The sequence below is a fragment of the Adiantum capillus-veneris genome, chromosome 24 (genome assembly GCF_014529385.1).
Source record: "Adiantum capillus-veneris isolate H3 chromosome 24, ASM1452938v2, whole genome shotgun sequence".
NCBI classification, from domain to species: Eukaryota; Viridiplantae; Streptophyta; class Polypodiopsida; order Polypodiales; family Pteridaceae; genus Adiantum; species Adiantum capillus-veneris.
In genome coordinates, this window is record NC_140954.1 from 39,318,581 (window position 1) to 39,443,090 (window position 124,510).

General features: G+C 44.2%; 2 protein-coding genes across 2 annotated transcripts; one reads left to right on the forward strand and one right to left on the reverse strand.

Moving 5' to 3' along the window:
- Positions 1–32,511: 32,511 nt before the first annotated feature.
- SEP1 (stress enhanced protein 1) lies at positions 32,512–75,333 on the reverse strand. The gene is made up of 4 exons (XM_086497864.1): positions 75,157–75,333; positions 35,033–35,161; positions 33,521–33,693; positions 32,512–32,795 (listed from the first exon to the last, which is right to left on the reverse strand). The coding sequence occupies exons 1-4, from the start codon at positions 75,209–75,211 to the stop codon at positions 32,688–32,690; spliced, it is 465 nt and encodes a 154-aa protein (XP_086353990.1). The 5' UTR covers positions 75,212–75,333; the 3' UTR covers positions 32,512–32,687.
- Positions 75,334–98,909: 23,576 nt separating this feature from the next.
- On the forward strand, positions 98,910–103,288 carry LOC147426238 (uncharacterized). Its single transcript, XM_086498191.1, has 2 exons — positions 98,910–99,022; positions 101,266–103,288. Exons 1-2 carry the CDS (start codon positions 98,910–98,912, stop codon positions 103,286–103,288), a joined length of 2,136 nt encoding a protein of 711 aa, XP_086354317.1.
- The last annotated feature ends 21,222 nt before the right edge of the window (positions 103,289–124,510 follow it).

Sequence of the window (124,510 nt, forward strand, 5' to 3'; positions counted from 1 at the left end):
ATCTTTTGTTTCTTCCCTCCTTGCCTCCATTGTATCTAATTACCCCTTTCTCCCCTACAGTGAACGGGACTTTATTCTCTCCTCCACTCTTGGAATAAAAGAACTCAAACATTGCCCTTTCTTTCTCCGGCCTAAAATTCACAAACTCTCCCTTGTGGGTCGCCCCATTTGCTCCTACAAAGGTTACATCTTGGAGAATGCTTCTAAATGGCTCCATGCGCAACTCTATCCCATTCTCCTCTCTAAAACCCAGCACCTCAAAGACTCCCACTCCCTTATCTTGGACCTAACCACCACCTCTTTTCCTCCCCATATCCTTTTGTTTACCTTCGACGTAGAATCCCTGCATCCAAGCATTCCCATTATAGAAGTCCTTAGGGCTCTCAAAAGCACGATTCTTAACATCTTCCCTTCTCCCAGAGTCTAGTTTATCCTTTCCCTAGCCTCCCTTATCCTTAACCATCACTACCTCTCCTTTAAAGGAGACTACTGGCACCAAATCAAAGGAACGGCAATGGGTTCCAATTTTGCCGTGGTTTATGCCTACCTTTTTCTTTGCTCCCTAGAAGAAGGAATGAATCTCCTCTCCTCTCTTTCTCTTCTCTATTTCAAAAGATTCGTGGATGATGCGTTTGGAATTTGGGATGGCCCTTCTACTAGTCTGAGCAAGCTTCTTCACAACTATGGACACCCTCTCCAAAAACATATCAAAATCTCCTCCGTCATCTCCTTGCAAGAGGCCACTAATCTGGACATCTATTTTTTCAAAGGAGCCTCTTTTCTCACCCATGGGATACTTGATTCTAAGTGTCATCAAAAAACTCTCAACTCTTACAATTATATCCCTTGGCAGTCCTGGCACCCTACCCACCAAAAGATTTCCTTCATTCTTTCAGAGCTTAAAAGATACATCATTCGCGAAAGCTCTCTCTCACGTTTTATTGCTATCCGAAACCTCTTATTTGCTAGGCTAACGGCTAAAGGCTACCCAACTCCTCTGTTGGAAGCCTGCTTCCACTTTGTCTCCTACAACTCTAGATCTTTTCTCCTACAAAGAATCCACCAAACCAAACCACCACCTACTATTGTAAAAGTCCCTTTTTCACCCCTCACTCGCACTCTGAACCCCTCTCTCTCCATTAACAAACCTCTCTCCAAGCTTTTACAAGCCAACCCAGAGCTAGATCACCTCCCCAAACCAATCGTATGCTGGCTTAATGCACCTAACCTTGGCTCCCTTCTCTCGGAGAAAAACTATCATACCCCCCACCATAGCACCCCCACCCAAATCCCACCCAACCCCGAAACTCCTCCCCCCCCCCCCCCCCCCCCCCCCCCCCCCCCCTCTTCCCTTTCTCTCTCCTTTTTTGTACCCCCTCTTACCTTTAAGCTAACCTCCTTTTTTGTACCTTGGATTGTAGCCTCCAAATTTTTGTCACCTCTTACCTTTAACTAGCCTCCAATTTTGTACCTTGGAATGTAGCCTCCAAATTTTTGTACATCTTTTAAACCAGCCCCTAAATTTTTGGTACACCCTTTTAATAGCACTCCCTTTCTCCTCTTCTTGGTACCTCCTAATACCTTTTGGGGGGTAACCCAAACATTACACCTGAGCCTATCCCCCTCTTGATTACAGTACCCTTTACAGGTTTTTGAACCATGCCCACCTATTTATATCCCTCCCTCCACCAATGTTGTGCACCACTGATGAGCTAATCTAAGCGAAACGCGTTTGGTGTAACAAATTGGTGTCCACTACCACCCCTCCCCCATTCTCCATAAACCAAACCCCCCCCTTTTTCTTTTTTCTTGTGTGTGCAAGTTTCGCTCGCTATGTTCTTAGAGAAAAGATAGCTAATGCTCACTTCACTCAATTGTTGGATTGTGGGCAGTAATTGAGATTTTTCAACACCATACGGGGCTACTCACAAGCAAGACTGTGTAGACAATCTAAAACATTAAGGATTGGCAAAACTTTTGACATTTGTGCTTGGGTTAGCAACAAATTTTTGACAAATACACTATCAACAAGATAAAAGACTTATTTAAATACCACAATCAAGCAAGGCTTGTGCAAGACACGATTGTAGATGGTGAAGCAAGGCTTCTGCATGTGTGAGGTATCCTACATAGGTGACCTCACCACGTGGTGCTATGCATTCTGATGCCATGGGCGGTGATCCAAGCAAGCAAGCAAAAGTTGTTGCCGTCAACAATGGTTTTTAGGTTAGGTCAAGTTTGATAGCTAAGTTTCTTGAGCTATCTCTTTTCACATTGGGCAATCTCTTTTCACATTGGTGCTATGCATTCTGATGCCATGGGCGGTGATCCAAGCAAGCAAGCAAAAGTTGTTGCTATCAACAATGGTTTTTAGGTTAGGTCAAGTTTGATAGCTAAGTTTCTTGAGCTATCTCTTTTCACATTGGGCAATCTAAGGACAAGATTGGCTTTATTTTTCCATGGATATGTCGGCAAGAGCATTCCTTAGCTATGAGCACAGAAACTCCATCATGTCTTATTATTACAATGTTCTTATGTGAAGCATGGCTTCACATAAGAACATTTTTGTATTCTTACATGTGAAGCAAGGCTTCAATTTAGTCCATGTTTCATGGAAGCTTCCAAAGTTTGGAATATGCTATCACGTACAAACTTGGAGAGATTTTGTAACATGTCAAAATGATATTCTCCATAGACTAGTGCCACGACAAAGGAGGCAAAGAATCAAGCATCAAGCATCAAGCATCAAGCACTGGTTTGAAACGTACCACAAATCAGATGCCCATGTCAAACTAGATAAGCTTCAGCGTCTTCAAAAGCAACCGCTCAAGGGAGACTGGTTATGAAAAAACCAGATCGTGCTGCATTTCCCTATGCATTCTCCATGTCGATTTATGAAATTGATCAAACTTACCAAAATATTATTACACAAGGATGTGTTGTGGCTCTCCAATCTGGCTGGAACACAATATTCAATTCCATAGGCCAGATGATGGAAGCACATGCATCCATTTCCAGCTCATAAGTGGATAAATTGAAAGAAGAGCTTCACACGACTAAAGATGATCTGGAAAGGGTCAAGAAAGGACAAGCAAGGGGGATGCAAGATCTCTTACAGTTGCAACTTCAGCAAAAACACCACAATAAAGAGTTGGACACCTTTCAAAAGAAGATAAACAAACCAACCGAGGCCAACCCTATCATGGATGAAGAGAAAAGCCTAGCTCAGTAGACGATTGAATGCCTAGAAGAGGAGAAAGGAATTTCTTAGCAAGTAGCTAATAGATTCCAATCAATGTTGAATGCAAAACGAGCAAACTACAAGAAGATCTACCAGAAGCACCATGTCATGAAAGAAGCTATAATGGAAAAATATATCTATCATTCTTTGGTACAGATAATGGATAGGAATGGCAAAGTGACTTTGAACCTCAGTGATCTGGAGAGTGTCATCAAGTGATGATGATGATGATGATGACGAGATGAGGATAGCACTCCAGGGTGGTTAACAGTAGGCAGATCCATGCCCACTGGGAGCCAGACTCTAGATCGGGCATGATCGTGACCAAGTACCACCTACTAATGAAGATCAATAGCAAAGCCCTCCGACTAATCAGTAAATCAGGAAACATGCAGCTCAGAGTTAGTAGAGGATTAGTAAGGGCAATACCATCACCATTGAATATGATTCTGAGTCTAATCAACCATATTCATTCCACTCATTGTTAACCCTAAATAAATGCCTAAGGAAGCAAAGGCACCTCCAGATCCTGAATGATGAAATCATCTACTCAGATTTGGAGAGGTTTCAGATGCTCTACATGGGGGCCACACGAATGGTTCATGATTGGAAATCTAACAATTACCATAATCAGACAGTTTGCAAACTACCCCCACAGAGTTGTGTTCAAGTATTGGAGAGGTTCTAGAGTTGTGTCTAGCCACTAATGACAAAGCAGTAAACCCAACCATAAAAGATGTAACCACTAGCGACCTCAAGTGGAGATGCTCTTAGGCACAAAACTGGCCTATCAATGTATGAAGGACATGCACCTTCAAATCAAAGATATACTGATTCAAATGCAGAGTGCGAGATGTGTTCTGGACCAACGAGTCGGAGCATTATTGGAAAATAATGTGACTAGTAGTCAAGGAGCAAGGACTCGGATGACGTTCAGAGAGCAAGAGATGCATCTAAAAATTTTATTTCGTCTGGTTTGGATTTTCAAGAAGATGATGCAGCAGGAGAACCAGATGATTATAAACTTTATGGAGTATGTCCCAAATTCCCTAGCACTCTTCTATGCCATCCCTGCCAAAGAATCGGTGTTGCCTCACTTCTTCCCAACGCTTTACCTTCCACATACTGATCAGCAACGCTACATTAAGATAGTGGATGGACTCAAGGTATGTTATGAGAAAGCTACTACACAGTGGCTAGCCTTGAACCAAGTGATACATGATGTGCTAAAGAAGACTTGGGTCAATGAGCTAATTGCTAATCTATAGAATTTTCAACTTCTAATGGGGCAATGGAAAGTACAATTCAGAAGGTTGAGTAAAATTACAAATTAGCTTCTTCAGGTGTGACGGTCAAAGCTTCAAAGATACCTGAGAAGGATTTGGCCAATAGGGCATCCTTTGAACCCCATTTCAAAGAGATCGTTGAAATCTTGTTTGAAGCCCACATTAAGTGCAATCAGTCATTACCTCAAGGGTGGATGCCTATTGCATCTTATTGCCATAAGCTGGGTAGGGTCGATCTTACTAGGGGCAAACACACTTTGTATGACCACGATACCAAAACCTGGAATCCACAAACACCTTACGAAGAAGAGATGAAGACGGCCACAAAAACCAGCTGGAGCAAGAAGCCATATATCTAGCTAAACTAGAGGTCTTGTAAAAATTTTGGTTACATACCAAAATTCAGGAAAGGGGAGGAGAAATGTAGACGATGGGAACATTCCCTAGCCGGGGAGTAGCGGATAGCTGGACTAGAGGCTTCCAAAAGCAGTAAATCAGAGATAATTACCATGGTAATTCATACAGTGCACAGTTAGTCAGACACCAATTGAGAAGACTATAATAGGACCCATTATTTCATTTTGGGTACTCGATATCCAAGAGCCTATAGTCTAGATCCAATCCCTGAGTCCCTAATTCCAAGCCTCATACTTGTATCTTGAGCCACTAGTTGTTGTACTTTGTACTTTCATTAAGTTGGAAGCTCATTCAGTACTATTGACTCCAATTGACTTGAATAATACAATTCTAGTTCCACTTGTCTGTTCTAGTGTCTTCATATTTCCAGTTCCAATTTTGTCTTTCAATGTATTGATGTCTAGTATGAAGTCTTTAAGTCTGAGCTAAACTAACTCTAACTGCCAACCTGGAATAGCTATCTAAACGCATTCATCTCATTCCACGGAGGACAATGTTTGAATCAAGCTACATAAAAGCAATGTGAAGAGTAAACCATTTTTTCTTGCAACTAGGCACAAAGTGAAAATGCTAAATATATAGTGCATGTCATGCACAAGTGCCATACATCAATATGGTGGAGAATTGGCACTGTGGTCTCTCAAAAAATTATAAGAAACGGAAGTCGTGCCCTATCTTGTAGGATTTATGTGTTGGGACAAGCAAATGCATAGGCATGGGGAATTGGATACAAAATTATGGACCTTGCATTGCTGTTGAGTTGGACTCATGATCGTGCATTCTAAACGTACAGTGTTGTGAATATATGTTCTTTTTGTCACATGCAAAACAAGAGTTAACACCAAAAAAAAAAAGATACGAGATATAGATTAAACTTAAAGAGAAGGAAATGTCATAGATGATGTAGGGTTTACTATAGTGATGAGTTCTCAGTTTGAGAGCCCCAGTAGACCTAGCAAGGAATGTTGCTACCATGAACCATCTTGTAAATTGCAAAGTTTACACATCTTGAATATTAGCAACTGCCTTCTTTTGAAAATGTAGCACCTCCTCAATGATGATGCCTCTTGCTCTCAATCAGCTGCAACCTAAACTGCCTCCGGTCCCTCAATGGTGTTGACCTCTATCAACATGCCTTCATAAGGCCTTCAAGCCATTTTCTACTCTCTAGCATTGCTTGCTCTTGAAGCACCATCACGAGCCATTACTTCTGCCTACTCTTGAAAGCACCAGCTTGGTTTTGGCCCCCTCACTCTCCACAACTCTACCATGCCTTCTTTCACCCCCTATTAGACTGTATGCACAAAAGACCTCAAGTTGTGTTACCCTCAGACCGTGCTGCAACAAGCTTCCATCATGTTGCCTACTATTTCAGCCACCCCCTCTTTTTCCCTCTTCCTCTAGGCCTCATACTCCCAATGCAGCCCAAGCTATGCTTTCATGGCCTATGCCTCTTGGAGGGACCACATCATATCTCTATTACCTTACCCAATACAATCTCTACCCCATGACCATCCCTCTCCATGCAGGATGGTCTTGTGCCACAAGCCTTTTGTTCACCCATCATGTGGTTATGCTATGATTGGTTGGTTATGCATTAGGCTCACCAAGTAAAAAGAATACGCAAGGTCATTATCAAAACCAAGCTTGAGCTCCTAGCTATGCGATTTGGCACTTGTTGAAATTGGGATGAATCATACCCAGGTTTGCAAAATTGTGGTTTGCTTTGTTGACATACTTTATAGACAAACACTTTGAATTTAAAAATGGAATAGGTTGTGTAGATCGCATTAGTTAATTTTCAAGCATCTATCTAAAACTTTAGCATCATGTGTTGAACCAGAAGGAAGATGATACTCACATTCTTGTTGGAAGAACTTGCCCCTTTGAATTTCCGTGGGGATCTCAAATCCAACATCGAGTATGCTTGTTATCAAGCAAGCTAGTTGTGACATGAGATTTAGTGGCTCAGCTCCAGACACAATGAAATCCTTCAAGCTACGGACAGTGTTGGTAGTATCAACTGATAAGGCAAATTCCAATAAATCTACCAGCTTATTGTCAGGCATCAACCCCATCTACGAGACAAGAAGAAGAAGAAAAGTCAGCAATGTCCATGTCAACATTCATAGCTTACTACTCATTCATTTTATGCCTCATAATTATTTATGAGCCATACAATGGTTTTGATGTAGTTAACAGCAACAGACAAAGGTTGGTGTAGAGAACATACCAGCTCTTGGACTAAAGATATTGATATATTTTGTCCCAGAAGGATTAACCAATCAAGCATCATTTCCGCATCAGGAAGTGATCCATCACATGTAGATCTAATCAGCTTGATTGCTTCTGCATCCACTTCCAAAAAAATTCTTTGTGGCCATTGATTGCAATTTTTTTACAATTTCATTTTCCTTGATCTTTGAGAAGAGGAACTTTTGACATCTGGATGCAACTTCATGGGGAATATACTCCAGACTGCAGGTCTATAGAATAAAGACGATGTTCCTGGGTGCTTCATTGACAACTTGCAAAGATTCATCCCAGGACTGACTTGTTAGAGTTTGGCATTCATTGATGGCATACACACTGTAATGAGCAGATGAAGACCAAATGACATCATGCATCAGCGTCTTGACTCCTTGAGTACCATTCTTCCCCCCTACATTGTATTCTTTAACTTTAGAATACTTTCCATAATCACATTCTATGCAAGTACCATATGGTCTCTACCCCAGTACTGTCATAAAATCTAATATCTAACCAACCAAAATGATTTTCTCATATTAAACTGATCATTTAATGTGGGAGAATAAATGGGAACAAGGGTAAGAATATAGACATGTGCTCAACACAGGACCAAAGGTAATGGGTCCAAATGGGAGATGGTCTATCAAAGAGCAATCCCAATCGATGGGGCTTAAAAGACCTTAGGGTTTGATTCATTAAAAAGACCTCCAAAGGTTTTTGTAAAAGTCCTTAGACCTTAGGTTAAAGATAGGCCTATGCTTGAGGTGCTTGATAATTGAAAGTGTATGAGATGCTTGATAGCTAAGGTGAAACTTAAGCTAGGCATCTGCTTGAAGGTCCAAGTCAATCCCTACAAGGAGGGGGCAAGCCCTTGAAGCTAGGAGGATGGTAGAGAGAGAGGCCATAATCTTACTAACCCTATGCTTGATGACTAGGTGCTTAAGCAAGTAGGGGGGCAAGTAGCTTGGGATTGAAATTCAACATGCAAGCCTACAAAGGAGAGGGCGAGCCATGCAAGCAGGGGGGGTGGTTGGATGCCTTCCCTCTCTTCCAAAGGGAACCCCTTGCTCAAGAGGCAAGAAGGACACATGTCAAGCCCCTAGCTAGGTTTCCCTCAAGGAGGGTCCAAAGCCTATTGGTTGACTCTTAGAGAGGTCCAACGCCTATTGATTGACTCTTAGAGAGGTCCAATGAGGATTCAGCTAATTAAATTAATTGTTTAGGCATTTATCAAGCCCTCTCTCTCAAAGAGGAAAGGAGGACACTTGTCCAAAGACTACCTCTACTGCTTGACTTGACATGGGCTTGTGATTGGCTAGGCTTGAGAGAGCCAATGAGCAAAAAGCATGAGCTAGAATGAGGGGTCGACCCAAGAAACTAGGGGGCTTGCTTTCTTGCAAGGTATACTCTCTCTCTCTCTCTCTCTCTCTCTCTCTCTCTCTCTCTCTCTCTCTCTTTGTGTGAAGTGCAAAGTGCAAAAGCTCCATCTCCTTCTCCAAGCTTGTTGAGAAGTTGAGAGCCTAAACCAACGCTCTTGGCTATGGATCCAACCAAGAGCCATGATCCAATGCTTAAGCTTGCCATCTTCTTCTTCATTAGCATACTAGTATGCTATTCTATGCAAGAAGAGTGATGATAAGTGAGGAACTATTTCTTTCTCGTATGTTACTTCTTCTTCCTCTTCCCTACCCTCATTCCCTTCTAGCTCTCTCCACCTTTGAAGGTGGCCTTGGGAATAAGGATGGGGATGGTTAATGCTTTTATATAGATTATGTTATGCTCGTGGTGCATGAAGCTTTCCATTTTCATTGCATCACCTAGGTCACAAGGAACACAAAGATTGTATTGTACCAAGTCTCTCTTGATGGGAGAATCTATAATACAAAAGCCTATTGGAGGGGGGATCAGCTCCACATAAATCGGGTCCTCAACTGTTGTCAAATTCTATAACTCTCTCTCTTGCAAAAGTATTGTTCGTGCCCAGTTAATTAAGTATAATGGTTATGTTGCTATCGCTATAATTAAGTTCACCCTCTATGTTCTCAAAGTAGTCTCATAAAATTACTCACTCTAATTCTCTTAATTCCGCTATTCTCAAAGTTCATAGGCCATTTCCATTACATTGGTATCATAGCTATTGGTTTCTCTTCGCTTGCTTAAGAAGAGAGGTCCTTCAGTTGTTCATGAAATATTGGACCTGTTCATTGCAATAGGGTAAGTGGGACAGGGATCTATTATCTTGGTTGAGAAGGAGTTAGTTTGAGGTACACCGTTGGGAACTATAGTCTTAATGATGGAGTCTCTCGGGGCTTGCCTTTGGCTTAACCATTATTGAGCTACGAGCAAGCTCAATAGAAACCATAATCAATCGAGCAATTTTAGACCCTCTCCACTAGTCTTTGCAATCATCAGTGTCTAAAGCACGGGTGTGGATGCTTGAGAACTAATTTTCAAAGGTAAAGAAGAGTAGAGACTAAGGTTTTTTAGGGTACCAAAGCACAAAGTAATCTATACATAAATTTCATTTGCATGGTTGGCAATAACCAAGAGAGTAGAATGAACATTGATAAATTCAATTTTGCACAAGAAGGTGCTAATGATGATGCCCCCATGTTTGTTAATTATCTTGTTACTAGGTTGCATCAAGCTATGGGCAACCATGCTTTGCAAGCCAAAGTTACCCAATAATTTTGTGCTTATGGGATTTCCCTTCCTCTCCAAGAGGAGAGACATCTTAGAGGCCTCTTGATGAGACTCCCAAAACAAGACTCTCTCCCATAAGAGAGAAGGAAATTTAAAGAATGAGAAAGAAGCGAATCCCTTAGTTTCTTTGAAGATGTGGCTCCACGAAGACGGTGGTCTAGACGGTCACGAACTTCTCCCAACAGGAAGCAGTGAATCCATAGTCCTTCTCCTCATCATCACTTCAAAAGGGAAGAGAGGAAACAAAGAAAGAAAAAGGCAAGAAAGAGGTCACCCTCTTCTCCTTCCTCTTCACCTTCCTCCTCTTCCGACAAAATCAATAGCTATTCTCCTAGAGAATACAAGAGGAGAGGACATTGTAAATCTTACCCTGCATGGTGAAGGTCCACAAAGCTCAAGAAGTTCAAAGAGGGAGGAAAGAGTATCTCTTTTCTCACCTATGATGGCACCTTTGGTGCTACGACAAAGTATTGGCCTTCATCCAACAATTTGATGCAGCCTTTGGAGATGAGGGCTTCACAGAGTCCTCCAAGATACACCATGTAGCTATGCACTTCCAAAAATATGCTCGTCAATGGTGGGCTAGCCTTTGTGGAAATGGCAAAGCCCCAAAGACATGGAAAACTCTATAACTTTCCATCATGAAGAAATTCCTTGCAAGCGATGCAAAGAACAAAGTGCTTACCAAATGGTGGAGTTTGAAGCTGCTCTCCAATGAGTCTATCCACAAATATGTGGACAAGTTTTGGGATTTACATCTCAAGGCTACTATCTTTCAAAAGATAGACTTTGCTGAGCAAAAGCAACAATTCTATGTGGAATTACATGAAGAGATGGCCGAGTACATTGTCAGGAATTTTTTGGATGAGTACAAAAGCCATAAATGATGCCAAAAAAACTTGCTGACCACCCTCATGTATATATATATATACATAGTGCTTCCAGCTTTGAAAGTGTCCGTGTAAAAAACCCTGTACAAAGGCTTGGTTTTGGTCAAACTGTTGGTTGAGTTTTGGGTTGGTCGAGCTTTCAAAAAATAGTTTTTAATGAGCATTCCTAGCCGTGCTTGATAGCTTGCAAATCGGACTCCGACATCATGAGTTACACACACTCGAAGTGGATGGTTTTTCACTTAAAAAGTGGCGGTGGATGCACGTGGGAAGACGGAAAGTGGGCCAACTTGATGGTTTTTTTTAGCAATGATATGTTTAGAAATTTTTGGAATTAGCCGGGGGTAATAAGCTACAAGCCATGCTTTACGGCGCTACATTTAGTGGTCGGGGTCACCCGCCACGCCTCTGAGAAAATGGCTCAAGTTGGGGGCAAAACAGAAATTTCATGTTTGGACATGGGGAAGTTGGGGAAGATGGGAGGATGGTGCCATGTGGAAATGGAATAACCCCACATGGGGGGGAGCATGTGGAAATTGGAGGGTATAAGGGGGGGAGTGGGTACCCCTAATGGTGTATCAAAGGAGCTAATGGAGCTTCTTGGCCTTGCTTGTGAGGGCTCGTGGACTTTGGGGGAGAGAGGGGGTGCCATTTTCAGTACACACCAGCTGCCCAGGCGCCTGGCCACTTTTTTGGTCCACCGGACATCCCCTTTCCCCACTTGCCTTGGTCAAAAAGTGGCCGACATCTCATTTTTGACCCAAAAAAGGCAAAAAATGGACCAATAAAAAGGTGCCTAAAGAGGGAAATGAAGTCGGCTAAGAAGAGAGAGAAAATCCCTTGGGATAAGAACCAAAAGAATCCCCCTTTAATAGCTGTATTTTCCTGCACCTCCTTTTTTGCTTACAGAGACTTGTTTTTTGGAGCTTTTGAGAGACCTTCCATCTTCAAAAGCTTGTAACTTTCTCGTCGGTTATCAGAATCAAGCATATGGATGCTCTACGGAGATCCTCACGACATAAGATTTGTCTTCATGGTCTCAATTTTCTAAAATTTTAGTCATGGTTTGAGTTAGAGCTGTTTCTCGCCCATCTTCACAGGTGTTCGACTTTGGTGTTTTCTACCGTCATACAGGGTTTCTTTCCAACGGTGTGACTCTTGCAGAGCTATAGAGGCACTTGTTTTCCTTGTCTTTTGCACGCTAACATAACTTGTCAACCCCCCCTAGCCTGCTGGATCATTCATGACAAGCAGAGGTCCCCAGGGTGAACAATTGATGCAGCTCATCCCCAGAAACTTCATCCACCTTTTGTGGCGCATTCACACTCTTTGTTTCCATTGATAGCATCTCATCTGTCACAATAGTCAACATCAACCGTGCTAAATACTTCTTAAGTCTATAACCATTAACACAGTAGCTGTGTAGTGTACCATCTAAATCAGCGAGCTGATATGTCCCATTATCAAACTTGTTTACAACAATAAAAGGACCCTCCCACTTGATCTAAAACTTCTTTTGGAAAGTGTGGTCCAATTTACTATTGTATCGCAAAACAAGATCTCTTTTCTCAATTCCCTTACCTTTCATGCATTCATTAGCTTTTTTTAGGGCCTTTTTACATATTTCAAAAGCCTGTCTAGCTGCAGACATTGTAAATCCAATAACCTTTGTTGCCAAGCATCTTGTTGCTCTTCATCTTGCAATGTCTAGCTGCAGACATTGTAAATCCAATAACCTTTGTTGCCAAGCATCTTGTTGCTCTTCATCTTGCAATGACAAAAACTTGAGTGCAGGGATTTCCACTTCAATAGGCATCAAGGCTTCTTTGCCATAAATCAAGTGATATGGTGAGAATCCCGTGCTTGTTTTTATTGCCGTTCTATATGCCCATAACGCACAAGGCAACTCTGAGTCCCAACTTTTGGCATGTGTTAAAGTCATTTTTGTCAAAATCTTCACTAATTCCCCATTAAACGTCTCATTTAGTCCATTGCATTGCGAATAATAAGGGGTGCTGTATTTATGCTCTATGCCAAGCTTCTTGCATAAGAAATCGAACATTTCACCTCTAAACCCTGGCCCTCTGTCAGACAGTAACTCCAATGGCACCCCAAACTTGCAACATATGTGCTCGTACACAAATTTTCCCATCTCCTTGCCGGTAATTTGTTTGACAGCCTTGGCCTCTGCCCAACGTGATAAATAATCCACCGCTGTCAAAATATAGACAATCCTCTTACTTGTAGCGGGTAATGGCCCAATAGCATCGAGGCCCCATTTTTCAAACACCTCATTCGCCAAGATTGTCTTCCGTAGCTCAGGTTTAAGAACCCTTTTTCCCATCTTTTGACAATCCAAGCAAGATTTACACCAGTGATTGACATTCCGTTGAATACTAGGCCAAACATAGCGTTCTTGCAAGATCTTGTGAAGCATAATCTTCATAGCAAAGTGACCTCTGCAAGACCCTTCATGGTTTTCTTCTAAAATTTTGTAAATCTCCTCCTTCCAAGGCACATGACGCAACACCAGATCACTTCCTTTCATGTAAAGCATATCACCAATCATTTTGTACTTCCTTGCTCTTCTCATAAAAGCATACTTTTTATATGAAGGCAAATCTTCAGGCAAGAGACCGGTCAATAAAAAATCCACCTCTTTTGACAACACCTCTCTTCCACGATACAAAGGGGTATCCGCTTTCAACACAAACACACAAGTAATCATTGCTTGTGCGGCCTCATGCGCTTCTTCATTTTGAGTCCTTTCGACATGCTGCAAGCTCCATGCCTCAAACTTTTTAGTAGCGATTTCACTTTGAAGCATAGATTCTTCAGTCTAGGATTCTTATTCTTCCATACTCCCAACACTTGCTTTACCACTAACAACGCATCACCTTTGATTTGCAAACGTTTAATTCCCAATTGTAGACAAATGTGTAACCCGCCTTCAAGAACCATATACTCCGCTTCATTATTACTCTTTGCATTGAGTTTTAACCCTTGCTTCCTCACAAGATTTCCTTGCGCATCATAAATAACAACCCCACCAGAAGCAGCATCATGACTTCTTCGATAAGAGCCATCAAAATGTAGCAGTGAAGCATTTGATATAGCAGGGGTTTCTACTTTTTTTCTTTGGACCACCTCCTCTTTAACCAAAACAGGAGTCTCTTTATAAGTGAGTAAGTCTACCAAAGTAGTCCGAGTACTCTCTTCCACTAGAAAAGTGAATTGAAACTCTTGCAGCTCAATAACCCACTTCATCACTGTCTTTGATATATTTGAGTTATTGAACAATTGAGGAAGCAATGAAAAACTGGTGAGAACGGTGAACGATTTCTGCAACAAGTAATGTCTAAACCATCTACACGCATAGACCATGCTAATCATCACCAATTCAACCTCTGAGTACTCTCTTTCATGAGGAGTTTTCACCCTGCTAGCATAATAAATAGGCTTCATATATTGAGACGCTTTCCCTCTTTGCAACAACATAGCCCCAATAGCATCTTCTCCAACTGACAGGTTAACATAAAACTCCTTCTCCCAATCAGGGGCCTGCATAACAGGTAAGGTGCTCAACACTTCCTTAACTTTGTCAAAAACATCCTCACAGTCATGTGTCCACTCCAAAGGATCATTTTTGACCACTTGCTGCAAAGGATACAACAGCTGTGATGCCAAAGGTATGAAACAAGACAAATATTTGACCTTCTGAATGAAAGTAGCCAATTGTCTTGTATCCTTTGGGGATGAAAGCAATAGCAAAGCTTCTACTTTCCCTGGATCTGCTTCAATTCCATTTTCAGAGATCATATGCCCAAGAAGCTTCACCCTTGGTTGTGCCAAATGACATTTTTTTAGGGTTTAACTGACCCCCGCACTCATCATACCTTGCAAAAGTCATCTCAAGCTTTTGAACATGCTCCTTGCGTGAGCTGTACACACAAAAATCATCTATGAACCCTTTGAAAAACTTCCCAAGGAATGGGGTAAGAACCCAATCTACCTTCCTCTCAAAAGCCCCAGGTCTGTTTGTCAACCCAAAGGGAAGGCAAAGAAAGTAAAAACAACCCAAAGGAGTGATAAAAGTAGTCTTCTTCTAATCTTCAGGAGCAAGGATAAGCTAAAAGTATCCTGAATAACCATCACAGACGCTATACCTTTTAAAAACAGCCACTATATCCAAGAGTTGATCAATGAAAGGCAACAGGTAAGGATCTTTTTTGGTCATTGCATTTAACGGCTTATAATCAACACAAACTCTCCAACGCCCATCCTTCTTGGGAGTGACCACTACAGGGCTGACCCACTCAGCATTATCTACTGGAACAATAAACCCTGCATCAAAGCTTATCCACTTCTTCTTTTAAAGCATTCATTTTCTCCTTACCCATTCTTCTTAGTTTCTGTCTCACTGGCTTTGCTCCTTCTATCAACTCAATCTTCACTGGGTCCCCCACAAAACCCCTTATTTCTTGATATGATGTAATGAAAAGATTCGAAAACTTGTCCAGCATCTTCAGGTATTCTGCCCTTTCTTTTTGTGACAAATCTATACTTAGCATATTTTGAACAAGTCCTTTCTTCACTGATAGCTCCTGCTTGGGCTACATTAACTCTTCAAGCTGCTCCAATCGACTTGACGCATTTATATCCTCTGAAATCTGCAGCACTTCACCATATTCTTTCTCCTCTTCATTTAGTAACAAAAAGGACACTTCACCCTCGTCACTAGAACTTGAAGTAGCACTACTATTTGAATCCTCTGAACTTCCCTCACTAGTGATTTCAAATTCATCATCTTCAGACACCTCTTCTAATTCCAGAGGCTGTTTGGTAATCATATCAAACATCCTCTTCTCTCCCTTCTTGCTATACACAGCGATTGTGCCCTTGCCCCAATCTTGTACAGCACCAACAGCTTTTAACCAAGGTCGTCCCAATATGAGAGGAAAAGCTCCCAAACCTGCCGGCATAACGTGAAAGTTCACCATGACTTTCACATTAAAAACCTCAATCTCCAAACCTTTGACTAGTCCCAAACACTTAACTTTGGCATGGTTTGCTAGTCGAATCCTGAACCCAAAGCTTCCAGACATGATCAAGCCAAGTCTCTCGACACATGACTGTGTGATCACACAAACTTGCGCACCTCCATCAATGTAGGCCTCTCCCATGCCCACACCTTTGTGCCAAGCGCTCACCACAGGACAGATGTGGGGTAACTCTTCCAAAGACAACACTCTAACATGACCACGCTTCGGCTCTTTTTCAATAGGATTCACTAACGACTTCCATTGCCTCTTAAATTTGGGTACCATGTTCATCAACTGTCCAAAAGTACAATTTACTTTCCTCCCAATCAGATCCTCCTTGAGACTATAAGGTGTCTGACCTTCTCCCAATGGCAAATCCGCTACTTCAAACTTCCTGCGAGGTCTCCTTTTCTTCTTGGTCTTTGCATCTTCACCCTCTTTCTCCTTCCCTTTCTTCTTGCTAGGGCCAGCACCATTTGGTGCCCTTTCCCGCTTCCCCAATGGCATCATATCTGTCTCTTTATTCTTAACTTGCACAATACCCACGTAACCACTTGATGTTGAAGCTTGATTCTCTTGTTTAGCACCACGATCCTCTCGTATATCCAAGGCATAATCATTAGACCTGTCACAAACCTACTGGGGAAGTGGGTACATATCACCTCCCATCCTCTTTGGCTTTGTACAATGAGTGCTGATATGTCCCAGTTCACCACAATTATAACAAGTAGGGATAAACCTTCTTGCTGGCAAAGGAGCACCTTGTCCACGACCCACATTGGCAATAGGTAGAGGTTCATATGGCTGGGCCACCCATCTACCACCACCACCACCACCACCACCTCCACCTCCAAGGACATTGAGCCGTAACTCTTGCATCATGGTCATCATGTCCTGCATATTACGCTGCAATTGCTTAGTGTCTACAGCCCTTCGCATAGGTTGAACTCCAGCCTCTACCTGGCTCTCCTCATTTTGGCCACCATTAACCTGTCCATGGACCACTCTCCCATACTCGTTAAGTCTTTGATCTTTCCATTCTTTCCCCTTGGCAATTACAACTGCTTCTTCAAAAGTGGTAGGCCGCTTCAACTCAACTTTAAACTTCAAACTCTCCTTCAAGGTTGCCACAAAACGGTCCTTTTTTAACATGGTGGGAGGGGTTTCATTTCCCAATGCTCGGGCCCATTTATCCCAAAGGCGGGTAAAATGCATGACAAAATCATCCACACTCTGATTAGCCCTCTGAGTGTAGCCCAAAATCTCATGCGAAACTTCATCAGGTGCTTCGACGTTCCTGTAGTGTGCCGAAAATGCCAGCTTCACATGATTATAGTCCAACACAATCCCTGGAGTCTGTGCCTGTGCCGCCTCTCCATAATTTTGTAGCCAAGCTTTTGCTTCATCCTGTAAACTGTATTGTAGGAGCCGTAACAGTATAGCCGGATCCTGTATGCCCCAAAGCAAGCAAGTAACTTCCATTTTCTCAATAAAAGAGTGTGCATTTTCACTAGGCAATCCATGAAACTTAGGAAACTCGTCTGCCATGTTTGATTGCCACAGAAACACTTACATGTGACGTCGAAACTGCAAGGGATGTCGATGGATTGCTCCAGTACCTAATCCACCTCACACTAGGTAACCCGGTCCCCAGTGCTCGGCTTCACAAAACCTCACGACCCTCACAAAGGCTGCAATCCAAATTAAACGACCACCTCACTTGCTGTCCACAAATAGCACATACATAGGCGGTTGTCCATAAGGACCCACATCCCATTTACATTTTTTGTCTGCATGGTATACAAATTTTGTAAAAATTAGAGCACACGAGGATTTCTCCTCCGTGGGGGCACCAAAACGATGTTAGCGTGCAAACGACAAGGAAAACAAGTGCCTCTATAGCTCTACACGAGTCACACCGTTGGAAAGAAACCCTGTATGACGGTAGAAAACACCAAAGTCGAACACCTGTGAAGATGGGCGCGAAACAGATCTAACTCAAACCATGACTAAAATTTTAGAAAACTAAGACCATGAAGACGAAGCTTGTGTCGTGAGGATCTCCGTAGAGCATCCATATGCTTGATTCTGATAACCGACGAGAAAGTTACAAGCTTTTGAGAGACCTTCCATCTTCAAAAGCTTGTAAATTTCTCGTCGGTTATCATAATCAAGCATATGGATGCTCTACAGAGATCCTCATGACACAAGCTTTATCTTCATGGTCTCAGTTTTCTAAAATTTTAGTCATGGTTTGAGTTAGAGCTGTTTCTCGCCCATCTTCACAGGTGTTCGACTTTGGTGTTTTCTACCGTCATACAAGGTTTCTTTCCAACGGTGTGACTCGTGTAGAGCTATAGAGGCACTTGTTTTCCTTGTTGTTTGCACGCTAACAACATCAACTCCCAACGGCCTGGTTATATCATGAAGTAATCCACCACACTATGGTTGCTTCGCACACCAATTTCCAACAAGGGGCTAGAAGGAATGCCAAGCCCATGGAAAGCAAAGACAAAAGTGATGCAAAGAGAAAAAACAATGCCCAAAATTCTTCCCAAGGCAATTTAGCAACAACAACAACAATCGTTCCAAGAAGAAGAGAGTTTACAAAGGTAAAAATAAACTCTCTCTTGAAGAGCTAGAAGCTTTTTGTAAGGACCACAAATGTTTTAAGTGTGGGGAGCAAGGACATGGCTACCGTTCTTGCCCCAAAAGAAATGCCCGCAATGAGACTCCTAGAGCTTCCATGGTCAAAGCTCCAAAAGAGGATGCTCGTTGCAAAGGATCACCTCTCTCCTATGTTTGGGGAAAGTTAAGGGAGCATGAATCCTGTTTGATTGTGGCTCTACTCACAACTTCATATCAATAGAGTTGGCCACTAAGTTGGGCATTCAAGCTTTCAAGATGGGAGATATTGTAACTGCCGATGGAGCTTTCAAGGGACTTCAAGTCTCTGTTACTCCCTTGATTGGGAAGTTGAGGCTTCATGTCCAAAGCTACGTCGACAAAGAAGACTTTTTCACCACATGGTTGCCAACATGAAGTTCCCTGAAAGGAGAATTTACTTTACCTACAGGGAAAAGAGCATGTATATAGATGCTAGTGAGTCCGGTTGTACTATACCACTTGTATGATTCACCTACTTCTAATAAGTCAATGAAAAGCTCAGTTTCTGTGTACATGATTTTTGTCAAAGAGTCTTTGAATGATACAAATGTTTTAACAAAGCAAAGTGTTAGGAATCAAGAAGAGTCAGACTTGTCTAATTTTCTAATGATGTGTTCATATCCCTATGGACTTACCTCCAAAATGAGAGGATGATGACCATCGAATTGAGCTCCTACCAGGAATCTCATCACCTAACAAGCCTCCTTATCGAGTTTCCCAACCTCAACGAGAGGAGATCATGAGGCAAGTACAAGAATTGGTAGCTCCTCTCCCTTTTGTTCTCCAATCCTTTTAGTGCAAAAGAAAGATGGTGCATACCGCATGTGTGTGGACTATCGAGCGCTAAACCATATCACTATCAAAAACATATTTCTCGTACCACGGGTAGAAGACATGTTTGATAAGCTACAAGGTTTGACCTACTTCCGTAGGATTGATCTTAAAAGTAGCTATCATCAAATAAGGATAGTGAATGAAGATATTGTAAAGACCGCATTTCGTACAGGTCTTTATGAATATCTAGTCATGCCTTTTGGATTGACTAATGCACCGGCCACATTCAATCGTCTAATGGAGAAAATCTTTAGACCCTACCGCCGATTCATTGGAGTGTTCTTTGATGATATCATCATCTACTCCAAGTCCTTGGAGGAGCACAAGCAATATCTCCAGGTAATTTTTCAAGCTTTGAGGGAGAACAAGCTTTTTATCAACCAAAAGAAGAGTGAATTTTTCCTTCAAGAGATTCAATACTTAGGTCACATTATCTCTAAAGATGGTATCCATATAGATCCATCAAAGTTGCAGGTAATAAAAGCATGGCCTAATCCAAGGAATCTACATGAGCCAAGAAGATTTATTGGTATGTGTGCATACTATAGACGCTTCATAGCCATTTCTCTCAAATAGTGGGACCATTGCATGACTTAACAAAGAAGAGCATTAAGTACTCATAGACTGCTAAAGAAGAAAATGCTTTTGAGAATCTCAAAGAGAAGCTTACCTCCCAACTAGTCCTTATGCTTACGGATCTCTCAAAGCCATTTGAGGTCCAATGTGATGCCTGTAGTGATTGCCTTGGAGCAGTCTTGCTTCAAGAAGGGCATGCCAGAGCATATGAGAGCTGAAGGCTCAATACAGATGAACGGGTCTTGGGCATATATGAAAAAGAACTTTTAGATGTTCTACATGTCCTAGACACATGGAGGCACTATCTATTGGAGACTCCATTTGTTTTGCAAACGGACCACCAAAGTCTCAAGTACTTCATGACGCAAACCAAGCTTTCCAATAAACAAATGATGTGAGCAAATTTTCTTTCGCAATTTTATTTTCATATTGCTCACATTGCTGGTAAGCATAATCAAGTGGCCGATGCACTTTCACGACAAGTATGCTAATGACCCCGACTTTAGAGACATAATGTCAGCCCTTCCATTGGGGAAGACATAAGAACCATTCACCTTGCAGGATGGTTATCTTGTCCATGGCAATAGGCTATGTGTTACCCACTCCCTTCGTAAAAGTTATGTATGAATCCCACACTTTAAACTCTTTAACTTACCCTTGAAAGCCTCCACGAAATCATTGCGTTGCCTCCTCTTCCTCCTTCTAGTTTGCAGTAGAACCAAACTTCCGATAGTTATACGAGATGGAATCCATGCTTGATCGTCTGTAGTATAACTGTTAAAAATGCTAACAGAATCAATGGTAGTGCTAGGCCTTTGAGAAGTAGACATGGTGTGCAGTAGAATGAATACACAGAAAGGTTAGCGCAAATATAAAAAAGGGAAGAAGTTTTGAGAGAGAAGTAGAGCTACTCAAAGTCATATTTGGGCGGGAACAAAGTACTAGATAGAGTCTTCAATGAAAGTTCTGAAATTCCTCGGTACATAGTTAGTACGACTTACGGCATTTATGCCTTGAAAGCGTGAAATTGTGCAATTTGATAAACCAAAATAAAATTTTCTCCCTTTTTTTAAAAAAGAGCTTGACTCCAAAATGTCGATTTTCAATGTAACGTTAGCCTCTTCCTCATTGGTCGAGCGCCACTCTCTCTCTAGAACTGAAAGGCCCAAAAGTGAGTCCAACTTTCTCCTAATGCAACTCAAGTTGCCCAACCATTGGCTCATACACAATTCTTTTCACGTGAGGCTACTTAAGCCCTACAAAGGAAAGCCACCTAGAGAACCAATTATTGAAGACCCTCCAAAAATTGAAGACCAAGAAGAGGTGCTACAACCCGAAGCTATCCTTCAGCATGAAGACAAGGTACTACGACATGGTAAGATTATCTGACGGTATCTTATTAAGTTCAAAAATTATCTTCTTGAAGATGCTAGATGGATGCAAGGAATATAGCTTAAGGATAGTATGAACTTTGTCAATGCTTACAATGCTACATTAGAGTAAGCAAATGCACATGTTTCTTTTAAATGACCAATGTTTTTGTCTTAAAAAACTAATTCTCTATTTCTTGTGAACAAATTTAACTAGTATGCATGCTTAGAATCATGTTTGTGATGACGATGTCTCTCAAACACCAAGTAGACTTTGTCACTCTACTTTGGGAGAATGAAATGGACTCAAGAGTAGACATGCTTGCAGCAACTAAGTCTCCCAAGCCCCAAATGGAGTAGTCATCCATCTTGGAATGATGTCGTAGGGTAAAAAGGGATCATCTACCCGCTAAGAAACATCGACTAATGATTAAGGTTTTATCTCTTCGACCTCATAGTTGAGGATGACTATGATTTCAAGAGAGACGTAATGTCATAAAATCTAATATCTAACCAACCCAAATGATTTTCTCATATTGAACTGATCATTTAGTGTGGGAGAATAAACAGGAACAAGGGTTAGAATATAGACATGTGCCTAGCACGAGACCAAATCTAATGGGTCCAAATGGGAGATGGTCTATCAAAGAGCAATGCCAGTTAATGGGGCTTAAAAGACCTTAGGGTTCGCTTCATTAAATAGACCTCCAAAGGTTTGTGTAAAAGTCCTTAGACCTTAGGTTAAAGCTGGCCTATGCTTGAGGTGCTTAATAAGTAAAAGTGTATGAGATGCTTGATAGCTAAGGTGCAACCTAAGCTAGGCATGTGCTTGAAGGTCCAAGTCAATGCCTACAAGGAGGGGGCGAGCCCTTGAAGCTAGGGGGATGGTAGAGAGAGAGGCCATACTCTTACTAACGCTATGCTTGATGACTAGGTGCTAAAGCAAGTAGGGGGCCAAGTAGCTTGGGCTTGAAAGTCAACATGCAAGCCTACAAAGGAGAGGGTGAGCCATGCAAGTAGGGGGGTGGTTGGATGCCTTTCCTCTCTTCCAAAGGTCACCCCTTGCTCAAGAGGCAAGAAAGACACATGTCAAGCCCCTAGCTAGGTTTCCCTCAAGGAGTGTCCAAAGCCTATTGGTTGATCCTTAGAGAGGTCCAATGAGGATTCAGCTAATTAAATTAATTGTTTAGGCATTTATCAAGCCCTCTCTCTCAAAGAGGAAAGGAGGACACTTGTCCAAAGACTACCTCTACTGCTTGACTTGACACGGGCTTATGATTGGCTAGGCTTGAGAGAGCCAATGAGCAAAAATCATGAGCTAGAATGAGGGGGTCGACCCAAGCAACTAGGGGGCTTGCTTTCTTGCATGGTATACCCTCCCCCCCCCCCCACTCTCTCTCTCTCTCTCTCTCTCTCTCTCTCTCTCTCTCTCATTGTGTGAAGTGAAAAGTGCGAGAGCTCCATCTCCTTCTCCAAGCTTGTTGAGAAGTTGAGAGCTTACACCAACACTCTTGGCTATGGAATGCAAATCCAACCAAGAGACATGCTCCAATGCTTAAGCTTGTCATTTTCTTCTTCATTATTATGCTATTATGATATGCTATGCAAAAAGGGTGATGATAAGTGAGGAACTATCTCTTTCTCATAAGTTACTTCTTCTTCCTCTTCCCTACCCTCATTCCCAGCTAGCTCTCTCCACCTTTGAAGGTGTTTGAGGCCTTGGGACTGAGGCCGGGGATGGTTAATGCTTTTACAAAGATTATGCTCGTGATGCATGAAGCTTTCCATCTTCGTTGCATCACCTAGGTCACAAGGAACACAAAGATTGTATTGTACCAAGTCTCTCTTGATGGGAGAATCTATAATACAAAAGCCTATTAGAGGGGGGACCACCTCCACATAAATCTGGTCCTCAACTGTTGTCAAGTTCTCTAACTCTCTCTCTCTTGCAAAAGTATTGTTCATGCCAAGTTAATTAAGTATAATGGTTATGTTGCTACCGCTAATTAAGTTCACCCTCTATGTTCTCAAAGTAGTCTCATAAAAATGCTCACTCTAATTCTCTTAATTCCACTATTCTCAAAGTTCATAGGCCATTCCATTACATCTACTATAAGGCAATTCAATGCTACTACAAAAATCTGAGCGCGGGAAGTTTTTCATGTCCTACACGGATCATAGAAAATGTACATGGGTGCAATTTTAGCTCTTGATAAGGCATTATAGAGAGCTTGTGTGACAAGATTTTGTCCCACAATGTCATGGAATGCTTTGGATGTATTTCTGATTCAAGTTGTGATACCCACTTACAACTGCTACGAGATTTCCATCCCCGCTCATTAACACTAGGCATATGGGCTCCATATAGCTGGCCCCATTTGACTCATGGTGCTCCTTCCCATTCTACTCCCAAGGCACACTCTCACTTTGCAACATTTGTCGTCGTTGTAAAAGACCCGCTTGTGCTTGAGCTGTCTTGCCTTCAAGAATAGACTTCCCTTCGCATTTGCTTAGAACAGTGAGAGCTACCTTGTCACAACCATGTTGGGCATATCTCGCAATCAACATGTTCCGGGAGATGACATTTCGAAAAGGGGTGCAATAGTTGCTTGAGATTCTCTCTTTCTACATATCATAACGTAGTACACCTTATCTAAGAAGTTAATAGAAGTCTTGTTATATCCAGATGGTTCACTTCAGAGACCTACAATGACACCATATGCTTTAGGATCTAAATCATCGTTGGGTACATCCCATGCCAAAAACAAGAGAGCAGCATCTCACTCACGAACTTCTTGGTGTAGGATTGAATCTCTACGTATGCAGACATGCCGCAATGGAAGAATAATGCATTTGATAAGGCGCCCACATATGGCTAGTAGTCAAAGCTATCAATCTATGAGCAAAGGGAAACTCTTCCCAATTACAAGATGAAAAATGGTCTGGTTAGAGCAGTCCATAAGAACGAGGTTTTAGTGGTGATTTGAAGAAATGGGTTCAAGGAGAATGACATAGGTTACATAATATCTAGCAGAAACAGGGCAAGGAAAGATAGGCTGCGCACAAACCTCCAAGAGTGGCGCAATGCTCCCGTAATGTCTGTAGCCAAGAGGGTTGCTGAAGGATTTGGTTGCGGGCTTGGTGAAGAGGTTGGTATGAGGATTGCATGGGCCATGAGACAAAAAACAAGTATATAAAATATGGAATGCTTCTGTAAGAAATACTTGTGGAAGTAATTTAAGAGAGTTAGTTCACCTAAGAGATAAGAGATGGGAAGGCAAGCAGCTAATAGCATCAACCACCTATACGGACCTCTACGAGCTCATCTTTTGCCTTCAAGCCTTAACAAACTTTACTTGAACATTTTCTACACATGCAAGACTCCCAGATACATTTAACTAAGGCCTTACTTAGTGTTCTACATACACATCATTCGGGACGTGACTAACATCGCCATCCGAAATGCCACCTGCTTGGGCTATTGGCCAAGACGCCTTCGATGCACTCGGGAGATGTGTGAGAGAGAGAGAGAGAGACTTGTGTGTAGAGGCTCGTTGAGAGAGTGTTGCTATTTGGTTCCAGAGCGACCGCCGCCAAGGAGTCCTCGCTGTTATCGGGTGTTTTTATCGCGAGGGTTGGGATTGAGCCAAGTGGCTGAATCATTTAGCAAAATCTCACCAAGTAAAGCAAAACAAAAAAGATTCCCAAAGATGAGGCAACACGTTCAAATAACTACAGAGACTGTTTTCGAAAATCACGCCGACCATGGGTCTCGGACTCATGATCACAAGGTTAAGAGTTTCACGCTCTACCAACCGAGCTAGACCGGCAGATCAAGGGGCGATCGACCACGTGGACATTTTGTTTGATGTCCAATCTCCTCGAGATCTGCACATTCTCTATCTTCAATCACCTCTAGCAAGGTTCATTTAAGACCCCGTGGGACTTAGTGTTCAGGGACGTGTGCGTGAGTAAGGTAGATTTCGTTTGCTTTGTTTTCTTTGTGCTCTCTAAACTTGCTTCAAGGTGGGTGTGTGTATGCCATTTTGTGTGTTTGTGTGTGTGTATGTGTGTGAAGTTTGCCTTTGTTATGTTGATGCAGTTCACCTCTAAACCATTCGGAGATTCCCATCCTCCCCCTAGGCGACATCAGTCTCCATAAGGTCTGGCTCATCATCCAAAGGAGGGTCATCAGGGTTGGTAGTCTCTACGGAAGCGCAAGATCCAAGCACATGGTCTACATACATGAAGGGCATTTGCAAGTCACATGACATGGTCAAGACAATTCGATCGAGGTTAAGTTCGCAACCAATGAGAGCAAACTCAAAAGACCTCGAGAACTAGAGGGTGGCAAGGACACAATACCAGGGGTAGAGTTTTTTTATTTTTCTAGCAAATAAATACCCAAAAATAATAATAAAGATTTGCAAAAACAAACGCTAATGAATAAGAAATCGCAAAAAATAGTCACGTGCTCTATTCTCAGAGTCATGAACCGGTGCCAAAGTTAGCGGTGTGTTGTAATATCCGTTGTGAGAGTCAGTTGTCAAAGTTGGCGATGTGTTGTAATATCCGTTGTGAGAGTCGGCGGGCCAAGAGCTTTGTCTTTGTATTGATGCGGGAGTCGGCCCTTGTGGACTTCATAGCCGAACTTCACTTTAAAAATTTCCTTGAAAAACCTCCTTGCCCGCGTGTGTGAAGAGCCCCTTAGTGAGCTTACTACTTTGAAGTTTTAAATCAATTAACTTGATTACCTTGAATTGAATTACTACATTCTCTCTGAAAATACAGTCCACAAAGAGAAAGAGTCATTGTGGGCATATTCAAAGGGGCAACCAGTGGCGGCAACGTGAGAGAGGAGATGGCATGATGGGTGTTCTCCGACGGTAATGGCGGCGCAAGTGCCAACGAAAGCAAGTTCAAGTGGGGTGGTAGTTGTGGCGGTTAGGAGGGCTACACCAAATAGCAGCAAACGGCGGCGACGAGGGCTATCGCTATGTCACAAAGTGATGACATGGCCTGGCATGAAGGATGGTGCTTGGATAGAAGGGGATGGAGAAACTCTCAAGAGGCAGTTGAAGCAGTTTCATCAGCTTATGGAACCTTTTTGAGTGGGCCAAGTTATTAAAACAAAAGAGGAACTAATTTATCAAGTTGTTTTAACTTATGGTACCCCGTACCAAAGGGGCCTAAAAGCCTTCAAAAATAAAACCAACATTCAAAATTGCGTAGAGGCCTGATGATGTGGCAGTTGTACGGATGCTCGCATTTTGTGATGACTGATGATGTATGGATGTTCGCGTTTTGACTGTTGATGTGGCTATCATATGGATTTTTGTGTTTTGCATTGGTGGCTTTTGGCACTAGCTTTTTGGACAGGATGCTTTTAGTCTTGATGCTTTTCATGTTTACTGCTTTGGGATGGCCAAGGGCGGATTGCCACGGCCACAATTTTTTTGGGGAACACTACGAAGAGAGCGAACCCCTCGGACATTGTACTTGTTGAAGCATAATAATAAAGAAATACCGACAACAGTGGCACCATTCTTTGGGGACAATTCTTTTGGGCACGGAACTCCATCGTGCCATGTCATCTCCCCCTCCCAATTTGGTTCAGTTCTTTCAATTTCTCTCTCGTGTGTGTTGCACTAGATCTTTGGCTTGGAGTGTCCAAGTCTATTATAGTGGTATCAGAGCTCAAACAATTCTTCTTTTCTGAAGGATCCACTTCCTTTACTTGCAGCACACATGGATTTGGTCAATCCGAAACAATTGTTGCACCCGGGCACTTGAGTACAAAAGAAAACAACGGGGATTCAATTGGACATCGACCTCCTTCTAACAAATTGGAAGAAGAGTATGGTCACCTCCACCCATAGTGTATGAAAGGATGGAGATGCAGCATCACTAGCGGGTCAACTGCCATCCATTTGCCTCTCAAGTCGGCTTTGAACAAGAAATCTACACAGGCAGTACCAAGGCATACTCATAGGATGAATTTGATGAACCTATAGAGCGAGGAGTCAGCAGACTCATGAAGACCAAGAGGCAATCATGTAAGAAGAGTTGAGGGGAGCAGCAAACTATCTGGGCTACTTGGGTCAAAAATCTACCTTTGAGGCCACCAGTACGCCAAGGAAATGTGTTTGATTTGAGGGTGTTTGTAGTTCATCCTTGTCCTCTAGTTCGGAGGTTTCTTCTTCCTCTGACTCCAGCATGAGTATAGAAAGAACAAGAAGAGGAGAAAGACCCGGAAACATAACAAACGCAAGAAGAAGGCTAAGAAGAGCACATTCCACCAAAGAACTCGAAGAACTTTGACAGTTCGGATGAGGACTCTTCGTCCTCCAAGAGCTCACATTGTAGTGTACACAACAAAGAGGAAGCACCTATACCAAGCCAACCAATATGACTACCTAGAGGACAAGGGCAAGAAGCCCAAGGATTTCAAGGGGGCTCGGCAGGCTTTAAAGGTTGATACGCTTTTTGGTTTTAAAGATAACCACAAAGCCCTTGTTTTTATCCCCAACCGTTTGACATCTCTTATTCGGGAGGCCGCTACTCATAGCACTCCAAAGTAAAAAGAGTGGCGCCCTATCTCAAAGGGAATGCCCAAACATGCTGGTCTACCTTATTGCTACACAAGCAAGCACCAACAAAGTGGCTACATTTTGACAGAGTGCCACTGTCCACATTTTTTGGGCCACCACGGCATAGACACCACCTTGAAAGGTATGGAGAAGTACTTCTACTACTGGCCGAGGCTCAAAAAGGATGTCCACAAGTTTGTTTGCAATTGTTTAGTATGTGAGAAGGTAAGTTTGACAGGCAGAAGGCACCAGGTCTTCTACAACCTCTACATATTCCTAGCCGACCTTGGCAAAGTACAGCAATGGACTTCATTTTTTCTCTTCCCAAGACTTAGAGTGGACATGATTGCATTTGGACTGTCATTGACCGATTCAACAAGCAGGCTCACTTCATTCCGATAAAGAAGATAGTTAAAGCCGACCATCTAGCCAAGCCGTTTGTCTCGTAGATTTTTTGACTACATGGTATGCAGGAATCTATAGTTTCAAATAGAGATCCCAGTTTCCCGAGCTTGTTTTGGAGGGAAATCTAGGAGAATATTAGCACACGGCTACAATTCTTGTCCTTGTTCCACCCGCAGAAAGTTGGGCAATTAGAGATAGCCAATTCAATGGTATTGGACTTGTTGAAGTCGTACATCTTTGATCAAAGACTCAACGAGAGAAGTGTTTGCCCATGGTGGAGTTTTCCTACAATAACACGGTTCATCCGTCTATGGGGAAGGCACCATTTGAGATTATCAAGGGTTTCAAGAAGGTTACACCTATTCTAAGCACCAAAGATAAGATTGTTGAAGTCGATCAATACAAACAGGATCTCAAAACTGCTTTTACCAAGGTACATGAGGCTCTCAAGAAGTCTCAGCATACAAGCATCGACGTGCCTTGAGGAGCTTGGATGCTTTTACGGTTTGAGAAGGCACGCCTATAAAAACGAAAGGGTAAGAAGTGGGATTTTTGCAAAGCTAAGTATGCGATATTATGGCCCTTTCCAGATTCAAGGAAAGGTCAATGACATATCCTTCAAGATGAAGTTACCAGATACTTGGAAGATTCGTCGTGCATTTCATGTGAGTTTATTGAGACCTTTCAAGGGTGAAGGATTGGTCAGTGGACAGGGCGCCAAAGGAACTGCCTGAAGTAGAAGAGACAGAGGAGATTCTCATTCTAGAACAAGTCTTGGCTCAGAAGGAACGGAAAGTGAAAGATAAGCTAGCACGTCGGTATTCAGTCAAGTTCAGGAACTACCTGGCTTCAAATGCCAAGTAGATGGAGGAGGAGGACTTAGTAGATACTCCTCAGATTTTAGAGCTTTACCTAAAAGATTTTGGTTTAGCACCGACTATTCCAACAGGTTGAATCTAATGCAGTACGGACTGCACAAGAGGGGAGTTACTTTGCTCTTTTGTCACAGGTTACCTTGATGGAATAAAGTCATTGATTTCTTTTTGAAGATTTCAGGGATATTGATGGACTAACAATATTTTGTTCCATGACTTTATGTAAAAAAGTACTTTGAAATGGAAATTCATAAAATGAATCTATTACATGTACTCTCTCCATGTGTGTATTGTTTGAGTGCATGTCTGAAAGACAAAATGATTGGAGTATTTTTGTCTTGTCACCTAAGGGGTGATGTGGATATGATAGTAACCAATTTAGTCAATCAAGACATCCGTCAAAGATCAGTGCGATCTGGGCGTGATTGCTAAATAAGTTACAATGATCATGATTCTCATCTAAGATCTCGACGGGGATAGTGATATGAATGTGATGTGACTGTTTAGTAACCATCATCTCATGAAAATGTTGGATATATGTTTTCTAGTAGGTCAGTACTTAGAGTCACTATCTACTGAACTAGTTTTTGTTTTGTGTCTTCTTTGCTGAGCCTAATCAAGGTCGAATACAACTCTTTCAAGACAAGGGTATGTCACAAAGTGATGATGTAGCATGGCCTAAAGAGTAGTGCCTGGAAAAAAGGGGACTAGGAAACTCTCGGGAGGTAGTTGAAGAAGTTTCACCAACTTATGGAACCTTTCTGAGTGGTCCAAGTTAAAAAATAAAGCCAGCATCCAAAATTGCGTAGAGAGATGATGGTGCGGCAATTGTACGGATGCCCACGTTTTTGCGTTGACTGCTAACGTGGCAACCATACAGATTTTTGTGTTTTGCATTGGTGGCCTTTGGCGCTAGCTTTTGGGACAAGATGCTTTTAGACTTTGTTGCTTTTCATGTATACTACTTTTGGATGGTCAAGGGCCTTCAAGAGCACTGCAGAGAGAGCGTACCCTTGGACATTGTACTTGTTGAAGCATAATAATAAAGAAATACCGAGAAGTGGGGTCAGTACTTCTGGGCGTGGAACTTTGTCGTGCCGTGTCGTCTCTCTCTCCCCATTTTGTTGAGTTCTTTCAAATTCTCTCGTGTGTGTTGCACTAGATCTTTGGCTTAAAGTGTCCAAGTCTATTACACCTTGGTGGCACTAGAGGCTGAGGCTGTTACTAGTGGGAGTCCTCATCATTGAACTCCGGATGGCACTTTGTCGTGGCGCTCTGTCTATGGCCCGCCGGCCATCCGATTGGTCATCCGTCATGACATGACACCCATCATCTCATCTAGTTTTTAAGAGGAGACATTAGCTTGGGGTCCATATGCATTGTCACGGCATTACAACCTATGTGACACCCATCATCTCATCTAGTTTTTAAGAGGAGACATTAGCTTGGGGGCCATATGCATTGTCCCATCATCTTATGTAGGCCACTATGACTATTCAGTTTGTTTCATCTTACAATCATAGATAATCATAAGTCGTACACAAAAATCCAAATCTAAAGTCTAAAATCCCAAGTAAAAACCAAAAGCTTACAAATTTTTCTCAGTATCTTGGCAAGATGTTCAATAAATTTTGACCCAAAACATCTAAAATGCATAAGTAAACGGTCAGCGTAGGAAATGAAAAGCCCCAGAAAAGTGAAAAGTCAAAAGATTTTCATGTTCATATGAAGAGGTGGTAGAGTACATTTGTATTTTTCTTTTTCTTTACCTTTCTTTTCTTCTCTTTGCGATTTCCTTTCACACTGTAGTAGGTAGTGAATCTAAAATAAAAGGCTTTCCTAATAACTCTTTTTTTTAATTTAAAAAAGGCTTTCTTAATGGCTCTAATGGCTTGAAAATGCTAGAGGAAAGAAAATTAAGAAAAAAAACACAAATGTATAAGGTGCATTATTTGAACATCTCTATTTATATGCACACGAAAAGTATTCTGACTTTCCACCTCCATGGTCTTTTCATTTCTTAAACTCACCCTTCACTGATGCACTCAAGATGTTTTGAAAGGATTTATAATTTGGGGAGACCTAATGAATCTTTTTTTTTTTGGGAAGTATGAGCTTGAGTCGATTGTATCTTAAGATGCTCTCCCTTGGTGGGAATTTAATGAAGATATTGGTGCCCTTGGAGAGTACCATTGCACATACCTCTACTACCGCTTGTGTAAAGTATACATCTCCAACGAAGCTCATCATTGCACTAAGCTTCTTTAAAATTCCGATGTAAGTTATCAACCAACTCCAAAAGGTAGAGCTAGAGTATGAGCAACGACTTATGTCCCTTGAGACACAACTACTTCCTTGCATCTTCTGATGTACATTATTAATGGCAAGTAAGTTGTGCTCTCAACATTTATTTTAATTTACAAATCATACTTCTCCCCCACGAGAACAAAAGGAGATGGGTTCCTCGCAAACATGACCAGTTATGCCAAAACGCCCTCATAGTTTGTCATAAATTCCCAAAACGCCCTTCAAATTTTCCAAAATTCCCAAAATACCCAAAGATTCAAAAGAATTGTAGCTTTTCATAAAAAGACTGATTGTCTATTAATACAAGATACTAAAATTAGAATTTGAGCTAGTTATGTAGGCTGTGGAGATGAATTGCTTCATTTTTTTAAGACATAATTGTCTTTTTTGGGAGGTTGTTTGTGACAAATTACATGGTAAGCACTAAAAAACGGATCTCGATTGTCAAAAAAGAATAAAGATAAGGAAATCGTGAACAAACCAACTAAAATAGATACAAGGTATTTTGGGAATTTCCACAAATTAGAGGGGTATTTTGGTAATTTTCCCAAAGTTTTAAGTTGAAAATCTCACCAAAAATTTGAAGTCGTTTTCCTTCAAAAATTTAGTAAGAGGCCTTTAGTTGCTTAAAGAGATTGTATTTCTCATACTTACAACTCCTTTCTAGAAGATACTGACATTCAAAAGACAAATTATCCTCTAAAGCCTAGTTTTCAAGTTTACAGAAGATAGTAAGCAAGCAGAAATAATCTTGAAATGTTGACTGGGAGGTAAATTTGGACTAGTAAAGCTCACTCCAAATTAATACTGTAAGCCTTCTCTTGGCACTGCCTTCTGCAAGAGGGAGTGTTAATGCTGAGGTTTTTTGAGCCCGTGTAAAACGGGGTTTTCTTTTTCCGTATGTGCCATGTGGAAGCATGTAGCAAGATTCTCTCTCTCTCTCTCTCTCTCTCTCTCTCTCTCTCTCTCTCTCTCTTCGTCGGATAGATCTTTGATGTCTCTTGGGATTGTTCCTACAGCGTTAAAAAATCTCTCTTCTTCTTTTAGCGAATACTCGATTTCAACTCCAAAGAACTCAAATCATGTTGCAGATGATGGGACAAGATAATACACTTTCATAGATTGGGGCCATATTTAAAAGACCAAGAGTTGGCAGCACCCAATAAGCAAAGAACAAAAATATGTGTTTACAAACCCACTGTGGATTAATGAAGAGAGTTCTCGAATTCTGCCACTAGCTGTCAGTATTAGCGGACCGGAAGATTCCAAAAGCTACAACTACCCCCACGACAGCCGTCAATGCCAATGCCAACGTAGGAAGAGGAGCTACCAAACCTGCATTCTGTACATAATCACAAAGGTTCAAATTTAGTAATATTGCTATATAATATCATGAAAGTTTCAAATTTAGTAACACACCTTCATAAGGTCAGAAAAGTCTTGTAACTTACAAAAAATTATACCAGAGGCTACACCACTCACAAAAACACAAATGCAAGGCACACAAGAAAACGGATAAAGAAGAAATACTAAATCACCTTACTTAAATCTAACCAGAAATAGATAAAAACAAATCATTATTTACTTGAAAAAGCATTTAGAAAACCCAAACGTCCCACACAAAAACAGGAACAATGAAGATCATCCTTCCTCGTCATTGTAAAAGGCCCCCTACTTGGCTAGGATTGGTCAAAACAACATTCATATATGAGCCAAAGCCAAACCAAACAAGGGGCAAAACCTAACCCAAAAAGCGTAGCTCAGTTGGTTGAGCCTTCATAACGTAACCCCAAGGTTGAGGGTCCGAGGCTCATGGCTGTGCTCGATGGGTGTTACCTACTTCTCCATTGGGGAAGTTCTCCCTACTACCTTCCCCCGCGGAGATGGTTTATAAAAAAACAAAAAAAGAGCAAAACCTAGCCCCACTGCCTCATTCAGGTAGGTATTTCATTCGCCACAGAAGCTCATGACATAGATAAGATAAGAGAAAAGAAAGAGTAGTGATTCCCCTTCTAAAGGGCAAGCGCACACACACACACACACAGAGAGAGAGAGAGAGAGAGATACCTCTAGAACTCCTTTTCCGGTGGCAACTTCAACGGAGACCACACTGACAAACCCTAGCATGGCTGCACGTCCTAGCCATATGTCCAAACTGTTACTCTTTTCTTCACTTACTTCACAGCGTGCTACACCAACTAAGTGGCCCTGTCTTGATGTCCGGGTCCCCCTGGAGCTACCTGCAATCATAAATGCAAATCTAGTTTTTCTGCCCAGTCTAACAAGCTCATAAGCAAACCATCAACCATATGCTTTAGGGTTGAGGCTCTGAACTCCACTTTTCTCGCGTTTCCCCATTCCCAATACTACATCTGTTTCCAATTCTGTTTCTGTTCCCCTTGATTCGCACAGTTGCCCGAAACTCCTCAAAACTTCCCAATTTTGCCTGTTTTTATTTCCATTTCTGTTTCTATTTTTGTTTCTGATTCCTCATTTCCCATAACTAAGTTAAAAATCTGTGCTTCTGTCCTTCACAGGCTTGTGCCATAATCAATGCATGCCTCAAAGAGATACCTTTCAGACCATTGCCAAAACCACAGGCTGAAGAACTACTAATCCTACAGAAGTGCAAACACAAATCAATGAGGATTTAATCACGAGTGTCACTAGCCATTGTGGCTACCTACGTTACACATGAATATCTTAACAAACGATCAGTACCACTGCAGGAACAACTGGAGGAATGCAGCAATGACAGGAAAAGTATGCTTTGTCAACCAGTACTAGTAAAAGTGACATTATCTTTCCAGGGCATTTTATCTTGTCTATGTATCACAATGCTATGTCACAACTTCATGTCTAGTGCCTTGCGGCTAGAGCTGAATCAGAGAGACAGAACAGCCACTGACGAGTTTATCTCAAGCCAAGAACACCCTCCTACACGCTTGCCCATTTCAAGCAGGGCATCTACATACATACATCCCAAGGACCAATTAGCCTCTAGAGGATGCAAGTAGCATCAAGGACATGAGGCCCAAAGAAACCATACACAAAAGCATCCTTTAAAAGCCAAAAAAAATAAAAAACTATGATAGATTCACATTGTGTACATCACAATTTGAAAGATAAGATTAGAAAAAAAAATCTATGAATCTATCACATAATGAATGGACAAAAGATATTTGGACCTGGGATGTGACCATTTGACGAAGACTAGTTTTCAGAATGAAACCGTAAGTGCCGAGAGAGAGAGAGAGAGAGAGAGAGAGAGAGAGAGAGAGAGAGAGGGGGGGGGGGGGGGCGATGTGTAGCTAAGTTTTACATTTCTTGCCCCCAAAAAGTGGACAAGTACCATACAGGTTTGTTGAGAAGATGATAAATAAGGTATGCAAAGCAAGTATAAAACCATCAACACTAGCCTACATGCACCAAATTCCCCCCAGAATTCAACTAAATGGTCATGAAATTGATAAGAATGATTATGCTAATTCCCAAACCAACCCTGAGAAGTTATTAATCGAGCAAGTAGAGAAGCAATTAAACGGGAAAGCAAATACAAAGTGTCGGCAAAGTCCCTACCTGACGACAACATACCACTACCCAAGGCTTGACATGAGGCAAACCCAAGCTTTTTCGTACTGGTTCTTCTTGTTGATAGAGAGTTGATACCAGGACTTAACCACTTGTCATCAAGATCAGTTGTGAAACCTTCAAAAAAAGCAAAAAAGTCCCATGGAAAATCTCTCTCTCTCTCTCTCTCTCTCTCTCTCTCTCTCTCTCTCTCTCTCTCTCTCTCTCTCTCTCTCAAGTCAGGAGACCCCATGGAGCCTGGGAATTATCGAACTATTATGATTGGGCACACTCTGGCACGGTTGTATGCGTCCATTCTTGAGCAACAGCTGAGTAGATGGGCAGAGAAGGAAGGAATGCGTGCAACTGGGCAGGCAGGGTTCAGGAGAGGCTTCTCTACTCTTGACCATATCTTGACACTCAGGGCCATCATCGAGGAAGGCAGATCTCATGGGAGACGGATCTATTGTAGCTTTGTGGACTTCCGCAAAGCTTTTGACACAGTACCCAGAGCCAGACTGATGGGCAGATTACAGGAAATGGGAGTACCCACAGAGCTCATTTGGGGGATCATGGCATTGTACAAATCAGTAGTAGGGCATGTACGCACCCCGGAGGGACTTTCTACACCGGTTCACTCCACTATTGGGGTGAAGCAGGGCTGCCCCCTCTGTCCTACTCTTTTCGGTATGTATGTGGATGAGGTTTCTGACTACATTGACAGCGATGGGGATAAAGGTGCACAGCTGGCAGGGACGTAGATTCCACTTTTGTTATATGCTGACGATATTGTGTTGATCTCCGAATCCCCAGAGGGAATGCAACGTCAATTGGATGCTTTGTATACATTTGCCCACGAAAGTGGTTTTGTCTGTCAACCTTGGTAAAACCAAGGTTATGGTGTTTAATACCACGCCACAGTGGATCAGGAGGTCAGCACCTACATTCACATACGGCCAGGAGACTGTGGAGTACACAGACGCCTACACTTACCTTGGAGTGGTTTTTAGCGGACCCACATTCTCACTCAGAAGAGCAGCAGAGACCAGACTGACTAGAGCCCACGCAGCATTGGGTAGATTGGAGAGGATGTGTTCGCAGGTTCAGTTCCAGGAGCCCCGGACAAAGCTCTGGCTCTCTGACACCTTGGTGGCTTCAGCATTGCTCTATGGGGCTGAGATATGGGGGCCTTCATTGGATCACCATGGGAGGCCGGGCCGCACAGACGGATGGGGGAACATGGAGAAACCTCTCGTCTCTATGATCTCGCGGCTCATTAGAGCCAAGGCATCAGTACCACGGGCCATTATCCGAGCAGAGCTAGCGGCCCCCCCACTGGTGGTGGAGGCGCTCCCCAGATCAGTCTCCTTCATAAGCCGCACATGGGAACTTCCAAGAGACAGATATGCTCGCATAGCACTTGAGTCCTCTCGACAGTTAGCCATACAAGGAGATACAACATGCTGGTATGGGGGGATGACATCATGGTTTCAGGCGCATGGGTTCAGCATAGACAGGCTGCCACCATTCCAGTACTCATTGGATGCACCATCTCTCAATCTTACACAATCGGAGATCACCAAGCTCATCCGCCAAGACCTGACCCAGCTAGACACCAGGAGGACATGGATACAACCAGCAGAAGAATTGGGCACGAAGATGGCTTTCTACATAGACCACCTTCTCCAGCTCACGGAAGATGGTTTTGTGACGAGACCAAGGTACATGGATACCCACTTGTCTCATGGGATACGATGTGCTATTGGCCAGTTACGCATATCGTCTCACCAGCTACGGATTGAAACTAAGAGATACAGCGGAGTACCGGCAGAGGCCAGGACATGCCCCTTGTGTGACCTGGAACCTGAGACAGAGCTGCATTATACATGCCGCTGCCCCGTCTACTACGAGATACGAGGCCGCTTCCGTTGCTTGTTCAGAGAGGGTTTTGGACCACTCTCAAGAATAATGGGATACGAAGATCAGAGATGCCTGGGTTTGCTCTTGCTCGAGCTGCGCAGACACATAGAGAGCCTGCTGAATGGCGAGGCTAGCCAGTCTCAAAGACGGATCACAGACTTCTTCAGAGCAGACACGGGACAGCCGCAAGAGCCACTCCCACAGCAGAGCTCCCCCTCGTCTCACACCAGAGGCACACTAATCAACCGAGCGATTGAACTGGGGAAATCCAGGCGCCCACGACTGTGAAAGACTACACAACATCGACGAAGATTCGGAGCACGCTGGCCAGGCATGCACGACGCCCGATCAGACTACTAACCATGGAGGAAATTGATGAGATTCGCCAACGATCGATGCTAGATCTTTTGTGATTCAGCTATCCCAACAAGCCGCCCATTTTGGCTTAGTTTTTTGCTTAGATCACATTGACCAATCTAAGATCCCATAGAATATATCTTTGTTTTGTACTGTTGATAGGTTATTTTGTTACTCTGACTTTGTATCAAATCCACCACCTTGTAACTTTCTGGTCTCATAGGTCATTATGGCCTTTTGAAGACGTTAATCTAACATTTCATTTCATTTCTCTCTCTCTCTCTCTCTCTCTCTCTCTCTCTCTCTCTCTCTCTCTCTCTCTCTCTCTCTCTCTCTCCACAAAATTTGGGGCTTGCACCCTTCAAAACGAACACATCAGCACCGCAAGTTTCTCGAGCTCTTTTTCAGCCCCGTCTCAAAGACTTCCAACACATGTTGGCCAAGATACTCAATAGGCTTGGTTGCCAAGCCAGTTGTCTATCCCAAGAATCTGTCGAAGTAGACGATGTGAAAGCGGGGGGGAAAAAGAACCAACAAACCCAGCAATAAATTGAATTGATTATTACGATGGGGGTAGAGTGTTTCTTACATACTCTCTTGGGGGACTTGAATACCCCTCACACGAATTGCCTGACCAGCCTTAGGTCAAATAAATACCTAAACTGACAAAATAAATAAATAGGATCACAATGGGCATTCACTTGAGATGCATAATTTTAACACCCTCTCTGCACCTCATAGTCGACATACATAGGAAGATGGAATCGAAAAAGAAGCTACCATAAACACCCAAGTAGTATGTCTACTACAGGATACACCTCCAATTTGCAACCACCAACTTGTCACCGAAAAGAATGCCATCTCGAGCACCAATCATAGAAAGTTGGACTCTAGACCACACTACATCCAAGAATCCCCATTTGTGAATTGGGAACACATCACATCCAAAAAATTTGAAGACAATGAACTATGGAACACAATCTATCCATAATCCCGCCAACAACAATGGATTGTGTGCACAACATCCATAGTATTTTGTATATGTGAAGTTGGTTCCTTGCCAGATGCAATGTGCTTTGAACTCCGACACGTCGGTCCAAGCACCGATGCTTTGAACCTTCACATAGCGGTCCAAATCAAGTATTGGAGGCACCACTTGTCCCTCTCTGCCTCGCACTGTCAGAAGCATGTTATGGCACCCACTAGTGAACTAGAAGGCTAGAACTTCTTCCTATGTAGTTTGTGCCATGCCGAGAGACTTCGCTGAGTCCTTGGTAGAATCGCCCTTCATCCTTTTGCAAGCTCTTGCCTTTCACTTTGGATTTACAATCCCAAGATAAATGACCACACCTCCACAATTGTAGCAACGGTTCCACGACTTCATTTTAGCTTCCGAGACAGCATGTGCCGATTCATCACCAGTGAATCTTTCCCTGGGAGACTAAGACAGCTTCCTCTTCAATGAGAAAAGAGGTGAGATCATCAAAATCAAATTTTTCCTTCATGATTTGCAAGCATAATGCCTTTGCCACCATCTTGTACTCCTCAAGCAACTTTTTTTTTCCCCGAGAAAAAGATCCTTCTATTAGTTAATGAAACTGCCCATAGGGCTACAACCACCTCTACAAGAGAGGGCTACAAAAATCATGATGGGGAGACTCTCCCAATGAAAAAACAGCATATATACAATGAGGCTAAATCAAGAGATGGGAGGAGGGAAAAGCCACACAGGTGGACGGTAGTGTCATCTGAGCACACTCTGGACCATGGTGAAAAAAGGCCCAGGACGCCAGAGTCGAAGGAAAGCCTCTCTGCGCTCCCGCATGCGGTCGGAGCTGCCCTGGAGTCTCTTGAACTGTCCTCTGAGAGTATGGATCAGCTCTAGCCAAAGATCCTGAACAGTCTCTGCTGGTGGTACAGGGCGAGCCTTGCAGATGCGGAAGCAGCGGGCCCGCCAGATGAACCCGAGTGTCAAGCCGCTCATGAGCTCCCAACACTCCTCTCTCTCACTGCACCACTCCTGTGGAGTAAGCTCTGTAGCAGGCTAGAGTGTAGGTCGACCCCCCTGCATCACTATCATCTTGCTGGTGGAGGATAGCTCAAACTGAAGTGCCAGGCCCGTGAGAGTGGACCAAGCAGCTGCCCCCCAAGTGTACTGCCGAGCTATGGAAAGAGCTCGCATCAGCCGAAGAACACGAAGCCACACCTGTTGTGCCAAAGGACAATCCCAAAGACAGTGACGCTGACTCTCCACAAGATGGTCACAAGCTGCACATGCGGCCGGGAGACCACTATGTACAAGCCAGCTCCAAACTCGGTGTGCAACCAACCACTGGAACAAAGTGAGTCGCCTCGGCTGTTTGCAGTCCCACAACCTCTCCCAAAAGGCTGCCAAGAACTCAATTGTGAGACCCTCCTCCTGCCAATGAGGTGGTACAGCAGGACGAGCCTCTCTCTGCGCTGCCAATATGTGACGTCCTAGTCGAACAGTGTACTAAGAGAAAGGGACACCTCGATGGTCTGCTGAGGAGAAAGGGTCCCTCCAAAACCACTCTCCAGGATCCCACTATACTCATGCGAGTGGACAGCTCTCCCAAGCCCACAGTCTCAAGAGCTGCTGGGTCGAGATCTATGACACAAGTCCTCCATCCCACTGTACTCGTGCCAGTGGACAGCTCTCCCAAGCCCACAGTCCCAAGACCTGATGGGTCGAGATCTGTGACACAAGTCCTCCCACAGATGCCCACCGCTCAGATCCTCTGAAAACAGCACGGTCACCTGTGGGGCCTCTACTACAACTCGTTGTAAGCGTCCCTCACCCTGTAGCTCGAAAAACAGGGAGGGTATAGTCTCTTAGCAAGCCCGAACTGAGATTAGAACCTCCAGTCGCGTGAAGGCCCCCATCCATCTGGGCGTTGCTGACTCGAGAGGAGTGAGCCACTCAGCTGGTACTGCCTCTGAGATGTCCTGACACATGCTCTGCACCCCTCTCATGCGTTGAAGCTGAATACCTTGAAGCTCCTCTGACAAGCCTGAAAACTGTAGCCAATCACCTAAAGTGCGTGCTGGACCTTCTGCCATGGGACCCCAGGAAACATGAGGCCGACTACCAACCAAGTGGCCTCTCTGAGTGCTAACCATGGGGTTCCAAACAAGGGGCTGTCTCAGGCGCTCCTCCGTGCAAGTAGGCTGACGCTACTCCAGGCCTCTCCGCAGTTGCTCCCAAGATCGGAGTAGACTCAGAGCGAAGCGGTCCTCCAGTCTCCTGCTCAAGCCAACTCTGTGCATCTCTGAGAAAATCCATCTAGTCGAGGGTCGTCAGGGGCCTCCAACGTGAGGCACCCTACCACTAAGCCGTTGAAGCAAGAACTCCTTCCAGGGCTCCTCTCCTGGAAGAAGTCCTCTGACGATAAACTTCCCAAGGGCTCTGCTCTGTTTGTGCTGTGTCTATGATCCCCAATCCTCCCTACGAACAAGGAAGAATGATGACCTGCCATGCCACTTTGGCCCAGGCAATTTGAGTGTCACGCCCTGACCAAAGGAGGTTCCTGATCAGCCTCTCTACCTGGATGATACAAGAACTCGAAAAGATCCAACAAGAAGTGATGTACCACATAGTAGTCAACAACACCTGGTTGGCCACTACAACTATGCCTGCCAGAGAAAGTCGTGCGGAGCTCCAATGTAACAACTTCCTCCTTATGGACAGGAGGAGGGGAGCAATCTGCTGCTCGGGAGACAAGTCCAAACCAACCTAACAGCCTAAGTACCGAACTGCAGTCTTTGGGGGAATCCACCTGAAACGCTCACCTGGCATCCAATAAGGCGTAGGAGCACTATAAACCGAGAAAGCCACTGTCTTCCTCCAGTTGATCAATGCCCCTGATGCACAACAAAGTCTCAAGAGCCTGCTCACACCTGTGAAGGTTGGCCTCATAGCCATCCAAGTACAAGGCTGAGTCGCCTGCAAACTCAGCGTCCAGTAGCTCATCTCCCCAAATAGGGAGAGCTAAGCCACGTAAACCAACCTGCTGTGAAACCAAAAATCTGCTCATCGACTCAGCATAGAATAGAAAGAGGAAGGGAGCAAGAGGGCAGCCCGGTCTGACCGAACGTGTGAGCATGAAACGATCACCTCTACCTCCTGACAAAAGTACCTGACTGTGTGCCCGTCTGTACAGAGCTGACACACCTCTGATCCAAGCATCTGAGAAGCCCATCCTACGTAGAGTCCTCAAGCAACTTCATAAGTACCGAAGCAATTAATTGATTTGCAAGCAATTTTTCCTTCGTGATTTGCAAGCATAATGCCCTTGCAACTTCATAAGTACCGAAGCAGTTAATTGAGCACAAATTAATTCACTTTCCACAAAGAGTCGGTCATGGATGACCTTTCCCTTCATCAAAAATGGTTGCATGGAAGTTCGGGCATCAAACTTGATGGGAGATGATTGTCCAAGAAGGGTGACCGCTCACATCGTAGCTTCTCGATCAAACATATCTCCGAGGTTTGACCACATTTCACTCGCAGCTTACAAAATTTGTACCACAAGAGAGATTTCTTCATGAGCGTCTGAACAATGGCTGACATCGCCTTCACATTACTCACATCAACCAATGCATGATTGAATAAACTCATCATGTTGAAGTCGAGTCCACTTGATGTTACTAGACCTCGCAGGTATTGTCTCCACGCCGTTGACAATGGCCCGCAAACCTTTTGTAGGAACCACGGACGCATGATTAATTTCCAATCAACATAGATGTCTCTGGTAAGTCTGTTGCTGGTGTTCAAACACGGGGAAGCCATCTCGAGGGATAGCTACGTGAGAGTTGCACACACATGCACTCTCTCTTGTGTTGGGTGCACGCATCCATGTAGAAGTCCTCTAGGCAACACCTAAAACAAAAGGCAAGAGTGTTAAAGAAAGCACTACAAGGATCCCCTTTGTTTTATATGCACAAGCCGATGTCGGTGTCCTCTCCATCTTCACAAGCTCTTCCTCTTCTTCGCAAGATCTCCTCCTCTTCGTCCTTGTCAAACGGGTCACAAACCCAAGACGTCTCATACCATGTCAGAATAGCACAATGTGGAAGCGTAGATGCGACACTCGCGACAAGACAAGTATGAGAGAGAGAGAGAGAGAGAGAGATTGAGAAGCTAAGCTTGAGATTGCTCAAATTAACTCTACTCACATAGATACAAAGTGATAGCCGTAGGGACCCTTATATACTTTCCATAGAGAGATTGAGAAGCTAAGCTTGAGATTGCTCAAATTAACTCTACTCACATAGATACAAAGTGATAGCCGTAGGGACCCTTATATACTTTCCATAGAAAGTTGTCCGACCAAGCCAAAATAAATTGTGCAAGATGCTTCAGCTAAAGAGAGGCACATGAGCGGCAAAGGGGGGCAAATGGTGCTACCAATACTTGATTTGGACCCGTGTAAGTCATGGAGTTCGGACCCATGTGTCAGAGAGTTCAAAGAACATTACATATGGTAAGGAACCAACGTAACGTATACAAAACACTATGAATGTGCCATGGTTGTTTGCAGGATTATGGACGGGGTGTGTTCCAAAGTTCAATGTCTTGAAAATTTTGGATGTGATGTGTTCACTCTTCACGAATGGGGATTCTTGGGTGTAGTGTGGTCTAAAGTTCAACTTTCGATGAGGCAACCAATTCTCTACATGGCATTCTGTTGGTGAAAAGTTGTTGATTGCAAATCCGAGGTGTATCCAATAGAAGACCTCTGCTAGGCTCCCCATCTTCATTGACTTGGTCTTCCTACATATGGCCACTATGAGCTGCAGAGAGGGTCGCAAAAGGTATGTGTCAAGTGTGATGACATGGCATTCCAATTAAAGAGGACCTGTTTAAAACACATGAATAAGTGACCGACACGAACGAAACCACTTTAAAACCTCAAATTATGATGATGTGGCACTTGTGCGGACATCTCCAAATTCGCGGTAGATTTTTAGGAGTTTGCTCTCTAGGTGCTAGCTGAAACCGGCCCCTAGGGCGGTAGACTTTAGCTTTCACCCGATCTTTACTTGAACTTTACAACACAAAGGAACTTCACAAATAAGCTTGTGACATTTCACGACTTGGTAGCTAGAGCGCTCCCAAGCAAACAGCGACACCCTGTTCATTTGTTGGCCCCAAAGACTAGCGCCCCTTTCGGTATTTCTCTATTCTTATTACACTTGAGAAAAACCTGTAAACTTCTACAAGCTGACCCACTTTTATCAGGCTGAAATTCCCCTACTCTAACCCAATTTCGGCAACATAACCACAATAGAAGTCTCCATGGACAAAATCCCAAGTAAACAGTGACTTTCCATAACGATCCGAACGCTTTCACCTAACTCTCACCAAGCTGTCCATGGCTGTAATTGCAGGTTTTTGACCCAATTTCGCCAACATAACGGCACAAAAATCCTTGTAGGTCAAAAGTACACGTCAAGGACACTTTCCCTTGCGGTTTGGAAGCTTTTCAGTGAGCTGCAAGTCAATTTCAGCATGCTGCAATTCCCTGTTTTGTCACTGTCATGTGCCCAAAGCCCTGTTTAAGCATCCCACGGCTTTCCCGAGGCTCCCCTAGCAATGTCCTGCAGTTTAGGTGTGAAACCCTAAACCTGCAAAAAAACACAGCAGGCTGTAATTTTCTGTTTTGGATCGTTTTGGGAGGAGCGAACACATCTACGCGTCTCAGACCTTTAAATAGGACGAGTTTTCACGCGAAAAAACTCTCTGTTTTCGCATTCCTTCGCGATGGAACTGTGTGTACCTGAAGGGGATTAGCAATTAGCTAATTCGGTTCCTGTACAAAAGGCTCTTGCCTTGGCAAACGCGCATAGAAACCCCATAATTGTACATGGTCATTTGAGAAGCCCAACTAGAGGTGCATTACCATATGTGTAAAGGGGAGAGAGAGATGCACGAGAGCAAACCATCGCACTACATAGAGCAAGGGAGAAGGCAAGCTTTCCATCAAAGTTGTGATCACCTGCACCCACTGTCACAAACTGCTGCCGTGCCAAAGCCCTGAAGAATGGAGCCAACTTGCAAACGCCAACCGAGGGGCTCAAACCCTAAGAAGAACAAGTAACAGAAGAAGAAATCCTACCAACTTATGGGGACCCCGTCCAATGGGGCCCCAGTGACATAAAGGAATTAAAATAAAGCAGAACCCACCCACACACATACGCAACTGATGACATGGTAGCAATACGGACGCTCTGGAAATCACGCTGACAGTGCTGACGTGGCAGGCTGTACGGATTTCTGCGTTTAACGCTAACATGCTGACGTGGTAGGCTGAACGGATTTTCGTAAATTACACTGGTAGCTTTGGGCATTGCTTTTGGACCAGATGCTTTTAAGTTTGAAGACTTTTCATGTAAAACTGCTTTTGGGGCCTAGGGCCTTTAAATATGAGGCCATGGGCTCATTCTCGGGTATGCTTCTTGGAAAAGGTGCAAAGTCTGGAGTACCGGCTTGTATTGAGTTGATGCAATATAAAGAAATATAGGGGCGCCAAGGTTTGGGCCAATACTCTCTGGGGTGGAATTCCGCCACTCCGTGTCGCGTGTCGTCTCTCTCTCTCTTTCAGTTCAGTTGTTATTGAAGTGCTAAAAGTCTGTTCAGCCTGTTCTTTTCTATTGGCACGTGGTGCCCGTCTTGTGACAGTGGTATCAGAGCATCAGGCGTGTGCTTTTCTGAAAGCATACTGGTCCTACCTAAGAGCAGACAGAGCTATTGGAATTTTACTTGAAGCATCGTCAGGTGCTGACCCCAGACTTATTAACCACTCCCACCCTTACTTCATCGCGCATCGGGCGCACTCTCGTCTGCATCGCTCTATCTTACAGGGCATAAGCCATAAGGAACCCAAGACATGGAATTCATGGATTCAGTAGAATATTTGCAGTTTCTGCTCAACGAACTCCACGACATTCTTTCGCGGCATCCTCAGCAAAATCTTCCAATGCTGCAAAGTTTTCAACAAATTTTGAACTACATGTTACCCCCTCTGATGCCCCAGGTGGTACCTCCTCCTCCGGCATCAGAAAGTACGAGAGCTTCCAACTGGCAACCTTCTCAGCCGTTTTTTTCGATCGGGGGAGTTTTCAGGAATATGGTGCAGCCATCTAACCCTGATCCAATGCAACCGCCTTTGCCACCGCCATTGCCCCCACCTCCACCACCACCCCCGCCACCAGGCTACAATGGTTGGAGCCCATATGAATACCCTTATTATCTATACCCGGGATATGCGCCTAACCAACCAGAAGATTTCAAAGATGGCGGTACAACAGTCAAGTTTTTCACTTTTTCTGGGGTGAGAGATCGCAAGAAAGCATTGCAGTTCCTACAGCAATTCGACAACATCTATGCTTTGGGGAACTATACAGAAGAATCCAAGATTTCTCGAGCAGCGGGATTTCTTAAAGATAATGCTATGCAATGGTGGAGTTCAATCGCGACACAACCGCGTGCTCCAAGGACATGGCAAGCTTTCAAGACAGTTTTTGCACGTAGTTACATGACTTCTATGTTTGAAGTCCGGATTTTGGCAAAATGGGGCAACTTGAAAATGCTTGCCACCAAAACCATGGACGAATATAACCAAAGGTTTCTCGACGTGTACCTTCCGGTGTCCTTCTTTAGATCTATTCCCTTGGAGGCCCAATGCGAGCGATACACCATTGGACTATCATCACCATTGCAGGAATATTGTCTATCCAAGCAAGTCTCCACCATGCAAGAACTTATGGACCATGTTGCGGTCGGCTACAAATTGATGAAGGGAAAGCTAGAGTTTACCAGATAAGAATCTCCGGCCACTAACCACAACTCTTGGCAACAACGAACAAATTCTCGGGTCTCGTGAAAATCAACCGCAAAGGCCTCGTTTGACGCCTCAACAACGAGACACCTTACTACAAGAAGGCCGATGCTTTGGATGCTTTCAAACAGGGCATAATCATTCTAGTCGTCCCAAGTGCAATGATAGACCAGAGGAGCCGACGCCCGCACCAACGGTTGACAGAACCCAACGCCACCTCCTGCTAAGAGAACTAGACCCGCTATTGGACTAGTTCCTGATATTTATGGCATACGCCTTAAAATACAAATGAATTGTATAGAGCATATGGCAAAGTCAATGGCTTCAAAGCCCTTATTTTCTTTAACCCCGGAGCTACAGAGAACTTCATCCATCCAAAATTCTTAAAGCAGATGCACTTTGATTATGATGCAGAGGGTGGAGAAATTGAAGCTGAGCTAGCCACGGGGCAAACTCAGAAAGTGGTACCGCTCATTGATGCTCTTCCAGTGACTATTCAAGATTATCATGGAAAGGCTGATTTCCACATCATGAAGTTGGGCAATTGCGACGTTCTCTTGGGCATGCCTTGGCACGACAAGAATGATGCGACTCTCCAGGATCGGAACCGAACCATCACTGTGATGTAGAAGGACAAGACAGTCGTCCTCAAAGGTCGATTGTCCGAACAAAACCTCGAATGAACTCTCTACTTGTTTTCCTTTATAGCTAGAAGGCATTGTTTAAAAATGTTGGGGTATAAAGCCCAATGTGGTCGCCCAGGTAAGTGGGCGGGCCGCCAGGTATGTACACATGTTCTTTTGTAAAAACCTAATAAGAACTCACTATGCTCTACACATTACAGTAGAGCGAGTTCACCATATCGTCGTGCTCTTCTTCTCGCACTCTCTCTCGCATCGCACTTCCGCTCGTACTCCTTCAACTGGTATCAGAGCTCAGATCGAGGCTCGGGGCAGCACTGCAAGAGGCTAGAGTCACCACCTCAAATTGGAGTGACATTCGATAGGCGAAGACACGGCCCCAAATCTCGTGGGCGAGCCTGAAGGGCGCGGTGTGCTCAGAATTTCATTCTAAGGTCATCTCGATCACCGTTCGGCTTCGACAAAGGTCTGCGCAGGCCATTTTCGACTACGTGGTCTCGGCGGGTGCAGATCCGACTCTGCAAATTTGGGGTTTTCGGCTTACGATTGCAGGTGCTGAATATATCGACACTCCCAGAGTGTTGATTTGTGGCTGTCTACACATCGAAGGACGGCTCACAGTTCTTGGAGGCGTGTCACATACGACACGGGCGCATCTACACACAGACTGTAGGCGACATCCATTAGTTCATCAGGTAGCTTGTGTTTGCTGCTTGATATTCCAGATTTCATCCTGACATTGCAGGTACTTCCACATGGGATGTATTGTCGGAGATGATGTATGTCTGTTGAGGGTTTGCTGGCGGTGAGTCACACAGCAAACAACCGCCGCAACGGTTACAGCAACAGTGGGAAATTTGTGGATGTATGACTTTGTGGGAAATCTATGTACTGTCAGATTTACTGCAGCCTTTGTTGAGGGTCGAGTGAGGTTTTATTGAGCTGGGGGATTCTCGAATGTTGAGATCCTTTCAGTGATACAGGTCTTGGAGCGATCCCTCGAGCACCCCTAGATAGGCAGCTAGAATGTATTGACTGTGAGTTAGACAGTTGGGATTGCATCTTTGCTTTACTACCGTTGAGGCATTGTGGCAGTCTATACTTACAGGACAGTGACAGGACAGTGAGAGACAGTACAGGTGCAGGACAGGTTTACCCGCAGCTTATAGTGTCAGAGAGACAGTGTTTTTGAGCTGTTTTTTGGTCTGTTTTTGAGTACACCATAGCCATTTTACAAAGGAGACTCTGCCGAAATTTATGCAGAATCTGAAGCTTTCTTGGTTCATTTGACAGGTTGATATTGGTTCAGAGGTCAGTTTACAGGAGAAACTCTGCCGAATTTTTCCCAGGAAAGTAAACCACTGTGAAGCGTAGCTATGGCTGGATCACAGGACACTACTCTTTACAATATCAAGAAGCTGGATGGAACCAATTTCCCATTGTGAAAGAAGCAGATTTGGCACGTGTTGGTACAAAAGAAGCAGATAAAACCTATAAAGCTCAAGGGGATAAAACCAGAAGACATGGACGAAGATGAATGGAGCGAAATGGATGAATTGGCACTTTCTACCATTATGCTGACTTTTTTGAACATAGCAGGTGTAGAAGGAAGTCTGCTTACTGAAGAAACCAATAGAAAGACAATGGACAAAGGCAAAGGAACAGCCTTAGTTGTCAAGGGAAGGACCAAAGAAAAGTACAAAGGTGGAAAGAGGAATCAGTCTCGTAGCAAGTCCCGCAGTGCTAAAGGCAAGAGTGACATAGAATGCTACCATTGTGGCAAGAAGGGTCACATGAAAAGAGACTGCAGAGAATGGAAAGCAGAAAAGGCAAAGAGAAAGTTGAAGACTATGGTGAGAAGAACAAGTCCTCAGTGAAGATTCAAGAAATAAATGTGACAAACACTATTGCAAAGGATGACAGTCTAGTGTCAGAAGACATCTACTTCTTGAAAAATGCAATGGACTCAGCTCTTGCTACAGCATCTGATGGAAATGCACTGAGTGACTGGATTATAGACTCAGGGGCATCACTTCATGTGTCTCCAAACAAGGAGTGGTTTACCTCTTATGTGACCACTAAAGATCATGTTCGGCTAGGCAATGGGCAGACATGTGAGATCTTAGGTGTTGGAGATGTACAATTGAAGTTTCAGAATGGCTCTTCTTTCACGCTGAAGAATGTGAGACATGTTCCCACAATTACAAAGAGCTTGATCAGCACAGGTTTACTTGATGATGCTGGCTACGTCACCACTTTTGGACAGAACATGTGGAAGATATCCAAGGGTTCTATGACAGTAGCACATGGAGTAAAGTCTGGAGGACTTTACATGATTTATGTATCAAATGTCTCTAAAAATGTAATCAATGTAACCGAGCAGCCGAACGTTTCTTTGTGGCATAGCCGGTTAGGACATATGTCCAAGAAGGGAATGGAAATCTTGTCTCGTTCTGGTTATTTGCCTGGCGAAACTCTGCCGAATTTTTCCCAAGAAAGTAAACCACTGTGAAGCATAGCTATGGCTGGATCACAGGACACTGCTCTTTACAATATCAAGAAGCTGGATGGAACCAATTTCCCATTGTGGAAGAAGCAGATTTGGCACGTGTTGGTACAAAAGAAGCAGATAAAACCTATAAAGCTCAAGGGGATAAAACCAGAAGATATGGACGAAGATGAATGGAGCGAAATGGATGAATTGACACTTTCTACCATTATGCTGACTTTGGCAGAAAGCGTTTACTTCAATGTAGCAGACGAGATGTCGGCTTATCAAGCATGGTTAAAGCTCAGTGATCTTTATGAGAAGCAGAGTGGCAAGAAGCTTAAATGCTTACGCACTGACAATGGTGGAGAGTATGTTTCAAAGGCCTTTCAGGACTTTTGTGAGTCAAAAGGTATAAAACGTGAACTTACTGCTCCTTACAATCCTCCTCAAAATGGTGTTGCTGAGAGGATGAATAGGACCATACAAGAGAAGGTCAGAAGTATGTTGTCTAATGCACAGCTGCCAAATGGGTTTTGGGCTGAAGCTGTATCAACAGCTGTTCATCTTATAAATAGATCTCCTAGCAAGGTTCTGCAGAAGGATTCAGTGCCAGAGATGGTATGGTCAGGCAAAATGCACTCATACAAGCATCTCAGAGTCTTTGGCTGTGAGGCATATACTCACGTTCAAAAGGAATTTAGGAACAAACTTGAGCCAAAGAGTAGAAAGTGCATCTTCCTAGGCTATGGTAATTCTGGTGAGATGGGGTACAGACTTTGGGATCCCGAATCAAGAAAGGTTGTCCGCAGCAATGATGTTAACTTTAATGAATCCAAATATCATTCTAAACCAGAGAGGGTTGAGGAGATTAGAAGAGTTGTCTTCCAAGAAGATGGACATGCACGTGCAAGACAAAATGTCAAGGCTCAAGAGGAGCAAGGACAGGATAGATTGGAACCACACGTTGTGGCTGAGCCTGAGCCACCTATTGTGCGTAGATCTGGACGTGTCACGCGACCTCCTGATAGGTTTGTTACATCTATAAACTATGTCATGTTGACTGATTGCAATGAGCCTTCATGTTACAAGGAAGCAGTGCAAATGAAGGACTCCGGGAATTGGCAATTGGCCATGCAGTCAGAGATGACAACTCTGCATAAAAACCAGACATGGAAGCTAGTTAAATTACCACGGGGCAAAAAGGCTCTACCCTGTAAATGGGTTTACAGGTGTAAGATCACCGCTCATGATAGTCAGCCAAAGTACAAAGCAAGGCTTGTTGCCAAGGGCTTTAAGCAAGAACAAGGCATTGACTCTGATGAAGTCTTCTCTCCGATGGTCAAGATGACTACATTGAGATGCTTTCTTGCATTGGTTGCCATATTAGATTTGGTGTTGCACCAAATGGATGTCAAGACAGCGTTCTTGCATGGTGATTTAGATGTGGAAATTTACATGCAACAGCCAGAAGGGTTTGTTAAGAAAGGCAAGGAAGATTGGGTATGCCAGTTGTTAAAGAGTCTTTATGGCTTAAAACAATCACCGAGGGCATTGTACCATAAATTCCACAAGTTTATGCTTTCTCAAGGCTACAAACGTATTGAGTTCGATCACTGTCTATATACAAAGAAGGCTAAGGATGGCAGTTGGCTGATCCTTATTTTGTATGTGGATGACATGTTGATTGCTGGCAAGCACTTGGAAGAAATTTCAGCTTTGAAGTCAAAGATGGCAAAATCGTTTGACATGAAAGACATGGGTGAGGCAAGTCATATACTTGGTATGCGCATTGAGAGAGATAGATCAAAGAAGTTGATTTGGTTATCTCAAACAGAGTATATTGACAAGGTTTTGCAACGTTTCAAAATGGAGAAGGGAAAGGCATTGAGTGTTCCATTGCCACCATATGTGAAACTTAGCAAACAAGATTGTCCTGTGTCTGAGGAAGAACAGGCTGAAATGGATAAGATTCCATATGCGTCTGCAGTGGGTAGTTTGATGTATGCAATGATTGCTACTCACCCAGACATTGCAGTTACAGTGGGAGTAGTAAGTCGATACATGTCAAACCCAGGCAAGAAACATTGGGAGGCAGTGAAAGGAATATTGAGATACCTGAAAGCTACAAAGAGTATGCGTATATGCTATGGGAGTCAAGAGCTAAGTGTAAAGGGTTTTACAGACTCAGATTATGCAGGTGACTTAGACAACCGAAGGTCTACGTCAGGGTATGTCTTTACATTGGCTGGTGGAGCAGTATCATGGCGTTCTAGATTACAAGATTGTGTTACTCAGTCTACTACACAGGCTGAATATGTTGCAGCATCAGAGGCATGCAAAGAATCAATTTGGCTTAATCGACTAGTAACAGATTTGGGAATCAAAGAAGAGATGCCTGTGTTATATTGTGATAGTCAAAGTGCTATACAATTGGCTCGCAATCCAGTTTATCACTCAAAGACAAAGCATGTGGATGTGAAGTATCATTTCATCAGGGAAATGCTCGAGGATAAGCAACTTCAGCTTGTCAAAGTTCACACCACAGAAAATCCTGCTGATCTACTTACAAAAGGACTTCCCTCAGAGAGCTTTGCGCATTTTCGCAAGCAGTTAGGTGTAGGGTAGTACATCACTTCTCTACATCTCTTGTATATTAGCTTGTACAGTAGCTTCTCTCACACTTAAAGTACCACATTGGACTTTAAGTGGGAGGTTGTTGGGGTATAAAGCCCAATGTGATCGCCCAGGTAAGTGGGCGGGCCGCCAGGTATGTACACATGTTCTTTTGTAAAAACCTAATAAGAACTCACTATGCTCTACACATTACAGTAGAGCGAGTTCACCATATCGTCGTGCTCTTCTTCTCGCACTCTCTCTCGCGTCGCACTTCTGCTCGTACTCCCTCAGAAAATTTGTTTGAAATTTGTTTGAAATGGATAGTATCTATTTTGAACTTGTCTTGGTGCCAATTTGAAATGTTTTGACTCTGGTTTTAATACTGGTTTCAATGACTGGTGATTTTACTCCTGGGTGGAGTAGTGAGAAATGTGGTTTTGCTATTGTTTCAACCTCCAACGACGCAGACGGGATGTCTGGGGAGCGTTTGGTTGTATCCTTGAAAAATATTGTTGTTGTTACTCTCGACCCGGACTTGGATGGTTATGCGGGAGGAGTATTAAGCAGAGTTACCGGGGAACGCCCCCTAGCCTCCGTTCCGGCGTTCCGGGGGGCAGTTCCCTTCCCGAACGTTCCGAAACGTCCCGGAACGTCTGACGTTACGGGTGGCCAGTGCAAACCGGAACGGCCGTTCCGGAACGTTCCGGCATGCCCTCGGAACATTCCGGAATGCCCCTGGAACGGCCAACGGCTACAAACAAATTTGACAAAATTTGAAAAAATTGAAGTAAATGTTTGGGCTTCTGTTTGAAGTATGCAAGGCCTCAAGGACTCATAAAATGCACCCCCCTCCCCCTTTCTCTCCACAAGCTAATCCTCAAGGCTCAAGCTCTCTCCCTCTCACACTCTCAAGATCTCTCTCTCTCAAGACTCACTCTCTCAAGGCTCGAGGCTTCAAGCCTTCAAGCTCTCTTCCTCTCCCTCCCACTCTCTCAAATCTCTCCCTCTCCCTCTCACTCTCTCGAGTCTCTCCCTCTTCTCTCTCTCTCTCTCTCTCTCTCTCTCTCTCTCTCTCTCTCTCTCTCTCTCTCTCTCTCTCTCTCTCATCATCTAGTCATAGCAAGGTTGAATGGTCTTCAAAACGAGTTTTTTGTGAGTATTAGAGTCAAAGCACTCTAATACTCCTTGTATTTAAACACAAGGAGCTAAAAAATACACTATATAGGTGTTTTTTATACCTCCCGTTCCGCGCCGTTCCCGTTCCGGACCCCTAGCCGTTCCCCCGTTCCGCGGGAATCCCGTCGCCGTTCCCGTTCCGCGTTCCGGGTAACTATGGTATTAAGAAGTCCGAGCAGTGGTTACTCTCAGCACCTTCAAACAACGCACGTTGCGGTCCGGGGGGCGTTTGGTTGTAACAGGCCTCTATATCTCCCAGCCCGAACCTTTTCAGGTTATGCGGGAGGAGTAAGGAGAGAGTCATTGAATATCTCCCGGCCCGGACCTTGTTAGGTTATGCGGGAGGAATGTTCATAGGCGACTTTATGTTTCTATGTCTTGTAACATGCCTATGTGAGCATTTGTGTTGCTTTGTGATGTGCCAACCACAGAATATTCCTGATTGGATGAGATTGCCTAGGTATGTACTTTTAGTGCATCGAGACACCCGTGGAAGACCAGTGCGGTCAGGGTGTGATAGCTAAATTTACTACGCCGGAATATCAAGAGTTCCGATCTGGACAAAAGGAGAAGCCGACTCCTTGATCAAAAGAGCCGAAAGGAGAAGCTAACTCCTTAACAAAAAGAGCAAATTGATTGTCCCTCGGAACGTCCCTCGGAATGACCCTCGGAAATTTTTGAGCTAACTTGAGTTGTTTTGCAGATATGTTGTAATCGCGGACACTTACTTTCTTTCAAGAAGGGGAGATTCACAAACTGCTGACGTGTCAAAGCCCTGAAGAATGGAGCCAACTTGGAGATGCCGGTCGAAGGGCCTAAACCCTAAGAAGAACAAGTAACAGCAGAAGAAGTCCTACCAACTTATGGGGACCCCATCTGATGGGGCCCCAGTGACATAAAGGAATTAAAATAAAGCAGACCCCACCCCCCCCCCCCCCCACACACACACAACTGATGACGTGGCAACAGTACGGACGCTCCAAAAATCACGCTGACAGTGCTGACGTGGTTGGATTTTCGCGTTTTTCGTTGACATGCTGACGTGGCAGGCTGTACGATTTTCCGTAAAATATGCTGGCAGCTTTTGGGCATTGCTTTTGGACCAAATACTTTTGAGTTTGAAGGCTTGTCATGTAAAACTGCTTTTGGGGCCTAGGGCCTTTAAATATGAGGCCATGGGCTCATTCTCGGGCATGCTTCCTGGAGAAGGTGCAGAGTCTGGAGTACCGGCTTGTAATGAGTTGATGCAATATAAAGAAATACCGAAAGGGGCGCCAAGGTTTGGAGCCAATAGTCTCTGGGGTGGAATTCCGCCACTATGTCGTCTCTCTCTCTCTCTCTTTCAGTTTCAGTTGTTAATGAATTGCTAAAAGTTTGTTCAGTCTGTTCTTTTCTATTGGCAAGTGGTGCCCATCTTGTGACACCCACTACTCACACACACACACACACACACACACACACACTGTAAAGCACATTGAATAAAAATCAGCCTCCACCCTCAACTTTGGGCGCCCCCTCTCGAATAAGGCTTCTGGAGACTGTGTGTTGGCCTGCATGCAGCTCCCTGACTGCCATGTGTTCATTTGACTCCCTTTGGTTTAATTTCCTATTATTCACCAACTTATAATGTTGAATCCGTACGTACATTTGATGTGCTAGCACCATCATCACCTCTCTTTCTTTGAACACATTGAGTTGGGGCATACGTAGGTTGTAACCCAAAGGCCTCAAGGTAAAGCTGCAATACATTTGGTGACTCTAGCAGTTCACACTCTTCCACCCACTTTGCATCCATAGGTGGATGGTTCCTGAACTTCACCAAATACCATCATGCAACTTTTCCCTTAACTTTTCTTTCTTTTGGCATGTGCTCCAAAAGACTCGCTGAATCTTCAACTTTCTCTTCTCTTTCTGACTCCTGGGAAGCTTTACGAGCCGCTTTTGCAAAGAACCTCTTTGCTAGTCTTTTCTTTGACATACCCCCTTTCACATTGCCTTGAAACCCACTGTCTTCTCCCTTCAACAAGGTATGACCAATGTTGGCAACTTCCATAAGTTAAGTGAGGGTAGCCACTTTGTTCTTTGTACATTAATCTCGAAGCCCTTTAGGCAGTCCGCTACAATACTTCTCAATCTGCTTTGTCAGTGGCACAAACCTGTAGGAGGTTACTGAGAGCAACGCTTTACAAAACCTCCGATTGTACTCCTATACGATCTTGCAAGTAGCCACAGTGAGTTGGTGCCAATCTGTCATGACATCGACTTCAAATTCAATTGACAGCCACGCAGATGCAAACATTTTCTTACGAGGATACCCATGTGGCGGGTTCTTGTCCTTGTATCAACAGTGTCGTCCACCATGTAAGCGCGTTGCCTTTCAAGAAAGTGGCAGCTTTCCTGACCTTAGAGGCCTCTGTAGAATTCCCTCCTGCATAAGCTGTATCAAACTGCTAGAGGAAAGTAAGAGCCTTTGCCTTATCCTCAAAGCCGTTGAAAGTATCAAACTTCACAGTTGCACCACCTTCTTTGTAGGCTTTTGGCTTTTCCAATGCTCCCAAATTGTCATAGGTGTCACAAGACGCGCACCACGTGCCAACAGAAAAGGACAGACTGAACAGACTTTTAGCACTTCAATAACAATTAAATTGAGAGAGAGAGAGAGAGAGAGAGAGAGAGACAATACGCGACACAGAGTGGCGGAATTCCACCCCAAAGAGTATTGGCCCCAAACCTTGGCACCCCTTTCGGTATTTCTTTATATTGCATCAACACAATACAAGCCGAAACTCCACCCTCTGCACCTTCTCCAGGAAGCATGCCAAAGAATGAGCCCTAACCTCATATTTAAAGGCCCTAGGCCCCAAAAGCAATTTACAGTAAAAAGCCTTCAAACACAAAAGCATCTGGTTTAAAAGCAAAGCCAAAAAGCTGCCAGCGTAATTTACGGAAATCCGTACAGCCTGCCACGTCATCAGTCAGCGCAAAAGGCGAAAATCCGCACAGCTTGCCACGTCATCATGTCAGCGCAATTTTCAAAAATCTGTCGTACAGTTGCCACGTCATCGACTTTGCGTGAGTGTGTGTGTGAGTCCTACTTTATTTTAATCCCTTTATGTCATTGGGGCCCCATCGGACGGGGTTCCCATAAGTTGGTAGGACTTCGTCTTCTTCTGCTACTTGTTCTTCTTAGGGTTTAGGCCCCTCGGCCGGCATATGTAAGTTGGCTCCCTTTTTCAGGGCTTTGACACGCCATCAGTTTATGACATCTCCCCTTCTTGAAAGAGAGTAATCGTCCGCGATTACACCATATCTGCAAAACAACTCAAGTTAGCTCAAAAAAAAATCCGAGGGACACTCAGTTTGCTCTTTTTATTAAGGAGTTAGCTTCTCCTTTCGGCTCTTTTGATCAAGGAGTTAGCTTCTCCTTTCGTCCTAATCGGAACTCTCAATATTCCGGCGTAGTAAAATTAGCCATCACACCTAGACCGTACTGATCTTCCACGGGCGTCTTGATGCACTAAAATTACATACCCAGGCAATCTCATCCAATTAGGAATATTCAGTGGTTGGCACATCACAATGCAACACAAATGCTCACATATGCATGTTACAAGATAAAGAAACATAAAGCCACCGATGAACACTCCTCCCACATAACCTAACAAGGTCCGGGCCGGGAGATATTCAATGACTCTCTCATCACTCCTCCCGCATAACCTAAAAAGATCCGGGCCGGGAGATGTAGAGGCCTTTTGCAACCAAACGGCCCCCAGACCGTAGCCTGCGTCGTTTGGAAGTGCTAAGAGTAACCACTACTCAGACTTCTTAATACTCCTCTCGCATAACCATCCCGGTCCGGGCCGGGAGTCACAACAACAATATTTCCCACGTAAATAACCACGAGGGGCCGGGCCATGAATTAAAAAAAACAGCACTTTTCAATCATTCAATACTCCCCCCGCAAATAACCACAAGGGTCCAAGCCATGAGTATGAACAAGCATTCTCAAACATAATTTCTCACTACTCCACCCGGGAGTAAAATCACCAATCATTGAAACCAGTATTAAAACCAGAGTCAAACAATTCAAATCGGCACCAAGACAGGTTCAAAACAGATACCATCCATTTCAAACGAATTCCAAACAGGATCACCAAACAAGTTCTCAAACAGATTTCAAACTTAAAAGCAATCTCGACATCAATCGAGCTCGAAAAATTGACCGACTTTCCATCCTGGAACCTGCATTGAAAATTAGGGTTAGGTTCATTCCGTAAGGTCGTAGCCGAGCACAACATCGTCCACAGCTCTTGGACAGATAGTGTTTCTGTGGCGCTGATGGTAGTCCCAAGATAGCAATCGCACCGAACCTCCAAGGTTATCAGCTCGAGAAGAGACATCTACTGAGAGATGTCGAGAAATTTCAAGATATAATCTGCTAGGGTTTCCATGGTAAACATTTCAAGATACCCCACTCTACCAGAAATTGCACTCTGAAGGAAGATGTTAGAAACCATGTAACTTCGGGCAAAAAAAAAATTGAAAGCTTGCCAAGTCCTTGGAAGTGTGCGGCTTGGCAGTTGTACACATCAGCATTTGCATGGCATTGCTTATAAGAAAAACAGCCGCTCGAAACAAATCTTGGATCCTTCTCTTGCAAGTGATCTTAATGGCTTATGCCATCTAAGACATGAGCGGTGAAGACGGGAGCGCGCCCGATGTGCGATGAAGTAAGGTGGGAGTGGCTAATAAGTTCGGTTGGAGAGCGAAGATACCTCAAATAAAATTCCTCTGTCTGCTCTTTTGTAGGACCGATAGCTTTGTCTACTCTTTTGTAGGACCGATAGCTCTATCTGCTCTTTTGTAGGACCGGTATGCTTTCAAAAAACCACACGACTGGTGCTCTGATACCACTGTCATAAGACGGGCACCACGTGCCAATAGAAAAGAGCAGACTGAACAGACTTTTAGCACTTCGATAACAATTGAAGTGAGAGAGAGAGAGAGAGAGACGACACGCGACACGGAGTGGCGGAATTTCACCCCAAAGAGTATTGGCCCCAAACCTTGGCGCCCCTTTCGGTATTTCTTTATATTGCATCAACACAGTACAAGCCGAAACTCCACCCTCTGCACCTTCTCCAGGAAGCATGCCAAAGAATGAGCCCTAACCTCATATTTAAAGGCCCTAGGCCCCAAAAGCAGTTTACAGTAAAAAGCCTTCAAACACAAAAGCATCTGGTTTAAAAGCAAAGCCAAAAAGCTGTCAGCGTAATTTACGGAAATCCGTACAACCTGCCACGTCATCAGCCAGCGCAAAACGCGAAAATCCGTATAGCTTGCCACGTCATCATGTCAGCGCAATTTTCAAAAATCTGTCGTACAGTTGCCACGTCATCGACTTTGCGTGAGTGTGTGTGTGAGTCCTACTTTATTTTAATCCCTTTATGTCACTGGGGCCCCATCGCAAGGGGTCCCCATAAGTTGGTAGGACTTCTTCTTCTTCTGCTACTTGTTCTTCTTAGGTTTAGGCCCCTCGGCCGGCATATGTAAGTTGGCTCCCTTCTTCAGGGCTTTGACACATTATCAGTTTGTGACAATAGGGAAGCGTCTACAACATGGGCACTATAATAGGGATCATCAACGCCCCTTGGCCATTGACATTCTGTGTCGTCAATGCAATATGTGGCTGCTGGTCGAAAAAACCAGCCATGCCAAAATTGCCCTAAGGCACCCCAAACTCGCCTTGGTTTCACTGAAACCCTTGTTGCATGCCAATATTTCCATACATGGGGTTTGGCATCATGCCTTGCATACCCCCTCCTTGCATATATTGCTGGTTTCCAAGCACATAACCAGCCATGCTCTGAACATTGATCCACCCCCGAAATACCCAGGATGTACCGTGGGTGGTGGAAAAACCTGTTGCATAGCCTGGAAACTGGTTCCAAGTCCATTTAATGCAACATGCGGACTCTGAAAGATGGCTGGCTGAACTGGTAAAGCCTGTGGATTGGGCGTCCTAACCACCTGTTTGTGGACAGAAGGAACTTGTCTTGGAGCCCCACGTAACACCGCAACATGCGAGTGCTGCCCTGCCTAGTCATGTACCCTTCACCTTGTGGAGCATTCAAATCAACAAAAGGTACACACAACAGTGGCCGTGAACTCTCGGTATGCTCGAACCTTGGAGGAGGAACAATCTGTCTGTCCTGCGAAGAGGAGCCCTCTTCCTTGGCGTCGTCGTCCTGTCAACCATAGTGTAATTCCAAGTTCCTCTGCTCTCTGTCTTCGCTGCAAACCAGCCAAGGCTCACTCTTAGAGGAACAAGGGGTTCTATCCCGACGATGAAACCATGAAACCGGCCCGTAGGGCAGTAGACTTTAGCTTTCACCCGATCTTTACTTGAACTTTATGACACAAAGGAACTTCACAAATAAGCCTGTGACTTGAATTCAACACTTGAAGACATTTCACGACTTGGTAGCTAGACCGCTCCCAAGCAGACAACGAAACCCTAATGGCCCCAAAGACTAGCGCCCCTTTCGGTATTTCTTTTTTCTTATTACACTTGAGAAAAATGTCACGTGACACATCCAACCCTATGTGTCCGTGGACAAGCTACAACATGAACAGGGTTCAGTCCAATCAAGTCAGTCTAGAATAGGAAGTGATCTGGCACTTTTGTGAGTCTGTTCGCAGACCGTGCATGACCAGTCACTTAGATTAGATGCATATCCTCCGGTTGCACACAGCATGATCATCAGCATTCCCATCAAAATCCATCAAAATCTATCAGGGAAACTTTTCAGTGCATTAAACCTATTTTCCCTATTTTTGACATTTTTCACTTATTTATTAAGTGACTTTTGTTGGGAACTAGGTAGGGAAATTTTGCTAATGGAATATATAAGCAAACCAAAGCTAGCACTTTCTGGCAGATGAGGAAACAGGAGCATTGCTCAGCAGGCCGACTCTCAGCAAGAACAAGAACACTTCAACCTGGCGTTGTCTCTCCAACAAGCATCAACATTTTTGGTGAGCAATACCAGCGTTTTTCAGCTCTTCCCATGGCGATCCACAGTAGCCCTCTCAGCGTTTTAGCAGTAGCTTTATCGCCAATAGCCATCTCAGCCAGCACCATGGCGATTTCAGCCCCATCTTCATAGCGTTTTCAGGACCTTGAACCAGAAAATTCAGCAAGGAAATTCAGCAAAACAGCCAGCCTTCAGTAGCGTTTTTGCACAGCAAACCTAGCGTTTTTTCCACTCAGCCGGACCAGCGTTTGGCATCAGCATATTTTAGCACTCTTAGCATTTTTGGACAGCAGAGCCAGCACCAATTTCAGCAACAAGTTAGCAAGCAAAATAGTAGCAGATCAGCCGACAACTTCAACCCCTCACAGATTCATCAAGCACTCAGTTTTCAGCATAGTCTCGTCCTCGTCATCCACGCCGTCGACATCGACATAGCCATTAGATTTGCATTCAGCCATTGTACCAGATTGTGCAATCAATAGTAGACCACTCTTGCCATCGAGAGTGGGGCCCTTGAAGGAGGGTTTTACAACGTCTCTGGTGTCGTATTCTCTTCTCTCTCTATCTCTCAGTCTCATGCACGTCCATTCACAGTGTCCATTCGTTTTGTTTATGTCCATTGCACTCTCTCATTAAAGAACGGAAGGCTCTCCCTTCCATAAGAAAAAGGAACCTTGAGCACAGTTCGGAGCACTCATCTTGAGCAAAGTTCAACATTCATTCCGCTGCACCTTAGAAAAAACCTGTAAACTTCTACAAGCTGAACCACCTTTATCGGGCTGAAATTCCCCTACTCAAACTTGATTTTGACAGCATAACCACAATAGAAGTCTCCACGGACAAAATCCCAAGTAAACAGTGACTTTCCATAACGATCCGAACACTTTCACCTAACTCTCACCAAGCTGTCCAAACCTGTCCATGGCTGTAACTGCAGGTTTTTGACCCAATTTCGCCAACATAATGGAGTAAAATCCCTGCAGGTCAAAAGTACACATCAAGGTGTCACAAACTGGTGACGTGGCTACCCAGTACACACGCACACACACCCCTCTCTTGGCATGGAACAATCCCTGGCGAGTAGAAAATGATGACATGGCTGCCCTGTACGGATCCGGGAAATGCGGAAAGCTATTGACATGGCCTGCTGTACGGACACCCGCGTTTTGCGGCGCTGTTTACGGCAACTTTTGGCCAGCTTTTGTTACACAAGGCTTGAGAGAGAGAGCGCTTTACTTTTTTTTTAAAGCTCTGCTTTATTTACTCAAGAGAATTTGAGAGAGAGCCATGCTTTATTTTTGAAAGCTTTTGGGACAGCTTTTGGAACTCTACTTTTGGAATCCCTTGTAATCTCTTTATAATCGCAGTTGGGCTCTCGCTTCTCAGAGCATCTGGACGCAGAATCTAAGAGTGAGTCCCAACCACTCCTTTGTACTTTGAGTTGCAAATTAATACAAAAAGAAATACCGAAAGGGGCACCAGTCTTTGGGGCCAATATCTCTAGGCATGGAACTCCGCCGGGGCCAATGTCGAATCAATTGTGAACTGTGAACTGTTTTGAAGTGAATTCTTGTGGTGTCGCGGTAGAATCTCGACTTGGAGTGTCCAAGTCTCTTACAATGGTATCAGAGCGCGGCCGATTTCTCTCCTACCGGGAAATCCGATCTTTTTTACGCGGCACTTATGGCTTCAGACAGAAATCAATCGACTTCCTCTCCATCCGGAGATGCGGGAAGAGATCAAAAAGAGGATTCACGCGAGGAGTATGGCCCGCCTCGGCCTACTCAGGCAGAGCTAGAAGAGATGGAGCGTCAACGATTGATTGACGATGCAACCAAGATGATGCTAAATTTTGCGAAGGACTTGAGATTTGCAAAATTTATGAGCCAAACCTCCTTCGACGAGGTGCATTCACAGTGGCAGCAAACCACAGAACCACCCCTCAAACCGGCTCTCAAGAAACCTCCTACTCCAAGGATGTATACAAAGCAAGAATTAAAAGAGGTGGTTGATGCACAGATTTCTCAGCTTTTTGACACGCAGAACAAAGCAAAAAAGCACGACAAAAAGCAAAAGAAAGGAACTGACTTCCCGGGTTATTTGGGTCGTCAGTCTACATTTGCATCGGCAAGAAAGCAGAAGAAGCGTATTTGATTTGAAGGAGTACCCAGTTCTTCTTCTTTTTCTTCTTCTTCTAGCTCCTCTGACTTGAGCGAAGAAGAAAAGGCAAAAAGCGAAGCAAAAAGCAAAGCTTCGGAAAGGGCAAGAAAAAGGCAAAGAAGCCTAAATCTTGCCCAATGGTTGACAGTTCTACAGAGGACTCGTCTTCGGATAGTTCGAACTCTGACGACAGCAGCTTTTACGCAAAGAAGAAGAATTTCTATAAAGCCAACTAGTATGACTTTCTCGAAGATAAAAGCAAGAAAGTCAGAGAGTTTAAGGAAGGTGGACAATCAATTAAATTTGACACGTTTTTTGGATATAGAGATGCTTCGAAGGCTTTGGCTTTCATACAACAATTTGACAAAGCTTTCTCTGGAGGACGTTACTCAGAGCACTACAAGATTCGGAGGGCTACCTCTTACTTCAAGGGAAATGGTCGAACTTGGTAGTCCACGCTTTTATTGAACAAGACAACGGCAGTTAAATGGCTGAAATTTAAAAGGCTTTTTATTTCTTCTTTGCTGACTCGAGAGTATGAACACGACATACAAACTGCTTGGAACCGTCTTCGGATGACCAAGAAGGTTACATTGGACGCTTATTGCGAGAGATTCAGGAGCTCTTTTCTACCAACCTCTTCATTTACGAAGATCTCGTTCAAAGAACAGATTGAGCGGTTTACCTTGGGACTTCCTACAGAGATCCGAGATCACTGCTTAGAGCAAAAGTCAAATTCCATTCAGGAACTGATCAGTCATGCAAAACGGTAGTTTGCCATTCACTCACGCAATTGACCTATCCCACAGATGAAATCATGACGCAAAGGACCTAACACACTTCGAACAATGAAAGTAGAAAGATGAAGAGCAACCCAGAAAAGAAAGAAAAGGATGCACGACCCAAACTCACTCCTCGAGAGAGAGCTCTCTACATCAAGGAGGGAAAGTGCTTTGGATGCGGGGAAACTGAGCACACCTCCGCGAAGTGCCCTAAAAAGGCACCCAAAGAACAGAGCGACAAGGATGAAGACAGGCCTGAAAGTTCAAAAGCAGCTGAGGAACGTGGATGAAAAGGCAAGATGAAAACAGGACTGGTTCCAGATTGTGTGGGTACTGACCCAAGCACGATGGACGAGAGTACAGAACTTTGCCGAGAATGGGGCAAAGTGAAAGACCAAGAAGCCCTGATCTTCTTCGTTGGAGGAGCCAAGGCCAACTTTACTTCACCTAAATTGGCGGCGCGGCTCGAGATCACCCCCAATTGGATGGGACCACTAGCAAAGGCAGTTTTAGCGGCACCCAGCAGGGACGTAGCCATTACACCTGTCATTGGCAAATTTCGGTTGCATTGTCAGGTGTATTTGGGGCATGAGGACTTCTACATAATGCCTTTGGAAGGTTGTGATGTCCTCTTAAGAAATTCCCTAATACCACAAGAACAACGCCACTGTCGACTATCGAGCAAGAAAAGCGACTTTGACTACAGAGAAGGGCAGAACCATTGTAGTTGATGTAAAAGTTAAGGGTGAGTCTATCCCTATTGTATCGGCTTCGGCCGTTTCAAAATTAATGAAATCCAATCTGTTTGTTTACTCGATCTTTTTGAGAAAGATGAATGATGAGAATAGGACAAATATGTCTAAACTTGATAAAGAACGCCAAGATTTTCTCCACACTCATGCCGATTGCTTTTCAAATAGCCTGCCAGATGAGTTACCACCAACTCGTCCTGAGGATCATACCATTGATCTGATACCTTCAAGCACACCACCGAACCGGCCAAGAACGAAGAAATTATGAACCAAGTGAAAGACCTCTTGGAAAAGGGTCTTGTCCAACCTAGTACTTCACCGTACTGCTCTCCAATGTTGTTGGTTTGGAAGAAAAACGAATCTTGGAGAATGTGCATCGATTATAGAGCTCTCAACAAAATCACCATCAAGAACAGATTTTCGATTCCTAGAATCGATGATATTCTTGACCGACTATAGGGATCCTCGTGCTTTAGCAAGATCGACTTAAAGAGCGGATATCATTAGATCCAAATCGCACTGGAAGACGTCTATAAGACAGCTTTTCGGACGACTTTTGGGTTATTTGAGTTTTTGGTGATGCCTTTTGGCCTAACCAATGCTCCTGCGACATTTAACCGGATGATGGACAAGATTTTTCGAGAGTACATACTATTTGTTGGCACTTTCTTTGACGATATCATTGTTTTCTCCAAGGATGAGCCAGAACATAGAGAGCATCTGCTTCAGGTCAATTAGGCATTACGAGATCGCAAGTTGGTGATTAATGCGAAGAAAAATAAATTTTTCCTACCAGAGATACACTTTTTGGGACACATTGTATCAGCAACAGGAGTGCAGATGGACCCGGCCAAGATAGAGACTATCCGTGATTGGCCCAATTTGAAGAATGTCCATGAAGTTAGAAGCTTCTTGGGCTTGTGTTCGTACTACAGGCGGTTCATTAGAAAGTTTGCAAAGGTTGCTTCCCCTTTGCATATTTTGACATAGAAAGGAGTCCCTTTCTCGTGGGGACCCACAGAGGTGACTGCCTTTCAGACTTTGAAAGAGAGATTGACTACAGGACCAGTTTTGACTTTGCCGGACTCAGAAGTCATTTGAAGTATATGTGATGCTTGTGGTCGTAGTCTGGGTTAATGCAAGAAGGCCATGTCATTGCCTACGAGAGCCGATTGTTCTCAAGGCCGGAATTGACAGCACAGATTTATGAGAAAGAGCTTTTGGCGGTTATCCATGCCCTTACTCAGTGGCGACATTACCTACTCGGAGTGAATTTTGCTATCTTTTCAGACCACCAGAGTTTACGCTACTTCTTGTCACAGAAGCAGCTATTGGAAAAGCAAATGCGGTGGGCGAACATCTTGTCACACTTTCACTTCCAGATTGTCCATGTGCAAGGACAGAAGAATTTGGTGGCAGATGCTTTGTCCCGGAAGCTGTTAGTTCTGGCTATTTCCGCGATACATCATAGGAGCTTCGAGGATATGGTCGATCAGTATGCCACAGATATAGATCACCAGAGTTTACGCTACTTCTTGTCATAGAAGCAGCTATCGGAAAAGCAGATGCAGTGGGCGAACATCTTGTCACAGTTTCACTTCCAGATTGTCCATGTGCAAGGACAGAAGAATTTGGTGGCAGAAGCTTTGTCCCGAAAGCCGTTGGTTCTAGCTATTTCCGCGATACATCATAAGGGCTTCGAGGATATGGTCGATCAGTATGCCACAGATACAGATCACCAGAGTTTACGCTACTTCTTGTCACAGAGGCAGCTATCAGAAAAGCAGATGCGGTGGGCGAACATCTTGCCAGAGTTTCACTTCCAGATTGTCCATGTGCAAGGACAGAAGAATTTGGTGGTAGATGCTTTGTCCCGGAAGCCGTTGGTTCTGGCTATTTCCGCCATACATCATAAGAGCTTCAAGGATATGGTCGATCAGTATGCCACAGATACAGATTTTGTAGACATTTTCACACGGATACGGGATGGGGAGACAATAGCCGAATATTCCATTCGGGATGGCTACTTGATGAGGAAAACCATGATGTGCGTTACACAGCCGTTGAGGGAAAAGGTTATGACCGAATGCCATTGTCCGCCTTTGATGGGTCACCGCGGCATTGCTACCACCTTGAAAGGGGTAGAGAGATACTTCTTTTGGCCAAGACTCAAGAAGGATGTGGACGAGTTTGTGAGTAGCTGCTTGGTATGCCAGAAGGTCAAGTTTGACAGGCATAAAGCACAGGGATTTACAGCCTTTGCCCATACCCACCCACCCCTGGGAAAGTATTGCAATGGATTTCATTTTTGATCTCCCGAGAACACAGAGTGGTCACGATGGTATCTGGACTGTTATTGACAGATTTAGCAAGCAAGCTCATTTCATTCCAGTGAAGAAAACAGTCAAGCCGGATCACTTAGCGAGACTGTTTGTGGCCCAGATTTTCAGATTACATGGCATGCCCAAGACGATTGTCTCTGACAGGAACCCCAGATTCATAAGTTTGTTTTGGAAGGCAATTTGGGAGAACACGGCACGCAGATGCACATCTCTTCATCTTTCCACCCGCAGACTGATAGGTAATCAGAGATTGCCAATTCAATGGTACTAGACTTATTGAAGTCTTACATCTCGGATCAGAAGACTCAATGGGAAAAGCATTTACCTTTGGTGGAATTTGCCTACAACAACACCATACACTCGTCGACGGGGAAGGCGCCATTTGAGATTATTGAAGGTGCTACGAAGGTTCCACCCTTCCTAAGCACGAAAGATAAGATTTTTGAAGCCGATGAGTACACGCGCGACTTGGACACGGCTTTTGCCAAGGTTCGCAAGGCTTTGCAAAAATCTCAAGAAAGACAAAAAAAAGGCAGCAGATCGCCATCGTCGCGATTTGAAATGGAAGGAGAACGATTGGGTGCTCTTACGTGTTGAGAAGGCAAGTCTGAGAAAGAAAAAGGGAAAGGAGAGGCTTTTTCCAAAGCTTACTATGCGATACTACGGACCTTTCCAGATCTCCGAAAAGATAAATGATGTCTCCTTTCGACTGAAGCTGCCCGGAACTTGGAGGATTCACAATGCTTTTCATGTGAGTCTCTTGAAGCCTTTTAAAGGCGATGTGCCCGACGATGGGGAGCTTGATGAACAACCCGAGGTGGAAGAAAACGAGGAGATCCTTGTTTCAAAACAAATATTGGCACGTAAAGAAAGAAAAATTAAGGGTAAAGCGATAAGGCGGTTCTTGGTTAAATTCAAGAACTATCCTGCATTGGATGCGAAGTGGATGGAGGAGGAGGACCTAGCAGATACTCCTCAGATTGTAAATCTTTACCTTAAAGCTTTTGGTTTAGCATAGTCTATTCCAAATGGAACCCCGAATTCAGCTTGGCCGCATATCTGATTCAGCGAGTATGCACAAGAGGGGAGTTACTCCGCTCCTTTGTCAACAGATGCCTCGATTTTTGATACTAGAGTCACTGATGTCTCTTTGAGCTTCAGGGATACTGAGAGCTGACGGTATTCTGTTGTAATGACTTTATGAACTGGAATTCCCGATAATATGATATTGATTTGTTCTTGACTTGTTTATGTGCAGGAACTGATAGACGAAATGACTGCAGCATTTTGGTCTGAATGATCTCGATAGACATGGTTGCAATAGGGATTAGTCAATCGGGCATCTCTGAGGTCCTGAGTGGATCTAGATGCAATTTCTAATTGCATTGCCGATAAATCATGGTCTAAGATCCGAATGAATGTTGAATATGATTTGTCGTGTGATGTCCTGTGATGTCCTGTGATGTCAAGTGATGTCTTGTGATGTCGTATGATGTGACTGTCGATTGGTACATGTGCTAGATGTGTGTTCCTAGTGCGTGAGTACTAACAGTCACTGTCTGCTAAGACAGTTTCTGGCCTTTGTCTGTTTTGCAGGCGTAATCGAGGGCGATTACACTGCCCTCGATTACAATGCTTTCAAGAGGGGGGTATGTCACAAACTGGTGACGTGGCTGCCCAGTACACACACACACACACCCTCTCTTGGCATGGAACAGTCCCTGACGGGTAGAAATGATGATGTGGCTGCCCTGTACGGATCCAGGAAATACGGAAAGCTGCTGACGTGGCTTGCTGTACGGACGCCCACGTTTTGCGACGCTGTTTATGGCAACTTTTGGCCAGCTTTTGTCTATGCAAGGCTTGAGAGAGAGAGAGAGAGCTTTACTTTTTTTTTTAAGCTCTGCTTTATTTACTCAAGAGAGTTTGAGAGAGAGCCATGCTTTATTTTTGAAAGCTTTTGGGACAGCTTTTGGGGCTCTGCGTTTGGCATCCCTTGTAATCTCTTTATAAGTGCAGTTGGGCTCTCACTTCTCAGAGCATCTGAACGCAGAGTCTGAGAGTGAGTCCTAACCACTCCTTTGTACTTTGAGTTGCAGATTAATACAAAAAGAAATACCGAAAGGGGCGCCAGTCTTTGGGGCCAATATCTCTAGGCACGGAACTTCGCAAGGCCAGTGTCGAATCAATTGTGAACTGTAAATTGTTTTGAAGTGAATTCTTGTGGTGTCGCGGTAGAATCTCGACTTGGACTGTCCAAGTCTGTTACAAAGGACACTTTCCCTTGCGGTTTGGAAGCTTTCCAGTGAGCTGCAGGTCAATTTCAGCATGCTGTAATTCCCTGTTTTGTCAGTGTCAAGTGTCCAAAGCCCTGTTTAAGCATCCCATGGCTTTCCCGAGGTTCCCCTGACAATGTCCTGCAGTTTAGGTGCAAAACCCTAAACGTGCAGAAAAACACAGCAGGCTGTAATTTTCTGTTTTGGATCGTTTTGGGCGGAGCGAACACATCTATGCGTATCTCACACGCTCCAGCGCAATGGGACAGTTCCCCTTTAAATCGGATGAGTTTTCACGTGAGAAAACTCTCCTTTTTTGTATTCCTTCGCGATGGAATTGTGCATTCCTATACAAAAGGCTCTTGCCTTGGCAAACACTCATTAAAACCCCCAAAACTATACATGGTCATTTATGATTTGAGAAGCCCAACTAGAGGAGCATTACCATATGTGCAAAGCGGAGAGAGATGCACAAGAGCAAATCATTGCGCTACATAGCGCAAGGGAGAAGGCAAGCTTTCCATCAAAGTTGTGATCACCTGCACCCACTACTCACACACACACACTGTAAAGCACATTGAACAAAAATCAGCCTCCACCCTCAACTTTGAGCGCCCCCTGTTTGATAAGGCTTCTGGAGACACTGTGTTGGCCTGCATGCAGCTCCCTGACTACCATGTGTTCATTTGACTCCCTTTGGTTTAATTTCCTAGTATCCACCAACTTATAACATGTAGCGAGGGGCCTAAATGACTTTGACCTGCTAGACACCCTTTTACTGCTTGGATTCCAATGCCGACTCACCCAACCATCTCGTGGCGACCTGCCCTTCCCAACTGCGGGTGAAACTCTAGGCCATCGGTCGATTCACATTGGCCACACAATGTCCAACCATTTGTGACTTCAAAAAGAGTGTCCCAAAAATCAAATAAAAATCAAGGAAAAGGAACCAGCAACTAAGGTTAGTGGTTGCCCCAGCCTCGTGACACCAGCTTTTCATGTTTAATGCTTTTTGGCCTTGGACCTTCAAATATGAGCGCCAGCTTTTTACATCTAATGCTTTTTGCATAGTTACCCGGAACGCGGAACAGGAACGACGACGGGATCCCCACGGAACGGGGGAACGGCTAGGGGTCCGGAACGGGAACGGCACGGAACGGGAGGTATAAAAAACACCCAAATAGTGCATTTTTTAGCTCCTTGTGTTTAAATACAAGGAGTATTAGAGTGCTTTGACTCTAATACTCACAAAAAACTCGTTTTGAAGACCATTCAACCTTGCTATGACTAGATGATGAGAGAGAGAGAGAGAGAGAGAGTGAAGAGGGAGAGACTCGAGAGAGTGAGAGGGAGAGGGAGAGATTTGAGAGAGTGGGAGGGAGAGGAAGAGAGCTTGAAGGCTTGAAGCCTTGAGCCTTGAGAGAGAGAGATCTTGAGAGTGTGAGAGGGAGAGAGCTTGAGCCTTGAGGATTAGCTTGTGGAGAGAAAGGGGGAGGGGGGTGCATTTTATGAGTCCTTGAGGCCTTGCACACTTCAAACAGAAGCCCAAACATTTACTTCAATTTTTTCAATTTTTGCCAAATTTGTTTGTAGCCGTTGGCCGTTGCAGGGGCATTCTGGGAACGTTCCGGAACGGCCGTTCCGGTTTGCACTGGCCACCCGAAACGTCAGACGTTCCGGGACATTTCGGAACGTTCGGGAAGGGAACTGCCCCCCGGAACGCCGGAACAGAGGCTAGGGGGCGTTCCCCGGTAACTCTGGCTTTTTGGCCTAAAGCCTTTGAATATGAGCCTTGGAGATGCTCTTTGGCACTCCATAGCACGCAGACCGTATAGGAGATGCTCCTCGACCGTTGTACTTCATGAACCATCAATCAAGAAAGAAGTATCAAAAGGGACGCCAGTCTTTGGGGCCAATGCATCTGGAAGCAAATCCTGTCGCTTCGTGTTGACCTTCCTCTTCTCTCTCTCTCTCTCTCTCTCTCTCTCTCTCTCTCTCTCTCTCTCTCTCTCTCTCCCCAAGTTCAGTTGTTGTAGTTTCCGTTCGTGTGTTGCTATTGATTTCTCATTTAGGTGTCCAAGCCTGTTACAGTGGTATCAGAGCTCATACGATTCTTCTCATAAGAAGGATCCTCTCCATTTTCTACAACACACATGGATTCTAAGAGTAAATCCAACAAAGAGCACAACATCCGACTGCACATTAGCGGGAGGATGGAGAGCACTCCACTCTCGATGGAGAACACAGAAAACCAAGGTAGATTCTAATGGTAGCAAGCCTCCTTCGAGGAATCGGGAGAGAACATCGACAAGTTTTTAGCAAGGGATCTCAATAGAGGTCGCGAACTGGGAACTAGTTGATCCATTTTCAATAGCAAATAGTTGGTGTTGGAACTTAGGTCACCTTTGGTCGTCGTTGTTGTAAGGAGGCGAAGCCTATGCCAAAACAATCTCCTCGAAGGTAGCTTTCAATGGTTCTCTCTTGCCAGCATTTCAAAACGCTGCGATTGGCTTGCAAAAGGAAGTAGCCGATTTCGTTGGGAGTCTCAAAGAACCGCTACTTTAGGATCGCCTCTCAAAACGCTGCTCTATGAGGGCTCACACTGCTGAGATAAAAAACAAAGCATCTCCTTCAACTTTTCAAAGTGCACTTGGAGCTCACCCTCTTTGCATCGTCCCTTGCTTTGTCACATGCGTCTCCAACTGCCGCCTAGCCAAGCTCCCTGACAGTGATTCGAAACACACAACAAAGAGCACCCTGTACCTTGCGTTGTGTCGCCCATAGTTGTCAGTGCCCTCATGTACCCATGTAGCCTTGCGTCATTACTAGCATCTCAAACGTTGTAGCAGCAGGAAATGCCAAGAGCAAGCTGATCCTTTCAGCTTCAACAAAACACCGCCACATGAGCCTTCCTTGCTGCCAACACTCCTTTCCCATGCGTGCCCTTCTCCTCCACGAACTTTAATACCATGTCAAAGTCGACGATGCAGAAGCGTAGAGCAAGAGACTGCTGAACCAACCAACTTTGGCAATGAATTGATGATTATACAGTGGGGGTTGTACTTATATAATCACCTTAGCAAATTGCCCTACCCAGAGTTTGACAAATAAGTAAAATTCATACCTAAAGCCAAAAAATATATTGGGAATGCATTGGGTAGTTCATTTGGAGATGGCTAAACTTTATCAGAAACCCCCTCTACACCATAGTTGCCACGGAGTTTCGAAACGTTTCGTTTGAAAAGAGTTTCAGAAGTTTCGAAACGGTTTTGTCCGAAAAAGAAATGCCAAAACAGAAGTTTCGTGCAAACTGAAGAAATGTACGTAAGTTTAAGTGGTATAAGCTGAGATCTTAGACATGAAAAAGAGGGAGAATAGGACTAACTTTCATCATTACAAAAGAGAAGCTACATTCATGACATTGAGGATTTCATGACATAAAAAAATCAACGCTACAACGTGCGAAAACTTATGAGCATTGACTTTACCTTTGAAACGTCCAAACTCAAAGAGAAACGTTTCTGAATCGTTTCATAGGTTTCATGAGTGAAGAAACGCATTTCTTGGCAGCACTGCTCTACACTAGAAGCACACTTTGACATCACTTCTTACATCAGCAAATGCTCTCCCTCAACTCTATAAAAGAAGCCTAAGCTACATACTTTGTATCCATCTCATACCCAAGCATTACCCACCATTCTAGCTTTACTTTGTACGCACCATTTGCATTTAGCTTATCATTAATCTAATCATGTTTGCTATTTCTAATAGTGTCAAACTCTCTCTCTCTCTCTCTCTCTCTCTCTCTCTCTCTCTCTCTCTCTCTCTCTCTCTCTCTCTCTCTCTCTCTCTCTCTCTCTCTCTCTAATCTCTTGTAATTAGCACACTAATACAATCATAACAGCACACTCTTGTTTCTACCATTACCCCATTCCCTTTCAGTCTTGACAATTAAGTTATAGGTACTTGCTAAGAGATACTTAGGTCATGTATACAAAGTGCTTTATAAAGGTGAGTGGAAAGACAAGACACAAAAGGTTTATGAGTCACTTTACCTTTCTTAGTTGTCTTTAGAGCACAAGGCCACAGATTACCCTTGGCTCTAACACTTTCATCATCCCCTCTACCGCACGCCTACAATCCGTAGGTTGCCGCTTCAACCATAGTAACATTATGCTGCATCTCCTCAACGAGCTTCTTCATACGGCCCTTCCCGTACTTTAAGCGAAGACGTTCACCAGTTTCCCTAAGATGGATCCTGTTGTCTTTCCAAAAACTATGTTTTTCTTGTAACCTTCAATAAAATCACAATCTTTACGTACATGATCTGAACTGTCACACCACATGCAAATGCCAAAAACCATCTCCGTTCCTTCGTGGAGAGCGTTGCCTTGGCTCCAATAAAGATCCACTTGCACTTAAGCCTTCAAGTTTAACAACTTTGAAATTCAAATTTAACTCTTGTATTCCTTTTACCAATTCATCAAGAACCGGCTCTTCGAGCTTGGGCTTTGGCTTCTCTGTTGGTTCTTCTTCAAGCAACTCTGTAGGATCAACCACTCTAAACTTATCCACCCTCTTTTGCCACTTAACAATCATATTATCCGCTTCAGAAACCATTTTCCAATCAGAAGTTAAGCCTAACTCACCCGATGGATCCTCGAGTAATTGCACCAAACTCTTTTGAAAGGGTGAATTAGCCACTTGAATAAATAATTCCACCTTTAAAAGACTTTTAAAAAAAACGCTACCCTCTGAGCCAGAACACGATCAAAAGCCTGCTTGCACAATGCTCTGCGTTGTCTGTTGCTTGTCGACTCCTCTCGCCATCAGGTCCTCTGCCTACACCGATCCATTGCAGCTCGTCATCCTTCCAAAAACATCAGCGTTCAACTCTCTCTCAAAAACCAAATGCTCTGCCTGCTTTTTTACTTGCATGTATGGTGCTCCTCGACGGCCTGCTCGCTCTCGCTTATCTCTGATCGCGCTTCCTGCCAACTCGTCACAACTCGCTCTCTACAACGCTCAACCCTCATTCACAGCAACGCTCGGTCTGGCTCCCCTTCCCTCTACTCATCGACCTCCTTTGTATAACAGTTGCTCATCGATTTTAAAAATAGTGTTAGCTTTTAAAAACATAGCTCTCTTTTATTAGCCTTGGCTGGCCATTATATGGACGACCATTGTGGCTTTCAAGGTGCAAGCTTAGGAGATTACATTTGAAGAAAATCTTCCCTACCGCAGCTATTAGGCTTATACCGCAATCAATGCTCTCGAAGTGATAACATTCCAAAGAGATAACCCATCAAGAACCTTTTGGCTTTCGTAAGAACTCCACCTCTAATTCATATATCGACTAAGCATGACGAGGTACAACATCTTGCCATGTTGGGCAAAATCCTTCAATCAATGTACCCCAAGAGACACCATTCCAAGTAAGAACTTAGAAGCTCCTCAAGAACCTTAAGTGCATCACATTCGGCATAAATATCAACCAAAACGGTGCAAAACACAGCATTAGCGTACATATCTACCATAGCTTTGCCGAGCACATTCTCGCAAGCAATGTACTCCAAGAAATGCCATCCCAAATAGTAAACTCGATAGTCACTTCCGGTGCAAAAATAGCCAAAATCCTTTTTCCTACCGCAATTTTGGCATTACCTACAACCACTACATTTAAAACGATGTCTTTACCCAAAAGAACACTAGAAAACCCCTCTTTTTTTTTCTCCTAGTGGCCGTGGAGCATCACGACAGCATCAGCCAGTTCTGACAGCTATGGACATGGGATTCATCACACAAGAGCCAGAACCTTCAAAATCTCCAGCTTTCTCAATGCTTCTTAAGGTTTCCAAGTAGACAGAGGAGGTCGAGGCAACAATTGCCCCTTCCTCTCTATGATCCTCTTGCACAAATCATGAGTATTTCTTCAACATTACCACCAAGAGCTTAGGCATGGCTCTCCAAAGGGAAAACTTGTTCATCGTCACAACGTTCATGACCAAGTACTCATCCGCAATCGGACTAGCCAAGAATACATGCCACTAAACAAGCCCACTTTGAAGAGGTTGAGTGCTCTTCAACGGGAGACTTTTCAACAGCTACTTCTGCTGATGGTGAAGGAGGTTTACAGACTGCATGAAGGTGAATTGTACCTACTTGCCTCCAAAGAACTCTAATTGGGGTGAGACACATTCAGTTGACAGAACTTGTGACTGAAAGTGACATGAGGTAGATTGGCCTCATGATATACTGCGCTAAAATTTTGCATAGGCTTTGATGAGAGCGAGCTAAAGGGTATTTGTTGAGGGCACCAAGGTGAAGAGGCACAGCATGGGATGTTTTCATAAAGCCACAGCGTGGGTTCCGATCTGTGCAAAAAAACTCATAAGCCTACGTCTATCAAAACAAAGTAAGAACAGTTCTCAGCAGCCATTTGAGAAAAACCCTGCCACATTTTCCATGAAACATCAAAGGTGAAGGGCCCGCAGCACTTGGGAGCCATTTATCGACATGGAAATCCATTTGAGAAAGACACTGCCACATTTGACATGAAACATCAAAGGCGAAGGGCCCGCAGCACCGTTGCTTGGGAGCCATTCATCGACATTTTCCATGAAACATACTGGAAGGACACCACACGCGCCTACTGACACAGAGAATATGAACATGCGAAACAAGAAGGAAAAGACCAACCAAGCAGGTTTCAGGGGACTTACCTGACACAGAAGTGGCCAGAGGGGACGAGGTAGCCATCGTCAGGCTGGACGACATCAAACAGGCGCCACCTTATCTTCCTGGCAGCCAAATGCTCTCAGAGATAAATTATCTACAAGGATGTATACAGTTCACAGACAAAGAAGAATGCTCAGTTGGTCTACATGAGGCCCTAGCAAGGCTCATTTTTAAAGGCTTCGGTGCCCTTCGGAGGCCTTGTAACCCTTCAGATAAGGTTTCTTTTTTAAATCCCTTTCAAATGAAGGTCAATTTTTGGGATCTCCCTTCGTGCGTGAAGGGTGCCTTTTAAAATGTCCTTCAAATGAAGGGTAGCGTGGCAAATTGCCCTTCAAGGACTAATACTTACAAATTCATATAATATATATACATATATACATAAATGTCAAAGAAGTTGATTTGGTTATCTCAAACAGAGTATATTGACAAGGTTTTGCAACGTTTCAAAATGGAGAAGGGAAAGGCATTGAGTGTTCCATTGCCACCATATGTGAAACTTAGCAAACAAGATTGTCCTGTGTCTGAGGAAGAACAGGCTGAAATGGATAAGATTCCATATGCGTCTGCAGTGGGTAGTTTGATGTATGCAATGATTGCTACTCACCCAGACATTGCAGTTACAGTGGGAGTAGTAAGTCGATACATGTCAAACCCAGGCAAGAAACATTGGGAGGCAGTGAAAGGAATATTGAGATACCTGAAAGCTACAAAGAGTATGCGTATATGCTATGGGAGTCAAGAGCTAAGTGTAAAGGGTTTTACAGACTCAGATTATGCAGGTGACTTAGACAACCGAAGGTCTACGTCAGGGTATGTCTTTACATTGGCTGGTGGAGCAGTATCATGGCGTTCTAGATTACAAGATTGTGTTACTCAGTCTACTACACAGGCTGAATATGTTGCAGCATCAGAGGCATGCAAAGAATCAATTTGGCTTAATCGACTAGTAACAGATTTGGGAATCAAAGAAGAGATGCCTGTGTTATATTGTGATAGTCAAAGTGCTATACAATTGGCTCGCAATCCAGTTTATCACTCAAAGACAAAGCATGTGGATGTGAAGTATCATTTCATCAGGGAAATGCTCGAGGATAAGCAACTTCAGCTTGTCAAAGTTCACACCACAGAAAATCCTGCTGATCTACTTACAAAAGGACTTCCCTCAGAGAGCTTTGCGCATTTTCGCAAGCAGTTAGGTGTAGGGTAGTACATCACTTCTCTACATCTCTTGTATATTAGCTTGTACAGTAGCTTCTCTCACACTTAAAGTACCACATTGGACTTTAAGTGGGAGGTTGTTGGGGTATAAAGCCCAATGTGATCGCCCAGGTAAGTGGGCGGGCCGCCAGGTATGTACACATGTTCTTTTGTAAAAACCTAATAAGAACTCACTATGCTCTACACATTACAGTAGAGCGAGTTCACCATATCGTCGTGCTCTTCTTCTCGCACTCTCTCTCGCGTCGCACTTCTGCTCGTACTCCCTCAGAAAATTTGTTTGAAATTTGTTTGAAATGGATAGTATCTATTTTGAACTTGTCTTGGTGCCAATTTGAAATGTTTTGACTCTGGTTTTAATACTGGTTTCAATGACTGGTGATTTTACTCCTGGGTGGAGTAGTGAGAAATGTGGTTTTGCTATTGTTTCAACCTCCAACGACGCAGACGGGATGTCTGGGGAGCGTTTGGTTGTATCCTTGAAAAATATTGTTGTTGTTACTCTCGACCCGGACTTGGATGGTTATGCGGGAGGAGTATTAAGCAGAGTTACCGGGGAACGCCCCCTAGCCTCCGTTCCGGCGTTCCGGGGGGCAGTTCCCTTCCCGAACGTTCCGAAACGTCCCGGAACGTCTGACGTTACGGGTGGCCAGTGCAAACCGGAACGGCCGTTCCGGAACGTTCCGGCATGCCCTCGGAACATTCCGGAATGCCCCTGGAACGGCCAACGGCTACAAACAAATTTGACAAAATTTGAAAAAATTGAAGTAAATGTTTGGGCTTCTGTTTGAAGTATGCAAGGCCTCAAGGACTCATAAAATGCACCCCCCTCCCCCTTTCTCTCCACAAGCTAATCCTCAAGGCTCAAGCTCTCTCCCTCTCACACTCTCAAGATCTCTCTCTCTCAAGACTCACTCTCTCAAGGCTCGAGGCTTCAAGCCTTCAAGCTCTCTTCCTCTCCCTCCCACTCTCTCAAATCTCTCCCTCTCCCTCTCACTCTCTCGAGTCTCTCCCTCTTCTCTCTCTCTCTCTCTCTCTCTCTCTCTCTCTCTCTCTCTCTCTCTCTCTCTCTCTCTCTCTCTCTCTCATCATCTAGTCATAGCAAGGTTGAATGGTCTTCAAAACGAGTTTTTTGTGAGTATTAGAGTCAAAGCACTCTAATACTCCTTGTATTTAAACACAAGGAGCTAAAAAATACACTATATAGGTGTTTTTTATACCTCCCGTTCCGCGCCGTTCCCGTTCCGGACCCCTAGCCGTTCCCCCGTTCCGCGGGAATCCCGTCGCCGTTCCCGTTCCGCGTTCCGGGTAACTATGGTATTAAGAAGTCCGAGCAGTGGTTACTCTCAGCACCTTCAAACAACGCACGTTGCGGTCCGGGGGGCGTTTGGTTGTAACAGGCCTCTATATCTCCCAGCCCGAACCTTTTCAGGTTATGCGGGAGGAGTAAGGAGAGAGTCATTGAATATCTCCCGGCCCGGACCTTGTTAGGTTATGCGGGAGGAATGTTCATAGGCGACTTTATGTTTCTATGTCTTGTAACATGCCTATGTGAGCATTTGTGTTGCTTTGTGATGTGCCAACCACAGAATATTCCTGATTGGATGAGATTGCCTAGGTATGTACTTTTAGTGCATCGAGACACCCGTGGAAGACCAGTGCGGTCAGGGTGTGATAGCTAAATTTACTACGCCGGAATATCAAGAGTTCCGATCTGGACAAAAGGAGAAGCCGACTCCTTGATCAAAAGAGCCGAAAGGAGAAGCTAACTCCTTAACAAAAAGAGCAAATTGATTGTCCCTCGGAACGTCCCTCGGAATGACCCTCGGAAATTTTTGAGCTAACTTGAGTTGTTTTGCAGATATGTTGTAATCGCGGACACTTACTTTCTTTCAAGAAGGGGAGATTCACAAACTGCTGACGTGTCAAAGCCCTGAAGAATGGAGCCAACTTGGAGATGCCGGTCGAAGGGCCTAAACCCTAAGAAGAACAAGTAACAGCAGAAGAAGTCCTACCAACTTATGGGGACCCCATCTGATGGGGCCCCAGTGACATAAAGGAATTAAAATAAAGCAGACCCCACCCCCCCCCCCCCCACACACACACAACTGATGACGTGGCAACAGTACGGACGCTCCAAAAATCACGCTGACAGTGCTGACGTGGTTGGATTTTCGCGTTTTTCGTTGACATGCTGACGTGGCAGGCTGTACGATTTTCCGTAAAATATGCTGGCAGCTTTTGGGCATTGCTTTTGGACCAAATACTTTTGAGTTTGAAGGCTTGTCATGTAAAACTGCTTTTGGGGCCTAGGGCCTTTAAATATGAGGCCATGGGCTCATTCTCGGGCATGCTTCCTGGAGAAGGTGCAGAGTCTGGAGTACCGGCTTGTAATGAGTTGATGCAATATAAAGAAATACCGAAAGGGGCGCCAAGGTTTGGAGCCAATAGTCTCTGGGGTGGAATTCCGCCACTATGTCGTCTCTCTCTCTCTCTCTTTCAGTTTCAGTTGTTAATGAATTGCTAAAAGTTTGTTCAGTCTGTTCTTTTCTATTGGCAAGTGGTGCCCATCTTGTGACACCCACTACTCACACACACACACACACACACACACACACTGTAAAGCACATTGAATAAAAATCAGCCTCCACCCTCAACTTTGGGCGCCCCCTCTCGAATAAGGCTTCTGGAGACTGTGTGTTGGCCTGCATGCAGCTCCCTGACTGCCATGTGTTCATTTGACTCCCTTTGGTTTAATTTCCTATTATTCACCAACTTATAATGTTGAATCCGTACGTACATTTGATGTGCTAGCACCATCATCACCTCTCTTTCTTTGAACACATTGAGTTGGGGCATACGTAGGTTGTAACCCAAAGGCCTCAAGGTAAAGCTGCAATACATTTGGTGACTCTAGCAGTTCACACTCTTCCACCCACTTTGCATCCATAGGTGGATGGTTCCTGAACTTCACCAAATACCATCATGCAACTTTTCCCTTAACTTTTCTTTCTTTTGGCATGTGCTCCAAAAGACTCGCTGAATCTTCAACTTTCTCTTCTCTTTCTGACTCCTGGGAAGCTTTACGAGCCGCTTTTGCAAAGAACCTCTTTGCTAGTCTTTTCTTTGACATACCCCCTTTCACATTGCCTTGAAACCCACTGTCTTCTCCCTTCAACAAGGTATGACCAATGTTGGCAACTTCCATAAGTTAAGTGAGGGTAGCCACTTTGTTCTTTGTACATTAATCTCGAAGCCCTTTAGGCAGTCCGCTACAATACTTCTCAATCTGCTTTGTCAGTGGCACAAACCTGTAGGAGGTTACTGAGAGCAACGCTTTACAAAACCTCCGATTGTACTCCTATACGATCTTGCAAGTAGCCACAGTGAGTTGGTGCCAATCTGTCATGACATCGACTTCAAATTCAATTGACAGCCACGCAGATGCAAACATTTTCTTACGAGGATACCCATGTGGCGGGTTCTTGTCCTTGTATCAACAGTGTCGTCCACCATGTAAGCGCGTTGCCTTTCAAGAAAGTGGCAGCTTTCCTGACCTTAGAGGCCTCTGTAGAATTCCCTCCTGCATAAGCTGTATCAAACTGCTAGAGGAAAGTAAGAGCCTTTGCCTTATCCTCAAAGCCGTTGAAAGTATCAAACTTCACAGTTGCACCACCTTCTTTGTAGGCTTTTGGCTTTTCCAATGCTCCCAAATTGTCATAGGTGTCACAAGACGCGCACCACGTGCCAACAGAAAAGGACAGACTGAACAGACTTTTAGCACTTCAATAACAATTAAATTGAGAGAGAGAGAGAGAGAGAGAGAGAGAGAGACAATACGCGACACAGAGTGGCGGAATTCCACCCCAAAGAGTATTGGCCCCAAACCTTGGCACCCCTTTCGGTATTTCTTTATATTGCATCAACACAATACAAGCCGAAACTCCACCCTCTGCACCTTCTCCAGGAAGCATGCCAAAGAATGAGCCCTAACCTCATATTTAAAGGCCCTAGGCCCCAAAAGCAATTTACAGTAAAAAGCCTTCAAACACAAAAGCATCTGGTTTAAAAGCAAAGCCAAAAAGCTGCCAGCGTAATTTACGGAAATCCGTACAGCCTGCCACGTCATCAGTCAGCGCAAAAGGCGAAAATCCGCACAGCTTGCCACGTCATCATGTCAGCGCAATTTTCAAAAATCTGTCGTACAGTTGCCACGTCATCGACTTTGCGTGAGTGTGTGTGTGAGTCCTACTTTATTTTAATCCCTTTATGTCATTGGGGCCCCATCGGACGGGGTTCCCATAAGTTGGTAGGACTTCGTCTTCTTCTGCTACTTGTTCTTCTTAGGGTTTAGGCCCCTCGGCCGGCATATGTAAGTTGGCTCCCTTTTTCAGGGCTTTGACACGCCATCAGTTTATGACATCTCCCCTTCTTGAAAGAGAGTAATCGTCCGCGATTACACCATATCTGCAAAACAACTCAAGTTAGCTCAAAAAAAAATCCGAGGGACACTCAGTTTGCTCTTTTTATTAAGGAGTTAGCTTCTCCTTTCGGCTCTTTTGATCAAGGAGTTAGCTTCTCCTTTCGTCCTAATCGGAACTCTCAATATTCCGGCGTAGTAAAATTAGCCATCACACCTAGACCGTACTGATCTTCCACGGGCGTCTTGATGCACTAAAATTACATACCCAGGCAATCTCATCCAATTAGGAATATTCAGTGGTTGGCACATCACAATGCAACACAAATGCTCACATATGCATGTTACAAGATAAAGAAACATAAAGCCACCGATGAACACTCCTCCCACATAACCTAACAAGGTCCGGGCCGGGAGATATTCAATGACTCTCTCATCACTCCTCCCGCATAACCTAAAAAGATCCGGGCCGGGAGATGTAGAGGCCTTTTGCAACCAAACGGCCCCCAGACCGTAGCCTGCGTCGTTTGGAAGTGCTAAGAGTAACCACTACTCAGACTTCTTAATACTCCTCTCGCATAACCATCCCGGTCCGGGCCGGGAGTCACAACAACAATATTTCCCACGTAAATAACCACGAGGGGCCGGGCCATGAATTAAAAAAAACAGCACTTTTCAATCATTCAATACTCCCCCCGCAAATAACCACAAGGGTCCAAGCCATGAGTATGAACAAGCATTCTCAAACATAATTTCTCACTACTCCACCCGGGAGTAAAATCACCAATCATTGAAACCAGTATTAAAACCAGAGTCAAACAATTCAAATCGGCACCAAGACAGGTTCAAAACAGATACCATCCATTTCAAACGAATTCCAAACAGGATCACCAAACAAGTTCTCAAACAGATTTCAAACTTAAAAGCAATCTCGACATCAATCGAGCTCGAAAAATTGACCGACTTTCCATCCTGGAACCTGCATTGAAAATTAGGGTTAGGTTCATTCCGTAAGGTCGTAGCCGAGCACAACATCGTCCACAGCTCTTGGACAGATAGTGTTTCTGTGGCGCTGATGGTAGTCCCAAGATAGCAATCGCACCGAACCTCCAAGGTTATCAGCTCGAGAAGAGACATCTACTGAGAGATGTCGAGAAATTTCAAGATATAATCTGCTAGGGTTTCCATGGTAAACATTTCAAGATACCCCACTCTACCAGAAATTGCACTCTGAAGGAAGATGTTAGAAACCATGTAACTTCGGGCAAAAAAAAAATTGAAAGCTTGCCAAGTCCTTGGAAGTGTGCGGCTTGGCAGTTGTACACATCAGCATTTGCATGGCATTGCTTATAAGAAAAACAGCCGCTCGAAACAAATCTTGGATCCTTCTCTTGCAAGTGATCTTAATGGCTTATGCCATCTAAGACATGAGCGGTGAAGACGGGAGCGCGCCCGATGTGCGATGAAGTAAGGTGGGAGTGGCTAATAAGTTCGGTTGGAGAGCGAAGATACCTCAAATAAAATTCCTCTGTCTGCTCTTTTGTAGGACCGATAGCTTTGTCTACTCTTTTGTAGGACCGATAGCTCTATCTGCTCTTTTGTAGGACCGGTATGCTTTCAAAAAACCACACGACTGGTGCTCTGATACCACTGTCATAAGACGGGCACCACGTGCCAATAGAAAAGAGCAGACTGAACAGACTTTTAGCACTTCGATAACAATTGAAGTGAGAGAGAGAGAGAGAGAGACGACACGCGACACGGAGTGGCGGAATTTCACCCCAAAGAGTATTGGCCCCAAACCTTGGCGCCCCTTTCGGTATTTCTTTATATTGCATCAACACAGTACAAGCCGAAACTCCACCCTCTGCACCTTCTCCAGGAAGCATGCCAAAGAATGAGCCCTAACCTCATATTTAAAGGCCCTAGGCCCCAAAAGCAGTTTACAGTAAAAAGCCTTCAAACACAAAAGCATCTGGTTTAAAAGCAAAGCCAAAAAGCTGTCAGCGTAATTTACGGAAATCCGTACAACCTGCCACGTCATCAGCCAGCGCAAAACGCGAAAATCCGTATAGCTTGCCACGTCATCATGTCAGCGCAATTTTCAAAAATCTGTCGTACAGTTGCCACGTCATCGACTTTGCGTGAGTGTGTGTGTGAGTCCTACTTTATTTTAATCCCTTTATGTCACTGGGGCCCCATCGCAAGGGGTCCCCATAAGTTGGTAGGACTTCTTCTTCTTCTGCTACTTGTTCTTCTTAGGTTTAGGCCCCTCGGCCGGCATATGTAAGTTGGCTCCCTTCTTCAGGGCTTTGACACATTATCAGTTTGTGACAATAGGGAAGCGTCTACAACATGGGCACTATAATAGGGATCATCAACGCCCCTTGGCCATTGACATTCTGTGTCGTCAATGCAATATGTGGCTGCTGGTCGAAAAAACCAGCCATGCCAAAATTGCCCTAAGGCACCCCAAACTCGCCTTGGTTTCACTGAAACCCTTGTTGCATGCCAATATTTCCATACATGGGGTTTGGCATCATGCCTTGCATACCCCCTCCTTGCATATATTGCTGGTTTCCAAGCACATAACCAGCCATGCTCTGAACATTGATCCACCCCCGAAATACCCAGGATGTACCGTGGGTGGTGGAAAAACCTGTTGCATAGCCTGGAAACTGGTTCCAAGTCCATTTAATGCAACATGCGGACTCTGAAAGATGGCTGGCTGAACTGGTAAAGCCTGTGGATTGGGCGTCCTAACCACCTGTTTGTGGACAGAAGGAACTTGTCTTGGAGCCCCACGTAACACCGCAACATGCGAGTGCTGCCCTGCCTAGTCATGTACCCTTCACCTTGTGGAGCATTCAAATCAACAAAAGGTACACACAACAGTGGCCGTGAACTCTCGGTATGCTCGAACCTTGGAGGAGGAACAATCTGTCTGTCCTGCGAAGAGGAGCCCTCTTCCTTGGCGTCGTCGTCCTGTCAACCATAGTGTAATTCCAAGTTCCTCTGCTCTCTGTCTTCGCTGCAAACCAGCCAAGGCTCACTCTTAGAGGAACAAGGGGTTCTATCCCGACGATGAAACCATGAAACCGGCCCGTAGGGCAGTAGACTTTAGCTTTCACCCGATCTTTACTTGAACTTTATGACACAAAGGAACTTCACAAATAAGCCTGTGACTTGAATTCAACACTTGAAGACATTTCACGACTTGGTAGCTAGACCGCTCCCAAGCAGACAACGAAACCCTAATGGCCCCAAAGACTAGCGCCCCTTTCGGTATTTCTTTTTTCTTATTACACTTGAGAAAAATGTCACGTGACACATCCAACCCTATGTGTCCGTGGACAAGCTACAACATGAACAGGGTTCAGTCCAATCAAGTCAGTCTAGAATAGGAAGTGATCTGGCACTTTTGTGAGTCTGTTCGCAGACCGTGCATGACCAGTCACTTAGATTAGATGCATATCCTCCGGTTGCACACAGCATGATCATCAGCATTCCCATCAAAATCCATCAAAATCTATCAGGGAAACTTTTCAGTGCATTAAACCTATTTTCCCTATTTTTGACATTTTTCACTTATTTATTAAGTGACTTTTGTTGGGAACTAGGTAGGGAAATTTTGCTAATGGAATATATAAGCAAACCAAAGCTAGCACTTTCTGGCAGATGAGGAAACAGGAGCATTGCTCAGCAGGCCGACTCTCAGCAAGAACAAGAACACTTCAACCTGGCGTTGTCTCTCCAACAAGCATCAACATTTTTGGTGAGCAATACCAGCGTTTTTCAGCTCTTCCCATGGCGATCCACAGTAGCCCTCTCAGCGTTTTAGCAGTAGCTTTATCGCCAATAGCCATCTCAGCCAGCACCATGGCGATTTCAGCCCCATCTTCATAGCGTTTTCAGGACCTTGAACCAGAAAATTCAGCAAGGAAATTCAGCAAAACAGCCAGCCTTCAGTAGCGTTTTTGCACAGCAAACCTAGCGTTTTTTCCACTCAGCCGGACCAGCGTTTGGCATCAGCATATTTTAGCACTCTTAGCATTTTTGGACAGCAGAGCCAGCACCAATTTCAGCAACAAGTTAGCAAGCAAAATAGTAGCAGATCAGCCGACAACTTCAACCCCTCACAGATTCATCAAGCACTCAGTTTTCAGCATAGTCTCGTCCTCGTCATCCACGCCGTCGACATCGACATAGCCATTAGATTTGCATTCAGCCATTGTACCAGATTGTGCAATCAATAGTAGACCACTCTTGCCATCGAGAGTGGGGCCCTTGAAGGAGGGTTTTACAACGTCTCTGGTGTCGTATTCTCTTCTCTCTCTATCTCTCAGTCTCATGCACGTCCATTCACAGTGTCCATTCGTTTTGTTTATGTCCATTGCACTCTCTCATTAAAGAACGGAAGGCTCTCCCTTCCATAAGAAAAAGGAACCTTGAGCACAGTTCGGAGCACTCATCTTGAGCAAAGTTCAACATTCATTCCGCTGCACCTTAGAAAAAACCTGTAAACTTCTACAAGCTGAACCACCTTTATCGGGCTGAAATTCCCCTACTCAAACTTGATTTTGACAGCATAACCACAATAGAAGTCTCCACGGACAAAATCCCAAGTAAACAGTGACTTTCCATAACGATCCGAACACTTTCACCTAACTCTCACCAAGCTGTCCAAACCTGTCCATGGCTGTAACTGCAGGTTTTTGACCCAATTTCGCCAACATAATGGAGTAAAATCCCTGCAGGTCAAAAGTACACATCAAGGTGTCACAAACTGGTGACGTGGCTACCCAGTACACACGCACACACACCCCTCTCTTGGCATGGAACAATCCCTGGCGAGTAGAAAATGATGACATGGCTGCCCTGTACGGATCCGGGAAATGCGGAAAGCTATTGACATGGCCTGCTGTACGGACACCCGCGTTTTGCGGCGCTGTTTACGGCAACTTTTGGCCAGCTTTTGTTACACAAGGCTTGAGAGAGAGAGCGCTTTACTTTTTTTTTAAAGCTCTGCTTTATTTACTCAAGAGAATTTGAGAGAGAGCCATGCTTTATTTTTGAAAGCTTTTGGGACAGCTTTTGGAACTCTACTTTTGGAATCCCTTGTAATCTCTTTATAATCGCAGTTGGGCTCTCGCTTCTCAGAGCATCTGGACGCAGAATCTAAGAGTGAGTCCCAACCACTCCTTTGTACTTTGAGTTGCAAATTAATACAAAAAGAAATACCGAAAGGGGCACCAGTCTTTGGGGCCAATATCTCTAGGCATGGAACTCCGCCGGGGCCAATGTCGAATCAATTGTGAACTGTGAACTGTTTTGAAGTGAATTCTTGTGGTGTCGCGGTAGAATCTCGACTTGGAGTGTCCAAGTCTCTTACAATGGTATCAGAGCGCGGCCGATTTCTCTCCTACCGGGAAATCCGATCTTTTTTACGCGGCACTTATGGCTTCAGACAGAAATCAATCGACTTCCTCTCCATCCGGAGATGCGGGAAGAGATCAAAAAGAGGATTCACGCGAGGAGTATGGCCCGCCTCGGCCTACTCAGGCAGAGCTAGAAGAGATGGAGCGTCAACGATTGATTGACGATGCAACCAAGATGATGCTAAATTTTGCGAAGGACCTGAGATTTGCAAAATTTATGAGCCAAACCTCCTTCGACGAGGTGCATTCACAGTGGCAGCAAACCACAGAACCACCCCTCAAACCGGCTCTCAAGAAACCTCCTACTCCAAGGATGTATACAAAGCAAGAATTAAAAGAGGTGGTTGATGCACAGATTTCTCAGCTTTTTGACACGCAGAACAAAGCAAAAAAGCACGACAAAAAGCAAAAGAAAGGAACTGACTTCCCGGGTTATTTGGGTCGTCAGTCTACATTTGCATCGGCAAGAAAGCAGAAGAAGCGTATTTGATTTGAAGGAGTACCCAGTTCTTCTTCTTTTTCTTCTTCTTCTAGCTCCTCTGACTTGAGCGAAGAAGAAAAGGCAAAAAGCGAAGCAAAAAGCAAAGCTTCGGAAAGGGCAAGAAAAAGGCAAAGAAGCCTAAATCTTGCCCAATGGTTGACAGTTCTACAGAGGACTCGTCTTCGGATAGTTCGAACTCTGACGACAGCAGCTTTTACGCAAAGAAGAAGAATTTCTATAAAGCCAACTAGTATGACTTTCTCGAAGATAAAAGCAAGAAAGTCAGAGAGTTTAAGGAAGGTGGACAATCAATTAAATTTGACACGTTTTTTGGATATAGAGATGCTTCGAAGGCTTTGGCTTTCATACAACAATTTGACAAAGCTTTCTCTGGAGGACGTTACTCAGAGCACTACAAGATTCGGAGGGCTACCTCTTACTTCAAGGGAAATGGTCGAACTTGGTAGTCCACGCTTTTATTGAACAAGACAACGGCAGTTAAATGGCTGAAATTTAAAAGGCTTTTTATTTCTTCTTTGCTGACTCGAGAGTATGAACACGACATACAAACTGCTTGGAACCGTCTTCGGATGACCAAGAAGGTTACATTGGACGCTTATTGCGAGAGATTCAGGAGCTCTTTTCTACCAACCTCTTCATTTACGAAGATCTCGTTCAAAGAACAGATTGAGCGGTTTACCTTGGGACTTCCTACAGAGATCCGAGATCACTGCTTAGAGCAAAAGTCAAATTCCATTCAGGAACTGATCAGTCATGCAAAACGGTAGTTTGCCATTCACTCACGCAATTGACCTATCCCACAGATGAAATCATGACGCAAAGGACCTAACACACTTCGAACAATGAAAGTAGAAAGATGAAGAGCAACCCAGAAAAGAAAGAAAAGGATGCACGACCCAAACTCACTCCTCGAGAGAGAGCTCTCTACATCAAGGAGGGAAAGTGCTTTGGATGCGGGGAAACTGAGCACACCTCCGCGAAGTGCCCTAAAAAGGCACCCAAAGAACAGAGCGACAAGGATGAAGACAGGCCTGAAAGTTCAAAAGCAGCTGAGGAACGTGGATGAAAAGGCAAGATGAAAACAGGACTGGTTCCAGATTGTGTGGGTACTGACCCAAGCACGATGGACGAGAGTACAGAACTTTGCCGAGAATGGGGCAAAGTGAAAGACCAAGAAGCCCTGATCTTCTTCGTTGGAGGAGCCAAGGCCAACTTTACTTCACCTAAATTGGCGGCGCGGCTCGAGATCACCCCCAATTGGATGGGACCACTAGCAAAGGCAGTTTTAGCGGCACCCAGCAGGGACGTAGCCATTACACCTGTCATTGGCAAATTTCGGTTGCATTGTCAGGTGTATTTGGGGCATGAGGACTTCTACATAATGCCTTTGGAAGGTTGTGATGTCCTCTTAAGAAATTCCCTAATACCACAAGAACAACGCCACTGTCGACTATCGAGCAAGAAAAGCGACTTTGACTACAGAGAAGGGCAGAACCATTGTAGTTGATGTAAAAGTTAAGGGTGAGTCTATCCCTATTGTATCGGCTTCGGCCGTTTCAAAATTAATGAAATCCAATCTGTTTGTTTACTCGATCTTTTTGAGAAAGATGAATGATGAGAATAGGACAAATATGTCTAAACTTGATAAAGAACGCCAAGATTTTCTCCACACTCATGCCGATTGCTTTTCAAATAGCCTGCCAGATGAGTTACCACCAACTCGTCCTGAGGATCATACCATTGATCTGATACCTTCAAGCACACCACCGAACCGGCCAAGAACGAAGAAATTATGAACCAAGTGAAAGACCTCTTGGAAAAGGGTCTTGTCCAACCTAGTACTTCACCGTACTGCTCTCCAATGTTGTTGGTTTGGAAGAAAAACGAATCTTGGAGAATGTGCATCGATTATAGAGCTCTCAACAAAATCACCATCAAGAACAGATTTTCGATTCCTAGAATCGATGATATTCTTGACCGACTATAGGGATCCTCGTGCTTTAGCAAGATCGACTTAAAGAGCGGATATCATTAGATCCAAATCGCACTGGAAGACGTCTATAAGACAGCTTTTCGGACGACTTTTGGGTTATTTGAGTTTTTGGTGATGCCTTTTGGCCTAACCAATGCTCCTGCGACATTTAACCGGATGATGGACAAGATTTTTCGAGAGTACATACTATTTGTTGGCACTTTCTTTGACGATATCATTGTTTTCTCCAAGGATGAGCCAGAACATAGAGAGCATCTGCTTCAGGTCAATTAGGCATTACGAGATCGCAAGTTGGTGATTAATGCGAAGAAAAATAAATTTTTCCTACCAGAGATACACTTTTTGGGACACATTGTATCAGCAACAGGAGTGCAGATGGACCCGGCCAAGATAGAGACTATCCGTGATTGGCCCAATTTGAAGAATGTCCATGAAGTTAGAAGCTTCTTGGGCTTGTGTTCGTACTACAGGCGGTTCATTAGAAAGTTTGCAAAGGTTGCTTCCCCTTTGCATATTTTGACATAGAAAGGAGTCCCTTTCTCGTGGGGACCCACAGAGGTGACTGCCTTTCAGACTTTGAAAGAGAGATTGACTACAGGACCAGTTTTGACTTTGCCGGACTCAGAAGTCATTTGAAGTATATGTGATGCTTGTGGTCGTAGTCTGGGTTAATGCAAGAAGGCCATGTCATTGCCTACGAGAGCCGATTGTTCTCAAGGCCGGAATTGACAGCACAGATTTATGAGAAAGAGCTTTTGGCGGTTATCCATGCCCTTACTCAGTGGCGACATTACCTACTCGGAGTGAATTTTGCTATCTTTTCAGACCACCAGAGTTTACGCTACTTCTTGTCACAGAAGCAGCTATTGGAAAAGCAAATGCGGTGGGCGAACATCTTGTCACACTTTCACTTCCAGATTGTCCATGTGCAAGGACAGAAGAATTTGGTGGCAGATGCTTTGTCCCGGAAGCTGTTAGTTCTGGCTATTTCCGCGATACATCATAGGAGCTTCGAGGATATGGTCGATCAGTATGCCACAGATATAGATCACCAGAGTTTACGCTACTTCTTGTCATAGAAGCAGCTATCGGAAAAGCAGATGCAGTGGGCGAACATCTTGTCACAGTTTCACTTCCAGATTGTCCATGTGCAAGGACAGAAGAATTTGGTGGCAGAAGCTTTGTCCCGAAAGCCGTTGGTTCTAGCTATTTCCGCGATACATCATAAGGGCTTCGAGGATATGGTCGATCAGTATGCCACAGATACAGATCACCAGAGTTTACGCTACTTCTTGTCACAGAGGCAGCTATCAGAAAAGCAGATGCGGTGGGCGAACATCTTGCCAGAGTTTCACTTCCAGATTGTCCATGTGCAAGGACAGAAGAATTTGGTGGTAGATGCTTTGTCCCGGAAGCCGTTGGTTCTGGCTATTTCCGCCATACATCATAAGAGCTTCAAGGATATGGTCGATCAGTATGCCACAGATACAGATTTTGTAGACATTTTCACACGGATACGGGATGGGGAGACAATAGCCGAATATTCCATTCGGGATGGCTACTTGATGAGGAAAACCATGATGTGCGTTACACAGCCGTTGAGGGAAAAGGTTATGACCGAATGCCATTGTCCGCCTTTGATGGGTCACCGCGGCATTGCTACCACCTTGAAAGGGGTAGAGAGATACTTCTTTTGGCCAAGACTCAAGAAGGATGTGGACGAGTTTGTGAGTAGCTGCTTGGTATGCCAGAAGGTCAAGTTTGACAGGCATAAAGCACAGGGATTTACAGCCTTTGCCCATACCCACCCACCCCTGGGAAAGTATTGCAATGGATTTCATTTTTGATCTCCCGAGAACACAGAGTGGTCACGATGGTATCTGGACTGTTATTGACAGATTTAGCAAGCAAGCTCATTTCATTCCAGTGAAGAAAACAGTCAAGCCGGATCACTTAGCGAGACTGTTTGTGGCCCAGATTTTCAGATTACATGGCATGCCCAAGACGATTGTCTCTGACAGGAACCCCAGATTCATAAGTTTGTTTTGGAAGGCAATTTGGGAGAACACGGCACGCAGATGCACATCTCTTCATCTTTCCACCCGCAGACTGATAGGTAATCAGAGATTGCCAATTCAATGGTACTAGACTTATTGAAGTCTTACATCTCGGATCAGAAGACTCAATGGGAAAAGCATTTACCTTTGGTGGAATTTGCCTACAACAACACCATACACTCGTCGACGGGGAAGGCGCCATTTGAGATTATTGAAGGTGCTACGAAGGTTCCACCCTTCCTAAGCACGAAAGATAAGATTTTTGAAGCCGATGAGTACACGCGCGACTTGGACACGGCTTTTGCCAAGGTTCGCAAGGCTTTGCAAAAATCTCAAGAAAGACAAAAAAAAGGCAGCAGATCGCCATCGTCGCGATTTGAAATGGAAGGAGAACGATTGGGTGCTCTTACGTGTTGAGAAGGCAAGTCTGAGAAAGAAAAAGGGAAAGGAGAGGCTTTTTCCAAAGCTTACTATGCGATACTACGGACCTTTCCAGATCTCCGAAAAGATAAATGATGTCTCCTTTCGACTGAAGCTGCCCGGAACTTGGAGGATTCACAATGCTTTTCATGTGAGTCTCTTGAAGCCTTTTAAAGGCGATGTGCCCGACGATGGGGAGCTTGATGAACAACCCGAGGTGGAAGAAAACGAGGAGATCCTTGTTTCAAAACAAATATTGGCACGTAAAGAAAGAAAAATTAAGGGTAAAGCGATAAGGCGGTTCTTGGTTAAATTCAAGAACTATCCTGCATTGGATGCGAAGTGGATGGAGGAGGAGGACCTAGCAGATACTCCTCAGATTGTAAATCTTTACCTTAAAGCTTTTGGTTTAGCATAGTCTATTCCAAATGGAACCCCGAATTCAGCTTGGCCGCATATCTGATTCAGCGAGTATGCACAAGAGGGGAGTTACTCCGCTCCTTTGTCAACAGATGCCTCGATTTTTGATACTAGAGTCACTGATGTCTCTTTGAGCTTCAGGGATACTGAGAGCTGACGGTATTCTGTTGTAATGACTTTATGAACTGGAATTCCCGATAATATGATATTGATTTGTTCTTGACTTGTTTATGTGCAGGAACTGATAGACGAAATGACTGCAGCATTTTGGTCTGAATGATCTCGATAGACATGGTTGCAATAGGGATTAGTCAATCGGGCATCTCTGAGGTCCTGAGTGGATCTAGATGCAATTTCTAATTGCATTGCCGATAAATCATGGTCTAAGATCCGAATGAATGTTGAATATGATTTGTCGTGTGATGTCCTGTGATGTCCTGTGATGTCAAGTGATGTCTTGTGATGTCGTATGATGTGACTGTCGATTGGTACATGTGCTAGATGTGTGTTCCTAGTGCGTGAGTACTAACAGTCACTGTCTGCTAAGACAGTTTCTGGCCTTTGTCTGTTTTGCAGGCGTAATCGAGGGCGATTACACTGCCCTCGATTACAATGCTTTCAAGAGGGGGGTATGTCACAAACTGGTGACGTGGCTGCCCAGTACACACACACACACACCCTCTCTTGGCATGGAACAGTCCCTGACGGGTAGAAATGATGATGTGGCTGCCCTGTACGGATCCAGGAAATACGGAAAGCTGCTGACGTGGCTTGCTGTACGGACGCCCACGTTTTGCGACGCTGTTTATGGCAACTTTTGGCCAGCTTTTGTCTATGCAAGGCTTGAGAGAGAGAGAGAGAGCTTTACTTTTTTTTTTAAGCTCTGCTTTATTTACTCAAGAGAGTTTGAGAGAGAGCCATGCTTTATTTTTGAAAGCTTTTGGGACAGCTTTTGGGGCTCTGCGTTTGGCATCCCTTGTAATCTCTTTATAAGTGCAGTTGGGCTCTCACTTCTCAGAGCATCTGAACGCAGAGTCTGAGAGTGAGTCCTAACCACTCCTTTGTACTTTGAGTTGCAGATTAATACAAAAAGAAATACCGAAAGGGGCGCCAGTCTTTGGGGCCAATATCTCTAGGCACGGAACTTCGCAAGGCCAGTGTCGAATCAATTGTGAACTGTAAATTGTTTTGAAGTGAATTCTTGTGGTGTCGCGGTAGAATCTCGACTTGGACTGTCCAAGTCTGTTACAAAGGACACTTTCCCTTGCGGTTTGGAAGCTTTCCAGTGAGCTGCAGGTCAATTTCAGCATGCTGTAATTCCCTGTTTTGTCAGTGTCAAGTGTCCAAAGCCCTGTTTAAGCATCCCATGGCTTTCCCGAGGTTCCCCTGACAATGTCCTGCAGTTTAGGTGCAAAACCCTAAACGTGCAGAAAAACACAGCAGGCTGTAATTTTCTGTTTTGGATCGTTTTGGGCGGAGCGAACACATCTATGCGTATCTCACACGCTCCAGCGCAATGGGACAGTTCCCCTTTAAATCGGATGAGTTTTCACGTGAGAAAACTCTCCTTTTTTGTATTCCTTCGCGATGGAATTGTGCATTCCTATACAAAAGGCTCTTGCCTTGGCAAACACTCATTAAAACCCCCAAAACTATACATGGTCATTTATGATTTGAGAAGCCCAACTAGAGGAGCATTACCATATGTGCAAAGCGGAGAGAGATGCACAAGAGCAAATCATTGCGCTACATAGCGCAAGGGAGAAGGCAAGCTTTCCATCAAAGTTGTGATCACCTGCACCCACTACTCACACACACACACTGTAAAGCACATTGAACAAAAATCAGCCTCCACCCTCAACTTTGAGCGCCCCCTGTTTGATAAGGCTTCTGGAGACACTGTGTTGGCCTGCATGCAGCTCCCTGACTACCATGTGTTCATTTGACTCCCTTTGGTTTAATTTCCTAGTATCCACCAACTTATAACATGTAGCGAGGGGCCTAAATGACTTTGACCTGCTAGACACCCTTTTACTGCTTGGATTCCAATGCCGACTCACCCAACCATCTCGTGGCGACCTGCCCTTCCCAACTGCGGGTGAAACTCTAGGCCATCGGTCGATTCACATTGGCCACACAATGTCCAACCATTTGTGACTTCAAAAAGAGTGTCCCAAAAATCAAATAAAAATCAAGGAAAAGGAACCAGCAACTAAGGTTAGTGGTTGCCCCAGCCTCGTGACACCAGCTTTTCATGTTTAATGCTTTTTGGCCTTGGACCTTCAAATATGAGCGCCAGCTTTTTACATCTAATGCTTTTTGCATAGTTACCCGGAACGCGGAACAGGAACGACGACGGGATCCCCACGGAACGGGGGAACGGCTAGGGGTCCGGAACGGGAACGGCACGGAACGGGAGGTATAAAAAACACCCAAATAGTGCATTTTTTAGCTCCTTGTGTTTAAATACAAGGAGTATTAGAGTGCTTTGACTCTAATACTCACAAAAAACTCGTTTTGAAGACCATTCAACCTTGCTATGACTAGATGATGAGAGAGAGAGAGAGAGAGAGAGTGAAGAGGGAGAGACTCGAGAGAGTGAGAGGGAGAGGGAGAGATTTGAGAGAGTGGGAGGGAGAGGAAGAGAGCTTGAAGGCTTGAAGCCTTGAGCCTTGAGAGAGAGAGATCTTGAGAGTGTGAGAGGGAGAGAGCTTGAGCCTTGAGGATTAGCTTGTGGAGAGAAAGGGGGAGGGGGGTGCATTTTATGAGTCCTTGAGGCCTTGCACACTTCAAACAGAAGCCCAAACATTTACTTCAATTTTTTCAATTTTTGCCAAATTTGTTTGTAGCCGTTGGCCGTTGCAGGGGCATTCTGGGAACGTTCCGGAACGGCCGTTCCGGTTTGCACTGGCCACCCGAAACGTCAGACGTTCCGGGACATTTCGGAACGTTCGGGAAGGGAACTGCCCCCCGGAACGCCGGAACAGAGGCTAGGGGGCGTTCCCCGGTAACTCTGGCTTTTTGGCCTAAAGCCTTTGAATATGAGCCTTGGAGATGCTCTTTGGCACTCCATAGCACGCAGACCGTATAGGAGATGCTCCTCGACCGTTGTACTTCATGAACCATCAATCAAGAAAGAAGTATCAAAAGGGACGCCAGTCTTTGGGGCCAATGCATCTGGAAGCAAATCCTGTCGCTTCGTGTTGACCTTCCTCTTCTCTCTCTCTCTCTCTCTCTCTCTCTCTCTCTCTCTCTCTCTCTCTCTCTCTCTCTCCCCAAGTTCAGTTGTTGTAGTTTCCGTTCGTGTGTTGCTATTGATTTCTCATTTAGGTGTCCAAGCCTGTTACAGTGGTATCAGAGCTCATACGATTCTTCTCATAAGAAGGATCCTCTCCATTTTCTACAACACACATGGATTCTAAGAGTAAATCCAACAAAGAGCACAACATCCGACTGCACATTAGCGGGAGGATGGAGAGCACTCCACTCTCGATGGAGAACACAGAAAACCAAGGTAGATTCTAATGGTAGCAAGCCTCCTTCGAGGAATCGGGAGAGAACATCGACAAGTTTTTAGCAAGGGATCTCAATAGAGGTCGCGAACTGGGAACTAGTTGATCCATTTTCAATAGCAAATAGTTGGTGTTGGAACTTAGGTCACCTTTGGTCGTCGTTGTTGTAAGGAGGCGAAGCCTATGCCAAAACAATCTCCTCGAAGGTAGCTTTCAATGGTTCTCTCTTGCCAGCATTTCAAAACGCTGCGATTGGCTTGCAAAAGGAAGTAGCCGATTTCGTTGGGAGTCTCAAAGAACCGCTACTTTAGGATCGCCTCTCAAAACGCTGCTCTATGAGGGCTCACACTGCTGAGATAAAAAACAAAGCATCTCCTTCAACTTTTCAAAGTGCACTTGGAGCTCACCCTCTTTGCATCGTCCCTTGCTTTGTCACATGCGTCTCCAACTGCCGCCTAGCCAAGCTCCCTGACAGTGATTCGAAACACACAACAAAGAGCACCCTGTACCTTGCGTTGTGTCGCCCATAGTTGTCAGTGCCCTCATGTACCCATGTAGCCTTGCGTCATTACTAGCATCTCAAACGTTGTAGCAGCAGGAAATGCCAAGAGCAAGCTGATCCTTTCAGCTTCAACAAAACACCGCCACATGAGCCTTCCTTGCTGCCAACACTCCTTTCCCATGCGTGCCCTTCTCCTCCACGAACTTTAATACCATGTCAAAGTCGACGATGCAGAAGCGTAGAGCAAGAGACTGCTGAACCAACCAACTTTGGCAATGAATTGATGATTATACAGTGGGGGTTGTACTTATATAATCACCTTAGCAAATTGCCCTACCCAGAGTTTGACAAATAAGTAAAATTCATACCTAAAGCCAAAAAATATATTGGGAATGCATTGGGTAGTTCATTTGGAGATGGCTAAACTTTATCAGAAACCCCCTCTACACCATAGTTGCCACGGAGTTTCGAAACGTTTCGTTTGAAAAGAGTTTCAGAAGTTTCGAAACGGTTTTGTCCGAAAAAGAAATGCCAAAACAGAAGTTTCGTGCAAACTGAAGAAATGTACGTAAGTTTAAGTGGTATAAGCTGAGATCTTAGACATGAAAAAGAGGGAGAATAGGACTAACTTTCATCATTACAAAAGAGAAGCTACATTCATGACATTGAGGATTTCATGACATAAAAAAATCAACGCTACAACGTGCGAAAACTTATGAGCATTGACTTTACCTTTGAAACGTCCAAACTCAAAGAGAAACGTTTCTGAATCGTTTCATAGGTTTCATGAGTGAAGAAACGCATTTCTTGGCAGCACTGCTCTACACTAGAAGCACACTTTGACATCACTTCTTACATCAGCAAATGCTCTCCCTCAACTCTATAAAAGAAGCCTAAGCTACATACTTTGTATCCATCTCATACCCAAGCATTACCCACCATTCTAGCTTTACTTTGTACGCACCATTTGCATTTAGCTTATCATTAATCTAATCATGTTTGCTATTTCTAATAGTGTCAAACTCTCTCTCTCTCTCTCTCTCTCTCTCTCTCTCTCTCTCTCTCTCTCTCTCTCTCTCTAATCTCTTGTAATTAGCACACTAATACAATCATAACAGCACACTCTTGTTTCTACCATTACCCCATTCCCTTTCAGTCTTGACAATTAAGTTATAGGTACTTGCTAAGAGATACTTAGGTCATGTATACAAAGTGCTTTATAAAGGTGAGTGGAAAGACAAGACACAAAAGGTTTATGAGTCACTTTACCTTTCTTAGTTGTCTTTAGAGCACAAGGCCACAGATTACCCTTGGCTCTAACACTTTCATCATCCCCTCTACCGCACGCCTACAATCCGTAGGTTGCCGCTTCAACCATAGTAACATTATGCTGCATCTCCTCAACGAGCTTCTTCATACGGCCCTTCCCGTACTTTAAGCGAAGACGTTCACCAGTTTCCCTAAGATGGATCCTGTTGTCTTTCCAAAAACTATGTTTTTCTTGTAACCTTCAATAAAATCACAATCTTTACGTACATGATCTGAACTGTCACACCACATGCAAATGCCAAAAACCATCTCCGTTCCTTCGTGGAGAGCGTTGCCTTGGCTCCAATAAAGATCCACTTGCACTTAAGCCTTCAAGTTTAACAACTTTGAAATTCAAATTTAACTCTTGTATTCCTTTTACCAATTCATCAAGAACCGGCTCTTCGAGCTTGGGCTTTGGCTTCTCTGTTGGTTCTTCTTCAAGCAACTCTGTAGGATCAACCACTCTAAACTTATCCACCCTCTTTTGCCACTTAACAATCATATTATCCGCTTCAGAAACCATTTTCCAATCAGAAGTTAAGCCTAACTCACCCGATGGATCCTCGAGTAATTGCACCAAACTCTTTTGAAAGGGTGAATTAGCCACTTGAATAAATAATTCCACCTTTAAAAGACTTTTAAAAAAAACGCTACCCTCTGAGCCAGAACACGATCAAAAGCCTGCTTGCACAATGCTCTGCGTTGTCTGTTGCTTGTCGACTCCTCTCGCCATCAGGTCCTCTGCCTACACCGATCCATTGCAGCTCGTCATCCTTCCAAAAACATCAGCGTTCAACTCTCTCTCAAAAACCAAATGCTCTGCCTGCTTTTTTACTTGCATGTATGGTGCTCCTCGACGGCCTGCTCGCTCTCGCTTATCTCTGATCGCGCTTCCTGCCAACTCGTCACAACTCGCTCTCTACAACGCTCAACCCTCATTCACAGCAACGCTCGGTCTGGCTCCCCTTCCCTCTACTCATCGACCTCCTTTGTATAACAGTTGCTCATCGATTTTAAAAATAGTGTTAGCTTTTAAAAACATAGCTCTCTTTTATTAGCCTTGGCTGGCCATTATATGGACGACCATTGTGGCTTTCAAGGTGCAAGCTTAGGAGATTACATTTGAAGAAAATCTTCCCTACCGCAGCTATTAGGCTTATACCGCAATCAATGCTCTCGAAGTGATAACATTCCAAAGAGATAACCCATCAAGAACCTTTTGGCTTTCGTAAGAACTCCACCTCTAATTCATATATCGACTAAGCATGACGAGGTACAACATCTTGCCATGTTGGGCAAAATCCTTCAATCAATGTACCCCAAGAGACACCATTCCAAGTAAGAACTTAGAAGCTCCTCAAGAACCTTAAGTGCATCACATTCGGCATAAATATCAACCAAAACGGTGCAAAACACAGCATTAGCGTACATATCTACCATAGCTTTGCCGAGCACATTCTCGCAAGCAATGTACTCCAAGAAATGCCATCCCAAATAGTAAACTCGATAGTCACTTCCGGTGCAAAAATAGCCAAAATCCTTTTTCCTACCGCAATTTTGGCATTACCTACAACCACTACATTTAAAACGATGTCTTTACCCAAAAGAACACTAGAAAACCCCTCTTTTTTTTTCTCCTAGTGGCCGTGGAGCATCACGACAGCATCAGCCAGTTCTGACAGCTATGGACATGGGATTCATCACACAAGAGCCAGAACCTTCAAAATCTCCAGCTTTCTCAATGCTTCTTAAGGTTTCCAAGTAGACAGAGGAGGTCGAGGCAACAATTGCCCCTTCCTCTCTATGATCCTCTTGCACAAATCATGAGTATTTCTTCAACATTACCACCAAGAGCTTAGGCATGGCTCTCCAAAGGGAAAACTTGTTCATCGTCACAACGTTCATGACCAAGTACTCATCCGCAATCGGACTAGCCAAGAATACATGCCACTAAACAAGCCCACTTTGAAGAGGTTGAGTGCTCTTCAACGGGAGACTTTTCAACAGCTACTTCTGCTGATGGTGAAGGAGGTTTACAGACTGCATGAAGGTGAATTGTACCTACTTGCCTCCAAAGAACTCTAATTGGGGTGAGACACATTCAGTTGACAGAACTTGTGACTGAAAGTGACATGAGGTAGATTGGCCTCATGATATACTGCGCTAAAATTTTGCATAGGCTTTGATGAGAGCGAGCTAAAGGGTATTTGTTGAGGGCACCAAGGTGAAGAGGCACAGCATGGGATGTTTTCATAAAGCCACAGCGTGGGTTCCGATCTGTGCAAAAAAACTCATAAGCCTACGTCTATCAAAACAAAGTAAGAACAGTTCTCAGCAGCCATTTGAGAAAAACCCTGCCACATTTTCCATGAAACATCAAAGGTGAAGGGCCCGCAGCACTTGGGAGCCATTTATCGACATGGAAATCCATTTGAGAAAGACACTGCCACATTTGACATGAAACATCAAAGGCGAAGGGCCCGCAGCACCGTTGCTTGGGAGCCATTCATCGACATTTTCCATGAAACATACTGGAAGGACACCACACGCGCCTACTGACACAGAGAATATGAACATGCGAAACAAGAAGGAAAAGACCAACCAAGCAGGTTTCAGGGGACTTACCTGACACAGAAGTGGCCAGAGGGGACGAGGTAGCCATCGTCAGGCTGGACGACATCAAACAGGCGCCACCTTATCTTCCTGGCAGCCAAATGCTCTCAGAGATAAATTATCTACAAGGATGTATACAGTTCACAGACAAAGAAGAATGCTCAGTTGGTCTACATGAGGCCCTAGCAAGGCTCATTTTTAAAGGCTTCGGTGCCCTTCGGAGGCCTTGTAACCCTTCAGATAAGGTTTCTTTTTTAAATCCCTTTCAAATGAAGGTCAATTTTTGGGATCTCCCTTCGTGCGTGAAGGGTGCCTTTTAAAATGTCCTTCAAATGAAGGGTAGCGTGGCAAATTGCCCTTCAAGGACTAATACTTACAAATTCATATAATATATATACATATATACATAAATGTATGCATGTATAGTAATAAGTATTAAATATTGCCACGAGTGAGTGACGAGAGTCTAAACTCTGGAGTCCAAGTCCCAGGAGTCAAGATTTTGAAGTTTGGAGACTGAAGTTCATTAAAATTTAAGGGTCCAGGCTCCAGCACCGTCCATGCAAAAAAGGCCTTGATTTGAAGCTTCATTGAAGATTGAAGTCTCAAGCTCAAACTTCAAAAGTTCATTGAGCGCGCTGGCAACTGCACCGAGTTTCGAAACTGAGTCTGAGAGTCGAGACTCGACGATCGACTGTTGAGACTTGAGTCTTGAGACTTTGAGTCGCTCACCCGCACTGCGCAGCTCTCTCACACTGGTGACTCGGTGAGTCGTGAGTCTGTCGTGACTGCCTCAGTGCCTCACGCTGCTCAGTGCCCAGCTTTCTCCAAGTCTCAAGAGCCTCCGCACTACGCAGCCCGCTCAAGCCTCACTGCTCACTGGCTCAGCCTTGCGCAATTGTGCTCACAGCTCCGACTCCCGAGTCCCGAGTCTCTGCAAGTCTCAAGGCCACAAGGCTCCAGAGTCCAGCGGGCAGCGGCCAACTTTCAAGAGCGCCTCCCCTCAGCCCTTCGTAGCTGCACTCCAAGAGTCTCCCCTCAGCCCTGCGCTCATAGCTTTGTAGATTATTCAGTGGAGCAGCTTATTCTTGAGATAATACACCAAATTTCCAAAATTTAAATTCCAAAGTTCAAACTACAGTCACACACAAACTCCAGAGTAACATCCGTCGTCTGTTGTATTTACAACTTACAAGTCAGTGGTGGGTATTATTTTAGTGTGATGTAGAAAAACAAATCAACTTGTAAAGAGCTCAATAAGTTTTCTTTTTCCTTGCATTAGGATCCTTTTTTTTTGTCTTTCGTGTTACGGAGGCATTACTTTCACAACCTTGAGATCTATTGTCCGGACTCCGACATCAATGACAAAAAAAAAAGACAGGTAGACCGAACTTTTTAAGTGTATTTTTATCTCTTCGAGTTGTGTGAGTAGTGAATAGCTTTGCTTCCGGCTTTTAAGTTTTTTACATAAGCCTTGTCCATAAAAACGTGGTACCTTTACAAATTTAACTAGCACTTAATTCTTACTAAAGTTCTACACACTTAACTAAAGCTTTAAAAATGAACTTTTTCCTATTTTACCTTATTGAGTTTTGGATCTTTTTGACATTCCAAAATGGCTCCCCAAGTCGAGCAATAATGCATCTAAGCAATTGTCATTGAGCCAAGCTTTCAATTTGACAAACAGGGGAAGGGAGGGTGACACGTCCCAAGTTGCCTTGCAAGTCAATTTGAATGTAGACCCAATTGAGCTTCCGAGTGAGTCAGAAGATAAGAAGAAGAGGAAAGATGCATACAAGCGCACTTTTCTTTCTTCGTGGAGCATTAGCCATCCATGGGCTTATTCCATTATTGATAGTGATGGCATAGAGCGCGTGAAATGTACCACATGTGTGGAGGCTAAAGAGAAAGGTCGTTTTGCTAGTATCGGTGCCATCAACATTCAAAAAGGGGCATTGCGTGATCATGAGAATTCTGACCCTCATCGAAATGCACTCAAGAAACTTGCTATGTTGTCCAAGATGCCGGAAAGGATCATAGAGAAGCATGTAGAGCTAATGGTCGATGCCGAGAAGAATTGCATCATTAGCGTATTACAGGTTTTGTGGCACATAGTAGTGCATGATGCTTCCATTGAATCCTTTGAGAGAGAATGTAAGTTCCATGTGTTTATGGGGACTCCTCAGATGCCTTTGACAAATGAGTATTCCTCGTACACAAATGCAAATGCCGCAAGAGAGTTTCTGAAAGCAATGTATGAAGTTTCATGGCAAACTTTGCGAGAGGACATATGCAAGAGTCCTTTTTTCTCAATCATGATAGATGAGAGTACAGACCGTCAGTATGAGAAACATCTCATCATCTATGTCATGTATCTTACCAATGGTGGATATGGTGTTCCTATGACACGCTTTGTGCGATTGGTACATGTTAGGGATGGAAAAGCCAAAACTATGTATGATGGCATTATGCAACTCTTTGTGGATATGAAATTAGATGTTAAGAAACTTGTTGGCTTTGCATCCGATGGACCAAGCTCCATGGTGGGTATACGAGAGGGTGTAGTGGCAAAATTACGGCAAGTGGTGCCTCATATCATTGGTGTGCATTGCATTGCACATAGGGAGAATCTTGCCGTCAAGGATGCTTGTGAAAACTTTGTTGAATTCGTGCATGTAGACAAATTTGCAAATAAGGTGAGAGAGTGGATTGTCCATTCTACTCTACGTAGAGAAGAGATTTGCGAACTATATGACGTGTTTCATATGAAACATTATCAAATTTTGCAAATGCATGGAGTTAGATGGTTGTCACGTGGAAAAGTGATGATGCGCCTAGTAAAAATCATGCCAGTTTTACTTGCCGATTGGAAGTCTAAGTATCCAAAAATGTATGAAAAGGCAACATCCTTTCAAGTACAATTTTTGATGCATTTTCTTGCAGATTTGCTTGAGCAAGTAAATATGTTGAACTTAATGTTTCAAAAAGAGCATGTAGATATTACGTCTATTGGGCGTGAGATTGATGCAACACTCACTACTCTCTCTACGATGTACTTGGGCCATAAATTTGGAGATGGTTCCAAATGTTTGAAATTGTTTTTGAAAAATGTTGTTGCGGGTGAGCTTACATTCAAAGATGAAAATGAAAATGTAATCGATGTTCATAAGTTGCGCTTTGAAAGCTTGCTTGGAAGTTCTAATGCTGGAACATTAGAGGCAAGTATTGAATTGGGTAGACAATTTGTAAATGATTTGTTGGCCAAAGTAAGCGAGCGATTTTTTGACAATGCACTATTTAATGCTGCGAAGTTGTTCTCTCCAAAGAATTATCCAAACGACATTAAAGATAGAGGCCAGTTTGCAAAAGATAAGCTTGGCAATCTTTGTGCTAGATTTTGCATGGGAAGTCCATCTTTCATTGATAAAGAAAGGTGTGAGGGTGAGCTCATTCGATTTGTGATATACATGATGAATTCTTATCCAACGAAGGGGCTTTTTGAGACATGGGCTCAGTGCAGTGGTGAGATAGAATGGAGACAAATGTTTCCTGAAATATTCAAGCTATTTCAAATTATTATGGTTCTCCCAGCAAGCTCAGTTATGTGTGAACGAGGCTTTTCTAAGCAGAATAAGATCAAAAGTCATGGTAGAGCTTCACTTAGCTTGAAAATGCTAGATAGGCTTATGTTCATGTCTCTATTGCCTTAAAAAATTCCACACAAAGTGGATTGGGATGCATACTTTGAGGCATGGAAATCAATGAAGGAAAGGAGAGTCTGCAAGGTAAAGAAGACTATGGATGCTCCAATCGCATAGATCTTTGTGAAGTGCATGAGCACACTTAGGACTGCCGGGGCACTTTTTCCCCTCTTTAGGAGGTTTTTTCCCCCGGCTTGTATCTACATCCGTCACTCTAGGGCAAGCTTCATCTTTGTCTCCTCAGTGGGTAACGCTACTTTTTGGGTTATGTGATCTTTAGTTTCTCCTTTATAGTATCCATGTTTGTGTGCAGATTTGCAATTGTATTTTTAATAATCTTTACTTATCAATGCTTATGGATTGTATAGCTACTTGAGAAATAGCTTTGTACTTTATGTTTTTCGAATCATAGTTTTATCTCATCATGCAAATTAACTCTAGAGTTTCTCTCATGATTTATAGGTTTGTTTAATCAATTAATAATGTTTTTGGATAAGTATATTTATCTATGCTACATGCTAGCAACTATTACATTGTGCCAACAATTTAGAAATAGTTGTAGTTATATCTAGCTTCATGGTGGTACAAAATTATTGGCAAGATAATTAAAAGCGATAAATCTTTAGGAATCACACTACAAAGGGTGCATAATTTCTAATATGGCAAATGAAGGGTAAACTCAAAATTTGCCCTGCGCATAAAAAGGGTTAAAAATTTCCAACCCTTCTCATGAAAGATAGGGGCCACCCTTCAAAAATGAGCCTTGGGCCCTAGTTAAGCATTAAACTCTTGGGAGACCTTTTGTCGAGTAGGGGCTACCCAATTGGAGAAAAGCGAAAAAGGATGCGAATCTATTGAAGATGTTGTGTCGTAGTAGGAAAGGGGAGTGGAAGGTGAAAACAGGAGATGCAGTAGATGTTGAGGGGGGAGGCGCTCTGGCTGGGAGGGGGCTTGCGAAGACGTCGTGGAGCTGGATACGCAGAGATGCGTGGTGGCGAGCAGAGGAGGCGGAGGCATGAATGGTATATATTTTTCTATATATGGATGGCTTAGGAGGATAGCTCGACGTGACTAGTGGAGTGGTTACAGGAGTGCCAATGTAAGCCATGCACGTCGAGGTAAGGGTTCGAATCTACTGTTTCCTTTTGTGAGGGTGATGAGTATAATATGGTGAATCCTTCATAGGACAGTGAGAATCTGACAGAATCTCTGCATGTATTGAATAAATTATGATACGACCCAGTAGGTGCCCCAGTAGTGCGATGTGGCATTTTTCTTCAATATGACATATGTAAATTGTCAGCAATTGCACGTTCTCCACCAACCAAGTAAGACAACAAGACACAAGCATTGAATGACCGGGAGTCAAGTGCCAATAGTCTTCAACAAGCACCTCATTGCTCCTCCGTTGTGGGCATGTCCTCACATCCTTCTAGCTCAAGAACGTAGGACAATTGTCTAGCTTGGCTATTAGCCTCAAGGAACAAGGTGTCAACATCATCAAGCTCTAGCAACATGGATGTATTGGCAAGATTGTCTAGCTAAAAAATTCAAGACATATTCCTATCACACCTATCAACAACACGGAAGGCAAAAGGTGGGTTGTTGAATTCAAGCAACACGTATTTTGAGGTTGCAAAGGATGCCAATTGCAACAAGTAGTAGGATGCAAGAGGGGAGAAAAAACAATCAATTTTGATAGGACATTTGAGCCTCAAGGAAGGAGGTAACGGTGTCATGAAGCTCAAGCAACATGGATGTACTGGCAAGTTTCCAAGCTTGAAAATTTAGGACATATGCCTATCATGCCTATTCGCATCATGGAAGACAGAAGTTGGGATGTTGAATTAGAGCGAGAGAGATTTTGAGGTTCTACAGAACACCAAATGCAGCAAGCAAGATGGAAGAGAGGAGCAAGAGCAATCCATTTTGGAAGAACAGGCAAGCTTTCTATAGAAAGCTTTTGTAAATGCAAGCCTATCAGAGGTAATTGTTGGAGGTGTCAGGCATCAAGAGGTATGCCAAGTCTAGCAATAACACAACTTTGTCCTTTGATGAAGAGGTCATCTTTGCAAATTATATGGGATATGTGTGTGTGTGTGTGTGAGAGAGAGAGAGTGACAACCATGTCTTTATGGCCTCTTCTCTAAACTTCCCAAAGGCATTGCCAGTGGTCACCACCATTTTCTCCCTCACCTTTCTCCTTCTCCTCTATGCTAAGTGTAGCAAGTAGGATGCAAGAGGGGAGGAAAGACAATCCATTTTTTTTTATAGGACATGTCAGCCTCAAGGAAGGAGGTACCGCCGTAGTCAAGTTTAGGCAACATGGATGTATCGGCAAGACTATCAAGCTCGAAAATTAAAGACATATTCCTATCATGCCTATCAACATAATGGAAGTTGGGCTGTTGAATTAGAGCGACAGGGGTTTCAATTTTGTAGAGGATGTCAAATGCAAGAAGCGGGATGGAAGAGAGGAGGAAAAGCAATCCATTATTGAAAGGCGGGCAAGCTTTCTGCGACAAGATTTTGCATTAGGGAGGGAGAAGCCCAATAGCATTTTGCAAATTCTGGCCTATCGAAGGTAAGTGACGGAAGTGCCAGGCATCAAGGGGTATGCCAAGTTTGGCAAGAATATAGCTTTGTCCTCTGATGAGCTGGCCATGTTTGTAGATTATATGGGAGCGCTTGGAGTCCATATTACAACCCCCCCCCCCCCCCCCCCCCCCCCACCCTCTCTCTCTCTCTCTATGTGTGTGTGTGTGTGTGTGTGTGTGTGTGTTCCAGTAACAATATAACATAAACACCAAAGAATCCTTCCAAATTACAAAAGACACTAGAAACTATGTCAAAGAAAATGAGGTATAAATCCCATTCATAGTATAGAACGGACTTTATACACAAGTACAAAAGAATCAAGAGCCATAAGATATATAAATCCGCCATCTTCAAGCCAAGGAACTTTGAAAACCATAGTTGAAAAGGTAACCCACACCTGCACCCATGGAAACAACACAACACTTAGTTAGCATTGGCACCGTATGCAAGTGATGCATGGGTATCCCACATGTTATAGATGTCACCCAATTTGATTGCTTTCAAAGATAAATAATAAGAAAGGTCAAGTTAATCATATATTCATAGATGAAATCATTTACAAGGGGAAAAACATATGAAGCACCTCGTGCTTTACAAGCTCTCATGAGATAAGGCCGGTGACGAGTTTTATGAGGCATTTTAGCTTTGAAGTGGGCCCCATATACCTGTTTCTTGACTTTACAAAGTTTGGCATTAATGGCCGCTATTTCTTATGGGTCAGTGACATTGTTCATACATGCAATCAATCTATATTTTGGAGTCGCATGTAACATAAAAAGACATTTAGTAAGTAAGTCCTACACCCCCTTAGTCAGAGTCGAAAACCAAATGTAAGGTAATAGGTATGAGTATTAATACCCTAAATCATAGTCCATATAGATGTGTTATTCCATATTTTCTCATTTGTTCCAAAAACCAGGAACGTGTGCCGCCAAGGTCCATAATGATGATGCAATAAGCAACCACTTACGACCACAAGAATCAGCCCATATACAACCATATACCACAACCCATCATACCCATATTCAGAGCCATAAAACGGCCACCTTCAATTATAACCATGTTCCCAACCAACCATATTCAGCCAATATGAGCAATCCTGCCAAAATTTTAAATACACAACACTAAAACGGCAAGAGAGGTAAGCTTGATAACCAACCCAGAGTCTCAACAACAGAAGTACACGGCCATGGTAGCCTTACAGAAATTACAAGCAGCTATCTTACACCCCCAAGTATATCCACCCCACCATATAGGGTCATTCACCGTGTATTTTAAAAAGAACACCAATCATTGCCCCCCCTTTTTTTTGGAAAAAACACCACAATCACTGCAACAATTATCCAGTAAATGAAAGATAATATTACCTTCCAATGCTTTAGTTACATGCCTATGACAAACCACATACTCATGAGCTACCATATTTACCATATTCCACAACTCATCATAACCATAACCATATTCAGTCACCATCCATCATTATCAACCATTCATTCGGCCCATTTGAGCATTTTGCCCAAGATCAATAAAACACAACAACAATGGACCGTATCTGCACAAGGATTGTCAGCTCGGTAACCAACCCAGAAGTACATCCACCATAGTATAACCGCCACAACAGCCTTACCAGAACATACAGGTTGTTGTCTTACACCCCACAAGTGGGTTAACACCACTATATAGGGTCATAAATTGTATATTTAAGCAGAATTTCTATCCTTACACTCCCCTTTTTTTTAAAAAAAAACCAACTTCCAAGGTCACAATTATCCAGTGTTTCAAAGAAGATACAACCTTTCAATGTTTCTTTACATGCCTATGACAAACCGTAGAAATGTATTGAGAGACATCCCTAAACTCGAAAGGAAGTTATAACCCAAAGCTGCAGACACTGAAAGGGTGCACATACGCATGCATATGATAAGACATTTAAAAGCAATTCCTAACTCACAAGATGAGTAAAAAACGACCAGTGCAGTAAATACAAAACGGTTCAGCATAAGTTGCCATTCAAGTACCTCTGAGGAATGCCAACACGTGAATGACAACCCATTAAACAGTTTGGACAGCAATCCATTTTAATGCCAAAAGTCACCTGAGATTGAGTTGGAGCGGCTAGCTCCAGAATGGCCAACTTATCCTTACCCTTTGCTATAGATCCAACATTTTAACACTACCCCTTTGCAGGTAAAGACGTACGCAGTCCTAATGTACAGACTACTACACCCAAGTACACACACACACACACACCACCAATGCTAAGTGAGCATGTAAAGCTCACCTTTTTATAGGGTTTGGGGTAAGTAGCACCTTTGTTCAAGCCGTAAGGCGAGCCTGGCTTCAAGAGGGGAATGGTGCAGCAGCGCTGCCTACTACACACACACACACACACACACACACACACACACACACACACATAGAGCAAGCGCTAAGAGCTCAGAATCACAGACTCGTCAGGAGGGTGTTGGAATTAGGGTTGCAGAGAAACACACACAGCTTGGAGAAGACGAAGGAAGCTCAAGGCACACAATAGAGAGTATGTTACTTAGTGTGCAATGGAAAGATAGATAGCCCTAGAGTGATGGGCGTATATACAATGCACGGGGGAAAAAACCTCCTAAAGAGGGAAAAAATGCCCCGGCGGTCCTAGTGTGTTCACACACATCACTACCACACGTATATGGTAACAAATCCCCCCTGGAGTGATGCGGTGAACGAGAGCTGGCACATGAGTAAACGGAAGTGCCATGCCCTGAGGACAGGATCAGTCCACAAAGGGGAGTAAGCCCAAAGCTTTGCGGAAAGCTTCAAGCTTCTCACGAGACAATGCCTTTGTGAAAAGATCTGCAAGGTTGTCCTGTGTTGGCACATAAGCCAAGCTGATCTCTCCTGCTGAGAGCCTCTCCCTGACATAGTGGTAATGCACCTCAATGTGCTTTGTGTGAGCATGAAAAACTGGGTTCCTCGCAACTGCCAATGCGCTCTGACTGTCAGTGTAGATAGTGTTGGCAGTGTCCTGTCCAACACCCAAGTCAGCCATAAGGCGTCTGAGCCAAACACACTCAACCGTAGCTGTGAAGACTGCCCTGTACTCAGCCTCACAACTCGAAGTGGCCACAGTAGGTTGCTTCTTGCTCAACCATGATATACATGAACTGCCAAGCATGAAACAAAAACCACTTGTGGACACTCGCGTGTCAAAACAACTAGCCCAATCTGAGTCCGAAAAAGCATGTAAGTCTGGCGGCAATGATCCCCCCTTGGGATAAAACAAGCCAAGATGTAAAGTGCCACTAAGGTAGCGGAAAATCCTCTTGACAGCCTGCCAATGCTTAGACCCTGGGCTATGCATAAATCTGTCTGATTGATGTACATCCCAGCCAAAATGAGCTGCCAATGCACATAGAAAACGCACAGTAGTCATACGACAAGTGGGAGCAAAAGTCTCTTCATAATCTATGCCTTTTTGTTGTGCATAACCCTTTGCAACAAGTCGAGCCTTATGGCGATCGATCTCACCATCCGGCTTGCGTTTCAACTTGTAAACCCACTTCGTACCAATGGCCTTTTTGCCAGGAGGCAAATCACATAAAGTCCATGTGTCATTCTCTATAAGTGCATCATATTCTGATTTCATGGCAGCAATCCAATTTTTTGAATTCTGTGCTTCATCAAAAGACAGAGGCTCCTCAACATCATGTAAACTAGACACAGCCAAAGCATAACAATGTGATGCATAAGATGCATGGCGAGAGCCTGAACGAGTACGACTAGATAAAGGTGCATCCAATTTACTGTCACGCAAAGTGTGCACTAGCCATTTTGGCATACCTCTAGCCTGCTCATTTTCAGCCCTTTCCTCATCAAGTACATCATGTACATCTGCATCAATAATAGGCTGTTCTAAAACATTTTCAGAAACCCCCATAGGCTGTACATTTGCCTCATTGGAACTTACATTCGTATTTCCACTACTGAAAAGAGGCAACAAAGTGTCATAAATGTCCTGTGAGCTTACATTACTGTCTCTAGTACATGACAACAAGGGCTGAACAGAATCTTCCACAAACACTACATCCCGTGAAACCAGAATACGTTTTGTTTGCGGATGATACAACCTGTAACCTTTGCTTTCAGCACTATAACCAACAAAAATACATTTGACAGCCTTATCACCCAATTTTCTGCGCTGCACTTGTGGCACCAAAGCATATGCCAAACAGCCAAAAACACGCATGTGCTCAATAGAAGGCTTTCTATCATGCCATGCTTCATATGGAGTAATAGACTGCAAAGCTTTCGTAGGACACCTGTTAAGTACATAAGTGGCACACATGATGGCCTCAAGCCAAAAAGAATGCGGCAAAGCTTGACTTTTGACCATACATCATGCCATTTCCGTTAGTGACCTGTTTTTCCTCTCAGCAACACCATTTTGCTGAGGTGTATAAGGCACTGTACATTGGTGTTTTATCCCACGACTAGCCAGAAATGCATTAAATTCATGAGACATATACTCCCCCCCTCGATCGGAACGGAGGGTGCCCATAGTACATTTTGAGACATTTTCATCCATAGCCAAAAATTGTTTGAAGCACATAAAAACTTCGGACTTCGCTTTAAGCGAAAATACCCATGCATGCCTGGAGTAATCATCAATGAAAGTCACGAAGTACAGGTAATTGCCCAAGGACGGAGTTTGCATGGGCCCACAAACATCACTATGCACAAGCTGCAACCTGCATGTGGCCCTAACTGAACCATCCTTTGGAAACTTAGAACGCTGCATTTTACCTAGAATACAGCCTTCACAAACATGTTTGACAGGTGCTTCAAGAGGCGGCAAAGAAGCAACCATATCAGATTTCTGCAAACGCAGCAAACTGGCAAAATTCAGATGACCAAAACGTGCATGCCAAAGTTTTGCATCTGAAATAGCCCTTGAATCTGCAACAGCATTTGCAAAATTTTGTCCACACTTGTCATACAAAGTGAGCTTATACAGCCCACGGCACAAAAGCCCAGATGCAACAATTTCATCACCAAAACTGAGATCATGAACTGTACATCTGTCATCCACAAATTTGACTACAAGTCCAAGTCTAGCAAGTGCGGATACAGACAAGAGATTCTTCTTGATCCCAGGTACATAAAGTGCATCAATAAGTGTGAAGGAACTGCCATTAGCAGCAGTGAGCACAATCTTTCCAACTCCCTGAACTGGATAAGAGGCGTTGTTGGCACAAGTGACTGAATTCCCATGAGGGACAGACTCGAGAGAGGTAAACAATTCACGATGTGAGGTAATGTGCTTTGTAGCACCACTGTCGAAATACCACACATGTGAATCTACAGCAACTGACAAGCATGCATCATGGATAGCAGGATTGTAAGTGCACTCTACACTAAAAGCCCATTCTGCATCAACATCAGCATCACAATCTCCTTTCACAGAAGACTCAACAATGGTTGCATTTGTAGTGGAACCAGCATTTGCAGTGGAACCACCCTCTTTCTTCTTAGCCTCTTTGGCCTTCAACTTAGGACACGACTTGATCAAGTGATCATTGGCTTTACAATAATGGCAACGCATCTTCTTTTTGCCCTTATCACCAGAATTGCCAGACGAAGTGCTGCCAGCAGAAGCATTAGGAACAGAAATTTTGCCACTCGCAGCAGAACCATAAGAAGTGGCTGCATTACTGTTACCACCCTTTCTTTGAGAAGCAATAAAAGCCTGTTCAACTGCACGTTGCCTAGTCCTGTTTTTTCTAGAAAGTGACTCTTGCAACAGCAATGTGCATAATGCATCAAACTTGACAACTTCAGGATTTCCTTGGGTCATTAGTCTCCAAGTACTAGCAAAAGTCTGGTAGGAATCTGGTAAGGCATCAAGAACAGTCTGCACAAGGGAACTGTCCGAAATGACTTCACCTGCAGAAATGAGTTGCTCATTGATATCCTTGACACTAGCAAGGAAAGTGTCCATATCATCTTCCTCATGCATAATCTTCGACTCTAGCTCTTTACGCAGCAAAGCAATTTTAGCCTCATTGCGGCTTGCATAAAGACCTGCTAGAATATCCCAAGCCTGTTTTGCAGATTTTGCTGAACGGATGTGAGGAATAATGGTGCGCTTCACAGACAACGCAATCAATGCATGAGCCTGCGCATCCTTAACATCCCAACGAGCTTGTTCTGCCGTAGGCAAAACAACTCTAATAGCTGCAATCCTTGCAGCAAGACCTGCAACATCCTCAACATCGCCTACATCTTCAGAACCAGGACGTACATCAATGCCCTGCACAATGTTCCAGACACCTTTTGACACAAGAACATGTTGCATCATATAAGCCCACATAGGGTAGTTGTCCCCATCCAACCTGTCCTCAGCAGCAAACATCTTGAACACATCTGTGTTGTTGTTGTCAGCCATGGTAAATGCTGCACCTGATGTGAAAACTGCCCGAAAACAGGAGAAATGGAGCGGGAACAACTTGTGCTATATAGCACAAACCGTAGAAGACTATAAGGCACCTGTTATGCAAAAAACGGTACTGATAGAAAATCTGCACAAAATGACGAAATAGCCTGTGCAGTACTGCCCGTAGTGGAAACGGAGGCCGAAATGAGCCCAAATCAAAATTTTGAGCAGACCAAGCTCTTCGAGCTTGCCCAAAATATTTGTCGACCTGCGAGCGCTCGCCAAAGCTCACTGAAATCGAAGAAAGTGAGCAGACGTGTGCTGGAGCAGCTGGCGACTAAGCCCGGGAGGACGTGACCTGCTCTGATACCAATTGTTGGAATTAGGGTTGCAGAGAAACACACACAGCTTGGAGAAGACGAAGGAAGCTCAAGGCTCACAATAGAGAGTATGTTACTTAGTGTGCAATGGAAAGATAGATAGCCCTAGAGTGATGGGCGTATATACAATGCACGGGGGAAAAAACCTCCTAAAGAGGGCAAAAATGCCCCGGCGGTCCTAGTGTGTTCACACACATCACTACCACACGTATATGGTAACAGAGTCAAGACTATTTGGTTTCGCAAACTGCGGTAATCCCATTCGTAGCTCTCCGTTAAGGAATGCTCGAAGTGCAAGGAATAACTCAGGATCTCCATACGACTTTGCTATGATCGTGATTCGGACCTCAGAAGACATGAAGTCCACTAGTTTGGCAACATTCATTGGCATTTTGCAGGGTGTAGGTCCTTGACTAGGAACTGGTGAGGATGGAATCTCATATTCCTCAATGGGATCAGGTATTCCTTCGTTAAACATCCTTTCCAACAAGAAGGGTGTATGCTCACTTTCTGATATCCCGTCCTCACTCCCTTCTTGGATGATACTAGATATGGCTAACGGTCTATGGTTCATGTGGGGTGGATGAACTTGCGTGGGAAACATTGTGTCATGAATTTTGACATGCATGGGTTCTGGTTCTAGTTTCCTTTGAGTCTCCTCCACTAAATCCTTTGAGTCTCCTCCACTAAACCTCTTAGATGTTTCACCTGCTCAATCTCGTCTATTGGGTTTGGGTACGTCCCAATCTTTTTTACGATTCTTCCCTTTTTGCCCCTGTGGTTTATCTTGGGGGTCTTGGATTGGATTTGGAAACACTTGTGGTGTTTTCAGAGGCTCTTTATGGTTTTCTCTTATTCGGTTTTCATTTGGTTCCATGTTACGGTTTTCTTTGTCGGTCTTTCCCTTTGTGGTATTGGTTCTAGTCTCCATTGTCTCGATTGAATCTGAATCATCCTCAAGGTCATTCATATACACGGGGTCATCTCCTGTTCCTATGTTTGTTTTAGAACTTGGCTTTGAATTTCCCGTATTCTGCGACCTCTTCCTTCGTGTCTTCTTTTTCTTTGCTTGGATAACTGACGCGGTATCTCTCTCTTCGAGGATATGGCCTAGCCCTTGAAGCATGGACCGTGTAATCGCATAAGCGGGTGCGACGGGTGGTATTGGCGATGTCACACTAGCAATTTCGACCAAATTTAGGGGTGTGATTTTAGGCGCATTTGGGTTATAGGGGCATTGGGCAATCAAGTGATCTATGCCACAACATTACATGTGAGTATTGGCATTGCAGACGTGCTCCCTTGATTCATTTGCATCTGTGCAGCATTCTTTTGCAGCCTAATAGGGCACTCTGCTGCCCGATGTGGTCCACCACACTCGTAGCATTGAAGAGGTGGCCTCCTAGCCTGGGTGTTGATATTTTGACCTCTGGATGCGAGAGCAGCAACTTGATAAACCGGCTTGACTTGCCCCCAACAATCTTCCATGTAGTATATAGGACACTCTTCCAATGTATCAAGTCCGTAGGCAATACTAGTGTCTATTTCCTCCTCACAGCCATCTGCATAAGCATTTGATGGCTCGCAACCCACTTGGTTCATAGGGGCGACTCTTGGATGCGGGGGCTGCGGTCCTAGCACAGGAGATGGTAGCGGTGTAGCTTGTACAACATTTTGAGATCTAGGGACCATGTGTTGCGGTAGTTGCTCAACAGGTGGAGCAGGCATCAATACAGGAGCTCGAGGCGCATCCGTCCAGGCTACAGGTGGTCTATTTGCCATCATAAGTTTGATCATTAAACAATCCTTAGCTTGGTGACCATACCTACCACATGCGTTGCAAGTCCCATTAAATTTTACTCTAAACGTAGGGCACTCACTAGTGCTATGTGGACCCAAGCAAATGGAACACCATTGTTGCTCCCTTCTTGGATACATGTGACTATTTTGAGGGGGTCGATTATCCTTAAGAGACTCTTGGATTGCCTTGGTGAGGTCTGTCAAGAATGTCTCAAATACCTTTGGCTCATTGGCAATGGGCTTTGCAGTCATGGGTTCATACCCAATGGCTTGTGAGCTAGTGGATCTCGTGTCAGTAGACACCCTCATGCCTGCTATCATCAAGTTGTCCTCTAATTGGATTGCATTGGCAGTGACATCTTCCCAGGTTGTGATACCTCTAATCACTAGTCCATTATAGATTCCTTCATTCCTCAATCCTCAAATGAATCGGTCAAGCAGTTGGTTATTGTTGAAGCGCTCATTTACAGGGCAGCGAGAGTTTAAGTGCTTTAGACGACTAATGAAGTCCCTTACTGACTCTTCTTCCTTACGTTCGGCCTTCTGTAGCTGAGATGCTACACCCCAAAGCACACCTTCTCATATGTACTCCTTTAGAAACAACCTTCGAACGGTAGGGTAGATTGTTTTCTCGTCCACCCTTAGGGTTCTATACCAATCTCCAGCCTTCCCACTTAATGTCAAGCTTAAGGCATTGCACTTATGTAGTTCGTTGCGTTCCCCTAAGGAATCACATACTTGTTCAAACACTTCAATGTGTTTTCTAGCATCTTCGTCCCCATTGAATTTTTGCGTGAGTTTGGCAATTTGTACTGCCTTACTTCTAGGCTCTCTATCAGATGCATGACGCATATTTTCCGCGATAGATCAACCTATGGTTTGAGCAAAGGCTGCCAAGTCACCTATGTGAGGAGGTAGGGCCGGTGGAGGTACTCTTGGAATCATATGTGGGAGAGGGACGGGTACCGGTCTTGGCATATGTGTGGATGATGCAGGATATGGAACATAACCGGGCATAGGTCCACTCGGATAAGGGCTAGGGAGCGGCACCCGAGGAGCATAAACAAGTGGTACAATTGGAGGTGTGGGGGCCATGTGTGCATAAGGGGCTAGAGGCACATACGGTCGAGGCCCCATATTAGGTACTACGACACTAGGTAGTGGCACTGCGCTAACCGTAGATGTCATCGGTACATTCTCTATCAGGCTTATCCCTGGAGTGAGCATTGTGTTTTCCTTAATAGAGGGTTGAGCCAAGTTAGGGAAGCTAAAGTTGTCGCTCGGAGGCTCAGATTGCATAGAGACCCCAGGTGAAATGACGTAAGATGGGTCCACGGGGCTCATTAGAGGAGTCTCCATTTGTGATAGAGTAGGCTGTTGAGCCTTGCTCGTATCCAGAAATCTCATGGGGCCATTTGAGAGTATATTTATCCCTCGGTTTTGCCTTTCCGATTGAATAATGCCATGGATAACATTACAGATCATTTTCTGTTGATCTTCGATGCTCGTGGCACTAGAGGTGGATTGTACAATCTCTATCCATCCTACATGGTAGGCGTGGCCAGAGTGTAGATCCGTCAACACCTCAGTGTGGAGGTCGTATGTCCAATGATCATTAATGAACAATCCTTCTAGAGTCGACGTGTTAACGGTTTCTTGTGAGGTAGAAGCAATGTTGCTCCCCGTGGTTTTACTTGTCCGCAACGGTACTCTAGAGGGAACTTCTGAAGGAGGTAGCTCAACAGGACCTTCTTGGTAAGAAGTTGGCAGGATATCCACATGGACACTCTTTGGGGGTGTGGGGTCCACGTGCAATGTGAAAGGAGAGTCCACTTCCCCACCCCCTTCGTGTGCTTCATTTGCATCAGGTTCCGAGCGAGTAGCTCTACCTAATGTTTCCATGAAACGGCTAAACATACTAGCACTAGGCTGTGGAGCTTGGAGAGGTGCATGGCCTTCTCTCTCAGTGTTTTGGGTAGGGTATGCTTCCATGATTTCTGAGTCGGAGGAGGAATCACTAGCGGCTATTTTAGGGTCTTGGGTGGTGCTACCTTGTGTCCCCGCTGAGGGTCTAGAGCCTATCGTGGATGGGTAATGGGTGTCCGTATGAACAGAGGCACCCTCAATATGCTCGTGTTCTAACACCCGCCCAGAGCGTAAGTGCATGTGCTTTTGATACCCTAAGGTGTCAAAAAGCTGCTTTAGGAGGCCTTGTGACTAGTTTTTTGCGTGTTTTTTGTTTGTTTTTTTGCTAGATTTTTTAGAGCGTGTCGTGGAATGGGCCGTGTGATAGCTCGAAACAAGCGTATCGCTAGGAGGGACGCGCTGTGCTTTATAGCCCACCGTTTGGTTCTATTTTGCTCCAGAAAAGCCCGAAACAGTCTTTTCCTAGCTGGGGAACTAGGCTCCAAATAGCAAGTCTAAGGGTGCAAGTGGGAAGAGAAGGGAGGAGAGTGGAGGACTTGTCCCACATGCTCTCATTCCCTCTTGAGGAGGTAGGGTATATATATAAGAGTGAGTCTAGTATATATCATAAGATTGAGGACTGAAGCCTGGGCCTCGGCTTGGGCTTGGGCTTGGGCTTGGGCTTGGGGAAGTGATCCCGATCTAACTTTTATACAAACCAGCCCGTCCGTTTTTATAACTCACGTTTTTTATTTCCGAAAATCTAACCTCCCCCTCACTCACGTTTTTATTTTTCGATTTTATTTTTTATTTTTTTCGGAAAAGTTTTTTTTTTAATATTTTTTTTTTTGGAATATTATTTGGTACGCGTTGACCTCACCTAACTATTTACTGTCACACCTACCTACTGACCTACTAATCAGTGGTTCACCTAATTAATAACCTGCTTAATTAACTAACTGTGCGCCTAACTGTCACAAACTAGAAAATGCAGAAAATCGAAACTTGACAGAACTATGCAGTGCAAACCAGAAAATGCAGAAACACAAGAAATGCTAACTGTGTAAGTTGAAATCTGAGCTTAATAGAACTAACAAAACAGAGCTTAACAGAACACAGAAAACTTAAGCCGCACCTTTCCTACATAAAACATAGCTTCAATACAATTTACAGGTCGCCATTGGAGCTTCACGCGCAGTAGCTCCCCGGCAGCGGTGCCAAAAATGTCAAGGCTAGGGACTTGCTACGCGTCGTGTGTGAGCCACAAAGGCTCCTAGCACACAGTCATACAACAGAAAAGCTCACAAGGAAGAACGGTGTGTCACTCACCTTCCTGCGTAGTTGCGAATGAAGGATTCCTGCGCCGCGAAGAAGAGGGAGACGCCGCTACGCCACGCTCAACTGCCTCGCCGCCGTCGTGCCGCCGCAATGCTCGATCGCACACACACTCTCACACTCTCACACTCTCTCTCTCTCTCTCACACACACACATACACACGCACACACACAAGGAGATGGTGAAGGAGAAGGTGGAGATGGAGCAAGAGCAGCTTCTATTGCACAATGAGAGAATGACTCAATTATAGGTTTAATTGGCTTTTATGTGAGCTCACCCCATTCACACTTGGGCGCCCATGCTTAGCCAACTAACCCTAGCATGTTCGTGTTAGAGTGCGCCTCTCATCGGCGATCACTCTACCTTTCCCTATTGGACGGACAAGCCCGGTGCCTGACTCTACTTAAATAAATAATACGGTTACGGTGTCCATCGTAGGCGATAGGGTGTCCGTGAGCCACGAGGGTTAACACATCCACATGCTTTGTCTTTGAGTGATTAACTGGATTGCAAGCCAATTGTATAGCACTTTGACTATCACAATATAACACAGGCATCTCTTCTTTGATTCCCAAATCTGTTACTAGTCAATTAAGCCAAATTGATTCTTTGCATGCCTCTGATGCTGCAACATATTCAGCCTCTGTAGTAGACTGAGTAACACAATCTTGTAATCTAGAACGCCATGATACTGCTCCACCAGCCAATGTAAAGACATACCCTGACGTAGACCTTCGTTGTCTAAGTCACCTGCATAATTTGAGTCTGTAAAACCCTTTACACTTAGCTCCTGACTCCCATAGCATATACGCATACTCTTTGTAGCTTTCAAGTATCTCAAAATTTCTTTCACTGCCTCCCAATGTTTCTTGCCTGGGTTTGACATGTATAGACTTACTACTCCCACTGCAAATGCAATGTCTGGGCGAGTAGCAATCATTGCATACATCAAACTACCCACTGTAGACGCATATGGAATCTTATCCATTTCAGCCTGTTCTTCTTCAGACACAGGACAATCTTGTTTGCTAAGTTTCACATATGGTGGCAATGGAACACTCAATGCCTTTCCCTTCTCCATATTGAAACGTTGCAAAACCTTGTCAATATACTCTGTTTGAGACACCAAATCAACTTCTTTGATCTGTCTCTTTCAATGCGCATACCAAGTATATGACTTGCCTCACCCATGTCTTTCATGTCAAACGATTTTGCCATCTTTGACTTCAAAGCTGAAATTTCTTCCAAGTGCTTGCCAGCAATCAACATGTCATCCACATACAAAATAAGGATCAACCAACTACCATCCTTAGCCTTCTTTGTATATAGACAATGATCGAACTCACTACGTTTGTAGCCTTGAGAAAGCATAAACTTGTAGAATTTATGGTACCATGCCCTCGATGATTGTTTTAAGCCATAAAGACTCTTTAACAACTGGCATACCCAATCTTCCTTGCCTTTCTCAACAAACCCTTCTGGCTGCTGCATGTAAATTTCCACATCTAAATCACCATGCAAGAACGCTGTCTTGACATCCATTTGGTGCAACACCAAATCTAATATGGCAACCAATGCAAGAAAGCATCTCAATGTAGTCATATTGACCACCGGAGAGAAGACTTCATCAGAGTCAATGCCTTGTTCTTGCTTAAAGCCCTTGGCAACAAGCCTTGCTTTGTACTTTGGCTGACTATCATGAGCGGTGATCTTATACCTGTAAACCCATTTACAGGGTAGAGCCTTTTTGCCCTGTGGTAATTTAACTAGCTTCCATGTCTGGTTTTTATGCAGAGATGTCATCTCTGACTGCATGGCCAAATGCCAATTCCCGGAGTCCTTCATTTGCACTGCTTCCTTGTAACATGAAGGCTCATTGCAATCAGTCAACATGACATAGTTCATAGATGGAACAAACCTATCAGGAGGTCGCGTGACACGTCCAGATCTACGCACAATAGGTGGCTCAGGCTCAACCACAACCTGTGGTTCCACTCTATCCTGTCCTTGCTCCTCTTGAGCCCTGACATTTTGTCTTGCACGTGCAGGTCCATCTTCTTGGAAGACAACTCTTCTAATCTCCTCAACCCTCTCTGGTTTAGAATGATATTTGGCTTCATTAAAGTGAACATCATTGCTGTGGATAACCTTTCTGGATTCGAGATCCCAAAGTCTGTACCCCATTTCACGAGAATTACCATAGCCTAGAAAGATGCACTTTCTACTCTTTGGCTCAAGTTTGTTCCTAAATTCCTTTGCAACGTGAGTATATGCCTCACAGCCAAAGACTCTGAGATGCTTGTATGGGGGCACCTTGCTTGACCATACCATCTCTGGCATTGAATCCTTCTGCAAAACCTTGCTTGGAGATCTATTTATAAGATGAACACCTGTTGATACAGCTTCAGCCCAAAACCCATTTGTCAGCTGTGTATTAGACAACATAATTATGACCTTCTCTTGTATGGTCCTATTCATCCTCTCAGCAACACCATTTTGAGGAGGATTGTAAGGAGCAGTAAGTTAACGTTTTATACCTTTTGACTCACAAAAGTCCTGAAAGGCCTTTGAAACATACTCTCCACCATTGTCAGTGCGTAAGCATTTAAGCTTCTTGCCACTCTGATTCTCCACAAGTGTCACAAACGTTTTGAAAACACTAAATGCTTCATCCTTGTGCTTGAGAAAGTAAACCCATACTTTCCTCGAGTAATCATCTATAAATGTCATAAAGTAAGAAGCTCCCCCTAGAGATAGGTTAGGCATAGGGCCACACAAATCACTATGAACAAGTGCCAACTATGTATCTCTTCTACTGCTTCTATGCTTATGTGGCTGCTGTGTTTACTTACCATACAAACAATGTTCACAGAATTCAAAATCATTAAATGACAAGCCAGGCAAATAACCAGAACGAGACAAGATTTCCATTCCCTTCTTGGACATATGTCCTAACCGGCTATGCCACAAAGAAACGTTCGGCTGCTCGGTTACATTGATTACATTTTTAGAGACATTTGATACATAAATCATGTAAAGTCCTCCAGACTTTACTCCATGTGCTACTGTCATAGAACCCTTGGATATCTTCCACATGTTCAGTCCAAAAGTGGTGACGCAGCCAACATCATCATGTAAACCTGTGCTGATCAAGCTCTTTCTAATTGCGGGAACATGTCTCACATTCTTCAGCGTGAAAGAAGAGCCATTCTGAAACTTCAATTGAACATCTCCAACACCTAAGATCTCACATGTCTGCCCATTGCCTAGCCGAACATGATCTTTAGTGGTCACATAAGAGGTAAACCACTCCTTGTTTGGAGACACATGAAGTGATGCCCCTGAGTCTATAATCCAGTCACTCAGTTCATTTCCATCAGATGCTGTAACAAGAGCTGAGTCCATTGTATTCTTCAAAAAGTAGATGTCTCCTGACACTAGACTGTCATCCTCTGCAATAGTGTTTGTCACATTTATTTCTTGAATCTTCACTGAGGACTTGTTCTTCTCACCATGGTCTTCAGCTTTCTCTTTGCCTTTTTTTGATTTCCATTCTCTGCAGTCTCTTTTCATGTGACCCTTCTTGCCACAATGGTAGCATTCTATGTCGCTCTTGCCTTTAGCACTGCGGGACTTGCTACGAGATTGATTCCTCTTTCCACCTTTGTACTTTTCTTTGGTCCTTCCCCTGACAACTAAGGCTGTTCCTTTGCCTTTGTCCATTGTCTTTCTATTGGTTTCTTCAGTAAGCAGACTTCCTTCTACACCTACTATGTTCAACCCATCTGGAGGTGCAGAATTACTCAAAGCTGTGCGAAAAGTGTCCCAACTTTCCGACAATGTGATCAACAGGAACATAGCTCTAACAGGTTCATCAAACTTGACACCTTGAGCTGACAACTGACTATAGATTGTGTTGAATTCATTCAGATGATTGGACATAGGTGTCCCTTCTTTCATCTTCAAGTCAACAAGCTTCTTAAGCCAGTATACCTGTGAAGCTGCACTCTGCTTCTCATAAAGATCACTCAGCTTTAACCATGCTTGATAAGCCGACATGTCGTCTGCTACATTGAAGTAAACGCTTTCTGCCAAAGTCAGCATAATGGTAGAAAGTGCCAATTCATCCATTTCGCTCCATTCATCTTCGTCCATATCTTCTGGTTTTATCCCCTTGAGCTTTATAGGTTTTATCTGCTTCTTTTGTACCAACACGTGCCAAATCTGCTTCTTCCACAATGGGAAATTGGTTCCATCCAGCTTCTTGATATTGTAAAGAGTAGTGTCCTATGATGCAGCCATAGCTATGCTTCACAGTAGTTTACTTTCCTGGGAAAAATTCGGCAGAGTTTCCCCTTTAAACTGACCTCTGAACCAATATCAACCTGTCAAATGAACCAAGAAAGCTTCAGATTCTGCAGAAATTTTGGCAGAGTCTCCTTTGTAAAATGGCTCTGGTGTACTAAAAAACAGACGAAAAACAGCTCAAAAAACCACTATCTCTCTAACACTGTAAGCTGTGTGTAAACCTGTCCTGCACCTGTCCTGCCACTGTCCTGTAAGCATAGACTGCGACAATGCCTCAACGGCAGTAAAGCAAAGATGCAATCCCAATTGTCTAACTCACAGTCAATACATCCTAGCTGCCTATCTAAGGGTGCTCAAGGGATCGCTCCAAGACCTGTATCACCGAAAGGATCTCGACATTCGAGAATCCCCCAGCTCAATAAAACCTCACTCGACCATCAACAAAGGCTGAAGTAAATATGACAGTACATAGACCTCCCACAAAGTCATACATCCACAAATTTCCCACTGTATGCTGTAACCGCTGCGGCGGTTGTGTGCATCGTGACTCACAGCCAGCAAACCCTCAACAGACATACATCATCTCTAACAATACATCCCATGTGGAAGTACATGCAATGTCAGGATGAAATCTGGAATATCAAGCAGCAAACACAAGCTACTTGATGAACTAGTGGATGTCGCCTACAGTCTGTGTGTAGATGCGCCCGTGTCGTATGTGACACGCCTCCAAGAACTGTGAGCCGTCCTTCGATGTGTAGACAGCCACAAATCAACACTCTGGGAGTGTCGATATCCTCAGCACCTGCAGTCGTAGGCCAAAAGCCCCAAATTTGCAGAGTCGGATCTGCATCCGCTGAGACCACGTAGTCGAAAAATGGCCTGCGTAGAACTCTGTCGAAGTCGAACGGTGGCCGAGATAACCTCAGAATGAAATTCTGAGCACACCGAGCACTTCGGGCGCACCCACAAGATTTGGGGCTGTGTCTTTGCCTGTCGAATTTCACTCCAATATGAGCTGGTGACTCTAGCCTCCTGCAGTGCTGCCCCGAGCCTCGATCTGAGCTCTGATACCAGTTGAAGGAGTACGAGCGGAAGTGCGATGCGAGAGAGAGTGCGAGAAGAAGAGCACGACGATATGGTGAACTCGCTCTACTGTAATGTGTAGAGCATAGTGAGTTCTTATTAGGTTTTTACAAAAGAATATGTGTACATACCTGGCGGCCTGCCCACTTACCTGGGCGACCACATTGGGCTTTATACCCCAACAATGCTTGCTTTGTACTTTGGAGTGTCTGAAGTAGCTTCGTTCGCGGTCCTTATTACTTGATTAAGACAACTTCCATGGCATTGGGCAAGCTTTTGTATCGATAGACCCTTCCCAATGTGTCTTCCACTCCTATACAAAACGGCCTTGGTGCTCTGTAGAATAGTATTTGCTAGGTTAGTTCTACATGCATTGTTCAAGGAGATGCATCTACGAAAACCCTCCCCTGCCAGCCAGCTACCATGGTTGCTCTCCGCAAGGTTTGTATGTAGAGTTTTTGGTCAATCAGAGTTTCTCTCTACACTTGTCATAATGCCACCCCAATGTGCAATACAAATTTCCACCAACTAAGCCATGAATCCATGAAATGTTGCGGTCTATGCAGTGACCACTACGCCACCATTGGCGTATGAGGCGAGCCTCTACTAAAGCAACCTCCTTTGTTGGCACCTATCTCCAGTTTTCACACATTTCCTTGTGCATGTGTTAAGAGACTTGCGCCACATACTTTGTTGGATGTTGATTCAAGCTTTGATTCTGATGGAAAAGGCAAGAATGCTCTCATCCAGTCATCACATTATTCTTGTCACTTCCATTGAAGACAATTTGGATTGAATTCCAATTTGTTTGACGTTTTTTGCCATGAATCCACAAAAGTTAGCTCTTTCACACCCATATGATACTATTACCTCATTGAGGCACTCCAAAACAAACATTGAGACTCCATATCTTCCTCCTTTATTTCACAAGTTGCAATAGTGAGAAGGTTCTGCATGCTGCGAACAAATTTTTATAGTGTCAGGACAAAGATCCTAACAAGCAAGGCTTGACCTAGAAACCCGGGCCAAGGGCTTTGATTGGACCAATGTGGACTCGAGATCCGAATTATGGCGAGGGCTAGGAGCCGGCCTATATATAGGGTGGTAGGGTGATGGATCCGACATCTGAGTCTCCTAGGTTCAATGGTATCAGAGCTCAGGGGGAGAGCTATTGAGGAGGGGGAAGATGGCATTGCATGGCTTGTTGCATCTCTCTCTCTCTCTCTCTCTCTCTCTCTCTCTCTCTCTCTCTCTTTCTCGGGTCGTGGACAAGTCCTCTTGCAAGGTAAGCAGGAGATGGAGGGACTGTGATGGAAGAAGGAGCTCGCAATCGGACCCTCTTCTCGATATTGTACAATATTGAATCAAGGCTCACAAAAATTCATCCTTGCGTG

Bases quoted from the DNA above. Each gene is read 5' to 3' on its own strand.
- SEP1 (XM_086497864.1), bottom strand. From the start codon at position 75,211: ATGTCGTCCAGCCTGACGATGGCTACCTCGTCCCCTCTGGCCACTTCT. The intron at 35,162-75,156 runs GTAAGTCCCCTG...CTTTTTTTGAAG, and splicing joins TCTGGCCACTTCTGTGTCAG to GTTTCACAACTGATCTTGAT. The intron at 32,796-33,520 runs GTATCTCTCTCT...GATTATGTACAG, and splicing joins CCGGAAAAGGAGTTCTAGAG to AATGCAGGTTTGGTAGCTCC.
- LOC147426238 (XM_086498191.1), top strand. From the start codon at position 98,910: ATGCCACTAAACAAGCCCACTTTGAAGAGGTTGAGTGCTCTTCAACGG. The intron at 99,023-101,265 runs GTACCTACTTGC...TTTGACAAACAG, and splicing joins AGACTGCATGAAGGTGAATT to GGGAAGGGAGGGTGACACGT.